The 106,622-nt window shown below is 37.5% G+C and overlaps 2 protein-coding genes across 2 annotated transcripts; both read left to right on the forward strand.

Moving 5' to 3' along the window:
• The first annotated feature begins 980 nt into the window (after nt 1–980).
• LOC125229193 (paired mesoderm homeobox protein 2B-like) lies at nt 981–75,996 on the forward strand. The gene is made up of 4 exons (XM_048133986.1): nt 981–1,368; nt 14,439–14,635; nt 64,002–64,215; nt 73,903–75,996. Exons 1-4 carry the CDS (start codon nt 1,140–1,142, stop codon nt 74,097–74,099), a joined length of 837 nt encoding a protein of 278 aa, XP_047989943.1. The 5' UTR covers nt 981–1,139; the 3' UTR covers nt 74,100–75,996.
• A 12,170-nt stretch (nt 75,997–88,166) lies between these two features.
• LOC125228709 (muscle-specific protein 20) lies at nt 88,167–90,662 on the forward strand. Its single transcript, XM_048133366.1, has 4 exons — nt 88,167–88,316; nt 88,704–88,915; nt 89,311–89,431; nt 90,189–90,662. Exons 1-4 carry the CDS (start codon nt 88,287–88,289, stop codon nt 90,378–90,380), a joined length of 555 nt encoding a protein of 184 aa, XP_047989323.1. The 5' UTR covers nt 88,167–88,286; the 3' UTR covers nt 90,381–90,662.
• The last annotated feature ends 15,960 nt before the right edge of the window (nt 90,663–106,622 follow it).

A 106,622-nucleotide genomic window follows, 5' to 3' on the forward strand; every position in this document is an offset into this window, starting at 1 on the left:
ACCAGTTGAAACTCTATTTAATAGAGGTAATATGAAAAATATGCAAAAATAGATTAAGTACTTGAAATTAGCAGCCAGTCTAAATAGATACACATTTCATTGTTCCATTACTATTATGAAGAGTCTGATTAGTGATTACCGATTTTACCTAATTTGAAATGTAGGTTGTGAGATTTTATCTTAGAATTCAGTTTATAGGGGTGCCCTCATCGCTTTAATGAGGATGGGCAATTAAAGAACCTTCCCTTACGCGGTAGAACATGCACAGGATATTTTACAAGACAATTCGTCCTATTCTAATGAAAATAATAAAATAAGATATTATTAGACCAGAAATGTCTAAAATGTTTAATTATATTTGCAAATCGCTAAAATTAAATCTCAATAAATAAATTTATGATTAGGTATAACAACATAAATCGTATTAGAAATAGGTAGGTAAATAAATTTATATTTTTTTTATGATTTTTTACTAAACGAACAAGTTTTCCATGTTTATAGAAGCTCTTCTCCGATACAAAAATTGGCCTCCACACATGTTCGGGAAAACAATTAAACCCTTCGGGCGAGACAAGGACGCAGCATCACAACTTTTGTTTGATATTTTTCATTTCCATGTCGAGCGGAGTAGGCCAGGCCGTCATAAAGCAAGTTTACAAAAACTTGTAAAGAAGCCCAGCAAATTTAAATACCTAAAGTCATTCATTAAGTACCTGGATCGTTAATTACAACTTTTTTATTTTCCTCAATGACAAAGGAACAGTCGGCGAAAAGAAAAGTAGACGCGTGTCGTGACACGCACCCCTCGGAGCGGGGGTTCGCGGCGGCCTATCGCGGGCTGGCGTGCGGCGCGCGGCGGCGCCCATTGGCCCGCCCCGGGGGGTGCGCGCCCCGCCCCCTCCTCGAGCCGAGCCCTTATTGAATTAGGCTTATCATTCGATTTCGAGTGGGGCGAGAGCGCGGTCCTCCGCTGGCAAAAACTACCGTTGCGATCCGATACCATCTGTAATCGGCATAATTCGATATACTCGCGGCTCATCCAATTATGTGGTGAAGGCCCGCGCTTTCTGACAGAAGACGCACGCGCCCCGCGCGGCGCGGCGCTCCGCCGCTGATCTCTGTGCTTGTGATCATTGGAGATGGAGTACGGGTACTTGAGCGGCGCCGGCGGCGGCTTCGAGGGCGGCTGCCTGGGCTCGGGCGGCGGCGAGCTGTCGTGGGGCGAGCTGGCGTCGTGCGGGCAGATGTCGCAGGCGGCGTACCGCTACCAGGGCATGCGGTACCAGCCGCCGCCGCCGCAGTGCGCGCGCCCGCAGGACCAGGCCATGAGGAACCACCACATATTCCCGCCCGCTATGAACTTGCAACGTAAGTTTTTGAACAGGTTATTGGTTAAGGGCCAATTCAACGGCGGGAGAGCTCCCATGCGAGTTTCATCACATTGGGGTATTTGATTGGAACTATTGGAGTGACTCGTGGGTACCTATGTAATCTTATTAGTCCGCAATAATAATATGGCCATAATCGCATGCGAGTTCACGCGCCGTCTAAATGAGCGTTAAGTGCTGATTGGTCAAGAGTTTAAAATAACAAAATTTAATATCAATTACCTAACGGAATAATCATCATCATCCTCCTTGCGTTATCCCGGCATTTGCCACGGCTCAGTTTTTACGAAAGTGACTGCCATCTGACCTTCCAACCCGAAGGGTAAACTAGACCTTTTTGGAATTAGTCCGGTTTCCTCACGATGTTTTCTTTCACTGAATGGAATAAGACAAACTTAATTATGAAACTTTCTTCAAGTATTTATTTAGAACTAGCTTTTGCCCGCGGCTTCGCTCACGTTAGAAAGAGACAAAAAGTAGCCTATGTCATTCTTCATCCCTTCAACTATCTCCACTTAAAAAAATACGTCAATTCGTCGCTCCGTTTTGCTGTGAAGGACGGACAAACAAACAGACACACACACTTTTCCATTTATAATATTAATAATAAATAATATGGATGACGCTTTCATCTTACCTATTATTTACCGCCTATAAATGTTGTTATGGTTATATTGGTTATTACCTATCGTTATATCAAGAGGTAGTCAGTTAGGTAAAGTGCATCTGTAGGTGCAAGAGTTGCAAGTCGTCTGACTCTCAGACAGCTACACTTGTAGTTGAAAATAATTTAGGAGCAGTATAATTACATAAGCTGACATGTAAAAGGTACCTTCTTGTTTAATTTTTTAGGGTTCCGAACATTAAAATTATAAAACGTAACTCTCAGAAGATCATTTTGTAGGCCGCCCGTCTGTCAAGACCCATTATCTCAGGAACGCGTGGAGGTGTCGGATTTAAGAACTATTAATCAAATTCATAGTCCCTTTGAAACTAAAAAAAATTACTTATGTAAAAGCGAATATAAAATAGGTTAGTATGGCCATTTACGCCGCAAAAAAAATCTACACTACCAAAGAAATCAATATTACCTAATAGGGTTATGGGTAGGTACTTTATGTAGACCCAAAACTATGGATTTCAGCAAATAATAATTATCATGTTAAAAAAACATACTCGTAAGTACATGGTTCTTATACAATTATTTTGGTTTTAACTATAAAACTCCCGTGAGACTCATACATATTTAAAAATATTTTAAGCGGGTTACTCACGTATCAAGTCGATATATCGTTCGACATGTTTCGATTCAATTTTCGAGGATGTATCTCAAGAGTAGCGACCCCGCCTTTACATGTCGAGAGCGCGACGTATGCGTATAATATTGGGGACTTACACATATTTATTGGGGACTTACAACTTAGCCCCAAACTAAGCAAAGCTTGTACTATGGGTGCTAAGCGACGATATACATAGTTAAATTTTATTTATTTATTTTTATTTATTATATTTTAGAAACATACATACATAAATACATACTTGTATACTTGTCTTATACATCGAAAACATCCATGACTCAGGAACAAAATATCTGAGCTCATCACACAACTAAATGCCCTTACCGGGATTCGAACCCAGGACCGCGGCTCAGCATGCAGGGTATACTACCGACTAAGCCAGACCGGTCGTCAATGTCAATCTTGTTAGGTACTTACATATGTGACCAACAGTTACCAATATATTAAAATTTAAATGTAAATTAACCATCCGAAGTTTTACCGACGGCACCGCACTCCTTTAGGGAAATCTTTCTTACTGCCCGATTCGAACAATGCCTACTTATAAGATGTCATACCGACGAGATACTGATTTGACATTGTCAAAAGTGACGTGATTGGTTAAATAAATAATTAAATGTTTAATTGTTTCTATTTAGATAACCCGATAACGTGGGTTCACTGACAATAGAATAATATTTTCATTATACCTACCCAACCCCGACATATATGTCTTATCATCAATTGATTAAAATTTTATTACCAATTTCTAGTTAAATAATTGACCGCAGTAGTAGGTCTACGTTTTAACTCGGGCAATTTGCTTATGTATGTTCGGATGTTCTACTCTACGGGGGTTACCATGACGTGCTAAAGCCGTTCAGTTTAGGTTGAGAGAGAGGGACGGAGCTATGTAACTGCTATAGCTGTGTCCCTTTCTCTCAACCTAAACTGAACGTCTTTAGTACGTCATGGTAACCCCCCGGTCGCAATTCTCAACCGATTCTCGTGAAATTTTTTAACTATATTCTACAAATCAATAAAAAAAGCTTCTCGTCTGATTTTGGAAATTATTAAAAATGGCCGAGTCATTTGCAGACTCGGCCATTTTTAATAATTTCCAAAATCGATATAATGAATAAAAGTTTTGTCTGTTAGAAGCATTAAACTAAGTAGGTATCGTAATTTCACCACCTCAACTTAAGTCCCACCGTGGCTAGGTTGTAAATGGTCGGCCTTGTAACCTCGAAGCCTCAGGTTCAAATCTTAAAAATGTAACTTTTTGTATTTCTTTCTGCACTTTAATAATGATTATTAGTACGACTACGAGAATATACCTATAGTTCTAGTTGAGTTAAATGCTAGCTTTATTTGTCGTTCATATGCGCATTGTAATATGCCTACTTGAAAAATAAATATTTCATTTTCATTTTCAATAAAAAAAAAATGAGTTTAAGTATTTTAACGTTTGAAAGTTTGTTCGGAATCCTCGATGGGCGGGTCCGACTTGCACTTGGCCGGTTATTTTAAATGTATTCGTGGTACATTTATTCAGTAATCACAGTCTTACTGCAGTCTGTATGACACTACCTACTCCCACTATTTTCGCGCTTGATACTACCTATTTAGTGTTTTGATACCATAGGTATTTATCCAAATCTGATATGAATAGAATGGGTAGTAATCTGATTTACGCCTTACCTCCAACACTGGCTGTTACAAATGTTATACATATAACATGGTGTGATAGGGACAGCGCGCAGCACAGCAGCACACTCAAACGGCGCCACCTTGTTATCGTCCTTATATAGGCGTCCATTGCACAGATAAAGAATTTCATACGTGAGAGCGAGAAGATGTATTTTTTTCTCTTTCTCACATGCTGACAGTGACATTCCTAGGCACTTGCGCAGGCGCCGCCTGGCGGGATAAAATGTTAATGTGCCTCCTCATTGTCAGCAATTTGATAGACTCCTATACAAAGAGCACCTAAACGTCATATCATAAAAGTTTGACTTTGTTTGTTTGAAAGTTTGAGTTTGAGTTTGTTTGTTTTTACTCTTGCATAGCGGTTATTAAATATTACTTGCAAGTAAGTATTTTTATTGTAATAACAACATAAAATTTTTTATTTATTTATTTATTTATTGGTAAATAACAACTTAAATCTATCTTTACAGGTTTTCCTAATGCGATAGATAAGCGAACCAAACAATAAAACAGTTATTGCCAGTATATAAAAAAAAGAAGAAATTATAAAATACTGTAAGAAAAGTAATAGAGAAATATACCTTTATAATAAAAAAAATGCATTATTAAATTAAAATAAGCTTGGGGTTATTTCTTTTACATATTTATGAGTAGTAGGTAGGTAAATGACAATAGAGTATATTATACTTATTACTTACCCATATTTATTGGCGATTCATAAATTATTCAGATTCCAAGTTTCATAAGTTAGTCGACTATGACAGTCAATACACTTAGTCCTACACGCTCAAGGGTAAATACTTCGACAAGTTGAGGTAGGCAACTCTTTCTCTGAAATTGGCACGTGTCACTAAGTGATCGGAGATCCTTAAGGAGAACGTAAGAGAGCAATGTACCTATTTCATCAGCATACCAGCCCTTTATCGCCCACTGCTGGGGACCGATTTTTGAATCTCGAACGCATGAATTCGCCGTTTGAAAGTCGATTCAAAAATCGGTCCCCTGAGCAGGCTTCTCTTCTAGAACGCCACTTGTCCCGATCCTGAGCTAGTCTCATCCATATACCTACTTAGGTACCTAAAAGAAATCGTTTTCATTTGGTGAAGTTGTGACGGTCACGACACAAAGAACGGTGCAGGGCGGGGCGGACGGGCGCGGGGGGAGCATTCTCGCCGCGTGAGCGATTGCGCCCCTAATTGGCAGCGGCGTCCGCGAGAATCTTGAGGGGAGGACAGCAAAGCTCGAGCGAGCCTTCTACCGTCTTGCATGACCCTCCCCCCCGCGCCCGCGAGCCGCCTCACCCCCGCCGGCGCCCGCCGCGATAACTCACAGCGGGCGCTCACGTAATCCCGAGTAAGCTCGGATTATGCCCGTTAATCATGCGGAAATTAATTACAAGTTTGCGTATTAATTGTAGCACAATTACAAGAATTACGGTTAAGATTAAGATGATTCTTGTTTAGATGTTGCTTGTTGTAAACAACCAAAACATGCTACGTTTTGCATTGTGTCCCTTCCCTTCAACCATGTCATTTACACAGTAAAGAGGGCGAATTCGGAATCGGTAAGAATACCCGATATTGTCATTTCTATTCTCATGTCGCGTTTGTATGCAAGTGGACGGGTTAATTCGATTTGGTGCGAACACCGAGGGCAATATTTTATCGCATCATGTGATCTATTCTGTCCCAGTATAGTATAGTAGAGTGGGTCATAAAAAAGGCAATATCTCACAGTTGAGCAGCGCCGGGCGCCGCGATCGTAACTCGTACAATGTTACTGCGGTACACTCGACGAAAGAACACACTTTTATTTTGGAAAGGAATTGTTTTCCTTTAAACATTGTATATCGTGCGAGTAATACGCGATGTCTTTCCGACCATGGCACATAAACTATACGTTGAATTTTCGCTTTAGGATTTTCATTCTATGTAGGTATAAGTTATGAGTAAGGATACGAGTTTGAAATACGAAATTATGTGCGAGATACGAGTTTTAAAATGTTATCCGTGCATTCGTCGGCTTTTTAAATGGATAATTGGCAAGTTGGCAACATTAATATTTTATTATCCATATATTTCTTTATAAAGGCACTTGAAGTAATTTTGAGCGAAAGTAAACGAGATTATACATAATGTTTGATATCCAAACATTATCATAATCATTAAAATAGACAAATAAATGAAACTAATATTGAAATAAATAACAAAAACTACTCCTTTGTGGCATGATACTGTAGATGCTGGCAGCATTTCTTCGCTGTAGGTACAACAATAATTACTGTCAAATGGTTAATTTTCTAGATGAGTAAGTAAACTGTATTCAGTCTCAGCATCAGACAGAGCTACGATAAAAACGTTTTACAAGTAATTCAAGTAACGCAAGGGCCTATAAAAGCCTATAGCGTGTACAAGCCTACACGGGCAATATGTTTTATATTGCAAATAAACATATGGGTAAATTTACGTAATGGCGGCAGTAAAACGTTTCCCGGCCGCCGTTGGCGAGTGGGTAATCGTAAACATTATAGGCGCTGTTATTGTAATTCTGAATTCGACGGTTACCTACTGTCTGCGTCAGTGAAAAAATTGACCGACCGAAAATTAAAATAAAAGTAACGATGAACCTTCTTCGCTATTATGACACTATGTTATAAGTTGGTACCTACCTAAATACTGTATGAAAATAGTAGATACACAAAGACTAATAATATTTCGTGTAAAAATAAGGGGTTGAAAAGGCCTGAATTGCTTCGAGAAGAGGATGGTAAGGCCGTGCCGCATTTTTGCTCAACTTGGCGGGGGCACTACAGTGCCCCAAGATTTTCTTTTACTTTGATAGAATGAGAAATCGATTTGCACACTGCCTTGCCACATTCACAGCAATTGCAGCAAAATATATGGCAATATGTCACGAATATTTTCATACATTAATTATTATCGTCTCTGCGGAAAGATAAGTTGTAGAATGTTGTCATGGGCTCCGATTATCCACCTACTTATTTTCTCTCTGCACAGACATTTATAAAACGTGGAAATGTGGCTACGATTTTGAAAAGTACCTATAAAAACGGTATTTCATAACACGGTATAATAATTAGGTATATATTTTTATTTATTTATTGCTAAGTAAAGACAAAACACACTTAACTCTTACTACGGAACAGTTTGTTAGCGAATGAAAAAACACCCGGACTTATAAGTACTTATTACTAGCTTATCTAACTTAATTGATATAACCAGGCACCATGATAACGACACTGCCCATTAAATAATGAATTTTATTTGACTTGTAATCGCGTGTTAAAATCTCAATCTAAACTTAAAAACCGCTGACGGCCTCGCAATGTCAGCAAACTTATACCGGAATGAACAACCAACCGTGATATATGAAGGCGACGATGCAGCAATAAGGCTTCTCAGTGCCTTCATTAATCTACATGTACCTACAACCCTTTCTGGGCGGAACACTAGCGGAAACCTTCAAAAACTCCCACATAACCTACAAATACACTTCAAATTAGAACCCTATTCGGAAAGGAGGTAGAACCCCTAAGGTTGCATTTACTTTAACAGGGCTATTCGAGATAGGAAGTTGTCATACTTGTAGTATGGTGCGATGACGCGCCGACGTCGTGCATTATGGATGCCCGCGAAGTTCGTGACGCGAGAAAAATGAACCACGGCCCGGCAGATGGATGGCGATACGATTTACTGCGGATTTTTGGGAAAAACGGGAGTCTGAAGGTTTTGGGGAACCTTGCTTACACTAGCTATAGTCAGATGTCCGATTTCCTTGCTTGCTTACTAGCGCTAGTGATTGCCAGTCCAATTTAAACGAAGACGGATTCTACATTTTGAGTCATTAAAAAAATAATAATGAATAATTTACACATTGGAAACCTACCTTGTTGGCTTTGATAACAGTTATTTTTCTTACGAATGCGATAAACCAACAAAAGTTGGTACCGAAAAACGTGCCTACTTTACACAAAATTTGCTCCAAGTTATGGAAATTACCTACGAATATTTCTTAAACTGTCCATTATATAATATTTAGATCACTTAATATAAAAAGATTATCTTATTGGTCATAATTTTGTCGGGTAAATTACGTTATATATTACTGTTTTATATATATCTGAAGCAATGAAAATTATCCTATGGGACGCATTGTTACCCAATTTGGCTCCAAATTAAGAGGTCCCGCTAAAATTAAAATTATTTCATGACTAACAGAAAAATGATATAATATTCATGTATTTAAATTTAGTAGGTATATGAGTTCTAAATAAAACCATAGAAAAAAATTAATATATTAATCGTTAAGTCATGTTTCTGAATAGAGCATAGTTAATCCGGTAGGCACGTTTTCGTTTTCCAACCTATGGTTGACCTAATCGGTCGGTGTGGTTGTCTGAAGTAAAGTGCCTATTAGCCACGGCCAGGACAATCGTCCAATCCAGGAAGTATTCTAAATAGTTGTTTAATTTATAAGTTGTAAATAGTCTAAATAATTCCCCGAAAATTTAAAAATACACTGCTTTACATTTATTGAACCACCTAAAGGTACAGCGCAGATATATACATTTTCTTTACCTTTTGCACAACGAAGCACAGCCTTCCCTAGTGTACGACCGAGCTAAGTCCTTAGCGCCCTTCAAGTCTCGCCGTCTCGCAATTAACCAGGGGGAGGGGGGAGGTAGCACGGGAGGGGGGGTCTCGGATCATATCACCTGTGAATTAATTGCCAACTGACGATTAATTACGAACACGTGCGACTAACGTGTTGGTAAACACGGGCGATGAAAGGAAGGGTTTTCGATTGATTTGGAGATAAATGTTAAACGGTGTGCCTGTATTAAATGGTGCGTGTAATCGTTACTAAATTGCTGATTTTAATTGAAATGATGATTTTTCGGGTGTTTTTTTCAGGACTCTTTAAAGTAAGAGGGAACTGGGTTGAGAAATGTTTTTAGACGTTTCGTATTAGAAAAGGGACTACCTCTTCTTCACTAATATTACTTTTTTGATCCTTTCACTACTACAATAAGTAGGTATATACTATTAAAAAGGTTTAAAAACAACGTCGTTACGAAACCACGCCTTTTTCTTGCTTTTTTATTAAGTATACTTGCCCGCGTTAGAAAGAGACAAAAAGTAACCTATGTCAATCTCCATCCCTTCAACTATCTCCACTTAAAAAATCACGTCAATTCGTCGCTCCGTTTTGCCGTGAAAGACGGACAAATAAACAGACACACACTTTCCCATTTATAGACATAGACATAGACATTTTATTAATAATATTATACATATTACATTATTATTAATATTATAATATTAGTATGGATGTGGTATGGATGAATTGTGTAATGTTTTTTGGCTTTGCATCTAGGTACTTATTGATTAACAGTTTGACAAGAATGAACTTTGCAAATCAATTGAAAGAAGAAAATTTACATATTATGCATTTAACTACCAATAAAATTTAGTAGGTAGGTACCTACCAAAGGGTAAAGCCAAAAACTGCGACAGCATACGTCATTTCAATAAACAAACATATTAGAATAAAATAGCAACTGAGGTATGGAATGAGCTACCTTCTCAGGTGTTTCCCCTTGCGCTATGACATGGGGTTCTTCAAGAAGCAGGTTTTTAGGGTTCTCAAAGGTCGGCAACGCATAAGTGACTCCCCTGCTGTTGCTCATGTCCATGGTCGATGACTGCTTCCCATCAGGCGGCTCGTCTGCTCGTTTACTGCCTATTTCATAAAAGAGGTATAATTCGTTACAATAAATATACATATTAAAATAATACATCCCTAGTTCTAAAGCCAAAACCGAAGCAAAAGCAAGGACCCTCCTTCTACTAGGTACATATATATAAGTATACATAGATCCAGCTATAAATATATAGCGTGCGGTAGGAAAACTCGTAGCGCGGGTTGTCGCGTGGGAGAGTATCGATCGTAGCCTTCGCTACGCCGTAGAGGAGCTACGGAGCTTGCTACGATTTTTTTGTGAATTGTTTTATTGTTTAAACCTATAGCCATAAAAAAACTGTTATATTTTGTCATTACGGGTGGAGATTATTTGTAAGTTTAGTCGGGAATTGGAGAGCAATATTTCAAGTTATTATAATAAAAAGTTGCAAACGCCGAGTAAATTGAAAAACGAGCAAGGAAAGGATTTAAGTTGAACCACGAGCGAAGCGACGAGAATAGAATTGAACTGACCTCCAACGTAAAATACGGTCTCGAGACCACTTTTCCCCTCACTATAGGGGACAAACGCCGTCCTTGAAAGTTGGAGGTTAGGTAAATCATCTTTATTACTAGTATTATCACTTTTATCAATCCCAGTTAATTTGACTTTATTCAAAATAATTATGTAGTAATAATCGTGAAGGACAAAACACGTTTAAATCAAAGTGCAAACCGTAAAATTGCTTTGCAATAATAATCACGGCAAAAGCCCAAACTTATCAAATCCAGCAACAGGCCTCAAATATTAATACATCTTAATGCTTGTATCAAGCATAGTAAAAAGAAAATGCATGATGTTTAAACGCATCTCTCTTCCAAAGTTGCCAAATCCAGCAATGGGCTTCAAATATTAATACATCTTGATGCTTGTCTCACGCTGAGCAATAACATTTAAATTATAAACAAAGTAATTAAATTTAACCACCATCTCATACAAAATTTAAATTAAAAAAAAACCCCGACATAGCAAGTGGACTGATTTTCATCAAACAGAGCTAAGAACACTTCCGACTGATTCAGTTTTCAAATAAAAAAAAAACGAAATCTGTTCATTCGTTCGAAACCTACATTGCCACTGACAAACACACTCATAAACAGACAAATTGACACGTCAAACTTATAGGTCTTATTACACTCCGTCCTTTTTGCGTTGGAGGTTAAAAACATGCATCGAATCAAGCTATAAGCCTCAAATATTAATAATTTTGATGCTTGTATCACGCACAGCTTTCCAAATCCTCAGTCAAACAAGCCTCAAATATTAATACATCTTGCTGCTTGTATCACAGTGAAAAGGACATGCGGGTCGCCGCAGACCGCACCGCAACGACAATTACCTCAAATGAACCGGAATTAATCGCGCCTTGGCCGAGCTGCGGGCTCATTTGCATTATTAATAGAACCTCCCTTGTCACTGGTAGGGATTCCAACTGTTATCAGAATCGGGTGATACGGCCGGATCCGGCACATTTTGGAAGCTGGGCATTGCTATTTACAGTCTTACACAATTAGGAATTGTTATAGCAAAAATTCCATTAGAGAAATTGTTTCTCGTAAACATCAGCTACTGCTCCGTTGGTGGGTTGACAAATGGCAGCAACTGAAACACGTAAAAAATCAGATATCGGCTAATCGATACTTCCGGTGATATTTTAGACAAGTCTCTGCCCTGTACCTAATGAAGAAGAGTTCGTCAAGATGTTTTGCGTTCATAAGCTGTTTAATTTGAGTTGCGGATATCACTCAATAATCCACGAAAAATCTGTAATGTATTTACCTTTAATCTATAAAAATCATCTGGTCCGTCCGGATCCGGACTGGAAACGAATCCGGTTTGCAATCCCTAATCAGGACCTCTGGGGGTGCCACTACCCCTCCTCCCCCCGCATCCTAATGAAGAGCAGCTCGCCAAGATGTTTCCGTTCATAAGATGTTTAATTTGAGTTGCGGATCGTGGGTCAGAACGCGCGCTCATTGTTATGGTGTGTTTTGTAATTTTACGACGGTTTTATCTTTCTGTGTCTGTTTAGATGCGTACATTAGATGTAAATGTGACGAATAAAGGCATATTTTTATTTTGTTGTCGATTTCACTTTTTTATTATTTCTGAAAATTTTTGCACTTTTTCTACTCAGAATCGCTCTTTCGATTCTACTAAGAGACAAAAATGTCCTAAAATTTCCACACATTTTTTTTGTCTTCCTCTGAGTTTCGATCAAACAAGTTGTACGACAAATTATAACTCAGTGGAAAAAAAATGTGACACATTTTTTTTCTCCTGCGGAATCGAAAGAGGCTCCCGAGCGGAAAAATTCCCACATTTGGAAGAAAAAGTAAAACAAACAAGAAAATAAAAATATGCCCATGAATGTTTTATATTTTATCTTATTTTAGTTCGTCAATAAGTACTCGAAGTAAAATGCGTATTTTGAAGATATTATTTTCGAAACGCAACTTGTTTTATTCCTATAGATACCTAAGTACCTATACTTACATTGGGTTGTAACTGGTGGCCAGCGCCACACTTTTAACATAATGGGATCCAATCAATAGTTCTAAAATGTTCTGTTTAAAAGAGAATAAGAGTTTAACTTATATTAAAACTTTGAGATAAATGAGACAAATTGAAATTAGTATTTCAAAATTGTTTTACACCAAAATTTTCCTAAATATTTATTAACAATAATTAAAAACATGTCATGATTTATAAAGAAACCAAACTAGTACCGCTAAAAATGTTTTTGAGTCACACTTTTATGCTAACTCTAAGTAACTTTACCTACTTTCTCTATTTTGCGTTTCATAAGACCTTAAATACTCGTATATCAACTATAATTATATATGGTTAGATTTGATGTTCTCAACCACTAGCTATATGCAATATTTAATATTAAAAAATAACATGTACAAATTACCTAAACGAAGAAATTATATAAGTGTTAGTAGAACATAATGAAAAGAGCGGTAGCTGTATTTACTCGCACACGAGCGCGCGAGGAGTTCCGGAGGGGCCGGGAAATGGCCGCTTCCCTCGTACCTGCCTTTAATTGTTTTATTCCGGGCGCCATTCATACCGTCCCTAGTAAAAACGTTTTGGTGTTTTTGTGGAGCTGAAGGAGTCATAATTATTATAACGCATTTATTTATTCATCTTTAGTGTACAATAAAAATAAATACAAAAGGAGGAAATGAGGAGGAATATATGGACTTAAACTTGAGCAGTTTCATGTGCTCTACCTTTTGGGAATACAGGCTTGAATTTTTGTATGGTATGTTATGTACGAATGGCGGATTTAATGCCTTATGACATTATATGCTAGTCAATGATAGATGGAAACAAAAATTCTCGAATGTTCTCGACAGTGGGTGAAATACGTACCTACTTACTCGTATTGAAGAAACCAGCATAGTTGCTGGTTTTACATTGTTTTGTAAGAAATTGCGAATAAATCTCCTACTCTACGGGTGTTGTAGCTGATTATTGGCGATAGGAATTGTTTACCATTGATTATTTTTATACTACTTCGGTGGCAAACAAGCATATGGTCCGCCTGATGGAAAGCGGTTACCGTGGCCCATGGACGCCCGCAACTCAAGGAGTGTCGCATGTGCGTTGCGTACCCATTAGAAACGTGTACACTCCTTTTTGCTGTGTTAAGTACACAGCAAAAAGAAGTGTACAAGTTCCAAGGAGGGTTCGGGTTCCGACGACTAAAAGGAACGGACTAGACGGAACAAATTAGTTCCGTAGATCCTTCCGTCACCAGCACACCGCACCCTCGTTGAGCTCTGGCAGCCTTACTCACCGGCAGGAATACAACACTATGAGTAGGGTCTAGTGGTCTAGTGCTATTTGGCTACGGTCTTCTGTAAGGCGTACTTCCCCAGTTGGGCTCTGATCTAGAATCGAGCGAGATGATATCCGCTGTGCTGTGCCCTACCACACAAAGCGGAATATCATTTGCTATGTCCTACCTATCTATCTGTTATTTATCTGTTATTTTGCCTCCTATACCATAAAAGTCTGGTATACCTAATGTGAATTACAAATCATGTCTATAAAAATCTGTAACAGTCAACTATTCTATTAAAAACATACCTACACCAAAAAACATACAGATTTTCCTCTTGGACCATCAAATTTTGAATTTGAAACTTTATTTTCTGTTAAGAGTTCAAAACTCGTCTTTAATTTGTACATGCAACAAGTTCTCTCGGACTTATGAGGCTTGCTACTGATAGTTTTTCTTTTTGCGAAAAAAATCCATACTCATTTCATATTTTACGCTTGTTCCAGCGGGTCTACCATACAAAGTATACGGCGGACACGAAGGTTCCCTAACGGAGAAGAGGAAACAGCGGCGAATCAGGACCACTTTCACCTCAGCACAGCTTAAGGAGCTCGAGCGCGCGTTTCAGGAGACGCATTATCCTGACATATACACACGGGAGGAAATTGCCATGAAGATAGACCTCACGGAAGCGAGGGTCCAGGTTAGTACACACTTACATTAAAATAACATAGTTTTACTATAGGCCATCGTTTTACTACATTATTTAATACGCGACACAAAATGCAAGGGCGTTGTCTTTAGAACAGTTTAAGGAGCTCAATCGCGTTTCAGGAGACGCATTACCCTGATATCTACAGTTTACACCCGAGAGGAGATTGCTTTGAAGATAGTCCTCACGGAGGCTAGGGTCCAGGTTATAGTGTATTACATATTAGACCTCAACGCACCCTAGTTTTACTTTAGACCATAGTTTTACTGATACGCGACAAAAAATGCAAGGGTGTTAAGTTTCAAGAAGCACGTATAAGTCAGCATAGTTTAAGGAGCTTGAACGCGTGTTTCATTAGACAGAATAATATCTATACACGGGAGGAGATTGCTATTAGTAAGGCGGCGGAATTGAAAAAAGTCGTCTAGTTCTGAAGTTGACGTGACTGGAGAGTATACTGCTGACAAGTGGTATCGTTGTGATCGGTAGACTTTACTGAGTACGAAATAATGACTTGTCGCATTCTCAGACTGTGGGGGGGGGGGTTAACTATGACGTCACAAAAACCGCGGTCCCGGGTTTCAATTTTTTGCCAATTTGTCTAGAACCCCTTATTCAATTTTGAAAAATGAGGTGTCGATTGAAAGCGTATGACATGCTGATTAAGATTTCTTATATGTAAAAAGTATATTTTTGTTAGTTATTTTTTTATTAATAATAATGCAAAAAAATACTTTTTTTTTACTCTCTTTTTTGACTTTTGTGACTCAAAAAGGCAATGAAAACGGCCCTTTAGCTAAAAAATATGTTATTTAAATCATTTAGCTACATTATTAACCCTTAATTTGGCAGACATAGAGACATTAAAAATGTCGTATTTTTTTGTTGAATACTATTTTTGTGGGTTATAAGAAGCCCCGAAAAAATAATGAAAAAAATCTTAATCTTTCAGTTTTTCAGGAAACTTACTGGGGTTCAACTCGACGAGATTATGTTTACTCCACTCGGATACCTGCTCAAGAGAAGCATCCATTTGAGACACAAGTTGCATTCTGCATTCCAAAACCTGCTCACGATAGGCATTTGCCCGACCTGTGTGCTAGCTATCACCTGTGCTGTCATCCGCATAGCAATAGATATTGCTAGTTACTAGCATATCATTGATATGAAGGATGAACAGGGTCGGTGATAGGATAGATCTTTGGGGTACACCTCTGTTAATGGGCTGGATTTCTAAGCATTGATCGTCGATGAAAACAGAAATGCTTCGCCCAGGTAGAAAGCTGGCGACCCACATGCAAAGCCCTTCTGGGACGTACGAGGGGAGATTGGGAAATACGTCTTATGCTAAACTCTATCAAAAACCTTAGGCAGCGATATTTTGGCTAACTGCCAGAGCCTCTCCCTTGTTCTCAATGGCGGTGGCCCACCTATGACTCAAGTATACCAGAAGATCCTCAGCGCCACGACCATGGCGTAAGCCGTATTGCCGGTCACTATAAGCTGGTGCTCTTCAGGTACGCTAAGAGCTGGTTATTAACCACTTACTTCATCACCTTGGAGAGACGAGAGGTTCTCTCATTTGGCCTCAATGGGCCGATAGTGTGCAGGGCTTGTGCGATTACCCTTCTTTGCGGTTGGATGGACTCAAGCAGTCTTTCAGGATGACGGGCATTTAATACCTGAGCAGTATGAATGCGAAAAAAGGCGCGTTGAAACCGGGGTTAGTTCCGGAGCGCACGTTTTTAGCACAATAGCTGGTATACCATCAGGCTCATTGGACTTATTGACACCGAGGGCAAAAAGTGCACGCCTAACTACACTTTTGAAGCGAACCTCGGGCATGGATGCCTCACAGCGCGGGTTCTGGTGTACGGAGGCCAAAGTATTTTTGAGGAAGTGGGAAGACATGAGGAAGAGGGGTCTGAATCCTCGCTGTAGGACCTTCCTGATGCAAAGGTGATCCATCGCGGTTCAACACGGTAACGCGGCAAGAGCACGGATTGGTACCTTTGCATCGGGATGTTCGTAATTAGGTTAGAGTTGGCTATTAATTTTATGTATGTAGATGTAAGATTAATGTAATTTACTTTTGTGCTCATTTGCGAATAAAATATTTTGATATAAGGTCCACCGATTAGTTGGCAATGTTCGTCATACCGAACATGCAAGCCTGGAACTCATACACTGCGTAGCTGGCGGTGTTCGCCACACCGAACATGCAACAAACCTACTATTTCACTGTGATGATGGCAGTGTTCGGTACCGCGAACATGACTTTTGAATTATTACTGTCACAAAATTAAGACGTACACTAAACTAGAAACTGTTTAGTTCGATTCATTAACTCATTGGTAATCGATAAATGTCGTTTTTATAAATTTGACACCATAAAAATCTAATATAATGTCATAAATAACTTGATGATACTTCGCGGTTGCCGTCTTGCCGCGATTTTGCGTGCACTGCTGACATACGAATATTGCGACAGTAATGAATTAATTTTCTACCAATTAAAACAATACATAGCTACAATTTGAATCGAGAGAAAAATAAACAAAGATGAAAATGTGACCAGTAGATTTTTTTGAAATGTATGTTCGCCACAGCGAACACTGTCCAATTAAGGGTTAAAAGCTATCCGTTACTTTTTAAATTTCTTCAATCGGATAATAAATAATCAAACTACAAGCATATTAACCGCATTCGAGGCACACCGTTTGACACGCGTTCCCATACATTCGGCGTCAAACAAATACACCTCGAGCAAATATTCGTTTCAAGCAAGTACAGGTCTAATCATATTCATCGTAGCCTATCAATATTGGTATCATTTCAAAGTACAATTAAAGTCCTTTAAGAAACAATATCTACCATTTTCTTAAAATCAATAATCGCCAGTCTACGGTGGTTATAAAGAAAAAAAGCGGGGATGCGATTTGAGTGGTTCCCTAGGTTTGATACCCTAGACGAGTTTAAAAGGGGAGGTAAAGGTGACATATGGGTTGTTCTCTGGCCTGAAAGCTACACAGAGGGCCAGGGGAGGAAAAACTAGGGTTTAAGTTTAGTTTTAAGTTATTATTTCTTTTATTTGTTGATTTTATTTTGTTTAATTTTTTTATAATTTTATCAAGAATACACGTTGGTTTCTTTTGCTGAAAATTCCCTTTTTTATGAGAAATGTGATGAATTTCATGGCATTTTCGGATAAACATTATAGGTAACTTAATTTTAGTAATTTAATGTGTATAACGACCGAAGTCCAATCGTTTTGATTTTACGATTACTTTTTAATACTGGGTCAAAAAACCGCACCTCTTAGTCGTTTGAGTTCAAGCGGTATTACCCTTAATATTATATGAGTAAAAGTATGACTATATGGCCTTATTTGAAAGTTAATTTTAGTCTCTATCAGAAAATGGCATAAAATTTATCACATTTTTCATAAAAAAGGGAATTTTCAGCAAAAGAAACCCAAGTGTATTCTGGGTAAAATTACATAATAATTAAAAACAATAAAATTTTGTTGATTTTAACAATAAAAATTTGTTGAAAGGAAAAAATAACTTAAAACTAAACTAAAACCCTAGTTTTTCCTCCTTTAACCCTCCGTGTAGCTTTCAGATGAGAGAACGAGCCATTATGTCACCTTTGCCTCCCCTTTTAAACTCGTCTAGGGTTGAAACACCTAAGGAAGCACTCAAATCGCATCCCCACTTTTTTCTTTGTAACTACCGTAGATTGGCCATTATTGATTTTAAGCAAATGGTAGATATTGTTTCTTAAAGTACTTTAATTGTACTTTTCAATGATACTAATATTGATAGGTTACGATGAATAAGATTAGAGGCATATCTGCTTGAAACGAATTTTGCGCTAGGTGTAATTTGTTTGACGCCGAATGTATGGGAACGCGTGTCAAGCGGTACTTGCCGCCTACGGGTATGTGCTTGTCGTTTGCTTGTTTATTATCCGATTGAAGAAATTTAAAAAGTAACAGATAGCTTAATAATGTGGCTAAATGATTTATATAACATATTTTTTATCTAAGAGTCCTTTTTATTGCCTTTTTTGTGTGACACAAGTAAAAAATGACAGCCAAAAAAAAATTTTTGCATTATTATTAATAAAAAATTAACTACAAAACTATACTATACTTTCTCAAATAAATAAAAAAAAAAATACTTTTAACGTGATACCAAATCTTAAAGGGCACTGTATAAGCTTTCAAATGACACCTCATTTGACAAAATCGGATAAGGGGTTCTTAGTCAAATTTAAACCCGGGACCGCGATCTTTGTGACGTCATAGTTAACCCCCCCACAGTCTGAGAATGCGACAAGTCATTTTTTCGTACTCAGTAAAGTCTACCCATCACAACGATACCACTTGTCAGCAGTATACTCTCCAGTCACATCAACTTTTTCCGAGACCCTCTGGCCGCTCTACTATATGAAGATATACCAGGGACCAAGGATGCCATGGTTCAAGTTAGTGGACTGTCATAGATTTTTACAGTCGATCCGATTTTCTAGGATTATGTTAGCCATAGTTTTACGCTACAGCACAGAAAATTCAAAAGTATCAATAAACTAGTTATACTTAAAACAGATGCCGAATCGTATGTATGTAGTTTTTTCGTATTTTTCAACTCTTCTGTTATTTTGGTACATTCATGGGATTTTACCCGATTGGCAAGTTAAATAGTAATTTTTTCATGAGGTACTTTATTTTGCTACAGTAAACATCCAATAAAAAAGTAAATATCAAGCTACTGGCAGGTGATAATGTTTCTCATCTCTACTTAATCAACGAGATAAAAACACGTTCCAAATAAATAAATAATATAATCCTACAAATAATATAGTACTTACATACAAACAAAATTGTATTTTTAAGGTTTTTGGAAAATTTATTCATTTAGTTTAATTATTTCACGTAGCAATAGTTTTGTTTTATTAAAATTATGTTACCACCTACGGGAGAGCGGTGTCTCTTGACTCAAGTGTCATTTGTATGCTTAAAAAGAGGCACCAGCCCAGTTGTAATAACGATTTTTGTGTTACCACAATAAACATTTTTCATTTTCATTTTTTTTTCGTTCCAAGACCGATTCCCATCGGGCAGTGTCAATTCCCAAAAAAAGCGCTCCCGCGGCGTCCGTCACATCCACCGCCCAATTAGTGTCCAGTAATTCGGCGGCGGCTGACGGCGCAAAAAACAGTACGAACCGTGGCTAATTTCATAATAAGTGCTCATTTTTATGTGAGCGCGACGTGTGCTCTCTCTGAATGTTTAATGGAATCTAGCCGAAGTGACAATAGACGACGCTTCGTGGCAATCGAAACGCAGTCTGACTTTGTCGCGTCGCTGTAGAAGAGCGATAGGAAAGCTAGCTACGAAGCGTGATTGTGAAACTTTGGCTAGGTACTCAGGGATCGGTGAGCGTCGCGCCATGGTTATCTGATCACGTATAAAATGTACAGCCTCTGCACGACAGTCATTTCGTATTCTGGGGGATGACGGGACGACTCTTATTGTGCGGGGCGTGTCGCCTCTTTCTTTAATTATTTTATGTGCCAGCAGCATACAATGCGAATTATACAATACACAATTACAACAATTCTTATTTATGTATAGTGGTTTATCAAGTCACTCAAATATTACTCTTAACAGTAGCACTTTGTACAATTTATAGATTGTTGCTTAGTAGGAATAGTAGGTAGGTGTAATAAAAAGTACGTAAAAGAATACTTAAGTGACACAAAGTTAGCTATAAAATAAATAAATAAATAAATATTGGGGGACACCTTACACAGATCAACTTAGCCCCAACCTAAGCAAAGCTTGTACTATGGGTGCTAAGCGACGATGTACATACATATATACATAGAAAACATCCATGACTCAGGAACAAATATCTGTGCTCATCACACAAATAAATGCTCTTACCGGGATTCGACCCAGTATACCTATTATATTTTAAAACAGAGAAAATGAATCAATTTTCACGAATCATCACGATTCTTTAATGCATAGCTAATCAGGTAATGTCAACATGCATATATTATAAATTCGTACACGTTAATTTCTTTGTTCCCTCTGTACACACATAAATCGTGCCTGTAAGTGTGTAATGAGAGAACAATTGTACATAAGCGGGTGGCACCCTCGCTCATTACGTTAAAAAGTGTATCGGCACACCGGGGGTCATAAATATCGCGAGCGGTCGCGTAACTCAGCGTATCCCCGCGTTACCCGCGTTACCCGCGCACCCGGGTATCCCGATAATTAAAACTCGCCGGAAAACGCGAACACACTTCACATATAACAATTAAAATGCGCACTTTACGTGCAGTTAAAATTGTAACGCGAACGGTTAAAACATTATTTACGTTAACGGTCGGCGGAAAGTTTTCGCAATGGCTAATTGTGCGATGCTAATGTGTTTCTGGTTAATGAGAAGGATGAAAGCAATGTATATTTCTACGAAATGGGATTACATACTTACATGCTAATTATCCAATAGGCGAGACGACTAAAAAAAACTAAGTAGTCCGTCAGTTAGATTGTCAGAGAATTTTAGACACGTATTTTTTCTTTTTTCTCGTAAACTAAAAATGACGACGCTACAGTGCGTTGAAGTTTCGCGCGACTTCACGCCTAGATACAATTTTTACTTAGAAGTGACGTCACAAGCCCCCACCGCGGAACTTTTTTTTTTTTTAAAGGACATTCTTACACAGATTGGCTGAGGCCCACGGTAAGCTCAAGAAGGCTTGTGTTGTGGGTACTCAGACTTTGATGCTATATCTTTGTATTTTTTCAGTAATTATATAGAAAAAACGAAAAATATGTGTTCAGTATTTTGGACGATCTAACTGACGGACTAAACAGAATGCCATTTTTTTATGTAGTTGTCATCCTTATTTTAGTTATGTCATACTTTTTTGTAGAAAGATAGTCAGTCTAAATATATTCTGTTTTTCAAAATGAAACGACGTATTCAAATTTGCGCGAGAAGAGTTAACAAAGAATGTAAATTTTAGAAATAAATTGTAAACGGAACGGCGTAACCTAATTCAACACGCGAATCCTCAAATTCATCAGGGGCGGAGCGCAAACAGCGGCGGCCGGCGCTGAACAAACGCACATTTCGTCCGAGTAAAACAAAAACCAGCCACCTGTTCCCGAGCAAAAGGAATCGCTTGAAAAATGACCCGCTGTTTTTTAATATACGGCGTATTTTTTCCATGCCCACGTTGTCATAGGGACAGGGCAATTTAATCCATCAAGCGGCCGGTGCACGGTCCGAGTCGATAAATTCTGTATTATCATGGGCTATTTTGGTTTTATTGTTATCCCCGCATGGCAAAAGAGATTAGAACGAGAATGAGACTATATGTTATAGTGGGAATTAGACTGCGATTCGGGCAGGTTTGTCTGTTGTTTTTATAAATATTTGATGTGGTTTGGAATTAAATTGACCTATAATAACGGACCAATAAAAATGTACCTACGAGTATTGATATAATATTACTAATCAATCAAATTATGTATAACTATATTTATTAAACATAACAAAAGATTAAACATATCATTAAAACTAAAGTTAAATCTAAAAATAAGTAAATACTACATAACAAACTATACCTATATGCATATAAAAATAATTACCTACCTACAGTGATAACCCAGTCATAAGGAAAATACCCCTTCCAGTAGGTCGGCTTGCGGCATGGACCCCATGACACTGGCGGCGTTACCTCTTTGTATCGCAAGTGAGATACGTTGACAGAGGTACGCGCCAGCCCTGGGGTCCCCTGTGGTGTCGACCAGCCGTGCCGACAGTGCCCCCATGAATGATTTCATATCGGCCGACCAGGGACCCAAAGTCTCAACTGCGAGCGCCGCAAACTCGTAGTCTTTGAGCAACGACGAGTATTTACGGCGCTTGAGAATTTGGGCCTGGTCAGCCGCAGCTCCGGCCTGAATGCGAGTCCCCTGAATGTGGGACTGAGCAAAAGTGTCTACACACGTTGCGTCCCACACCAGGGTCCTTCCGAGTTTCCACGGCACCAATGTTGCTCCATCGGGCCGCTTGCCGTCGTCCCTTGTCATGCCTACGGGTTCTAATACCGCAGGCACAGAGACGGTGACAAGCGCGCGACGAACCAAATCGTTAATTGTGCCGTGGCGGAACATTCGGCCGGCGCTTCGGGAACATGAGAGGCCGTGTCGGCCCAGCTGGTCCACGTCCTTTCCACAGATGCAGGTATGCGGAGCACATATTCTGGATCCAAGCCTTAAGCATATTGCTATCCTTAAGGTACTTGGATCCAGAATAGTACCGATCGCTCGCGATGGGAGAGCTTGCAGCCAGTGGCCCGACTCTGGCGCTGAAACAGCCAGTATGCGCGCACGTTCGTAATCGTTCGGGCTTTGTTCAATTATTGAGGCATGGGCTATTTTAAGACGTGGGGAGTCCCAATCCCGCTGACAATGGCGGGCAACTGGGATGTCCGCACTCGGACATGACTCACGCCAAGCCTCTCTGGCCTCCCTCAGGTTCGCTATCTTATCGTCAAGCATCGTGGAACGGTTTAAGATAATACCGACGAGAGAAAGCGAACCGTAAGCAGAGGACAGAAAAGCAGGTAGAGCCACACTAGTCGATGTGCGAACACCCAGTCCCCCAAATCTTATAGGAAGAACCGCTTGGGCCCATGATCTGTTTTCAAAATGAATGTTCAAAATTTTTGATAAAGTGACCTGAAGGGAGGAGTCAATGGAAGAAAGGATTGATGGGAATTTCCACATTTGACAACTACGGAGTAAATACATAAATTTTGGGGTGAAAAGACAGAAACGGATGATGAAAAGCGCAATATGGGGATTAATTTTAAACAGAAGATCAGATGTACAATCGAATAAATTAAGTTTGCAATTGACTACTGGAGTGATCGATTCATCGAAAATTGGGGAGCCTAAAAGGGTGAGGGATGATTTAGAGTGGACAGAAATATTTGGCAGTACCGCATTGAATTTTGTTAAAATATCGATTTTTTTTTCGTGTGGAAGGTGATCTGGAATGAAAATCTCACATTTGGTAAAGTTTAAGGAAAGGCCGATTTTAGAAAAGTGATTAATGATGTATTGGATATCCTGAAGAACGGTTATAGCATCGCCTCCAAGGGAACCGTCATCTAAATACCAGAGGTTAAATTTTGAATTTAATTTCGTGATGATAGGATGAATGACTAGGCTGAAAATGGCGGGCCCAAGCGGATCTCCTTGCTGACAACCCATGCTCGATGAAATAGTTTTTTCTCCAAAGAATAATTTTGAAGGGGCTCCGTAGCATTGCCATAGGTAATTAAAAAGTGCAGGCAATTCTTTTTTAACTTCTGTTAACAGAGCCCCGCGGTCGACCGAATTGAAAGCGTTTTTGACGTCTAATTTAACAAATACCTCAAAATCCGAACGATCCAAAAACGTGCGTGCAGCGTGCACTGCTGCCTCGCAGCCGCCCTTGATCCCAAAGCCCAGCTGCTGAGGTTTAAAGGCGGTTGTCAGTTGCTTTTTTATCCTTCTGCAGCAGAGCTTTGAGGCCAGTCTTCTTATGGTGCAACCTACGGCGATTGGGCGAATCCCACCATCTTTCTTTGCCAGGGCTACGAGATTGGCACCATATAGCAACGGAACAATCTCCGGGTGTACGCGTCCAGATAACATAAGGTTTATTAATCCTGTGAGTTGTTTTAAGAGATCAGATCTCGCTTCACCCAGAGACTTCGTAGTCAGGTCTTTTAAGTGCTGTGGAGATAATCCATCGATTCCGCCAGCAGACCCGTTAGGAAATGATGATATCGCTTGCATCACTGCGTCCTCACACACATGGATGGTAGAGTTGTCAGAGCCGGGAGGAACTGGCAGCGTGGAGGAGGCGGCAGGGGCGGGGTGTTTTTCCATCAAGGCGGCGTAGGTATCAGGAGAGTGCGTAGCCAAATCGTCGTGTGAGAATAAAAGACGAGCAGCTCCACTTATATCCCCTTCCGAAAATTTATTCTCAATCAATGTTATTCTATTACTGGGTGAATTGTGAGGCATTTGGGTACAATTTCGATGAGTTGGGAAGCTAGCTGTGGAATCAGAAATAAATGAAACATTATTTTTTATTTGGGATGTAAGTGAGGCTTTGTTAGATTTATCTGCGTGCAGGGCTATATAGGGTAAGGTCAGAAAACGCTCCCATGCCTGAGTAGAATTTTCAGTAACAACCTTGGCTACGCACTCCGCGAGACAGCGTGCAACACAGAAACGTGCACCACGGGGTATTCTCTTTATAACTGGACTTTTAGATTTAAGTAACCCTAACCTATCCGCTAGAGGTATTTCAGCTCTCAGTGGTGTAGAAGAAGCAGTGTTGCCCCGGGCGGGGGATGACGGCGCAGGTTGAGAGGCGCTGGGCAGTGGGGGGTCGACAGCCATACGGGTGCCATGCTTAGCAGCAGTATGTATCGCGAGCCCCCGCCGACCTTTGTATTGTTTATTATCGTTGCAAACGGGGCAACACAGTAACTCCGGGCGGTTAGGGCAGGGTTGAGAGGACATAACATTACTTCTTAAAGGTCTACCTATCTAAGAAAAACAACAAATTATTTCAAACGTAAGGTTACAAAATAATAATAAAAAATAAGCTAAATTAACTAAAATTATGTATAAAACAAGGTAATACTAGAAAGGTAGGTATTAGGTATAAAACAATAGGGAATAGTCACGACTTGAAGCACGATTTCAGAGTTTCAGACATACACTTTTACTGATGGCACTATTTTATGGGTTGCATTGTTATTTAACATACGCTGGAGAAGACAGGAGAGCCACTTAGCTAAGAAATGTTTGATGAAAATCGGTATTTTGTACAGTATTTGCAATTTTTCACAAAATATAAATAAACATTTTCACGATTTGACAGACGTCATCGTGGCTCGGCTATGCAGCGCCGCACCAAATTGGCCCGGGCTGCGGTCTCCGTGAAGTAATACTCGGTTCACATATTGTCTATAAGTAATTTAGTAGCAATTAAGCTCAAGATATATTATAAGTAATATTCTCCACTTATAATTTATTTTCAATTTTATATGCGAGAAATCATTTTCAGTTACTGTTTGCGTTGCTAGGAGATAGAATAAATAATATAATAAAATTATGTATAAAAGTCTTCACAAACTTTTGCTACATATAGGAAAGTAAAGAAAATTCAATACGATCACGACACTACGAAAGTTATTTAACAGTGAATTAATTAGTTAAGTAACTAACATTTAGGTATGTAAATTTTCTGCTCGTAATCTCTCATCTCAACGTTTCTTCTAAGCTTTCATGTTATTAAACAATAATCGTTTACAATGGCGTTTCATTATAGAAGGTATAGTATACTGTGTACTTTTTAGGTAGGTATTAAAAAAAAACCGAAACAAGTAATTTGTACATTTTCGGGTAGTTACAAAATTTGTCGGTTAACCAACCGCATACCAAACCAATAGGATTTGTCTCTGAGCTCTGTAACCTTCTTATTTGGTCGTGTAATCTTTCATTTACTCTCAACTGGTTTAATGAGCCTTTTGAGGGTAGATATTGTTTACATTTATTTTAATATCTAAAGTAAGGACGATATAATACGGGACAGACAAGCCCATACAAAAAAGTGTACCCCGTAAGCGCGGCGATGTTTCGTAGCCTGGAAGTGGCCAAAATCATATTTTCCCCAAATTTATGCGTGTTTTTATTTTTTATAAGAACAAATGACATTCTTCTTTATTTTCATATCGTGATAAATTATCACGTCAATACACATCTTGAAAATAATAAATTTGTAGGAATCATCAGTGTAGTTATGATAGTATTTAATAGGTGGCGCTAAAAAATCGAGGTGCGATTCTTAGTATGAAAATTGCAAATACATACAATATTATAAATCGGAAAGTGTGTGTGTGTTTATTTGTCCGTCTTTCACGGCAAAACGGGGCGACGAATTGTCGTGGTTTTTAACTTGGAGATAGTTGAAGGGATGGAGAGTGACATAGGTTACCTTTTGTCTCTTTCTAACACGAGCGAAGCAGCGGGCAAAAGCTAGTCCTATATAAATGATCCTTGTGTAAAGATACAGACTATAGGCAAGCTGCGGTCACCGACAGCTGACAGCGGGCAGCATGCAATAAAGATTGACGCAGCGGCGTCAGGGGCCGCAAAATGTCAATCCGCCGGTCTCGATCTTAGCTCCGCCGCTGGGAATACCCCGTCTGGCCCGAGCCGGGACGTAACCTGAATCTTACAGCACGTGTTATGATCGTTGGTAATTCATGAGGCTTGCGGACTTGCTACTCAGACTTACAGACACATAGCTACAGTGACTATACAGAAGATTTTATTATAGTGAAAACATCGAATTTACGTTCGACTAACTTGAGCAACACGGTTTAAGTATCACAAGTAATTTAACTGTGTCACGTGCGGCTATACATACCAGTGGCGGCTGGTGAAAATTTCTGCTAGGCAACACAGCAAAAAGAAACCTGACCTTAACAGTAGGTACTTCACTAGTAATCAATTTTAGGCAAGCCGGTGGGAATCGGCTTGTATGGACCAGCCGCTGCTGATACATACCTACATAATTATGTATTCGGATTTTTCGGAGATTCTAAGGTAGTTTTTCTTGTTTAAGGTACCTTCGGTAAGCTTGAAAATAGAGTCCTAAGCGACCCCGCGACTTGTATTAATAATATCTACCTAAATTACTTAGCCTTCAAAGATTTAAAACCTCGTTTTCAGGAGAGGTCGTCAATACCATTAGATAGGTACCAAATGTCTAGCCCTCGTCTATAAATATCAGCTTTCCACCGTTTCCCATATTTTAGAATAGCGAAAATGTGCGTTCGAAATTAAAAAAATTGGAACCATAACGGCCTGGCCAAATGGCCACAAAATACATGTCTTACAAAAATAATGTAAATTGTATTTTTTTCCTTAAAGTAGAAGTACGAGTATAATCAATATTTGATCTCTGGGCTGCGGCCGTCACTATAGCCCCGCTAAGTGATTACCTAATCCACTCTCGGTTAAACGGCAATCAGCGCGATTAACTAAGGGTTAACTAATCCTTTCTATTACCACCCCTGTATAGTTTTGTTTCGGCATTGTTTAGGTTAGGACGAGATAATGGGGCACGACCGCAAGTAGATAATGACATTTAATGTGAGCGACAAGGAATACCGTGTGTAAGCTTTATACTGGCAATAAATCAAACCAGAATTCATTTAGTGTTATCAATAAAGAGGTGTTTTTAAGTTGCTACAAAAAGGTCCTTAAAAAATACCGTGCCTCCATTAAAAGGTTACGTTAAGTACTAGCGTTTGTCCGCGGCTTTGCTTGCGTTAGAAGGAGACAAGACAAAAAGTACCCTATGTCACTTTCCATTCCTTCAACCTAAAAAATCACGTCAATTCGTCGCTCCGTTTTGCCGTGAAAGACCGACAAACAAACAGACACACACACTTTCCCATTTATAATATTAGTATGGACGGAAGTATGGATTATTCTATGTTGACATGTAAAAAAGCGACATCCACTTATTCGATTACCGGCCGACATTGAAGCTATCTTTCCCTTTCAAATTAAGCAATAACAATATTACCGATGCTCCATATAGCACTGCTATTCAAACACCACAATAGGCCTTTTATAAGAACAAACATTTGTCGAGAAAAGTCGTAAAATGTATGGAGTTGTATACAATTTGATACTTTTCTCCGCCGCATAGAGTATAGGAACAAACATTTGTGGCAAGTGTCTAATCAGACGAGCGTTGCCGCGTGCGAGGCGCGTGCAGAGCGCGTGTCGCCTCGTGGCGGGCACCTGCTGCGCGCGAGTGGGGGTCACAACCGTGCTCGCATTTTCAACCCTAGTTTGTTACCCTTATGGAGCATATATAGATAACAACTGCGCTCGAGGAGGAATTCCTCCCCTACCCGCATTTTGAACTGTAATCTCCTACAAGTATGGTACAAAAAGTAATGTAGGGAAATGAGAAGTGAACACTCATAATTATACGCTATCACGCTCCTGCGAGTAGATGAATCGGATATTTTAGCAATTTGTGCACTTCGGAATATGACTGCTCTCTTTAGTGGATTGTGAATTGTTGCCCACATATCAAATGCACCGTGATTAATAAGATTTAGTTACAAAAAATATTTGACATTTCTATCGGATAACTATTAACATAGATTAAAATATAAGATCATACCATCCCATACATTAAAATGCGACCGCCTAAGAACGCTCATACACTACACCACACATAGATGGCGCCACAAAAATGTCTTGTAGCTTTCGATTATACTTGTAGATGGCGTTAAGTGTCACTTTTGACATAGATTTATGGCTCGAATCGCTCGATCCAATGTTTTTGTTGGTATGGTTTTTGGGTTTCGTTATGACTTTGATTTTTATTTTATTGTATTTTTTTAACCCTGAATAAAAAATATTAAAATTAAAAAAAGGGGATCAAAATTATAGTACACTGTATTTAGTTCAATTAGATCGCTTAAAATCGCGAAAAATCAATTTCACCACGTCACACCAACACAAAGGAACTTTAAAAAATATCAACCATATCAAATTCATCGACATTTAAGATTTAATATCATCACCAATAAGGGCATTTAGTGAAAATTTTTATGAATTTACTTTGCACTCTTGTGGATAAAATTCACTTTTGCTATCCGTTTTCGAATAGCAAAGAGAGCCTTTACAAGTTAGTGTGGTGAAAAATCAATTATCCACGAATGGTGACAACCATTTTCCTCAACTGTCGACATGGCGACTCCTGACACCGTGGGAGCGCACGGGCCGCTGCGCCGGCGCACCGTGTCGTCCCACGGGGCGCTGTCACACTGTCACAGATCCGCGATAATTTGGCGCGAATCGATTCGCACGAGAGATGTTCTCACGTTGATATTAGGCTAGTAATCTGTGATGTACAAATTAATATTACAATACGAGTATTTGTTTTCCTAATAAATAGGGCAGAAAATTTGTCAAACATTTTTTCCCACTTTTTTTAGATTGGAAATTTATGAATTTGTCCTTACCCTTGGTCGACGAGACAGATCCAACTTCTTGAAAATTTATTCCCCAGACTAGATGCATTTTTGCACCATACAAATGCGAACTGAACCATTTATGAGCATTTCTTTTTTTTTGGCATTTTTTTTATTTTGATTTTTTTAGGGAATTTTAGGTCAATTGTGCTCAGAATCACGAGTACTTTCAATCTCACAGGGAGACAAAAAGTGTCCCATAATTTCCATACATTTTTGTTACTTTCCTCTTTTGTTACCCCACACAACCTGTACGGAAAATGGTAACAAAATAAGAAAAAATGGTATGGGACAATTTTTTTAACTACTAGGATTGAAAAAGCTAGTGATTCTGAGTATAAATAGCACAATTTTTTTCAAAAATATCACATTTCATAAAAGTGGCAAAAAAAAGAAATGCTCACTTATCTTTTCGAAATACTAAACTAATCGTTGATCTGATTATAATATAAATGATGTTAAGTAGGTACACGTACTTTTTGTCCTTACAAGAAAAACGTTTGCTTAATAACCTAACCACAAAATTAAAATTTTGAAAAAACCACCGACCGCGACATAGTGGACCGATTTTCATGAAGCATGGCTAAGAACACTCCCAACTAACTCAGCTTTCAAACAAAAACAAACTACCTCAAAATCTAAATCGGTTCATCCGTTCGGGAGCTGCGATGCCGCAGACAGACACACACACATACAGACAGACAGACAGACAGACAACAAATATACAGACACGTCAAACGTATAGCACCCCGTCGTTCTTGCGTCGGGGGTCGTTAAAAATCAAGGTGTATTATGCCTACCTATTGTATACCATACAGCCAAAAGTTATCTTCAAATTCTAATCCATTATAAAAATCACAATTCGCCTGATAGTTGCAATATATTTACCTATTCCACATTATTTATCGTAATAACCAATTCTTCTTCTTTAGTTATTCACGATAAAGAAGTGCAAATCGTAGCACAGCACTTAAGCGATTAAAAAACGGTTCGTAGAGGGGCTACGCGTTCAGACGGCTACGAAATTTGCCGGCATTGCCGCAGCGCCTTTTGTTTTTCTATAACCTTTAACTTAATATATTTTTATCATTACATTATTAGTCTTATTTTTGGTTGGTTGGTACAGCCCTAAGCCACTCTACAACCATGTCAAAATGAGAAGCAGTAAGAGATTTCGTACAATCTGATTTATAACGGCACTATGACATAGCTCTACAGTGGCCTAGGGTTCCAATTGGTTGACTGTACAAGTGTACATGAGCAGTGGCAAATGCCGGTATAACGCAAGGAGTATGATGATAGTCCTATTTTTTGGTCACCGAACTGATATATCTGAAATTCATTATTGTTTACGTAGCCACCTATTAAATTCCTAGGATATTTCAACCATTCAACTGCGCCACTCGCACTTTAAGATTGTGATCATCCATATCGTATCTATAGCTCAGCAGTTCTCTAAAAGTTTGTACAGTCAAGTGCAAAAATACGTATCGAAATAATCGTCTCATAAATATGGTACTACGCTCTTATTACACCGGACTAAGATGCTATAGGACATATTTTTGAGTAACATGTGTACACCCAATTTTTACACTTGACTGTACATACTGTACATAGCCACGTCAGCAAATTTTAATTCATCCTATTTTGTTACCAACATTTTGTAAGTAGTCTACTTTCGTAAGATATATACAGGATTATTGTTATAATTAAGAACATATATAACTTACTATATATATAAAACTTACTAAAATATCATTTCATCAACAACAAAATAGAAATAAAAAAACAAATTTAACTTTTTCCTTAATTTTTGTAGAAACTTTTTGAGAAATGCTGAGCTAATATTTGAAATACATAACTTATCGTTATCTAAAAGTTCGAATCAGGTCGAAAAATGAATGCCAGACACTTACCAGAGATTTATTTCAAAGATATGCCCTCGTGGAAATAAGTGTAATAACACTTGCGCATCCCCTAAAACGATGCAACGTGTGAACCTGAAACTTTACCAGTTTCTCACATTAGCATTCCCAAAGGTTTGAGTGCCACTATCCATTACATCATTCCTAGAAATTGGTGTTAAATCTGTCCCTTTCACGCTAGGGTGATTTCAATATTGGCGTCTCCCTTCGCGATTATTTTTCATTTAGCCCGCGACTTGTTTGGTCCCTGGAGACGCGAGCAAGTGCCAAGGGGCTAAGTACGAGTAACTAGAGGTCATGTGAACACAGTTGATTGAAATTCACACTGTGGGTGGACTTTGTTCACACGGTCTGATTAGGCGACAAATTCACTAGGTTCACAAAGACATTTTTGAAGTGAATAATAAGGTAGGGGGTGTGCGGGAGAATTGACCAGGTGGGAGAGTTGAACCAACAGATACGGAAAAGTGTCAAAATGAATATATGTAATTAACGGGTATGGTGATTTGGGATTTCTGATAAAATCCATACTAATATTATAAATGGGAAAGTGTGTGTGTCTGTTTGTTTGTCCGTCTTTCACGGCAAAACGGAGCGACGAAATGACGTGATTTTTTAGGTGGAGATAGTTGAAGGGATGGAGAGTGACATAGGCTACTTTTTGTCTCTTTCTAAAGCGAGCAAAGCCGCGGGCAAGAGCTAGTTTGATATAAATAAATATATTTGATTAACTTTTTTGAATTAAATGGTTCAAGTTCAAACCCTACGCCGAAATTTCCGTTACACTGCAATAACCATTACATGTACATTTAGTTATGATAATAAGATTTAACTGGTATTTGATGAACAGGTTAAAAATAATATCGTGTTTATTGGCAATTCATTTTTAGGAAAATTTTCTAATGCTCATATTCACAGGGCCACTTTGTAATATTTTGTATTATTTACAAATATGTAAAATATGTATCAAGAATCTATTAAATAAATGACATCTATATAAAACAGGATAAGTAACAAGTGACACTGACTATTGTTTGATTTGTTTAGTTATTGTTACCGCAGTTCATGTTTCCCCCAATAGGGGGCAGCATAGGCGCGCTGTCGCGGGCCATGAGGCGACACATATCATACTCGGGACGTAACTGCGACAAGTCTGTATCAATTTACGGTGATTTACTGCGTTTTGCAGAATAATCTATTTAGATTTTGACGATACCTACTGTAAGGTATTTTTCCCCTCAGTAGCTCGGAAACACGTGTTTTGTCCTTTAATACCAGCGGGTAAAAACGCATTTTATCCACTAGTGGGTAAAGTAATTTGACCTTGAATAAAGTCAAATTAACTGCTTTAAAATTGATAAAAGTAGGTGAATCTAGTAATAAAGATGATTTACGACCTGTGAAACTACTGGCAGCAGTGATAAACGCATTTTTTGCGTTGTAGTTTCCTCGCTATAGTGAGGGGAAAAGTTTTGTGTTACACTCGGGTGCAAATGTATTTTACTTCTCGTGTGTTAAAAAACTCGCAAGTTCAGGATTCTATTCTCGAAATAACTATTATTGTAATAAAATATACCGTGTTTACAGAAAAATAATAATTATTTTACTTGTTGTACCTATCTATACCTATCCATAAATAAAGAACCATTACTTTACTTCCGAAGAAAATACTGATAAATCTGTTAGATGAAGCAATTACTGTTTAAAACGGCAATTTCTAGATTGTAAGCTAAAATACATTTTTATTCGCCTTTTTAGTGGGTGCACTAAAAAGGTGAATACACTACACTTGGGTAGTGCGATTTATCATACAATAGAACGAACGTCCCACTAAAAACCACATTATCTAAATAACCTAACAAAACCACAAAATTAAAATTTTGAAAAAACCCCCGACATAGTGGGCCGATTTTCATGAAACGTGGCTAAGAACACTCCCGACTAACTAAGCTTTTAGACAAAAAAAAACTAAATCTAAATCGGTTCATCCGTTCGAGAGCTTAACTTATAACACCCTGTCGTTTTTGCGTCTGTGGTTAAACAAACACTGATGAAAATTATACAATAATAGTTGGTTAGTAGAATTAACAAAACCTGGTTAAAAATAGCGCTTAGTTTTTAACCGCCTTCCAAATCTCAAAGGAAGGGGTTATCAAGTCGTCTGTATGTTTTTTTTTTATTTTTTTTTTTTAAATGTTTGTTCCTCGATATCTCCGTCGTTACTAGACCGATTTTGAAATTTTTTTTTTTGATTGAATGTATATGCATACAGATTGGTCCCATTCTTCTCAGAACCCAGTTCTGATGATGGGATCCTGGAGAAATCGAGGGAACTCCTCAAATCTGAAAGGCATACATATGGTGTTTTTTGTGTTTTTAAAGGAACAGCATGCATTTACGTACGGAACAGTGACATTTGGTGCAGTGGAACTCCTGATGATGGTCAGAAGGGAACTCCTCAAATCTGAACGGCACACTTATAGTGACTTTGGTATTTTTATAAGAACAGCATGAACTTACGTCCAGAACAGTGATATTTGGTGTAGTGGAATTGCTGATGATGGTCAGAACGGAACTCCTCAAATCTGAACGGCACACTTATAGTGACTTTGGTATTTTTATAAGAACAGCATGCACTTACGTCCAGAACAGTGACATTTGGTGCAGTGGAACTGCTGATGAAGAGTGAGCCGCCCCTGGTTAGAGTTCCGTTCTGATAATCATTCTCATCTGTAAGTACTTCAGAATCATCCAGATTTCAAAATTGGTTCAGAAATGACGGAGATATTGAATAACAAACATTAAAAAATATACAGACGAATTGATAACATAATCCAACATTTGAAAGTATTTATCACCAGAACCCCAAAGGAAGGCGGTTTTTTTTTCTTAAAAATTATTCAAACTTTTTTTTCTTTAACGAAAAGCGTATTGGTACTTAAATCTCTCGAGTTATGATACGCCGCCCCACATTTGGTCCACGTCGCTTACGAGCCATTTGCCATAAGCAGGAGGGACAAGTGCCATTATTGTCTGAACATTAACTGTACTTTATTTTATATCATCCTCCTCGCTCGCCACATTTATCATTTGGCTACCCGTTTTATTGACTTGGACTCTAGATAATATTTTAGTAGCGTACACGAATATGTTAACCAGTTAAACATACTAGCCCCGATGCAAAAGAGTGCGTCTATAAGTAGTACAGAAATATTTTGTTTATTCTAATAACGTTTAGAAGTGTAGGTATATTACGTCACAGTAATAAGAATTTTAAAAGTACTAATTATAATGTATTTTAATTTGTTTGCAAAATAAATTTGCATGTGACGTATATTGTAAAAAAAATTACTTAAAAAAATGTTGTCTTAATCACGTTCTCCTCTCCTAGCAGTTCTGCATGCACAGGCTTGAATTGGGCTCCATACATCTGGCATGTATTGTAATACCCATCCATAAAAGATAAAATAAAAATCGTCATTTTTTCCTTTCAGTATCAATGATATTTCTTGTATTTAGATTTAGTTATTGTACAAGACTGCCATAAAAAAATATACTAGATTAGTATTAGCATTAAACATTAATGGATTTTGAACTAAGACATTATTTTTGTAGAAATAGGAGTATCTCAAAAAAAAATTCATCGTTTTCATACATAATAAATGAATTACTTAGTGTGAGAGACCCTTAAGAATAATATTCAAGGTAGTGTCAAGTGATTGACGGCACATGTCAGAACAAATAGCACTCGGAAGTTGTAAAGGCTATCACACACTCTTTTAATAACTCGATAACCGTCAGAGTTAAGACGCTAGTTTCTTAGAGAAATTAATTGTATTTCGTCACTACTTTTAAAAAACCTTGTATCTTCGTCTGTCAATGAAAAGAAAATTGTAGTAAGTATGTATGGAATGCATATAGACTTACTGCGTTTTAACTTTGAGGAGCAGCGTGAGATACGAGATTTTTAAAAGTAGTGACGATTTGTCTAAAGAACCATCCCTTAAAGTTAACGGAATTCAATAAGAACAGGGTGTATATCATCCTCCTGCTAGCCACGTCATTTATCATGAGACGGATGGTCTCGTTTCGAACCTATTTTATTGACTCGGACTCTGGATAGCTAATCTTTTTCATAGCGAGTAATGTACATATATTAACTCAGTTATAAAAACATAACATACAATCACGCCTGTATCCCATACAACTCACTCACTCACTCACTCAACTCAGTTATCTGTCAAATTATTCTGTAATTGCGCTAGTATTTACAGGTGTAATGCGATTTTTTTCCATTGTATTTTTGCTTTCTTTTGCGTCTTGCTACTCCAGTCAGTCTCAGTACGAGAAGTATTGACGTTGACCGAACAAGCACGACCTGCACGACAAATACGAACGTTTCCGAAAAAATACGAGGGGAAACTATGATGTACTAAATATACAGTCTTGATACTCTAAATGACAAAAATCGTTATCTAGGTCTAGCTACCAATGCCCCCTTTCGACTCGATTGAAACAAATGCCCGTCCTTTGATTCGATTGAAACATCTGCCGATCGCTATCGCCACTTATTTGTCGTGTCACGTGTCGCGATCTGATTGCGACATTGTCGCTTGTCGCTGATCACGGTGATGCGTCACTTCGATTCGGTTCCATTTTTAATTGAAAAGGCCTGAACGGGGAAGCGGCAGTTGAATCGGTGATTAATTGCGATTTTAGATCGGCCGTTATTTATGAGCTTATTGTTTTGATTGTAGCGATAAGTTTGATTGGTTTGCTTTACTTCTGTCAATTGTATCTACAGTTTGTGTTCACAATGACGCGCAGATTTGTCAAATATGAGACAAGGCATAGTCTTCGCGAATAGCGCAATCTATAAGTACTTAATAATTACTCATTTTATTTAGGTATGTAACTGAACAATCTTTCTGCCCTCAGTTACGAGTATTGTCGTTTTAGATTTGTTACTAATTTTGGTATGAAAGTAGGTATCTAAGTCAAAATTTTAACAAAATTGCATTACATCTTAATGCAAATACGAGTATAACCATTTTTATTTCGTTATTTCTTGTTTTTCGTGGGTAGGTATCATTTTCTAGTTGCCATTGTAAGTATAATCTCTTAAATAAACTTAAATATGGAATAAATGGGATTGAGAGAGAAGAGAAGAGACTGAGAGACGCCACCGGAGACCGAAGAGCTGGCAGCTTCCTCGCTCAGCGCATTAGCTTGACAATCCAGCGAGGAAATGCTGCCAGCGTCTTCGGTACCATGCCACAGGGGCCGTTTTTAGATTTATTTTAGTTTAATTTTAGATTTATTTAGTTTAATTTTTATTTTAAGTTTAATTTTAGTATAACTTTAGATTTATTTAATTGAATATTATGTAAAAATGTTATTTCTTACTTTATAAATTACAATTGCATATTACATATGACAACTTGGAATGGGATTTTTATTTATTTATTTACATATATTATGCTTTATAAAACTTAATATTGTTTTGTTTTAAGACTCTTGTATAGGTTCTCAATAAAAAGAAAAGATTCTTATACATATAGATAGTATGAAATGGGCCGATAGTTTTAATTTAGAAACGATTTTCATCTAACCATATTGCAATTTTTACGCTCCATAATAATCTTGAAATAGTTACCCTTTTTATAATATTGTTTAAATTATTTGAAAATAATAGTGAGGCTCAAAATGCGCAGTGTATTATCAAGTAATTTATGAGATTCATCATTAGTTTAGCGACTGTTTATTTATGGGGTGGGGGGTGGCGGGGTAATGGCGCGTGAGCGCTCGTGCATCTGTCGGGCCGGTGGCCACTTGCTTATGCTGACTATTGTGTTCATTGACGCTGATGTCATGAATCATTTTGGTTGGTGATGTACAGGTTGGCTCGACTGTGACTAGGACTCTTAACTGCTGTAAAGTTACTTTTAAACTTGTAAGTTTGTAAAGGAGATCCCCAGGGATAATTATTTTTTCCCCTCACTAGCTCGGAAACACGTATTTTGTCCTTTAATACCAGCGGGTAAAAACGCATTTATCCACTAGTGGGTAAAGTAATTTGACCTTGAATAAAGTCAAATTAACTGCTTTAAAATTGATAAAAAGTAGGTGAATATAGTAATAAAGATGATTTACCACCTGTGGAACTACTGGAAGCAGTGATAAACGCATTTTTTGCGATGTAGTTTCCTCACTATAGTGAGGGGAAAAGTTTTGTGTTACACTCGGGTACAAATGTATTTTACTTCTCGTGTGTTAAAAAACTCGCAAGTTCAGGATTCTATTCACGAACCACTCGCTTCGCTCGTGGTTCAACTATAGAATCCTTTCACTTGCTCGTTTTTCAATTCCACACTCGGCGTTAAAATACAACTTTGCCCCCTTGTATAACAAATAACTATTACTACCTATGTACAAGATTAATGTTATTGCAATTCGAGTACTCTCATGAACGTCAAATACTGTATATTTTCAATTTGTCTTTTCATTACAAGTTATCTATACAATATACATAGTGATATCTGTCTTCTCTTTTTTCTCATTTTCATACAACAGATGCCCCAACAGGCAGCAGCAGTAACACCACCACAATGGTTCCACCAAATTATACACGCGATCAGCGATATCTACTTTTCTATTGTAATGCATCTGTTTTAGTTTCACTTTTAAATACCTAAAGATATGTAGGTAATCTACACATAAAAAATAGATCACAGAGACAGCACCTAAATCAGATTACACCTAAGTATATAATTGATTCAACCGTCAACATTTTCATCTGAATCTTCAAACTACGGTAAACGAATTATGCTCATGGACACCTATCCAAAAGTAAATCAATCGCGCAGCGGTCGAGCTCAAACACGAACACACCCCCCTGTTTATACTTAGCGGATGAAAAGGCAACACCGACCGCCCCGGAATAATATTAGCTACCCTCGATAATCCATCCAATTCTACCACCTTCACTTCACACAGCAAAACGAACCCTATTCGAACTCCTACATGTTTTTTGGTAGCTTTTGTAGTCGTTTGAACTTAAGTCGTTCTGTTCTCGATTCCCTTTTTTTACTAACTGGTAACATGTGTTAACATTTGCTGATAATCCTGGATTAACACATCATAATAAAGCGATGAATGCGCGTTTATTCAGCGCGTATGGCGGGTATACGACGGCGTTTAGTGACAGGTGCGGTGCGCGACTCATCTACTTTAATTGAGTTCTGTTTATTTATAAACAAGGATCATCTGGTACTTTTTAGGTGTTATTAATATTTTCGCACTATAACAGCTATCCATACTAATATTAAATAGGAAAGTGTGTGTCTGTTTCTTACTCCGTCTTTCACGGCAAAACGAAGCGACGAATTGACGTGATTTTTAGGGTTCCGTACCTCAAAGAGGAAAAACGGAACCCTTATAGGATCACTCGTGTGTCTGTCTGTCCCTCTGTTACAGCCGATTTCTCCGAAACTACTGGACCGATTTACTTGAAATTTGGTACACATATGTAAACCTGTGGCCCAAAGACGGACATGTAATTTAATTAAATGAAATTTAATCATAGGGGTCACTTTTGGGGGGTAAACTTGAAAATTAAAAATCAAAGTTATTAACACTATATTGTGTTATATATCAAATGAAAGAGCATTTTATGAGCATTTGAAATATATTTTTGTTTAATTTTTTATTTTGGTACTTTAGAAGTAATTTAAGAAAATAGACAAAAAATGACCATTCCCCCCCCCTTATCTCCGAAACTACTTAGCGTAAAATTTTCAAAAAAATACACGAGATAGCCCTCTACCTGTAGATTACAGGAAAACCTATTAGAAATCTACAGTCAAGCGTAAGTCGGACTTACGAGAAAAAAACTCAAATTAAGATTTTCACTCACTGACGCTGCAAGCAGTTACTAAACGTCTTAAAATGTTGTAAGCGTGATGGACAGGTAGAAAGAAATTCATTTCTGTCTTTTTCTTTTTAGAATTTGTTCAATTTTTTTTTTTCATTTGGCAAAATGACTTAAGTTCCTACTAAAAAGGAGGCGCTTAAGACCGTTTGTAAGTGGACTGAGCAAAATTTTGTTCAAATCGGTCCAAAAAAAGGTCTCTGTTGACGAAAACATAGAATTTGTGCCACCGACAGCCCAAATCTGAAGTCCATTTTGCTCTATCTCTTATCGTTTCCGAGATATATACGTAAAGTCTTGAAAGTGCGAAAAGTTAACTTTGCCATCACAGTCGTTCAGGCGCTCATGAGTTCTTTGTATGGAAAAGTCGAAAACCGACTCGCACTTGACCAATGTTCATAGAACGTTGTGGTTTTTTACGACTGACGACGTTCGAATGTTTTGTTCGGAAATGTTTGAGGGTGGTTTCTCTGAAACGTCGCCGGCGGCGGGTGGTTCGACGGGCGAAGGTCACACGCCGCACGCGACGGTCTGTATTCGTTTTGTACAATAGCAACGGACGGCGGGTGGCGTCTTGATATGGAAAATGACTGACTTCACTAAAGATAATGATGAACTCATTGAGGTAATACTAGAGAGGACACTGCGAACAAAAAGTTTGCGCTACAAACATAAGTCCATTGGACTTATGTTTCTGCCTGCACACAAATAAAATGTAAAAATGCCTTCCTGCGCAAAAATATGCTGTTTAAGCCATAAGAGAAAATCGAATAAAACTGTAGGCCTAGCACATTAGGCCTAGCACATGATGGCCGCGGGAGTATATCGCCGCGAGATAGATGCCACGTCTTCTTCTAACTGTATTAATGACATAAGGACGGGTAGTCTATCTCGCGGCGACATACTCCCGCGGCCATCATGTGCTAGGCCTACTGACGTGTCACATTTCATCACATTTTAGCGGTTTCACGCTATGTTAATCGATCTTTATTTAAGTAATTAGTTCAATGAAGGGACGCGCTCCTCAAACGCGAAGCTATCGCTGCCATTTTGTTGAACGAAATCATAGATTAATCGCATCATAATCGCACAGACTTGACATGTAGGTAATGAAGTATAGTAATTGTGATTATATTCTGTTTGTAATATATAAAAGAGAAATGTTAAATTTATTTCACGTTATACTTATGAATACACACAGTTCTAACACGAGTTGTAATCGATATTTTCATACAATAATAACCTATGATTTTCTTCAAGGGCAATTAAAGTAGGTATATGAAAAAATCAATAATGTATTTTTGTTTCACTTAGTAGAACTTAAACATAGCACAATGTATGATAGTGATAAAATTAAACTACATACCCCCTTATTCATAAACGTTCACTAAAGTTATCAAGCCGATAAAGTTCGTTTGTCCCTTTCTACGAGTATCACACCAATACGTCGAAAAGGGACAAACGAACTTTATCGGCTTGATAACTTTAGTGTACGTTTATGAATAAGGGGGTTAGTATTTTACAAAAAGTATAAAAAAAGGTCTACACTAAGAGTGTCGCGTCTAGGTGGTCATTGGTCAAGTCTTACTCTATGACACGGTACCTCCCCACGCATGCGCCGCGCGCTGCCGGCCGGAGCACAGACTTTGTTTGGGGTGTAATTTCTAGTATGTTAGTACATAGTAATTCAATGGATGAATTGTACTTCTGTGAACTGTTTTCGATATACTTAATCGAATATATGATGTAAACTTTTCTTTACTACAATGCAAGTGTTTGAGTACCAAGTTAAAAATTTCACTTTCTTTTTGCCGGTTTCATACAAAAATATCGTTTGACTGTCTCTTTTTTTGGGTAATATCAATATTTATATGGAAACGGATTAAGTCGCGTATAATCTTCACTCTCTAAGAATTACAATGTAAGTATTTTTGCATTCATTTTGATCAGAGCACAACACAACAGTTCAAAAATCAGTCTACCAGAGCTTCTGAGTTCCGTCGCCGACGACGGGTGACGGGTGACCAAGGGTCAGAAAACCCACGCACCCGCGACCGACAGCGTGTGGCACAGCACAGCGGCACATGCGGCTCACATCCAGACGCCGCCGGGCGCGTGTGACGGGCGTGATTATCGCCGCGCCGCAGAGGACGCGCTGAGGGGGGGCGGTGCCTACAGCAGTTGTAGTTGTATGCATACCTAGCTCACGCACACAGACGCGTCCGCTGGCGCCGCCAGGGGCGGCTCACTCCGCTATCCTATCGCCGCGCTACAAGTATATCCTGGCGGCCGCGAGTTCGCGGCCTACTCAGGGGTGGCGCACATTCTCACGGAATGCACGTTCGCACTTTCTATTGTTACTTTACGTCGTGAGGTTTTTTAAGCGATGTCCGCGGGTGGAATGGCTAATAATACTTAGTTAAATAGACATATCTTATACTATTAAACGAGCAATTCTTGTATATTTATTTATTTATTTATTTATATATACCGACGATCTCGGAAACTGCTCTAACGATTTCGCTGAAATTTGTTTTGTGGGGGTTTTCGGGGGTGAAAAATCGATCTAGCGTAGCCTTAGATCCCGGAAAACGCGAATTTTCGAGTTTTCATGAGTTTTTCTTTCGCATTTGTAAACGTAAAATATGGTCCTTAATTTCGCCGCGCACGCATCGATTCCGCTTAGCTCAGTCGCACGAGGTCGGTCTAATGTACGCAGATAGATCGTAGGTGTCAGGGTTTCGAATCCCGGTCAGAAATTAAGTTTTTGTTTTTTGTCTTTTTTTTTTTTTTTGTATTTATAAGAGTTTTTTTTTTATCTAAAGACGTGATATATTAAAAAAGAACCGAGCGAAGCTCGGTCGCCCAGATATTTGAATAAAATAAATACCAAAAGATATTCTTATACAGATCTACTACTGATTAAGTCCCACGGAAAAGTTCAATAAGGCTTGTGATGTTGGAACCTTGAACAAAAATATATAAATACAGCGTATATACCTAGAAAGTACTCAAGACTTGAATATAATAATATAACATTTAATGTGAGTATTAATTCGTTTGGATCCATTGGTAACCCTATCACCGGACGCCCCGCACGTGCGGCTAGTTTCTTTGTAAGAATGTTGTAGGTATTTAAAAAGGCGGCATTTCGGAAACATAAAGCAGTGGGCCTTCTTTACTTGTGCTATTATATATTCTGTGGCGCCGCGCTGGTGTCCGCGTGCGCTCTCTGCAGTGTGCGCTGCCGCTGCCACGAAACGTTTACCTACTCCATGTAATACTGATAAAAGAAAGTATTGACATGAATTCACACGTTTCGGAAATGACTGTAGGTATTTTAAATATTTTAGCACAATATGTTTTTTGCCTCTTATTGCCTATTATACAATATATACATACCTACTATGGCAATTCTATCACAGCGCAGAATATGCAGAAGCCGTGCAGAAGCCACATGGTGGTCTGTGGCAGAAACTCAATAGACATTTTTAGAGTTTTTAAAATAAGTACCTAAGTAGGTACGTGAAGTAACATGGTAAATTAAAAAAATATCATTAGATACTTTTTTTTTTTAATACTACGTCGGTGGCAAACAAGTATACGGTCCGCCTGATGGAAAGCGGTCACCGTAACCTATGGACGCCTGCAACTCAAACAGTGTCACATGCGCGTTGCCACCCATTAGAAACTTGTACATTCCCTTTTGCTGTGTTAAGTAAGTACACAGCAAAAAGGAGTGTACAAGTTCCAAGGAGGGTTCGGGTTGCCGACGACTCAAAGGACAATAGACGGAACAAGTTAGTCCCGTAAGTCCTCCCATCATCAGCACACCGCACCCTCGTTGAGCTCTGGCAGCCTTACTCACCGGCAGGAACACAACACTATGAGTAGGGTCTAGTGCTATTTGGCTGCGGTCTTCTGTAAGGCGGAGGTACTACCCCAGTTGGGCTCTGCTCTAGATTCGAGCGAGACGATATCCGCTGTGCTGTGCCCTACCACACAAAGCGGAATATCATTCGCTATGCCCTACCTCCTACAACTTATTGCGAAGGTGTAAACAATTTCCTTCGTTTTGCCACATATCAATAATTACCTATCTATATTAAATTCATTATTCCGTATACATTACATTTTTACAGTACGGTAATACTCACCCCGTTATTCATAAACGTACACTAAGTTATCAAGCCGATAAAGTTCGCTTGTCCCTTTCCGACGTATTGGAGTGATAGAAAGGGACAAACGAACTTTATCGGCTGGATAACTTTAGTGTACGTTTATGAATAAAGGTGTTAAAATTTATAGCTACGAAATTTTACATAAAACACCTACTTTAAAATAAAATAAAAAATGTTGAATTTGGTTAACATTATAAAAGACCTCACGCAAGCTGTGCTAATTAGTTCGCGAATTCGTCGAGAGGTGGCGCTAAACACAATTATGCTCATTAGAGAACCTATACTTCTAGCCTAGCCCAGTCTTTAGACTTATGTGAGTAACGTAAAAGTACCTAATAGTTTTGTAGGTACGGAACCCTCGGTGGGCGAGTCCGACTCGCACTTGGCCGGTTTTTTAAAGTAGATATAGTTGAAGGGATGGAGAGTGACTTAGGCTACTTTTCGTCTCTTTCTAAACCCCCACTTCCCTAAAATGGGGGGTGGAAGTTTGTATGGAGCATTCCACAATTTTCGAATTTAATGCGAGAAGCCGCGGGCAAAACGTACGTATATAACACGTCCTATAGTTCCGCTCTTGGTCTGTCACCTCTATCTGCCGACTAATATAATTTGTCTGCTAATTAATTTAGTCTGGAGTAACGCAATTCATAAGTGAATTACTTGAAGGCCATTTACTCGTACACATGGTGTGAGTCATTTAAGAAGTGTGGCAAGTATTTAAGAACTCAATTTACGCGTGATGAGGCATACTCTAGGTCCATGTGGTCCCAGTGCAATTTTTTCACAGAAATCGAAAATCGTTTGGTTGAGGTAACTGTTGACTGAAGAGCTGGCGACTTCCTCGCACAATGTAACAGCGAGGAAATGTTGACAGTATCCTTGGTACAATGTCTCAAGGGCCTATTTTAGACATTAGCTAGCTTTTAAGTTTAGTCTTAGTTTCTGATATAATTATTAATATGTTCATGTAAATAAATATAATTTACTCGTTGCTAGCGTACACACGTAGGTGTTATAGGTACCTAAGTTCTTAAAATTGGTAATTAAGATTAGAGTACACGAATTTAGAATAAGTGGTAGTACCTACGACATATAGCTTGCCCACTATTCTATAGAAACCTTTACTAGTTAAAGAATAATAAGGAATGTAAACCCTAAAATTTCAAGAAGAAATATATTTAATTGTATGTAAACATGCATAAGACAGATGAAAAACACGATTCATGCAAATATAAGGGATATCTTCCAGTCTACCTTAACCAACTAAGAGTAAAATGAACACAAAAATAAGATTATCAGAAAAATATATAAATATTTTTTTGGTTAAACCTACATAATGGAAAGTATATCTTTCACGGGAGCCCGAATCGACACGTTTTAGCATTCGCATTTCTGATATAATATTTTGTGCGGCAGAGGCCGGGCCGGGGGCTTCAGCCAATATTTGCGCGCCCGGGCCGGGCTAATGAATACAATTAGATCATTCCGCGCGGCCTCCCGGCCTCCCGGCCCCGAGGGTTGCCACATACAGAGAACGGTAAAAACGGGACATTTCGCAACGGTGACATTGGTTCCTGAGTCACCTGACACTGACAACTCTGTGCCTACATCTGGGTTGATAAGTAACATGTTACTCAGCGTAGTCAGAGTCAATATTTTGTTGTGGAACAGGCAATGAACAGCGACGTCGGACGGCAATAGTCACTATTGTGAAATAGGCCACTGTTTTAGTAGAAACTTTTCTCTTTATTTTGATTCGGAAGATATGCAAAAAATCGGGAAATTTGCGACCGTTATTGGACAGTAATTTTGTCGAAAACTTTTTTAGAAATCGTCTTTCGCACACGTGGTCTTAAATACGAGTAAAATTAGTATCAATGCCTACAGTTCCTAAAATATGCTTTCTTTTTACTGTCGGCTCTATAGAAAGGACAAAAAAATTGACATAAATTAGTAAATACGTTACATTTTGTTAAATATTATCAATTTGTCATATTTAATAGGTTCTGAAATAGTTTATGTTAAAAAATGCATGGGTGTACCGAATATTTTTTTTTAACTTTAAAGATTTTCTTCCCTACAAAATTCCCAAAATCCCGCAAAATTGACTTTTTGCCCCACATTAAGGTCATTGGATCTGGCAACCCTAGCATCGTGTCAAGACGAGCCTCTGCACATAGAGCTAGTTGGCATCGCAAACACAACCTGTTACGCGACTGAATGGTGGAAAATTCTAGTATTATCTGATTACCCTGCCGTCACAGACGGGATTTTCAGTCATTAATGTCGTAAACTTGATAAGATTAATCAAATTCACACCTGGTGCCGTAGCCGAATGGCATTTCTGCGACGCAAATGAAAACGAAACGCCGCGAAAGGTAGCCTGGCTCTGTCGCACTAATACGCAAAAGCGATAGAGATAGATATCTACGAGCGTTTCATTTCGTAAACGAATGTGCCATTCGGCTACGTACCCTGTAGGCTACGTACAGGCCGTCCCTATCGCACTATTTGTAAGTGCGATAGGGACGGCCAGATGTTTTATCATTTATCGCGCGACCCATACTCGCCTGCCTGTATTAGTTGTATGTTGAACTCAGATATTTAATCCTGCAGGGCTAGCACATGATTGTTATGTAATGTAACTAGGTGTGACTATGTAGTATGTTACCGCGATATAGTCTACCCAGTCTATATCGCAGCGACATTCTGTCGCACCAATCATGTGCTGGCCCTGTTGAATCATGGAAGTTATAGATAACTTTTTTTAGGATAGGATTTTAGTATTTGTATATTACTCACAATACACATCACAAGCCTTCTTGAACTTACCACGGGGCTTAGTCAATCTATGTCAGAATATCCTGTAATATTTATTAATTAGTTTTATTACTTATCAGTGATTTCGGTATGTAACCTAAAATTTAAACGTAATGATAACAATAGTGGTCCTAGTGTATTGTAGTATCATATACCTAAGTAATCTCATCTTCTTGTCATATTTGGTTACAGCCAAGTTAATTACAATTCAATATTTTCGAAATTCAGCCATTTGGCATGCATTTTTTACGGACTACAAGTTTAAAAATCATTGTTATTAGGAGTCAGACGATTGTTTTAAACGTTTTAACTAATAACGATTTTCTAACGATATTTGAAGTTCTCAAACCGGAAATTTCGCCGGGTGGCCCAGTGTTTGCTTTCCAAGCTTAGGCTGTTTCCTTTGATGTTCCGGGCCATTTCTCATCTAGTCAAGTATTTTTCCAACTGCCAACACTTTGTATCACTTATGCTTGTCTATTGATAAGTTTTTTCTACTCTCGAAACAATTTCTCTACTTCATTATGTATCCTACACATTGTTAGTACAAGATTATTGTAAGGTACAGCGGGGCAATTGAGACTGGGGGACAATTTGCAACTATAGGTACTCGATTTTTTACATTGTAAAATAGTGTCCACTGGTCATATACGAGTATGTCACGCGTGTTCAGTGGATGATGGCGCTCAAGTTAGAAAGTGTAAAACATTAAAAAAAAAACGATCAGTTAAAAAATGCCCCCCAGTTGTAATTGACCCGCTGAACCTTATGTGATTAAATTAGTTTTAAACGAATCATTTATACAGTAATTTTTTGTATGGAAGCAACACTGGTAATCCTGCAGAGATAAGATTGTTCATGTAGCATAGGTACTAAATCTTAGGTTAATAATAACCTACTTAATACTTGCTAATAAGCTAAATAAGGAAGAGCTTTTTTGTGATTTCAGTAGTGCTTTTATAACCGCATACACTAATCTTAATAATTTGAAGTCATAGAATACATAATAAAGTAAGTAAATAAATTATTTAGACTAGAAATACGATAAGTAGGGATATCATCCACACTAATGGGTGAAAATTTGATCAATGTGATCATTATCATTCATATGGGTTGGGATACCAATGGGTGAAAATGAATGTGATCATGTAAATGCGACCATGACGCTTGAAGTCCTCCCTAATGTTTCCACTGCGTTTGGCACACTTGGCGTTTTTTTACATCCACGAAAACTACACACCGTGTTGGCTACACATGACGACCCTACTCGCCTAATTCAATGACAAATGATCTGCGAGAAATGATTTTCCAATTTTATTCGTATGTAGATTGTGGGGAAGTTTGTAAGGAGGCGGGGATGTCACAAGCGCACAATGTTAAAATGGCGTCAGAATTTACAAAACCTAAATATTTAGTGTTTACATTTGTATTATAATGTGGGATTACCATGGGAATTTAAACTGCTCGAGTGATTTCATTAACTATTTAAGTCTAATTTTATCAACGCGCCATACTTATACATTTATTTACGTCGGACTCGCGCACCGAGGGTTCCGTACAAACTGCGTTGACATAGAAGTTTGATTTTGTTACAGCTTAAAGGTATTATAGACCTGAGTATTTGGTATGAATTTCAATTTAATACCTCTACGCGTTTATGAGGAAATGGGTAGTAAGGCTAAAATTATTAAAAAAAAATATATTATGTGATAATTTTTCTTTATCTACTATAAGACGTTATTTCAAGATTCTGAGTTCGAAGCACCCTATTTTGATTCCCTTGCAAGTGTCGAAAATTTGCGGCATATACGGCTGCATCTTTTGATTGCGTTGGCTTAGAAGTTTGATTTTTTCACAGCTTCAGGGACAGTAGACCTGAGTAGTAATTGATATAAATTTCAGCTTTTCCTGAGAAAAAGGGTCTTGACAGAAAACAGACGGACAACAAAGTGATCCTATAAGGGTTCCGTTTTTTCCTTTTGAGGTACGGAACCCTTAGTTCTAGAAATCACTATCATAGTTCTAGTCACGATTGTCGTAAGCGCCATAAATGCTAGTTGAGCTTAAGTCTTTCATGGCAATAACTGCATGTTGATTAAAGAATTTGTGAATACAAAAAAAATCATCATAGAATCTGGTCACAACATTTCACAAGACTTGTAAAGAGAACATCCGGACATACAAAATGAAAACCCAGTAAAACTGTAAACCTATGGTATCAATTATAAAACTAATATTTTTACAATAAATTTGATTCCCATAAATTATGTTTACTACTACATACACCCTAATAATTCACTCAAAGACCCTTGAGAAATTGTGCTAGCGTCGACACCTAAGTATTCGGACTTATACATAGATGCTTCGCGATTTCTGTAAAAAAAAACTTGTGCCCGCTGAGACCCCATTGACCTAGAGTTTCCACACCAAATGGTACAAAACGGTACGCTCTAGTGTTTGTGGGGTAGCTGAAAGATAAATAAGGCGGGTCACGAGCGCTGGATGTTTTAGTTTTAGAACATTTATTAGAAAATCAAAGATGAAGTTGTCACTGTAAGTTTGCTGGCCGCAGTCCTGGCGGCCTAGCAAAAATGCTAATCCTTGACGCTAGACGCCGAACGAAACGCACTCTGGCTCTGTCGCGCCAATACAGCGATAGAGATAGCCAGCTATGGCGATATCATCGTAAGCGTTTGTGTATTTGGCTACTTACCCTGGCGAGGCGAAGCCGCTGAATATATTAGCTGTTGTTTGGTGTTTGCTCGCCAGGGAGCGCCACATGGACTGTGTTTATTTTAATACTCAACCATTGTCGCTCTGTTTGCTGAGGGAACTGTATTAAACTACCCCTTGTGGGTTCAGAGGTTGCTGGATAAACTGTAGAATGTCATTTGTTTTTGGAAAAATATTATACTGTTCTGCTATATAATATTGATCATTCTTATCTGAGTGTAACTGCCTCCGTATATATATATGTAGGTATATCTTGACTTATTCTTTTTTTTAAATCAAATCACGTACACATTCAATGCCAATTAGAATTACCCCTTATCGGGTTCTTTCTACGCATTTTTTTTGTCAGCTATTACGCTCGTAGCGCGTGTGTTATACAATTTTTAAAAAGCCGTTGGTACAAGTGGTATTATGTATTAATATAATAAAGTATTTTTTGTCTTTTAGATGAAATTTGAAATGTGGTATAGAATCATAATGATATAATAGTTTTCATCCTGGAAATTATCTCTTAAGAGGGTAAATATTATATCATTTCCACCCCAAAATCATGATCATTTAGGCAACGCCTGTTAAATGATATAAGAATATTGCTCGAATATAATTATTGTCTGTCGTTTTTATCAGGCGTTAAATAATAATTAATAGGAAAGCGGGAACTGAACCTTCGGCTTCATAGCAGGGATCACTACCATAGCTAATGTACGTAATACTTTATTTGTTTGTAAAGTAATAACATATGCAATAAACTATCTGTATTGCATATAAATAAGCATGAAATATTTAACTCAATTGCTTGTTGAATTGGGCACTCTACTCGGCTTCCCACTAGCCACTTGAAATCATGTTGATGGGCTCAAACGAGGCAATAAGAGTACATCATACTCTAATAATGTGATGGGCTTATCAGTTAATGTGCAGTGAGACGGCATCTGCAGGCGTGCATCTCGCGCTTAATTGCATTACATACTCGTCGCCCCGCGCACCTCGCTCCGCGCTCGGTTCATTTGCAAAGTGCATTTCGATGCTCTGCTCGATTGTCCCGACCCGCGCTTAATTGCCCGCCCGTTATTTATTATTGACATTTGCTTGTATATTTACTCGTATTTATTGGTCGCCATTCATTTACGTATTTTACTACCCAAAGTAAATCGTTAATCAATAGTTATTGGTGAACATTTTTAATAAATAAATTCGAGTTCGATAGATGGCAGCACCATCTCTTTGGCTATATCGTAATCGCAGAGGTGCAAACACATTTGCTCGCAGTTCAAAGGCGCCTGTAGCCTTCAGAGATAAATATAATAAAAAATAAATAAAAATAAAATATCATCACTACATCACTACATAGTATAAAACAAAGTCGCTTTCTCTGTCCCTATGTCCCTATGTCCCTTTGTATGCTTAAATCTTTGAAACTACGCAACGGATTTTGATGCGGTTTTTTTTAATAGATAGAGTGATTCAAGAGGAAGGTTTATATGTATAATAACATCCATTAAATAGTGGAGAAGTACTGTTATTTTTGAGGTTTCTAATGTGATGTCGTAAATAATTACATGCGGGTAGATTATATTTATTTGTCTACCCCGAACATTTATATAAATTAATATCGGGTAGTTTTGTGTTGTTTACATCTCCGGTGACATTTTGCTGGGACGTCAGTCTTCCGCGACCACGGCCAGTGCAACCTGGCCGAAACGTTGGGAAAAAAGGTAAAAATAATGTTAATTAATCGCATTCGACCTGTATGTGACTTTAAATGGTGTCCTGCCGTTTCGCCAAAAAACGTTTCGTCAAATTTCATTTCCCAATAATCATTTCGCAATAGTTTCATTTCCCAAAGTATTGTTTGGCAAAGGTATGTTTCGCAATGATTTTGTTTGGTCAAATTATCATTTGGCACAATTTTACTTAGTCAAATTTTATTTAGTCAAAACTTTATTTCGCAAACGTTTTTAATGGCAAAACTTATATCCCAAAAACATGTTTGGTCAAAATTTCACATCGCAAATTTCGAAAATATTTAGGCATTTGCATTTTCATTTCTACGGGATTAATTTAATTTACCGAAGATTTTTTTGCCAAATTTAACTTAAAATTGTCAAATGATAATTTCAGTTTTATTCCCAAGGCTTCACGTTGGACACGAAAAGTTTGCTCAACTTTATTTTTGTCAAATTAATATTACTGGACAAAATTATTTTGTCAACTATTTTTTTGTCAAAAAATGTTTCCTTCTACAAATTACACCATGCAAAACCACGTTTGACAATAAATATTACAAGGCATAAATGTAATGTAATAATTTTATTAGTATTGTAACAGAAAACTTGTGTGTGACAGCCTGACAGGGTCAGTTTAGGTGCGACGACGAGCGAAGCGAGGAGGAGCGTGTTAGGTTGACAGTGAGCAAATGACGTTTTAAAGTAATTAAAAAATAATAGAACATAATGGTCTTGAAAACATAAGGTTTCTTATTAATAGAATGTATCCGGACATGTAAGTGAAATTGTCATCCTTGACATTTGCAGCAGGAGGAAAAAAGTAGGTACGACATACACATTATTTCACACAAATCTTGGACACATAGTATAAAATCAACAAACAAATTTCCAGTGCACCATTTAATTACAATATATTGGGAAATGGAAATTTTGCCTAACAATACCTTTGACTAAATAATATTTGGTAAAATGAAATTTGACCAAGTAAATATTTTGGGAAACAAATACTTGCCAAAAAAAGTTTTGCTAAATGTCAATTTGTGATAAGTTGTTTTGCCAAACGTTTATTTGGGAAATGATAATTTGGGAATAATAGTTTGGGATGTGAAACTTTGGGAAACGTTTTTTGGCGAATCGTCAGTAAACCACTTTAAATATGTGTACAAAGCGCGAGAACTTAGTGTTATCTTGATAAGGCGTCATCCATATATATCGTCACAGTGTAAGGGGGGGGGGGTCATACTAAATGTGACAATCCCAGTTAAAGGGATACAAAAAAGCGTGACATAGGAGGGGGGAGGGGTCCAAAAATCTGAAATTTGGTGTGACGTAATATTATTATGTGGATGATCCCTAAGGGATAGGGATAGCGATAGCGATAGCCATAGCGTTAGCGATAGCGATAGCGATAGAGATAGGGATACGGATACGGAAACGGATACGGATAATATGGGTATCGTTAGAGGGATACGGATAATCGGTCGGCGGTCTCTTACAATGAAAGTGCTCTAAGACGATCGTTGTTTGCTTGCTTGAAGATTACGTTTGCGATAAGTATAAGCAAAATGTAAAAAATTGTAAGGGATAATAGAAAAAAGTACTTTTTACCCACCGATCATATAGTGTCGAAATACGGGCTATGTGGGATGTTTATAAAGGTTTCCCCAGCGTATATAGAATTACCTACGCTGTGGTCGATGTGTAATATTTCTACAATCATTGCAAGCAAAAGTATTATGTGCAATCGAAATAATCGCAGATAAATATACCAGAGAAACCTAAGGATCCAAATGAAAATCTTAATGAATACTTTTATTACGCGGGCGAAGCCGCGGGTAAAAGCTAGTACAACATATAATATACACTTTCGACGGGTACCACGGCGGTAGAGGCAGTTAGCACGTCAGCCGCGATAACTAGGACAACAGTGGACTTGATCGCTTTTTCTTTTAGTAGGTATGGTATGGTTACCATACTATGGTAGTATAGTATGGTATCTAAGTATTTCAGTTTATGAATGCTTTTTTTTGTTGAATTACTACTACTACTGGCCTTAGCGTCTATTTCAGATGATTTATGGTGCAATGTCCGAGAGACTGCTTTTAATGAGTAAAGAGACCTATGCCAGAGCGACATATTTTGCCACATAGCTTGCAATTGAGTTGTAGAATTAGGGATAAATGAAATTTACGCAATATTTGCTCACGCATCGTATTCGATAAACATCTCGGTAAACAAATCGGCGGACGTGTATTTGCCCCGGGCGCGCTCGGCTTCTCGGCTGCTATCGGTACTCATTTGTATTGGCGGCGGCGCTTGTATTATTTGTTTGTTTGCGGATGCCACATGGGTAGCGAGAGCTTTGATTTTTTCCAATTCGGAAATAATGTCGGGCGCTCGGGGCGATCGGCCGCGGCAGGATCGGGGCCAATCAGGCGAGGTATGTTCGTTAGCCGTCCAACTTTGTTAACCGTAGCACGTACGTGGGACCTTTCCACTTGGCAGCACTGATTTTCTCTTAGACGGATTCGACGATATAATCAACCTCTGCCATCTTCGAGTTCATTTGCTGAACAAATGTTCTGCAAATGTTTTTCAGCAGTATTGACACTGCAGTGTTGTGGGACCTAATATTGTATTAACCTATAACGATATAAAACGCAGAGTAATTCAAGTGTAAGAATGATTCATCATTATCCACCTTAGTTATCTCAGCATTCTCCACAGCTCATGAGAGCCTGGGGTCCGCTTTGACAACTAATCCCAACATTTGGCGGAGACGCTAGTTTTGACGAAAGCGACTAACATCGGACCTTCAACCCGAATACTAAATTAGCCTCATAATAATTATCACACAATGTCTATAAATCACTTTGTTTAAGACACTGATATTCCATTGGGCCAGTGTCAAATTGCATTCAGAGTTGCGCGAGCGGCGTAGCGCAGAACCGTTGCTGAATCCACAGAAAAGCTTAAGAACTTTAGCAACAAACATTTGTTAGCTTCTTTAGAACAGAGACAGAACATGATCTAGGGTGTCTCCAGATGTTACAGCTGTCTGAGACTGACGTGGCACTGGCACCTAATTTGAACTGTACCATCACTCTTATGATTCCATTAAGTATGATTACTGTGATTTAATGTTAATGCTTCATTTCCGTGTTTTGTAAGAGCATTTTGTAGCCATGGAAATGGGGCTTATTCATACTCTGATCCCATTCCAAAATCGCAAACAAAGAATTATTACCTACATTATAATTGATCAAACTAATATGATGTTAGTCGGTACTTCAATCGATTTCGGGGTTAAACTCTAAGTAAATCTTTTAAAAGGCTGGCTTATGTATGTACAGTCAACCAATTGGAACCCTATGCCACTCCACAACCATGTAAACAAGACAAGCAGTAAGAGATTTTGCCACGACTCATGGTCCTGGGGTCCTCGTTGACAACTAATCCCAAGATTTGGCGTAGGCACTAGTTTTTACGAAAGCGACTGCCACCTGACCTTCCAACCCGAAGGGTAAACCAGACCTTATTGGAATTAGTCCGGTTTCCTCACGATGTTTTCCTTCACCGAAAAGCGACTGGCAAATATCAAATGACATTTCGGACATAAATTCCGAAATCCGAAAAACTCATTGGTGCGACAAAGGTACTTATTTATCTTTCACTAGAGCCAAGGACCATTTAATACTAGACTGATATAGCCCATACAAAAAAGCGTACCCCTGAAAAAAGCTTAGTTTTTGCTTTAAAACTAGATGGCGTTGTTTCGTAACCCGGGAGTGGAAAAAAACATATTTTCACACATATGTTTACTTGTTTTTATATTATACTATGAATAACTATCAAAAAACTTTATTTTAATATCAAAATATTGGCTCAAAACATAATTTTTACAAATTATATTTTTTGGTCTGCCTCGACGTAGTTGTGATCGCTTCGCTGGCTAAGTTTGTTCGCATGTTGTCTAACTATTGCCAAATAAAATGACTAGATGACGTTGGTGGACTAGGAAAATGTCACATCCGTTTCGTTGTTCATTAATATAATATACTTAGTGATAATAAACCTATATGTTGAGCTCAAATACGTTCAACAAAACGCAATCATTGTGCCAACAGATGTGACATCCAGTGACATCTGACATCCATGTCACATCACAAATGTCATTGTATGATTTATTGAATATTCATAATATATGGATATTAAATATTTTAGAATCGCAGCAGCAATGCGAGTAGAGATACAGAATTAATAACTGTATAAATTAATAATTGTATGACCAATGACCTCATACATAAAATTACCAGTTTAGGTGACAGAAGGCGAATCCAATTTGTAAACATTAAATTTAATGTGCTAAGGAAAAGAATCTTTCCGATTTTCAACGGGACACGGCTGAAGGGGCGAGCTGGTTTCGACTGCGCCCATGCATCTCAATTGTCCAGAAAGTTCATTCGAAGATCATTTTGCTTATAATAATCTGAGTAATCACAGTGAATGGTTTGACAGTATTTCAGCTAACATGTAGAGAGACTTGCTAGCTTCGTCGGTCAGGCTTCGTCTTGGACACAACGCCGATAGTTAGGCCGCCAGGTGTGGCACTTTGGATTACGTTTTTATAATAAATTAATGATAGTTTGTATTGTTTTGGTAATATATTTTCTACTCGTATACTATACTCGTTTGGTACTCGTATAAACCTAAACTGAGATAATAAATGAATAAAAGGAAATAATTAGTGAAACTCTGATATAAGTAATAATTAATGAGACTAAATGCGTTTTCACATTATCCGATCCGATATCGGATGTAGGATTGATACCCCATACATTACAGGCGCTATCTTGGATTTTTTCCATTTAAATCCTTCCGACATCCGATATCGGATCGGATAATGTGAAAACGGACTAAGACAATAGATACCTTGTTAGTGTTATATACCTATGCCTATGTATATCCCACCAAAAACATTCTGTAAAAAATAGCCGTCTCGATGGAGCTGCTTGTTTATCTCTAAAAAGTAATGAAATCTACATAAAGTTCCTTACTGCGATTTCTTTATTATTCTAGTTAACTAGCCTTTGCCCGCGGCTTCGCTCGCGTTAAATTCGAAAATCTCTCCACAAACTTCCATCCTCCATTCTAAGGAAGTGGGGGATATAAAAAGAGACAAAAAGTAGCCTATGTCACTTTCCATCCAGTCAACTATCTCCACTTAAAAAATCACGTCAATACGTCGCTCCGTTTTGCCGTGAAAGATGGACAAACAAACAGACACACACACTTTCCCATTTATAATATTAGTATGGATGTTGTGTGACTTGGCCGTTGAAGTGTAGCGGTGCTGGCGACAGATTGGTGCAATGGTGTCATGGAGCACCTGGTTATAAACTTCTTTATACCCTTGAGTATAAAGAAGTTTATAAGTTTCATATTCGATGGTCCGCGCTAAGGTTCGTAAAGCCATGAAGCACCAATAAGATTTTAGACATTCAAAAATCTTCAATAATACTCAACTGTTTCGGTCGCACTCGTTCAAATATAGGATAGGATTGGTATGAGCGAGACGGTCAGGAGATTGATTGTCAACATGATATCTATCATAAACACCGTTCGAAATGGCCTCATTAAAATCTAAATTTTAAATATATTGAAAGTAATATTACTAATCATTGACGTCACGCTCAAAATGAAAGAGATAGAAAATTTGACAGTATGGTACTCTTTTGCATGATTGTCATAATTCAAAATAAGAACGATGGTTTGCGTTGTAAACAGGGACTGAAACATGACACGGGCCCCTAGCGTCATCTATATACTTTTCACTGTATCACTTGTAATGCCGTTGAACTACCGCGTACGTATTTTAAAAAAAAACGACATTTTTATTCAAATGACACTCTTAGTGACATCTAGTGACATAGATTTACGGCTGCCAACGGGGTACGGTATTTAGTATGGACTCTGCTGGTCCTTTATAATCGTCCTTGCTAGAGCTATGTTTACAAATACAAATCATACATAGATTAACAACCTTGAGTGCGAGCTGTATTTTTTACAAACCTTCAGTAGATGAGATAGATTATAGAGTATGAGGTTTCTAGAACATGTCCGAGTAGGTCATTACCGCTGCGATCACTGCCAAGGGTAATGGACGTCAGGGGAGTGGGTGGTGTTATGAAGACTAGTAAAATCAGTCATTCCTTCTAGTTAATCTTGGACGGAATCAAATACATATGTAACTCCGATAAAAACGTACCTCAAAGCCCTATAGAAAAAGGTACGGTGGGCTAGATGGCGTTACACCTTTGGGGAACGCTCGGCTAGATGGCACTAATATTAATATTTGACATTTTAACACATATCAAGCTAACAATATGGGCCAAATTGTCAAAACTAAGGTTCAATAGTTTCAAGCCTGTGTCGCGAGATGGCAGTCTATGCACTGTGATTACACATTTTACTTTGACAGTAACTCTCAATACTCGATCCTCTTTGACGGAATATCACTTTTGAAATTTGGATTATACCACAGTGTCAAAAGTGACATTTCTTCAAGCAGAAACAGCTTTTGACGCTGACGGTCCGGTATCATATCGCTGACTTATATAACCAGTGATCGGAACTTTAACAAAACCTTAGAGCTGACGTAAATTAAAAAAAAAACAAAATTATTATTTTCAGATCAGTGTTAAATTTGATTCTATACCTGAATCCAAGATCTACAATACTTTACTACAAGGATATTAATATTTTCAGGGATGTAAGCACTCTATAATGTCCACTTAGCAAGTTTTGTTAAAGTTTTGCTCCCATAGTTCCGATCACTGCTTATAAATAAGATGGGATGAAAGGGTTATACAGTATGTAAACCAACGAAAACCATTTACTGAAGCCTGTTAATATTGGGTTGGTAAGAAAGTAATGAGCGAATCATAACCAATATTGTAATTTTTATTTAATTTATTATTTTAATCATTTATCAAAAATATAACGGCCTTCGTTATCTACTACTTGCCTCCATCGTTCTGGTAAAGAATGAATAGCATCGGCGAAGAAGTTCTTAGGTTTAGATTAAAAAAACTCAGCTATGTACTGTCGTAGATGGGCTTGATCATCGAACTTTTTTTCATTCAAGGCAGTGCTTAGCGATCTGAACAATGCGTAATCCGTAGGTGCCAAGTCTGGAGAGTACGGTGGATGAGGTATCACTTTCCAACCTAGCTCCAATAGCTTTAGCCGAGTCACTTTTGCAATGTGTGGGCGAGCACTGTCGTGTAAGAAAAAAACTTTAGCATGCTGTGGACGATTCTGACAGATTTTTTGGTTTAAATTTTTAAGTTGATTACAGTAGGGTGAATTAGCCGGTTGTCGGCCAGTTTAGCAAAACTACGCATTCAAATGGATTTTCTGTACAACATATTCGACAAAATTTTGTCATTGTATGATTTTTAGGCAAAGAATTTAATACAGTTTCCTTTTGGTATAAAAAATTATGACTAACTAACTTAGTTTTCTTTATATAGCTCCGAATATGAAAAAGTAGCAATTTAGCCGGTTGTCGACCACTTCTTTTGGTTCTCGGCCGCTTGTTTAGTTAGTTGTCGGCCACTGTTATTAGGGTTTTAAAATGAATCTTATGTCAGAACTAACAGGATTTATTTTGGAATAAAACAAGTAATAGTCAATGTCACAATGTATTTTTAGTAATATTTTACATTTAATGAGGAGACAACAACAAACACAACACAATTTAACTAAATTTGCTAAATTAAAAATATTATATGCAGGTAGGTACATAATGATGATGTATTAGACTGTATAAAATCTGGTGTAATCCTTAAAAAAATACCTGTAGCAAAAATGTATAGTATAATAATTACCTAAGAACAAGTTGTGTTGCTATTGGATATTATTGTATTTATTAATAAATAAATGCATTTTTTTTTAAATAATCCTTACAAACAACGCAATTAATTGACCCCCAAAGACAAATTATTTTGAATCTGGGTCGAGAATATATTGCAGGGCCGACAACTAAATTAAAATTATTTGTTTCTCGGCCGTCATAAATTGGCTAGGCCGACAATCAACTTTAAAAATGCCTGTTCTCGGCCGCCAAATATTTAAAAAAATAAATCAGATTTTAACCAATTATTTCCAAGAAAGCATGTGGCCGGCTGTTAAATGCAATATCAATTTTGTTCAAAATAAGTGTTTTTTGAAGTATTTATTTTATTTGCTCTAATAATATAGGAAAGACAATCGATTAAAAATGACGTCCTTCAAGTCCGTTCTCGGCCGGGGGCCGACAACTAAATATCTTTGTAAAATTGCATTTAGATACCCGACCACCCAATTTAATTTAATTATATTACATATTGTGAACATTTAAATTGAAATAACATGAGTTCAACTTATTCACAATCTACTTTAACCTCAACAATGGTCTCAAAGCCACGAAAACAATATGTTTACATACCTCGAAAAAATGTTGTATCCTATTTTTTTTTATAAAATTTGTCCACCATTCACACTGCTCAAATTGCTTCCGTACACTGACGAGCGAATCAATACGTCACCAAGAAAATAAATGTAGGACATGTCAATATCAAGTGACTTTATGTATCTATCCTCATTTTTTGAAGAAATACTATATAGTTGTCATGTTATTGTAGATTAACTGCGTGGTGGCCGACAACCAGAGGTGGTCGGATAACCGGCTAAACCACCCTATACTGATGCGGTAACAGTCATTCCACTTGGTAGTAGTTCCCAGTGAATAATACCATGAATATCCCACCAAACGGACAGCATAACTTTTTTCGGGTGAGGCTCTGTTTTTGGTGCCTCTATTCCTTTTTCGTTTGGAGCTAGCCACTGACGTTTGCGTGTGCGATTTATATATAAGACCCATTTTTCATCTCCAGTGATAAGATGGTCCAACCAGTTGAATGTGCGGCGAAAAGACAGAAGTTGTATGCAGATATCGGCACGGCGGTTTAGTTGATCTCTATCAAGTTCGTGCGGTATCCAAACACTGTATTTGTAGTTTTTTCCCAACTCGTGTAAATGTGTTTCTATGGTGACATGAGAGCAGCCTAACTCGGTAGCAAGAGTACGACTCGTTAGCCTCGGATCTCTTCAATTAAGGTTTTTAATTTGGCTACATCAATCTTCACCGGTCGACCAGACTTAGGTTGATCTGATAATGAAAAGTCGCCACTACGAAACCGCTGGAACCATCGTTTCGCCGTGGCCTCAGACACAACTTCAGGAGCAACACGCTGACATATATTACGCACTGCTTCGGCGGCTGAATGGCCAGACTGAAATTCATATAGTAAGCAATGCCTTACATGCACTTTTAATTCGCCCATTTTCTTCCTTATATTAGCTCGGCGACAGCTAGTGAATGACTGACGAGAAACTGTGCGACTCGCTCTTTATATACTTTCGACCATAGAAGATTCTAGAACTCTCTCAAAAATTGTATGTGGAATTCAATCGATCGCTCATTACTTTCTTACCAACCCAATATTTAAGTTACACAGAGCAACTTTTACTATGGGACCAACACCCAAAACGCGAAATAAAAATTTACTCTCCCATAGGAAATACTTACTATAAAATAAAACTACCTATGAAACTGTCAGAAGATATTTTCGTGATTTCGGGGTTGATCCCATAGTAAAAGTTTCTCAGTATCACCTGGACATTTACGGGTTACAGTAAATGGTTTTCGTTAGTTTACATACTGTATACCTAGAATCCGCGGATAAAAAGATAGGTACCTAAAGTAACTCACTATTTCACATTTTTAAATAAAACTTCCAATAATCATTTTGACGTTGACTTGCACCAACCACTTATCTCAGGGTTAGTGGACTGTCATCTGTCAAATTCCATATAAAATGCAGGGTTAACCCGAGGGTTAACCCTCCATTTTCGTTGGCGCAAGTGGCCCTAAAGGTACTAAAACAACGAGTTCTATTAAGTCAATACTGAAAAATAAAGAGCTCTATTTCCTCACACTTTAGACTGGCGCTAAATTGAGAAATGAGTATAAGGCGAGCAAACATCATCAGCACAGAGAACAAATAGGGCGCGTATGATTGTGCTCAGCGCCCGCCCTAGCCAACATTACCATCGTCACCATGGCGAATGACTGGCTCTGTCGCGCCAATACGGAAGAACCACAGATATATTTAAATGAAGGAAGGAGATCGGACATACCAGGCTGTTGTAGGTTCTTGAACCCATACTCCATCCCAACTGAGGGGGGACTGAAATCTTCTCGAGGCTGAGGCGTAGGGTTAGAGCCGGCGTAGCTTTATTTGACGTTCATATGCGCATTGTAATATGCCTACTTGAAAAATAAATATTTCCCATTTTACTAAGCACACTTAGGGCCACTTACACCAACGAAAATGGAGGGTTAACCCACCGTTTTATATGGAATTTGACACTTTTGACAGATGACAGCTCACTAACCCTTAGTTAAGTGGTTGGTGCAAGTGGGCCTTAGGCTATTGCGCAATACACGTGCATAATTTCCATGTCTGTGTACGACTGTACGCACACAACGTCAAGTGTATGCTCAATGAGCTTACAATTCCCGTCCGCCTGCGGTTTGTCCGCTCTCTCGCATACACTGCCACCTCTCGACACAGGCTTCAAACTTTTGAACCTCAGTTTTGACAATTTGTGAGTGCACGGGAAAACGTTCCACTTTGTCAATTGATATCAAGCCGCTTTGTCAGTTTATTCATATAAAGATACAAGATAAACTCGCTTTAATGGTAACCGACAAAGTGGGACGTTTTACTAAACACACTCACATTTGGTTCTTATTCTTAACTCGACATGTGTTAAAACTGTCAAATAATTATTAACGCCATCTAGCCTAGAATCAACCAAAGGTGTAACGCCATCTAGACCACGGTATATTTCTCTTGATGGTTACGAAGTTACGTTTTTTTCTAACCCCCTTATTCATAAACGTTCACTAAAGTCATCAAGCCGATAAAGTTCGTTTGTCCCTTTCCGACGTATTGGTGTGATAGAAAGGGACAAACGAATTTTATCGGCTTGATAACTTTAGTGAGCGTTTATGAATAAGGGGGTTAGACTTTATTTGTCTATACAGAGTTATGTATGTCTTTGGACATTCTCTCGCGCCGTTGTTGTGTTGTATTTTGTTAACTTATTCTAAATTTTATTTTCCTTTGTAATGTGTATACTTTCCGTGGTATCATTCGGTATGGCCCTGACGGAAGATCAGCGTTGGCCACCTAGGCTAACACCATGCTGAGTCAAGACCATATTCATGGCAACTATGTGTACTTACTTACCTTTTGTGATGGATGTTATGTGTGTAAATAATTATCTGTTGTTGATCTGTATTTGTGTGTGTCTTTTTTATATTATTTTGCCATAAATAAAAATATTTCTATTTCTATTTTCTATTTCTATTTAAAACGGATGAACGATAGACGGATAGAGTGAAAGGTACGATAAGAAGTGCCAACGTTCGCTTGGCTAGAGGGCCGTTTTTTATCACAGCCCAATCAGCGCCCGTGGCAGCTGCAATTATCTCTCGCACCAAATCGAATTATGATCAATTCGGATTGGCTGGAATTCGAACGAATACAAAACGGTTTGCATTAAAATTTGGCGCGCGATGCATGGGATGCGTTCCCATTAGTCGGGTCGTGTTTGTTTATCCGGACACACGGGCTTTTTCATTAGTTTTTTTATTCCGTTTTGTTTATTTTTCTTTTGCGTCATCGATTGTAATCAACGTGTTTGAGGGCAGTCAATGAATAGTCGATACGTGCTTTAGTTTTGCTGGGCACAGTCAGTTACATGGAGTACTTAAATAAGTAAATAAAATATTGAGGAAATCTTACATAAATCGACCTAGCCCCAAACTGAGCATAGTTTGTACAGATAGATAGATAGAATACTCTTTATTGACACACCTCAGCAAAAGATACAGAAAAAAGATAGTACCTACAGTGGAGACAAAACAAATGATTATAAATAGAGGTAGACAACAGGCGGTCTTATCGCTAAAGAGGAACATACATACTATGGGGTACTAGGCGACGATATACATTCTTGTAAACATGATATTTGTATTTGTACCTGACAAACATGCATTGCCGGGATTCGAACCCGGGACCTCGGTTTCGCAGGTACTGTTACTATTAGGCCATTCCGGTCATCAACTTACATCTTGATATCATTTTACGCATTTCTTACACAGGTGAACATTCGGTTGTTTCACATAATTCATTCTTAATTGGTTAGAATGTTATTTCTACTCAGTAACACCACATTTACTACGCCGTAGACCGTAGAAATATCGCTTTGCTTTGTGCCAAAATTCGTAGACATCGGTTACATTTTTAAAACTAAATTAACCTATCATCAAGTGAGACGTCCTGGCTACACGCACGAACAAGAAATCGTGAAAATATCAAAGGTGATCGAGGTTGAACATGTCGTTATTGTCGTTTTGTCCTTGTTCTGTGTATTATTGACATTGACGTAACACAAACAATGCATACCTTAACCAATTATCTTTTGAACAAAGATTTCAAAAGTAAGGATTAGGCAACCCTTTCGACTGAACTTTTTCGTTTGATGCTCGTCAGTGGAACGCTACAATGCGATTGGTTGATGAGTTCGCAACACGCGCACGTTTGGTTGGTCGCACGATTTGTGGTAGACAATAATCACGATAATAGTCTCTCTTTCTCAGCAACCAATATACAGGTTCATCACACAACTACCCACTAGGACAGACCGATCTTCAACTTAATCAAAGCTTCTGAATAACACCGTCAATATCTATTCCAGGTGTGGTTCCAAAACCGTCGAGCGAAGTTCCGCAAGCAGGAGCGGTTAGCGCAGCAGAAAGCGGGCGAGGCGCCTGTGAAGGCAGAAGGCAAGCGGGACAAACCTGCCTCGCCCGCAGAATCTCCGCACCCGCCGCCGGCGCCCGCGCCGCAGCCGGCGCACCATGCGCTGCCGCACCTTTCGCCGCCAGACCTTAAGCCTATCACGTCAGCAGGTAAATATTTTTGTACGTGTCACACAAATTATTACTTAAATAGTTATTTGTTATACAAGGGGGCAAAGTTGTATTTTAACGCCGAGTGTGGAATTGAAAAACGAGCAAGTGAAAGTTGAACCACGAGCGAAGCGAGTGGTTCGTGAATAGAATCCTGAACTTGCGAGTTTTTTAACACACGAGAAGTAAAATACATTTGCACCCGAGTGTAACACAAAACTTTTCCCCTCACTATAGTGAGGAAACTACATCGCAAAAAATGCGTTTATCACTGCTTCCAGTAGTTCCACAGGTGGTAAATCATCTTTATTACTATATTCACCTACTTTTATCAATTTTAAAGCAGTTAATTTGACTTTATTCAAGGTCAAATTACTTTACCCACTAGGATGGATAAAATGCGTTTTTACCCGCTGGTATTAAAGGACAAAATACGTGTTTCCGAGCTAGTGAGGGGAAAAATAAATTATAGGACTCGCTGTTGTAGATTCCATCTATTCTGGATGCGGCCTAGATATATATATATATACTTAATAACTGGTTTATAGCAGCTATTGCGTCAACTCGGGTCTTATAAAAATTTTCACATTCACTCCTGGAGAAGTTTCCTCTTCGGCCCCACAAAAGCACGCCATAGACGGAATCCCTGGTCGACTCTCAGGGTTACTAAAGTCCGTGAGGTCGTTACTCCCCAACAGCTCGTCTACTTGTATTGTAAATTTTCCATACAAAAAATCCGTAAATGAAGAGCTTTGTGGCTGTCATGAGTCGGAGCAAGCACGTCACGAAAAATGAATGTGACTGGGTAGTAAGTTACCGTGGGGCGCTGTACAGTGAATGTCATTCGTGATGTTCTCTATTTCGAGTAAAGCAAATCTTATCCATTTCCAACCCGAGATTTGATACGCGTTGTAGAATGGCAGACACTTGATGTCTGTGGGGAGAAATCAGAGAAAATTGTAGGTCGGTCTTACGTATAGTGCAGAGCTCTAATCAGGTCCAATTGCGGTAAGAGCTAGTCTTAATTGAGTATATGAGAGAGCCTTTGCGAGGACGAATGTAGGTATGAGGATAGGGAAAAATCAAACAATGCGCTTCTTAAAGCTTAAGCTCCTATATTATATTCTTGCTCCTCCACCATCTACATCTAAATTCTATAACAACTCTTTTACCTTCCGGGCTGTACGGTTGTGGAATTCCTTACCAGTAGAATTAAGACTAGCAAAGTCTCTTCCAATTTTCAAAAATCAGCTTAAATTATACTATCTATCTCTATTTTAAGTTGCCATTTATTGTATTTATGTATGTATGTATTATGTGTATGTAAGGTATATGTATTTATGTATTCGGTATATATGTATGTGTGTTTGTGTTGGTTTTCTCTATATTTTTTGTTCTTGCACTGCCTGTTAGCTTTTGTTTCTGTTCCGTTTTTCCAGCTACCCTAAGGTTGTATGGAAGAGATTGCTTTTAAGCGATAAGACCGCCTGTTGTTACCTAGTTATACTCTCACTCAATATTCTGTATATTTTTTACATGTAAATAAAATGCTAAAATGGTGCAATAAAGAATATTTACTTACTTACTTATTTATAAGTACTTATTTCAAATCAAACTTCTGGTTAATAATAAAATGATGCATAGGATTCTTCTAGTTATTCATATTCCAAAACTAGATGTGATGTGACGATCGGATTCCGACTACAATTGCACTACAGCAGCATTATCGCGGGATTGCTGTTACAAATGCCAAAATTCAAGGCAGATTTTTGACGAGATTTCTCAGCCGCTTCACGCACTTACTTATTTACTCGTATCCCGTTTTGATTATTTAGCAAAGTTCTAGGGGTGTCTAGGCAGTCTAGGCATTTACGTCATCAATACTGGAAGATTCCAAGCAAATAAAGTGGTGATAGTTTAATGTGTTTATGTAGCCATATTCCGTACGTCATGGTGACCGAACATTTATTTTTACACGATGATCTTGGCGGTGGTGCGATGGGACGATGAAAAATGTCTATTTTTTAATATCGAAGAGCTTTTCGTAACACCTCTCGCGCGGAGAGACTTGCCAACAATAAATTGTTGTGAGCGTGGCCCTAATTATAAACACTGAGCCAAATATACCAACTTTACCACATATAATTCTAGACGGTATTTATTTCATATTTAACAGTAGCTTTTCGGTGAAGAAAAAAACGTGAGGAAAGCATACTGATCTCATTAAGACCTAGTTTCCCATCAGGGGGCGGATTTTTGAGTCTCACTGTCACTAAAATACCGGTTGAAAACGGCGAATTGCCTATTATTTTCAGTGACAATTTTCTGAATTCGAACGCCGTGAGACTCAAAAATCGGCCCCCTGGTTTGAAAAGTCTATTATCAGTTGCTTTTATAAAATCTAAAATCTAGTCGCTTCACCAATTCTTGGGATCAGTTCCCAAGCAGACCCCACAAGCTCCGTTGAGATAATAGTCTAGAGCCAATTTGGCCACAAGTCGTCTCCTTCACGATTTTCGTCGACATCTCTTCTAAATACCTAAAACAGGTATGGATATGTTCCTCGTTCTCTCCAGATTACGAATTGACCTGTTTTAGTTTAAGGAGGGGGGGACGGGTCGAGAAAAAGGGGGGGAAAGATGGCGACCGACCATCATAGATATTTATTCACATCTCGAGTCCTATGGCACCAATCTGTTCGTGCGAGGTGTCATTTGAAAGCTTATTAAACCTACTTTTATTGTTTTCAAATAACTATGCTCATAAAAATAACCATTTAGGAAATATTTGAAAATATGTGTTTTTTTATCGCGCATGAATTGCACAAGTACTAGTAAAAAATGCGTCTAACTCAATAAACAATAACTTTACCGCAATTGATGTTATTATAAAATTTTTGCGTCTATTCATACTCTTTCTAAAAATATAAGTTTCATTGGTATATGATAATATATAACCATGTAATTAAGAATTTTGTTTGGCAGGGGTTATCCTCCAGGTCGCATAAACGGGCGCTGACCGTAGTAAAGTATTCAATATTTTTGAGGTCTTATTTTACGGATCCATATGTGAGAGGTATCGTTTGAAAGATAATTAAACCTACTATAATTGTTTACACATAACTATAGTATTAAAGGTAGCTGTTTACATAATATTTGAAAATATGTGTTTTTTATCGAGCATGAATCGCACAAGTACTGGTAAAAAATGCTTCTAAGTCAATAAACAATAACGTTACCGCAATTGATGTTATTATAAAATTTACGCGACTATTCATGAGCTTCCTAAAAATATAAGTTTTATTGGTAAGTGATAATATAACCATTAAATTACGAATTTTGTTTCGTAGTGGTCACTCCGCCGGTCGCATAAAAATGAGCGCTGACCGTAGTAAAGTATTCAATATTTTTAAGTTCTTATTTTACGGATCCATATGTAAGAGGTATCATTTGAAAGAAAAAATAACCTACTATAATTATTTTTGAATAAATATAGTTATAAAGGTAGCTGTTTACAAAATATTTGAAAACATGAGTTTTTTTTCGAGCACGAGTTGCACATATACAGATAAAAAATGCTTTTAACTTAATAAACCATAACTTTACCGCAATTAATGTTATTATAAAATTTACGCGAAATTTCACGCGCTTTCTAAAAATATAAGTTTTATTGGTGTATGATAATATATGACCAAGTAATTACGAATTTGGTTTAGTAGGGGTCACTGCGCCCTGTCACGATATTGGGTGCTGACTGACCGTCGCCAAATTTTCTACGTTACTCAGATCCTATTTTACTGATACATTTGTGAGAGGTATCATTTGAAAGCATATTATGCGTACTATCTTTATTTCTAATATTTCAAGTCGAAACTGTAGAAGTTTACAAAATATTTGATTAGTAATATGTGTATTTTACTGTGCATGAATAGCATTGGCATTGATAAGACACGCTTCTAGCTCAATAAATTATAGTTTTCCGCAATTGAAATAATAACAAAATAAACGGAAAATGTATGACTTACACAAAAAATAAGTTTGGTTTGTATTGCATAAACAATTCATTTGAATTTGTTCAGCTCACCTACTGCGCACCATCATATAAATGGATGTCCACGGTCGTTGCCTTTTTTCATGATTTTTCAGATTTTATTTCACTAGTCGTATATTCATAATAAATATAATCTATCACATATCGAATTTACTTATATACTTAATTGATCAGTAAAATAAAATCAGTAAAATGATGAAAAAATTAAGGCAACGGCGGTGGACATCCGTTTATATGACGATTGAGCGTGCGCAGTGGGTATGGTGGACAAATTAACATTAATTGTTTAAGCAAAACTAACAAAACTCATTTTTTGTAAAGGCCATACATTTTGGGGTTCATTTCGTTATTATATCAATTGCGGAAAAATATAATTTATTGAGATAGAAGCATGTTTCACTCGTATCAGTGCGAATGCTATTCATATACAGTAAAAATACACATATTGTCAAATATTTTGTAAACTTCTACCATTACGACTAAAATTATTAAAAAGTAACGATAGTACGCATAATATGCTTTCAAATGATACCTCTCACAAATTGATCGCTAAAATAGGATCTGAGAAATACATAAAATTAGGCGACGGTTAGCACCTATTTACGTCACGGGGGTGCAGTGACACCTGCTAAACCAAATTCGTAATTACTTGGTTGTATAATATCATACATCAATAAAATTTATATTTTTAGAAAGCATATGAAATGTCCTGTAAATCTTATCATAACATTATTTGCGGTAAAGTTATTGTTTATTGGTCATGCACCAAGATACAATCTTAAAAATTATGAAAACGGCAACGAAAATGGTCATCCATGTATATGACGGTGCGCAGTGAGTATGATGGATAAATTAACATTAATTGTTCATGAAATACTGACAAAACTTATTATTTGAAAAGGTCATACATTTCGCCGTTTATTTTGTTATTATATCAATTGCGGAAAAAATATAATTCATTGAGCTAGACTAGCTAGAGGCATGTTTTACTCACATCGGTTCCAATGCATATTTTCAAATATTTTGTTAGCTACTACAGTTACAAATAAAATTATTGAGAACTAATGATAGTACGCATAATATGCTTTCAAAAGATTCCTGTAAAATGAAATAGGATCTGAAAAATATAGAAAATTTGGCGACGGTCAGCATCCATACGTGGCCGGGCGCTGTGGCCCCTACTTAACCATATTTGTAATTACTTGGTTATATAATATTATACACTAATAAAACTATGTTATTAGAAAGCGCACGAAATTCCGCGTAAATCTTATACTAACATCAATTCCGGAAAAGTTGTTGTTTATTGATTAAGAAGCATTTTTTACGTTGCACTTGTGCGACTCATGGTCTATAAAACACATATTTTCAAATATTTTCTAAACAGCTACCTTTATGATTATAGTTATTTATAAAAAAATATAGTAGGTTTAATTAGCTTTGAAACGATACCTCTCGCATATGGATCTGTAAAATAGGACCTCAAAAATATCGAATACTTTACTACGGTCAGCGCCCATTTCTGCGACCGGGCAGAGTGACTTCTGCTAAACCAAATTCGTAATTACATGGTTATATATTATCATATACCAATGAAACTTATATTTTTAGAAAGAGCATGAATAGACGCGAAAATTTTATAATAACATCAATTGCGGTAAAGTTATTGTTTATTGAGTTAGACGCATTTTTAGGGTTCCGTAGTCAACTAGGAACCCTTATAGTTTCGCCATGTCTGTCTGTCCGTCCGTCCGTCCGTCCGTCCGTCCGTCCGTCCGTCCGTCCGTCCGTCCGTCCGTCCGTCCGTCCGTCCGTCCGTCCGTCCGTCCGTCCGCGGATAATCTCAGTAACCGTTAGGACTAGAAAGCTAAAATTTGGTACCAATATGTATTTCAATCACGCCGACAAAGTGCAAAAATAAAAAATGGAAAAAAATGTTTTATTAGGGTACCCCCCCTACATGTAAAGTGGGGGCTGATATTTTTTTTCATTCCAACCCCAACATGTGATATATTGTTGGATAGGTATTTAAAAATTAATAAGGGTTTACTAAGATGGTTTTTTTGATAATATAAGTATTTTCTGAAATAATCGCTCCTAAAGGAAAAAAAAGTCCGTCCCCCCCCTCTAACTTTTGAACCGTATGTTTAAAAAATATGAAAAAAATCACAAGAGTAGAACTTCATAAAGACTTTCTAGGAAAATTGTTTTGAACTTGATAGGTTCAGTAGTTTTTGAGAAAAATACGGAAAACTACGGAACCCTACACTGAGCGTGGCCCGACACGCTCTTGGCCGGTTTTTTCTAGTACTTGTGCAATTCATGTGCGATAAAAAAACACATATTTTCAAATATTTCGTAAACGGTTACTTTTATGAGTATAGTTATTTGTAAACAATTAAAGTAGGTTTAATAAGCTTTCAAACGACACCTTGCACGAACAGATTGGTGCCATAGGACTCGAGATGTGAATAAATATCTATGATGGTCGGCCGCCATCTTTCTCCCCCCTTTTTCTCAACCCGTCCCCCCCTCCTTAAACTAAAACAGGTCAATTCGTAATCTGGAGATAACGAGGAACACATCCATACCTGTTTTAGGTATTTAGAGGAGATGTCGACGACTTTTTGTAAAAGAGGTCGTTTGGTCCCTGACTATAGTGACAAAATCCCGTATGCGAGATTCAAAACTCGCCCTCCTGCTCTGATAAATGAAAATCTATGAATAAAGCAGGGTCACGGGCTGCCACGTGTATAGTTGTTACCAAAATATTCTGAGTTCTTATTCTTACATACAAATTTGTTTTGAAAAGCGGACGCGGAATTTGTACCAATCTGTCAACATTTTAAAAGACATCCGAGTGTTCTAAACTCCCAAGTTTCATTCGTAACGAGCACCTAGCTAAGATGCCAATAGTTTTTACTGTAGCGAACGAAACGGTAATCTCTCTGTCACTCTTCCACCACCAAAATTAATGATAGAGAAAAGTCTCAAAACAAACTACTTATCAAAAAAAGATCTTCGACCTTAATAAGACAGTAGCGTTTCGTTCGCTTTAGATCAAGGCAGAAAACATTTTGTTATAAAATTTACAATTTTGCAATTAAAAGCAGAATAAAATTCAAAGTTACTATTTTTTTCATACCTAAAAAGGAAGCATTCTTATAATTCTAAACTTAATTTTGCTGAAGAAAAGACAATGCTTTGGCAGATTATTTATTTAATTTTGAGTCATTAAGTAGTTGAGCATTGAAATTATTCGTGAAATAATTTGACTGAAATACAACGTACACTTTAAAACGATTATTAGACCAAACTATTTTAATTCTACCAAAATTACAATTTTAAGAATTATTGTTTGAAAGCTTCTACTAGTAAATTTACGATGTACTTAGCGACGGAAATGTTCGTGAGACACAAGTCTCACTAACCTAACCTAGGCGCCTGCTAAAATCGAAATTACAATACAATACAATACAATACAATACAATACAAATATTCATAGTGTTGTGTTCCTGCCGGTGAGTAAGGCTGCCAGAGCTCAACGAGGGTGCGGTGTGCTGATGACGGGAGGACTTACGGAACTAACTTGTTCCGTCTATTGTCCTTTGAGTCGTCGGCAACCCGAACCCTCCTTAGAACTTGTACATTCCTTTTTGCTGTGTACTACACAGCAAAAGGGAGTGTACAAGTTTCTAATAGGGTGGCAACGCGCTTGTGACACTGTTTGAGTTGCAGGCGTCCATAGGTTACGGTGACCGCTTTACATCAGGCGGGCCGTATGCTTGTTTGCCACCGACGTAGTATTAAAAAAAAAAAATTCTTTATTGTTCAGCAATATAACAAGATTAGGTTATCATTTTAAAATAATATTATGTATTTAATAGTATTAAGAATAAAGTTGATGGAATGTAACTAAAATAATTCCTGAAGAATTAAAGAATTATTTGCTTCTTTCCGAATAATAATGTTGCGGAATCACGCCACGCTAAGGATAAGATGTTACAAACATGTTGTTTTAATAACCGATTTATTTCTGGACCGACAACTGAAATCTCTCAAATGTTGCATTGATCGGGATTATAGCCTGTGAGTCACCTACATTCTCGCCACGATTGCTATTTCTGGGAGCCAGGCTGCGTGGGCGGCCATAACAAGGCTGTTTTCGACAAATACTCGCGTCATACCTAATTGTAATAGGCGGATTATTAATAGAATTATTACCCCTTTTTATAAATTTGACAGTGGAATCTGGGTCGAGTGGCGAAATGCCCGTGACCGGGCGTTACTCGACATTGAATATTGTATTAGAGAAATTACTAGGTAGGTCGGTAGTAATCTCTCCTATTTGCCTATAAATTATTTTAATTCGCTAAAGTTGTTGATAATTTTAGACATTTTTCTATGCTACAAAGCTTTTGACAGTGTTTACACTGTTTACAGAAGGTTAGTCAAGGTCCAGGTTAGTCAAGGCTTATTTTCAACCCCCGACGCAAAAACTACGGGGTGTTATAAGTCTGACGTGTCTGTCTGTAGCATCGTAGCTTTCGAACGGATGAACCGATTTTCATTTCGTTTTTTTTTTTTGAAAGCTGAATTAGTCGTCGAGTGGCTGAATTAGCCACGTTTGATGAAAATCGGTCCACTGTGTTAGGTTTTTTCTAAATTTAAATTATGCATAGTGGTTATTAACTGCTTACTAAATTATCTGCCACTAACATTAAGCACTAATAGTTTAGTTTAGCGGCTGCGGGCGTGTACGGTTTTTGCGTGGCACCAGGCTTTATGGGCCGCGCGGTAATGGCAGCCTTGCGGCCACATTAATCACATTAGGGCCCGCCCGCGCCAGATTTTCACTTCGGCTCATTTGCGCTAATTGTACGCGCGATTGTCACTCAGGCCTGAATAAACAACGGAGCAAGGATTAGGTGATTAGTGCTTAATTGGGTTACCGCGATTATTTCATGTTCGCCCGACGGCTGCAGTCTGATTTCGTATTCGAACAGATTTTGTATGAGCTTTGATGCTGCTATTTGGATAAGTTGCTGCACGTTTCATTTGAGATTATGATTGTGAATAATTTAAAGTCTAATGAACATTTATTGTTTTAATGCAAGTGCCTAACTACATTGTTAGTTACGATTGGTAATGGGGCTAGGTTAATATTAGACTTGTACTTGTTCGCATGCGCAAACAAAATGTGAACTATTCGAGTTGGGCGTTACATTGCGACAGGTCATATTCATAACGTAGTACCTACTTGCAACTACGATTGTTATGGTCACTTATCGTTTATTGTGTCTTTTTTGGGCATTTTCGCAAGAAGAATAAAAAAATTTTTTTTTCTAAGCTAGGTAAATTTTATGTTTTTCCTTCTTATATAGAACATATCTTTCCATTATAGGACAATAAACAAGAGACAAAAAAAAGGTCCCAAAATTTTCTATTATTTTGTAACCGCTGTATAAAGTGTTTGAAAAATGCACCTAGTAGGATCTAAAGGGCTCGTGACTCTGTGTATGAAGAACATTAAATTTACCTATTTTAGTAAAAAAAAAAGTTGTATCCTTTCTCGAAAAAATGCCCTTTTGATATTTATACCTTTCAATTATTATAATGGATATTTGTGTATTACAGCAAACAAGTTATGCGAAGAGCTGAATGGCATAGGCGGCGGCGCGGGCGGGGGCGGCGCGGCGGGCGGCAAGTGGGCCGGCGGCTGCGGGCTGCTGCGTCAGCCCTCCGGCTTCCCGCTGCTTAGCGTGGCCCCGCCGAACTATCTGCTCTCCGACCACCTCGGCCCGCTAGCCAAAACGAACAATCATCTTTTCTAATGGCCACAGCACGACCCCGGCGCGCTGCGCTGCTACACCGACGTTCCAGAAAATGCACGTGATATTGACAATCTAAAGTGAAATTAGAAGTGACGTGAAACTCAAAGTGCTACAGCCAACGCCCGGCGCGCCGCGCTGCAACACCGACATTCCAAGCATTCCAAGTGACATTGACAATCTAAGGTGAAATTATTGTGACGTGACGAAAGTCGAAGTGAAAACGATAAGTGCCAAAAGTTCGTGTCCATTAAATATCGCAATGATAAAGTTATAAAACGAATTTTAGATTATCGAAAGTTGCATGTAGTATACAAGGATGTCTAATGGTCACAGCCGAAACCCGGCGCGTCGCGCTGCAACACCGACATTCCTTCTAACATTCCAAGTGATAATTGACAATCTAAAGTGAAGAATTTGTGACGTGAACTGGAAGTGAAAACGATAAGTGCCAAAAGTTCGTGTCCATTATATTGCAATAATAAACTTATAAAACGAATTTTGATTTATCGTAAGTTGCATGTACATGTACAAGGATGTATGATATTGCATTTAGACATGTAAGTAGCTAACGTTAGAGTAATAAAGTTTTATGTGATAATTACTGTAAATAAACATTCCAATCGCAAAACAATGTATACGTTTGTGAAGTATACTTTTTGTATTGATTAAGAGAAGCTAAAGAATATGGATGTTGTGTTTTAATGTGATTTTTGTTAAGTATCTGTACGACCTATCCATTTGGTAAAACGTGCCAAAAATAGTCATAAAGACATTAATTTTAAGTGAGAACTACTTTGTTCCGTCTATTGTCCTTTGGGTCGTCGGCAACCCGAACCCTCCTTGGAACTTGTACACTCCTGTTTGCTGTGTACTTAACACATCAAAAGGGAGTGTACAAGTTTCTAATGGGTGGGCAACGCGCATGTGACACTCCTTGAGTTGCAGGCGTCCATATAGGTTACGGTGACTGCTTTCCATCAGGCTGACCATATGCCTGTTTGCCACCGACGTAGTATAAAAAAACGCAAACAGCTCTAATTGATATTTGATACTACGAGTAAAAGTGCGAACCAGGGGGCCGATTTTTGAATCTCACTTTCACTAAAATACCGGTTGAAAACGGTGAATTGCCTTAGATTATTTTCAGTGACAATTTTCTGAATTCGAACGCCGTGAGACTCAAAAATCGGCCCCCAGAATCGAAAATGTAAAATATTCAACAAAATAATTTCATTGTTTTATTCTAGTCCTTTGTTTGTTCTAGTCACCAAGAAATCTAGTCATAATATCTTTAATTTGCTAGCAAATGCAGATTTACACCTAGATATTCCTGTTTATTAATTTATGGTTATTTTCATTGTATTTAAATTATTATAGAGCTGGAGCAAAAGGACAGATGACGTGAGAATCCACATTATTATTTGATAAAACTTAAAAAATATTGTAATTTGAAACGAAAATAACGTTTATCAATAAACTTCATTATTATTTGTCAATAACATAACCTAACCGTACAGTGTGCTGCAAAAGTGCTTAGCGAATTTATGAATAAATTCATTCATAATTTCTCCATGCAATTTCGCAGCTCGCTTTACATCTTTTTACTCCAGCTGTACGACTGAGCCTAATTTATTTAGTTTAGTGGATAACAGTTAATTATTATCAAAAGTTTACATACAACATTACTAAGTTTGATTGTAAATTATCCTCTTTTAGGTTCTATCTCGTGATACCCTTGAATAACCTTTGCGGAAATGTTTCAGTCTAGGGTCTGTTACACCATTTTTCTGAGCCGGTATAAGGCACCGGTCCCATCGCGAGCTAGTAAACTATGGGCTATCGGCTATAAAAACGAACAAAAGATAAGCAGTCCCGTGCAAATAAAAGAGATACGGCGATTTTGATAGCTCACCGCTGGGCGAGTAATTTTATTATAAACATCGCCGTGTCTCTTTTATTTACACGGGACTGCTTATCTTTTGTTCGTTTTTATAGCCGATAGCCCATAGTTTACTGGCTCGCTAGATCTTTTCTTCGTTTTTATAGCTGATAGGTCATAGCTTACTAGCTGGCGGTGGGACCAGTGCTTAAAGGAACTGGTTCCAGTTTGGCGAAAAAAAAATGTAATACATTAGTCATAAGTTTTTTTGAAAAAAAAAAAAATAAAAAAAAACAATGGTCCAAAGCGGTACAAGTACCAACAATGTATCTACAATGAAATATAAACTTCGGACGAATATTGTTTACAATTATTAATTACTGTTAGAGAAAATAACATCAAAACTGGATTCTAAAAAATAAAATACTCTAGTGCAGAAGCGTATCATTTTCTATAAGTACCTACACTTTTTTAAAACGATAACGGTCTACTTTTACAGCATGAGAAATGAAATAGAATATTTATTTTAAGGGAAAATAGGGTAACACGAGATCGAAGCCTCCTGAGAGTTGATTAGATAATCTATAAAATACTAAATTGACTGAAGTGGTAAAATGTTGAAGTATGAAAATGTAAATATTGTTCTTAAACATAAGTGCGTTTTCACATTATCCGATCCGATATCGGATGTCGGACCGATATCCCATACATCACAGGCACCATCTTGGATTTTTTCCATTGAAATCCTCCCGACATCCGATATCGGATCGGATAATGAGAAAACGCACTAAGGGTGGTGTAATTAAATGTGTAAATACCCAAAGTAAGGAAGGAACCATTTGAAAATTGTTGTGTAATCATATGGATTGCCGGAGTGTATGTAACATTTGATGAATTTGTGGAGGGTGTTTTAATAAAGAGAGTCAAATTGGAAAATGTATTTTTATTTTTTCAGACGCCACCAACTACATCAACAAATTTAAAAACAACTGAACACAACTGCAACTGATACGGAGCTATCATTTTCGCAACCCTGCGTCCTTAAAAAATATTAATTGAAATATTGGGTTGGTAAGAAAGTAATGAGCGATCGATTGAATTCCACATAAAATTTTTGAGAGAGTTCTAGAATCTTCTATGGTCGAAAGTATATAAAGGGCGAGTCGCACAGTTTCTCGTCAGTCATTCACTAGCTGTCGCCGAGCTAACATAAGGAAGAAAATGGACGAATTAAAAGTGCATGTAAGGCATTGCTTACTATATGAATTTCAGTCTGGCCATTCAGCCGCCGAAGCAGTGCGTAATATATGTCAGCGTGTTGCTCCTGAAGTTGTGTCTGAGGCCACGGCGAAACGATGGTTCCAGCGGTTTCGTAGTGGCGACTTTTCATTATCAGATCAACCTAAGTCTGGTCGACCGGTGAAGATTGATGTAGCCAAATTAAAAACCTTAATTGAAGGAGATCCGAGGCTAACGAGTCGTACTCTTGCTACCGAGTTAGGCTGCTCTCATGTCACCATAGAAACACATTTACACGAGTTGGGAAAAAACTACAAATACAGTGTTTGGATACCGCACGAACTTGATAGAGATCAACTAAACCGCCGTGCCGATATCTGCATACAACTTCTGTCTTTTCGCCGCACATTCAACTGGTTGGACCATCTTATCACTGGAGATGAAAAATGGGTCTTATATATAAATCACACACGCAAACGTCAGTGGCTAGCTCCAAACGAAAAAGGAATAGAGGCACCAAAAACAGAGCCTCATCCGAAAAAAGTTATGCTGTCCGTTTGGTGGGATATTCATGGTATTATTCACTGGGAACTCCTACCAAGTGGAATGACTGTTACCGCATCAGTATACTGTAATCAGCTTGAAAATTTAAACCAAAAAATCTGTCAGAATCGTCCACAGCATGCTAAAGTTTTTTTCTTACACGACAATGCTCGCCCACACATTGCAAAAGTGACTCGGCTAAAGCTATTGGAGCTAGGTTGGAAAGTGATACCTCATCCACCGTACTCTCCAGACTTGGCACCTACGGATTACGCATTGTTCAGATCGCTAAGCAATGCCTTGAATGAAAAAAAGTTCGATGATCAAGCCCATCTACGACAGTACATAGCTGAGTTTTTTAAATCTAAACCTAAGAACTTCTTCGCCGATGCTATTCATTATTTACCAGAACGATGGAGACAAGTAGTAGATAACGAAGGCCGTTATATTTTTGATAAATGATTAAAATAATAAATTAAATAAAAATTACAATATTGGTTATGATTCGCTCATTACTTTCTTACCAACCCAATATATATCTATACGTAATAGGTACCTAAGTACTACGATGATGTCCGTATGACATTCTCTTGCCGTAAGACGTGTGACGTGTGACGAACTGTCGACGTCAAAATTTTTTTTTTAACTTTTTTCTATTCATATAATTAGGTCCTATTTTAAACTTGTGTTAGAAAACAAATGCAATAAAAATATGAGTAACATACGGTATTTACTACAATAGCTAAGACTAGGGGCCCGTTTCTCGAAAGGTACAAGCCTTGTATTACAAGTGCGCGAACTGTCAAATCGTATGGGTTGTCGTGGAATACAAGGTTTGTTCCTTTCGAGAAACGGGCCATAGGTATCCAAAATCGAAATGAAACTTTAACTGTCATACGGATAAGCATTGGCTGCCACAATTGACTACCTACTGAACCTACATACCACACAAAAAAAACTATAATTTCTGGTATTTTTACAATTAGTTCGAGAACTTGATTTAAATTTGTTTTATTTAAATTATAACCATATGGTCTACTACGTCTGTCACTATTAATTGTCGTGTAGTTTGTATTTAGAAACTTGTAGGAGGTTTAAAGAACTGTCTTAATTATGAAAAGGAAGTGCCAATCAAGAAAATGTCTTTTCTCGAATACATCTACTATCTATTTTGCGAATGTGTTATTTTTGTTGTTTAGGTTCACTAATCCTAATGTCTCCTCTTATGGCTCTTATACAATACGCTTAGATTCCAATTAGTCCAATTTCGAAATTCTTCTCCGCTTAGCACTCGCACATGCTACACATAAATAAATAAATAAATATTTTATGACATTCTTACGCAGACTGACCGAGTCCCACGGTAAGCTCAAGAAGGCTTGTGTTGTGGGTACTCAGACAACGATATATATAATATACAAATACGTAGATACATAGAAAAGATCCATGGCTCAGGAACAAGTACCTGTGCTCATCACACAAATGAATGCCCTTAATGGGATTCGAACCCGGGACCGCGGCTTAGCAGGCAGGGTCACTACGCGCTAGGCCAGACCGGTCGTCCAAACAACGTACCGATGTATGTTTTTATTTTGTTCATGCTTTTATTTACACTGAGTTTTTAACCCCCGACGCAAAAACGACGGGGTGTTATATGTTTGACGTGTCTGTCTGACTGTTTGTCTGTCTGTCTGTGTGTGTGTCTGTCTGTGGCATCGTAGCTCCCGAACGGATGAACCGATTTAGATTTAGTTTTTTTTTAGCTCAGTTAGTCGGGAGTGTTCTTAGCCATGTTTCATGAAAATCGGTCTACTATGTCGCGGTCGGGGATTTTTTCAAAATTTTGTGGTTAGGTTTTGTGGTGTCTTCAACCACCATATAATTACCTCTAGGCTCAGTATGGCGGCCAATGCCTGCATTCTCGTAGGCGAGTTCTACGTAGTAGTTTTAAGTCTAGTTCCATAATTTGTCTAAATTTTTCTTATATTTAAATAAAATACGTGGAATATAAAAAAATATTCCTCCCGCGAGCAGAAAGCTTTCATGATGGGCGCTGAAATGTCTGACGCGACGTTGATAGGCAGATTTATGACGGATAAGGGTTCTACGCGTACCATATTAATATTTACACACATAATTCAAAGAACAATAAAAAATACTTACTGAAAAGCTTATACACATTACTTGCTAATAGATGGGTACTGTAAATATTAAAAGTAACTTTATGTATGTAGGTATGCGTAATATCAAGTTTCTTATGCAAATGCCATGAGAAGAATTAAACGGAATCTACGTAGCTTTTATTTGTTTTCTTATATGTCTATTTTAACCCCCGACGCAAAAACGACGCCGACGGGGTGTTATAAGTTTGACGTGTCTGTCTGCCTGTTTGTCTGTGTGTGTGTCTGTCTGTGGCATCGTAGCTCCCGAACGAATGAACCGATTTAGATTTAGTTTTCTTTGCATGTTTAATGAAAATCGGTCCACTATATCGGTTTTTTTTTTCAACATTTTAATTTTGTGGTTATAGGTTATATCTTATTAATATGTACATATAATTGTATATTGATTAATATCGAAGGTACATATCACAACGCTTCAATTATAGCATAAATATTTTTTTCCCAAATGCTTCCCCAAAAGACCAAATAAAACTAAAATAAATATTTATAATAAGTACCCCCTTATTCATAAAAAAGTTACTGAACTGATGATTTAGTTAAAAAGTGTTTTGTCCAAATAAAGACAAATGATTATTTTATTAGCTATTTCCGGTTTATAAACCTAAAGCGTTTATGAATAACGCCATAAATAGGTATCTATTTTAGTTTTTTTTGTGTTTCAAATGCGTCAATAAAAATAAAAATAATTCCGATCTGAGGGACGGAGACAGAATGGAATTTCTTGCTCCTTCAAAAAATATGTGACTCATTAATTTTCCTATTTACTTAAAAACTATGACTAACAGATTCCCAGCGACGTCACGTAAACATTCAAGGCGATAGTATTTTTATATTCCCGTAAGCAAGGCGCTGCGTAGGCAAGATGACACAATGACAAATCATCGGGTTGGACGCGTGGGGGCGGAGCTTTGGGCTGTCAACGCTTCGGATTACCGTATAAGTAAGGTGGCGGAAAATATACAGTAATGCCTATTTATAAGTAGGTATTTTTCTCAAACTATTAGCATGAAAAGCAAAGGAAGTATTTGAATGTTTAAATTTTCCATTTGTACCTTTTTATTTTGCATATATTTTAATTGACACTTTTTATACCACTGATATTTGTGGAAGTAAGTTTACGATGATGAATAAAATATATAAAAAATATTTAGGTATCTCAACCCTGAATGGGAGCGGTTTCGGTCTACGTCCGACGCGAATACGACCTGAACCCGTGAAAAGATTGTCCCTGGTAACCGTAGAACTATTTCTATGGTAATTAACGCATTAGATCCTATCGCCGTCATCCGATTTCCTTCCGGTATTCTTAGATCCGATATTTTCACTGGTTTGGTTGGGATCGGACATACGAAACCGTCCTTGAGTAAAAATTCGTGATAGCGACACTTAAAACACCCAAAAATTCTATTTATTAGACGTTTTGAAAAAGGTACATCTACACAAATGTTTGTTTTCATGAGGGGCCAAAATTTGAAGTAATTTTAGAGGAGGGCCAGGTTTACACCACAAAAGCTTTTTTCCAACAGTGTTCGCCATGTTTACCACGTTACGCCACTATTTTGAAGGATCCGATCTCCGTCATTCAATTTCTTTCCGTCATTCTTCGAATGTGTTTTATCAGATTTGAAACGGACGTAGTGCGAAACCACCCTTGAGTTAACTTGAATTTATAAATTCCTGATAACAAAACTTACAACTCCCGAGAAATCTTTTCATTGGACGATTTGAAAAAGCTCCATCTACACTAATGGTAGGGAAACATTGTAGACACAGTGGCTAAATGAATAGCCTAGGAACCATCCGGTCTTGCTACTACTGGGAAAATAACTTAATTCTATAACAGTACTTTTTATGTCACCAAAAATTAAGTTTGGTAATTTGAAATAGTTTTTTTAGTTAAGCCACCAAAATTTGTGACAAAAAACGTATAATAGAATAAAAAAAAAATATTATTTTAATTCACTAAAAATCAGGCGAAAATGGAATCAGGACTTTTGTTTTAAATTCGACTACTTTAATTTATGACCTTTATAACACATTAAGAAACCACCTATTTTTGTGAATGATACTTCGTAGTAACAAGAAGCGGAGTAATTAAATTAGTTATGACACAAGCAATAATAGGACAAGTGAAGTTATGGTTGTTTTGTACATACATTATGTGTTGAAACACTATTTCTACTGAAACCACCCTAAAAACAAAACGGAAGTTTAATATTTTACTAGCTCGGAAGAACATTCACGGCAAAAATGATATCAGCAAAAAAATTGGAACAGACTTTTCGTTAAGATCATAATAAAGAAGTATAAAAAATAAGCCACCTTTAAATGCACGCAAGAAGCGCTAAAACCTGTACTGAAAGAAGTATTTTCATATTTTTCATTTACCTACAAACTCTACTATTGACGATGTCATTTTCTGCATTATTTCAAAAGTTAGTTATTCATTCGTATTTTCATTACATCGCGGTATAATAATATATTTCGCCACCTTTACTATCGCTTAAATAGCTCAGTTATAGTAGCGTAAGACGATGGGCGCGCTCCTGACCTGACGTCGTGGGTTCGATCCTCGGCAGCGGAAATCTTTTTTTCTTGTTATGATTTTTTAATCTTTTATACCCTTTTCAACCCTCTCTTTTTAAATATTGTTTTTTTTAGTATTAGATTTACAGGCCATTTCATTGAAATTTTTTTAGACACATGTAATGCAATAAGTTTAAAAATTGTCTTTCAGTATTAGTATTGATTGAAGGTAACCTAAGGTTCAACATCGTTCCTACTAACCGCAATACTCTGTCTTAGCTAACCATCGCTAGACGATATGCCCTTGTAATAAGGATTACAAATGTACAGTGACAGTTGTCCGGTATGACTCATAGATTTATATATTATTCAGCTAGATTGAGTTGTTAGGCCAAAAAGTGTGTCCACATGAGAGGGTAAAGTTGGGGCGACGAGGTTGCGGAGGAGTGCCGAAACGTGCCTGCGACCTCGTCCTGTAAGCCCTGAGGCGGCAATCGAGGGGTTTTAGTGGGTACACCATGGGTCTCATGGTCTCCCTCTCGCACTTATTGCTACTGTCAAAATTATTTGAATGACGTCATCACTGTCATTATTTGGGGATACCAGTCAATATTCAAAGTTACTACCAAATCTACTAATACCGAATTAAAGGTTTTTTTTAATTGCACAAATCTTTGGTTTTATGGCTTCATAATAATGACTTACCAATTCGTTACAAGGTATTAATATCCTTGCCTCGATATAATACAAAAATCATTTAAGAAGTTTATAAACTTAGTTATCATACAGGTAAAAATACTACTACTATAGTAATCTCTTTAACACTGGTCACACGTGCGAGAGGGACACCAGCCCCAACTGTGGCCACCAGCCCCTCTCATGTGGACACACTTTTACTATTCTAATAAGAACGCCTTTCTGCACCGGTGATAAAGTTCAATTTAGTATGGCAAAAAAAGTGTGAGCTCAGTCCCTATTGAAAGTCCATGGTATGACTCAATGAAAAATTGGCTAAATAAGTAGTAATCGGGAAACAAGCAAAAAGGGTAGAATATATTTCTATAAGTTATTTCATTCGATTACATTACAAAATGAATGTATTATACATTATAATACTCGTTGTAATTGTATAGATTTAAATAAATAATTTTATTAGTTCAAATGAATGACCGTCAAGGAACAAAAACTATTGAGTCGCTATTAGACCGTTTTCACATTATCCGATCCGATAACGGATGTCGGAAGGATATCAATAGAAGAATCGAAGATTCCGCCTGTAATGTATGGGATATCGGTCCGACATCCGATATCGGATCGGATAATATGAAAACGCACTTAGGTCTACATTTTACACTTTTTAAAACCAAGATTAATTAGAGTCAGTTGTATGGTCGGTATGTAGTGTAAATAAAAAGTCGAAAGTCTATTTGCTAAAATACTATTTGTAAAAATACTATATTGTAAAAGTACTAGAGTAAAAAAAAAACTATTTGCTATGTATTTTATATTTCAATAGGCAGGCTTTTGTACCCATATTACAGTACTTTCAATATGTGCTATCCTATAATTAAATTCGAACACTCGCGTAGACACTTTTAATATTATTTGAATGGCATTACCAACATTAAATCTCCTTTTGAAAATAAATTTTAAAGAATATCCTATTATCAGATCAGAGCCACTAATATTTAATTTAAAACAAATGCCTATAATAAATAAATCCGATTAACCTTTGAGTTGTCTGCTGTCGAATTTAATTATTTTCATAGAAAATATTTTAATTTGTATCCTTCCAGCTCGAGATTCTTGGAAGCCCTGTAAATTTTTCTTTGTGACAACAAGATATGACATTTATTTCAGGAAATTTACACATACATACATTACATACATTTATTGTAATAAACGGAGTACAAGTGATCAAGATAAAGATGATACAGTAGGGTATTCTTAAAGTTTATGTAATGAAGAAGTAAAATTGCGGCCTTTTTTAGGTACATATTTCTATTTATGGAATAAATTGGAAATATCTAATATATACCTACATACTTATTATATATTGGTAGCGGCTCCATTCGTTCAATATTCGTTCGCAATTCATTTTGACATATAAGTCATTTGAGCATATTATGACAAAAGGTATTTTGATAAAAAGTTTTTAGTGTGTCGCAGTTCCATTTGCAATTTTGATACTTAGGTCTTTATACACTAAGTTGGTTATGGCATGAACGATTTTTTTCCTAAGCAGATAAGAATTGCATTTAGAACATTCTTGTTGATGCTAATAAGCAAGAATGCAAGAATGTTCTAAATGCAATTTAGACCCAGATTTTTAAAACATTTTTGTTATGAATTGTGCGTCCTTGTATTTAATGTCATTGCAGTAGCTTGTACTCATCAACTTATAATATAAATAAAAAATTAAAAAAATGAATTAAAAAAGCTGTAATATCTACGTATGCGACACTGAGATTTGAACCCGTGACCTGTGGCTTGTAAGTCTAACGATAATCGCCGGGGCTATACCTGGCCGTGACATATGGGTCGAAATTAGACTTTGCATAGCTTTCGCGTGTTTGTAACAAGCGTTGCTTCAACGATTCTGAAGAATGGAAGAATACATTTCACAAGATGACGGAGATCTGTCAAATAGTAGAAGAGAAAATCGTGAGATAGATGTATGTACTGACAAGTATATACTCTTTTCGACGACTGTCAAATCGGATGCCTAAAATAAATATGTAATTTTTTTAATTACTTTGGACTTTATTATCGGTGGGAAACGTCTGTTTTTAATTTACCTAAAATATTACTTATGTAGAAATAGGCATGTAATGAGGAGGAACACTCAAAGGATATGACAGATGGCGCCACCCTATTAGTCCGTGAGACGTGAGAGCGAGAAGCTGATAATTATGTTTTTTCTCTCTCTCTCACATATGAATGACAGTGACATGCCTAGACTCTTGCATAGGCGCCGCCTGGCGGGGTAAATTGTCAGTGTGCCTCCTCATTTACGTTATTGTGTATAGTAATAGAAGAACAGAATAAAAAGCATGCGACACGGCTCATCACCTACTCTCGGCCCAGCTCCACTGGCGTGGTGGTTTGCCATATGGATTCCTAAATGTAAGACACTAAGGTCCAAACCAAACCACGCAAAAAATGTAAATATATTATTAAATTAAAGTATTAAATAAAGATCAAACTTATTGGGTGGATTATCATGCTGTTAATATTGTTAAATAGGGACAATAAAAGTCAACCTCGTACTATTATCTGTTCCTAATTTGCCCGGTCAAATATTTAGATTTTTTTATTTCCATATAAATTTATTGGTGGTTTTTATATGCTAAATATCTGAAATATTATGTGCTATTCATTTCTGCTTAAAAATATCTGTTGTTATATTTGCTCTAGAGCACGTTAGAAAAAATTCAAAAATTCTATATCATTAAAAAAAGTCTTATTTCCCGTCATATATTTAGGTGGCTTCGGGTTGTAAACCTTAAAACTGATTTTTTTTTACATGTGTCCACCATTAAATTACTGTGAGGTATTTTGCTGAAAGAAAACGCTTATTTTTTGGGCGTAGTTTTTTTAATAACTTCCATTCCAAACTATTGGTGGATTCGAAAATATAGGTTTTTTAAATTGCGATTAAACGCTGTATATGAAAAAAAACTACTGTTGTAGAATTATTTTCAAAAATATCGCACCGTTCTTAGGCTAGAAACCCGGTAGACCTCTTTGCCCACTAACTGACCGCACTGAAGGTTCCAGCACTGAAGCAGCGCGTCCGAGATCTCCGTTGATGCGACTTGCTGACAGATGAATGTCGCGGTTAAATCCAAACGGCCTTAGCCTTCGTTGTTTTGCTAAATAAACATTTGACACGTACGTGAGTAGTGCAATGTTACAGGTTACAGAGCTTCTCTAAGAGCTTTACCTACGTGGATTTCAGGTTTTGTATCCGGTGCATCATTTACCATTTTTGGAAAACAATTGCCCATCATCATAATTATAATTTAGCTCTAGTGTATTTTAATTTAATTAATTTAATGTATTCTAATTTTAATTTTAATAATATAATTATGATCCTATGTTGGTCGCAAAATAAATAAATGAAATGAAATCATCATCATTTCAGCCATTAATCGCCGACTGCTGAGCATATGCCTTCCTTCGTGTACGCCACTTATCCCGGTCCTGGGCTCAACTCATCCAGAGGTGCCCCGCAATTTTTCGAATGTCGTCCACCCAACGAGCCAACGGATGCCAGGCGCTTCTTACATCCGATAGCGGGGACCATTTGGTCAACATTTTGGTCCACCTGACATCACTCTGCCTGGCAATTGCCCATTGTTTTGAATCAAACTTGATCGAATTTAGGTACAGATACCTATCTTATCAACATTTTTTTTACACGACGATTTTACCGGTGACTGTACGAGTACATTAAACACAGTCCAATCATTTGGTCTTATTATTTTAACGGACGACTTGCTTGCTTACTTTGCTAACCTACTTGCACAAGGCTTTTATGATGCTGCTGCCCAAAATAAACCATGACATATTTTACCATATTTTGAAATTATTGACTAAAGTTCGTTAACTATAAATATCTACTTCATTGTGCTTGCAATGCAACTATAACGATTATTTTGGTAAGAACTTGAATTAAACTGACATAGATAGTCTAGAAAAAAGGACTTCAATACTTTTTAACCGCCGCCCCTAATCTTAAGGAAGGTGGTTTTCAATTCGTCTGTATTTTTTAAATGTTTGTTCCACGATATCTCCGTCGTTACTGGACCGATTTTGATTTTTTTTATTGAATATATTTATATGCATACAGATTGGTCCCATTTTTATCAGAACCCGGTTCTGATGATGGGATCCTGGAGAAATCGAGGGAACTCCTCAAATCTTTAAGGCATACATATAGTGATTTATGTGTTTTACGGAACAGTGACATTTGGTGCAGTGGAACTGCTGATGATGGTCAGAACGGAACTCCTCAAATCTAAACGGCACACCTATAGTAACTTTGGTATTTTTATAAGAACAGCATGCACTTACGTCCAGAACAGTGAGATTTGGTGCAGTGGAACTGCTGATGAAAATCAGAACGGAAGTCCTGAATCTGAACGGCACGCTTATAATGACTTTGGTATTTTTATAAGAACAGCTTGCATTTACGTTCAGAACAGTGACATTTATTTGTTAGACTTGTTCTTTTTGTTATGTTTGTTAAGTATATTGAGTTTTCAAGCCGAATTTTGTCAAGCTCGATTTCTTATAATCGGATATCGGATTCATGAGGAATTGAGGAAACTCTTTAAACCTTAACGATATATTTTATTTATCTACACATTTCTACATAATCCAACATTCGCAAGTACTTTTCATGAGATAGAACCCCAAAAGCGACGGTTTTTTTTCTTAAAAATTATAACACAACTAATCAAAATGTTAATCATGAAAATGAAGGTCCTGATATAAAAAAATATACCGTATGCCAGCGCGAGTAACAGGTGCCAAGATGGCTAACTAAACCAAGATCTCAAAATACAGCTGCAGTCTAAATATCCCCTAGTTACAATTACATTCCAAATAAAATTATGTGTTGCAAGTGTTACCAATAAGGTTGTTGAGTCACAAGTTTATTTCGTTCGATCGGGCGGCGCGGGAGTTTTCCAGAAGGCACGTAGCCTGCGCGCACTATAAATACGTTGACTCGCTTTTCAGGAGTTCAGTTTAGCGGAGATTGCCAGCGGCTCGCTACCTCTCAGCAGCACACACACACAACCACACAACATGTCTCTGGAACGCCAAGTCCGCGCTAAGGTCAGCCTCATTATTTTTACACACTCATGCTCGCAAGAATGTGAAAATATTACTTTTATCAGTTTAAAATTAGACCACTTATTTTAAGAACACATAATACGATCAGATAATAAACCAAAGTCATCACCAAATCATCAAAGTGGTTCCAATAAATAAACCAAATTTCCATAAATCTCACCGTTTCTCAGTGTCCACTCCACTTTTCGATTACAATTGCACTCAATGCCAATTTGGGTATCAAAATTTGTATAAAGTCCGTAGGTATTTATTTTAAAACTTGACAGTCATGGTCGATCTAAAAAATTCTAACGGGGTGGGGAAAATTGGAACTAAGAGACTACGTCATCCATTGCATTTTTTAAACGGGCAAAATTCTAACCCTTGCAGCTCGCTTCCAAGCGTGACCCCGAACGTGAGAAGGAGGCCCAGGCCTGGATCGAGACGGTCCTGGGAGCCAAGTTCCCCCCCACCGACGCGTTCGAAGATGTGCTCAAGGACGGCACCGTCCTCTGCCAGGTCATCAACAAGCTCAAGCCTGGTTCCGTGCCCAAGATCAACACCTCCGGTGGACAGTTCAAGATGATGGAGAACATTACCAAGTAAGGAAACTTCATGAGCTTTTACTCTCAACCTGTTCAAGAATGTTCAAGAATTGTCTATTCTATTCTCACCTGATTAACACTCAGGTATTTAAGGTATTAGGACATTATTTTGATAAGAAAGCCTTTGGAATATCGCAAGTCCTGATCTAAATAAACGTAATCTAAAAATAATATTTTTATTATAGCTGGAATCTTGGTAATTGATACCTGATATAGGGCGAGATAAATTGTTCTTTGAAGCTTTGAAGAAAGCTTTCAATAATTTCTACAAACTTTTTGGAAGTAGCTATTCAGATGGATACAGTACTGATAACTTTTTAACCGACTTCTTTAACCAGAAGGAGGTTCTATATTCGGGTTCGTGTTTATTTTTAATGTATGTTTCTCTTTAGCTTCCAGGCTGCCATCAAAGCGTACGGTGTCGCCGACATTGACGTGTTCCAGACTGTCGACCTCTGGGAGAAGAAGGACATCGCGCAGGTCGTCAGCACACTGTTCGCCCTCGGTCGCGAGGTAAGCATGGCACACCTCTAACCTGTGACGTCATCGGCAAAGGCAACACCCGATCACCCTGGGTTAACCTGCCAGTGACGTCATCCCCACAGCCAACACCCGATCACCCTGGGTTAACCTGCCAGTGACGTCATCCCCACAGCCAACACCCGATTACCCTGGGTCTATTTAAGAACTCAGTGCGAACACATCAACTCCAGGGTTAGTGATGTGCAAAGTAGCGGAAACTTTCCAAAAAAATCTTAAATTTCTTGAAGAATTCACGAAACTTTCACGAAAAATAAAGGGAATTTAAATTTATGAAATGGAAAGTTTCCATCCATACAATTGTTCATACAAAGTATGGAAAATTTCCGGAGTTTTCCTATGTGAAAATTTCAGAATATTGGAAACTTTTCGTCGGCACATCAGTATCCAGGGTTAATCTAACTGCGTACTTTACGACTTTGTAAACATTAAAGTTTATTACTCAGTAATCCATAATCTTGTAAACAAGTGCCCAAAATAGAAAACTGTATCGCTACAAAATCCTCGTTTACAGACTGTTTGCCGTAAGATACGGTTAGAGCACAAGTTGGAACATTGCCAATTTCAGAATTTACGAGATTCGTGAAGCGTTACCTCAGTTTTCATAAATACCCAAGGCCGCGCGGTTGCGTGGAGGCCAAGTGGTGATCATTTAAGTCTCGTGAAAGTGATATAAAGTGTCGACCTGATTGTGAATCGTATAATCTAATAATAAACGTATTGTTTACAGACCTACAGGCACCCCGAATGGACCGGCCCCAAGCTAGGCCCCAAGCCCTCTGAGGAGTGCAAGCGTGAGTTCTCCGATGAGGTCCTCAACGCCGGCCAGACCATCGTGGGTCTGCAGGCGGGCTCCAACAAGGGCGCCACCCAGGCCGGCCAGAACATGGGCGCTGGCCGCAAGATCCTGCTCGGCAAGTGAACGCCCTCATCCGAAGGACCAAGTGATATTATCTATAAGCAATCTCGTACAAAGATAAGTGTATTTTAGGACGCTATTGTGTGTGTGTAATCATTTGAATCTGTAGCAAGGTTTTTGACTTTTATACAGAAACTGTGCTACTGGAAACATGAATTTTCGTTCCAGAACCAAAAATATTTTTGTATTACATGCCTAAGTGGTTAGCATAAGTACCTACCTTTGTATTAATTAGTTATTTATTTCCATTTTATTATTTATTTTGTAATAAAAACATGAGAACTTCAGCATATTTTACTACACCCAAGCTACTCCCATCAACCTAAACGGCACACTTATCATACAAATTAAATAAAAATTAGGCAAACATAGGAAAAAAACAATAATGTTTTGCATAATTATACCAAAAATCATAAACATAATTATGAAGTTTAAGGTAACGGGCCCAATCATGGACAGTTTAAGAAAAATATTCGCCTGTTTTTGATAATTTACTGATAAATGTAAAAATTCTACCGCTAAGCGTGTTAAATCTTGAATGTCCTATCCTTCTTTTACATTTCAAGCGTATTGCAGAATAGATACTCCTATTGGTTTCTTCATAGTTAACAAATTAAAACTAGGTGTTTTTTCTCCAATTATGGACGGCAGTTCTCCAGTAATGGATCCCCCATTATGGACAGTGAAATAAGTTTAAAATTTTACTTTTAAAGCCAACTGATACTCAATGAGTCAATTTTATATACCATAAATAAATACAACTAGTTTGGGTTATTTTAACATAGGATTGTTTCTTGTAAATTTTGGTTTTGTAAATTGTTCCTTGTCCATCATAGGAGGTACGCAGTTTTTCGGCTCCAGTAATGGACACTCGCAAAATAACGCCATTTCTTTACATCTTCGGAGCAACAAACTAGTATGTTTTATACCTTATCTCATGCTTAATGCAGTAAGTAATAAGAATTCGCCTTGATATTGTTTTCGGTAAACTGGTGAATTTCGTCTTGTCGCCAAATCCTTCAGAAATAACCGAATTAATCGAAACTTCAAAATGAAACAGCTCTACAACTCTAGTTTATGGTACATAGCCGTCAGTTTTTAGAAACTAATTTTAGATACTTATTTTTAAGCATTTGTGTTTTTTGTCCATAATGGCATCACCGTCCATTATGGGGTATTTTACCTTACCTCATATTTACTTTTTTGCGAGACATTTTACGAGATTCGGCGAATAGGGAATAAGAAGTTCAGAGCTCGAGTCTAGTAGTGCGAGAAAGTTTCAAGGGGCGATTCGTTTAATCGGATACATCAATGCTACTAACATAACATTATTGAAGAAAAAAACTGAAAGAAAGCCTACCGCCGCCGGATACATCAATGCTACTAATATAACATTATTGAAGAAGAGGAAAGAAAATACCTACTAGGTTTTTTGTATAAAAAAGGTATAAGTTGTTAAAAATGTTGCTTTATAAAAAAAGAAGCGATATTTTTATAACAGTTACATTCTAGGGTGAAATATTGTCGTAAAATAAAAACTATTTTTTTTTAAGAAACGGACTAAACGCGAACTTATGCCAATATTCCGATCTTTCAAATAAAATCTAAAAAAATGTGCTCGTTGGTGACCTTTACCTTTAGTTCGTTGTCCTTGTTTGTGTCATTAATGATTATTTATTATTATTTCTTCGATGGCGGGCGACTACAATAACAGAACTTAACATGATTATAAATATAATCAATAATTGTCAGAGCGCAATCATTAAGAACAATGAACATATTTTTGTGCCGATAGTATTATACGCGAGGTGAATTATTTTAAAGTGAAGTACCCTTTGATCTAGATAAATTGTCAGCCTGTCAATTTATATGTCAGTGTTCTGTCTCGGTGCCCAGCTAGGAGGTACAGTAGCGCCACCAAAGAGTCGAAAGACCTATGCCCGTGTCCTACAGTCGACTTCTACGACACCCGCGGAAAAAAAGAGGGTGGTGAAATTCTTCACCATCCCCTTACTTATTATTATAATTCTATTCTATTCGATGAATAAATATAATATACATACACGCTCAATTGAAAAAAAATATTCCGGAAATATGCTTGTCGGACGATTCATGTTGTGGTTATTTCAATATATATATTTTTAATTTATTTAATGCAACAAACAGTCATACAAACAATAATGTGAAAATACATGATGTACTGGCAGAATACCAGCGGTGTGGCTTGCCGCATCACGACGATGAGTCAGCGCCTTTTCTCTGTAATTCTTTTACTGTTTTTTGTTTTTACTTCTTTTGATGTTAAATTGTCAATGCCATGTATGTTGTGAGTATGAATAAAGAATGTCTCTATTTGTCTATCTATCTATCTGCGCCATTTTTTTTTCAAAGTTGTCCACCCCACATTTTTTGGAATTGGAAATTTTTGTGTGGTTTCCACTCAGAATCGCGAGCTCTTTCAATCCTAATAGGAGAAAAAGTGTCCCAAGGTTTTTTCCCATTCCGTTACCATTTTTTCATACATTTTGTATGACGGTAACGGAATGGAAAGTTTGAAAATGTTTGGAAATCTTGGGACATTTTTTTTTCTCCTATCAGGATCGAAAAACCTCGCGATTCTGAAATCGCTTGAGGATACGGTAGCGAAAAGGCTAAAATGGAAAGGAGCCCCCTCTCAACTTGGGAATTTTAGTTATATACTCAAGTGTTATTAACTAGATTTATCGAAAAAAAAATTGTCCATTAAGAACAACTCAGTCAAAAGATATTTCAAAAAAATCTTTAAAATCGAGGTTCCGCTCTCGACTCTTTCCTCCTTCAAAACTTAATCAATCGGAACGAAATTTGAGAATCTGAATAACAATGAAATAATCTATGTTGGACCGTTTAGCTTTTTTGTTAATTGTTACTAATCTTGAGTATCACACCTTTTTTGCGCCACAATGAAAAAGGCCGTTTATGGAAATTTTTGATTGGCTCTAGAGTCTTTAAAAAGCAGAATATCAAAAAAATCAAAACGGTCCGACACAGATAAAAATAATAACAATCTGTGTTGAAAAAAATCATTGCTGTATCTTCAAAAACCAGGGAGGAAATGTATCCGTATCGTCTTAAAAAATACCCATGTTAAAAAAGTGAGGTGAACAACTTTGAAAAAAATGGCCCGTCTATGTGTTAATAGACCTAGTGCCCTAATATAGTCTTATCTAAAATTTAAGCTAGTTTATATTATTATTATTATTATTAACCCCTTATTTGCCAAGAGTGGCACTGAAGCTTTAGTAGTTTCATGTGTTCTGCCAACCCCTTTATAGGATACAGGCGTGATTGTATGTATGTATGTATGTATGTTATATTATACGATACAACAATACGCATTCACTGCCAACGTTCGTAGCGCTACGACGCGTAGCCGATTCTATCCAAAAAACTAGTTAGGTCAAGCATAATATTCTTTATAAAAAATTAAAATTTTGAAAAAACCCCCGACCGCGACATAGTGGAACGATTTTCATGAAAAATGGCTAAGAACACTCCCGACTAACTCAGCTTTCAGACAAAACAAACTAAATCAAAATCGGTTCATCCGTTCGGGAGCTACGATGCCACAGACAGACACACACACAGACAGACAAACAGACAGACAGACGGACAGACGGACAGACAGACAGACAGACAGACAGACAGACAGACAGACAGACACGTCAAACTTATAACACCCCTTCGTTTTTGCGTCGGGGGTTAAAAATAGGCTTACAATAAGCACTTTTTAATCATTTACAATGTAGTTAGGTACTACTTCTTACAAACGCGATGACAATGTAGCCGGCCAGTAAACGGAGGAATAATAGTTATTTGTTATACAAGGGGGCAAAGTTGTATTTTAACGCCGAGTGTGGAATTGAAAAACGAGCAAGTGAAAGGATTCTATAGTTGAACCACGAGCGAAGCGAGTGGTTCGAATCCTGAACTTGCGAGTTTTTTATAAAATACATTTGCCCCCGAGTGTAACACAAAACTTTTCCCCTCACTATACCGAGGAAACTACAACGCAAAAAATGCGTTTATCACTGTTCCAAGTTCCACATCTTTATTACAAGATTCACCTACTTTTATCAATTTTAAAGCAGTTAATTTGACTTTATTCAAGGTCAAATTACTTTACCCACTAGTGGATAAAATGCGTTTTTACCCGCTGATATTAAAGGACAAAACACGTGTTTCCGAGCTAGTGAGGGGAAAAACGATTTACGAATATTATACAATTATAAATACCTGCATTAGAAGCAGCTCAAACTGTTACAACAGAAATAAAGCACAAGCTTTAAATACAATTTCAGACGTACGTACATTAATACACTTGCCTTTCACGGCAGAGAAAATTTTGCGTAAAAAAAAACAAAAGACAAACATGACCATACTTTTTTCCTGAGCGGCCAGTACGCGCGGCGGCTGCAACATGCAGGTTTGCCATGTTACAGTACCCCTCGCACATAGGAGAATTTTCCAATATTTGATTTATTGAAATAGAAATATTTTATTCATGGCATAAAATTTAAAACAGATATAAAGTTACACGTACAGAAAAGAACAACAGAAAATTAAGTAGGTAGGTACATATTTGCCACGAAATGGTCCTGATCGACTCAGCATGGTGTTAGTCTGGGAGGGCCAACGCTGATCTTCCGTCAGGGCCATAATATCGAGTGAAACCACGGAAAGTACATTATTTTTTTGTCACTATACTTACAGGTAAAAGTGTTTGAAAAATAAGTAAGTAGGTGAGCAATTTTTTTTCAAAGTTCCCCCACATTTTTTTGGATTTGGAAATTTTTATGTAGTTTCCGCTCAGAATCGCGAGCTCTTTCAATCCTAATAGGAGAAAAAAAGTGTCCCAAGGTTTTTTCCCATTCCGTAACCATTTTTTCATACATTTTGTATGGCGGTAAGTCGGTAACGGAATGGAAGGTTTGAAAAATGTATGGAAATCTTGGGACATTTTTTTTCTCCTAATATAATTATGTTTATCCCATCGGACATAATTTAAATATTAGATATACTAGACCTAAATAACAAAATAAACACGTTGAATAGATACTTTACTTTTACTTATCTTCATTGACTTCAATCCATACTTATTGTTTTCGACACCATTATTACTATCATTAGTGCATTAAGTGCGAAAAAGAGGAAATTCTGCTGCGGTAAAGTAAAAAACTTTTGCACATCAATCAATTTTCAAAGTTCGACAATAGAACTGACCCGCCATCTCTTATGTGCACCCTGAAACCTGATCAGCTCACAAGCTTGCACAGTAACACCTAAAATAGCCACCAGCGAGCGGCACTGGCTATACTTGATAGCAAGCATCGAGTTCTACAAATAGCCTTCAGATGCCGCGGAAACCTTAGGCCTGTATTACTTTTAGATTTGATAGAGGCTCGACGTTGGAGCGTTCAATTGAAGTAAGGCCGCCGAGCCTCACGCACCTCCGCACTCTCTCTGATAGATGGCGCAAATGTGTGTTACTAGGTTACATTTAAATATCCTAGCGTCCGTAAGATGGAGCTGTAAAGGATTCTGTTGTTTGAATCCTCGCCGACAGATGGAGTTACGTGCAGTAAATATGTAAGTACAAACAGTTAACTAATAGTAGTTAGTTCTTCAATTAAAGGCAAACGGTAAGTGCTAACTTTTATAACAATTAATTTTAAATTACAGAGGTATTATAAAAAACTAGTAGTTAAGTATTTTCATGTCATATACTTTAATAAAATTAGATAATCTTATTATTTTAATCGGATTAGGTTTCACATACGCTCATATAATAGCATACTGCGCATAGCCCGGTATATTATGTCAACGGATGTGTTAATAGTTTAAAAATGCATTGTCTGAATTCTGGACGTTTCCCGTAGTTCATGGTATTCTAATTTCGTGTGTTTCTTAGAACATTTCAATGTAGATAACTAATTGCCGATGTTAATTATAGCGACGGTCGTGCGGCCGCGCGAGGGCGTTGCAATTTGAAGCCAAATTCTTTTCGATTTCGACCTTAATTAATGTTATGTTCTTCAAAATCCGGGTCATTTGTCTAAAGGAGTATATTTTATGAACTTGCGCGTAAGGAGTTTGGTATATACGAAAATATTGTCTCTACGACGGTAATGCCAATTAATGAGACCAAACAAAGATAAAGTAGGTAAATTTATTTTCCCTTCACTATCTCGGAAAGACGTGTCTTGTCCTTTAATACCAGCGGGTAAAAACGCATTTTATCCACTAGTGGGTAAAGTAATTTGACCTTGAATAAAGTCAAATTAACTGATTTAAAATTGATAAAAGTAGGTGAATCTAGTAATAAAGATGATTTACCACCTGTGGAACTACTGGAAGCAGTGATAAACGCATTTTTTGCGTTATAGTTTCCTCGCTATAGTGAGGGGAAAAGTTTTGTGTTACACTCGGGTGCAAATGTATTTTACTTCTCATGTGTTAAAAAACTCGCAAGTTCAGGATTCTATTCTCGAACCTTTATTCTTTCACTTGCTCGTTTTTCAATTCCACACTCGGCGTTAAAGTACAATTTTGCCCCCTTGTATAACAAATAACTATTCCATGCATTTTTCGCCCTTATTTTATTTACTAGATTCGCTAGCCTTCAGTAGACCGCAGTGTCCGTGTAAAAGTAATAAAAAATCTTTAACCCAATATTTATGTCTATTGATGAAATCAATTGGGTAAATATGGGTTAATTGTAAACTTCATCTATCATTGTATTCAATCATTGTATTCAATGATAGATGGAGCTTTACAGTTTTCAGAAATATTATTATATTTCCTCATACCTACAATAAATCCTATAAGACATTTGTAATTCTCCCTTTTCAATAATTCATCTTCAAGGAAAACCTTCTGCAGTGCACTCCGCTGAAATTAAATCATATTTTGATGGCTTGAGTGACGGATATCATTGCCTAGCAAATAACGGACTTATGGTTATTAATGATCCGCCTACGTATAGCTATATATCATTAAATCTGTAAAACTTGCGTACATATGTACATATTAATAAATTGAGCTACAAAGACTGAAATCTCCTTGATACAGTGGATTTTCATTTAGTGATATTTATACTCCATAGATGTTTCCGTGAGGTGACGGGTTAAGAATTTCACCATCCCATTTTCTCACCTAATGGTCTCACCGGAAGACCAGCGCTGGAAGTCGCCAGCAATATGCTGAGGTGAGGCCATTTCGTGGCACTTTATTACTATTCTATGTCAGTGTAAAACTATTTATTATCTGTGTGCTTTCGAATAAAAAATATTATATTCTATTCTATTCTATTCTATTTAAACCAGTGGGTGTCGTAGATTAGATACCACAGATGTCATATATACCATAGATCAAGCAAACGTATCTACTTAGCGTGTCAAATGAACTCAGTGAAATCCACTGAGTTGTCCGTCTTTACTCGCAGCTTGCAGCTTTCGGGCGTCAATTTTTGTAAGTTGAAGTCAACCAAAACATAAAAAATACCTCGTTACGTGATATTCAATTGCAACAACACAAAAATTATGAACAATCAAGAGCCTGAGACATATTTAAAATTACAGGCAAGAATCAACTTCAGTACAAAATTTGACACGCTCGGCCCCTATACAAATATATGAATTTGTTTCTTCTATCTAAATTAAGTTCTGTGTTAGATACCGACACTAGAATACAGGTTCACTTGTGGAATGGGCGAAGGGCTAGCAACATGTCATAATATCTTCAATATCACGATTTAGTTTTCATATTATTATGATTCCAGAGCCATTCACCACTGAAACTTGTGTAGTACTATACTTATATCTACTCGTACATACATATATGGTAGCTGTGAAGGCCACTAAACTAAGGTACCTATGTAAATAAAAATTGGATAGAGAATCGAGACTAAAAATAGGAGCGATTACTTTGCCGTTATAATAAAAAAACCCGAAATATACATATAAGTAACATTATTTAAAAAAAGCTGAAATCTTGTGTAACAAACACGAAGGCACGTCAATAGTAGGAAGACGGTGAAATCTATTGATTTCAATTACAAATCACTAGATGGCGCCACTTAATAGAAAATATTGAACCCAAAAGAGCAAAATTCACTAGTCGTGGTGTGTCTGGTTAGGACAGGTAGTCTAGGTAGGTCCCCTTACCTACCTTGGTAGGGTACAAGTAGGTAGGTGATATTTGTAGTAAGTACACTAGTACTTACTACAAATATCACCTACCTAATACTCGTACACAAGTAACTTATCTATCGTAAACTTTAAAAACTGGGTTTCAAAACTAGTACTCGTACCTACTTTTATAATGTAGGTTACATACGAAAAAAACATAGTCTAGTAAACTTTTACAATAAGTTTTTCAAACGTTTCACTTCCTACTTGACAACACAGCTGTCATCTGGGTGGCCCAAAATCTCCAGCCAGCCAGATACCTATTCCAGTGCTGTGCCGGCGTCTAAAATAACCCGGCACATGTGAACGCATGTCCGGCGGGCCATTCCCAGCTACCAATGTGCAGTGAGCTATGAAATTGCATGGAGAAATTATGAATGAATTCGTTATGCACTTTTGCAGCTCACTGTATAAGTTTCAGAATATTCTCACCGTTAATTACTGAACCGGTAAGCTCCGTAAAAAATCATAATCTTATGAAATCAGATCGAGTGCACGGATTTCCATACAATTTCACAACTGTCCACACACAGTCTTATTTTTTAAGATTATGATTTTTTTCAGATTGATCTGACAGATTGCGAATAATCTGAATTTTAAGAATGTGTGTGGCAATGTGTTGATCTGATTTTTGTAACATTGTGATTTTTTCAGATTAAGAATTTTAAGACTTTCTGTTGCCGGCCTAAGACTCTGTCTTCACTTCTCATAGTGTGAACAGAGTCAATCGCCAATCAGTTTTTAATAAAAAAATACAAACCGGCCAAATGCGAGTCGGACTTGCCCACCGAGGGTTCCGTACAAACTTTAAAATAGTTAAAATAATCTCATATAACTCTAAAGATTTGACTTGAAGGTGCTAGAAGTATAGGTGGAGCTAATATACTAATGAGCATTCATATGTATAGCGCCATCTCTCGGCGAATTAGGTAACTAATGAGCACGACGTACGGGTCTTAGGATAGACGATAAACGAGATAGTTGAAGGGATGGAAAAAGACATAGGCTACTTTTTCTCTTTGTCTCTTTCTAACGCGAGCGAAGCCGCGGTCAAAAGCTAGCCTCATATAAATTTGAAATATGATAAACATCCGCAAGGGTGGTTAAATTGAAAACAAAAATCTGAAAGGTGAAAATGTTATTTAAAAAAACTTTCCAACAATGTCTATAAATATAATTATTAAAATAATTTGATTTGTTCCCTTCAGTCCTAAGTTACAATATTGCGGCATCTAAGACTTGCCCTATCACTGCCATCGCTTGCGCAGGAACCGCTTTCTTCTAGTTTTATTTTCCTATTCCGTTTCCCGCGGCAATAATGAGACGAATCAAAATAGAACGGGTATTATTGGCGTCATTACTTTGATTTTCAGTGCAGAAATGTTACAGTTATGCAATGGTTTCATTAAGGGGTAGGTGTAACGAAATAAGAGTATAAGATATACTTACTAAAAAAATGCGAGGGTAAGTAATCATAATAATTATCATATGTATGTAGTTACTAGCTTTTTCCCGCGGCTTCGCCCGCGTACTAAAAGTAATCTTATTCAAATATTGACCTTTGGATCCCTATTAGGATTCACCCTCTTAGGATGTGAATTTTGAAAAATCCTTTCTTAGTGCTCCTCTACACCTTATAGGGAACCTACGTGCCAAATTTGGAATCTCTAGGACCAGCGGTTTCGGCTGTGCGATGATATGTCAGTCAGTCAGTCAGTTTCTTCTTTTATATATTTAGATCATACATCATGTTTTTATTCTCATCATCTAAGGACTAAGGCGTATACTAGTTTTTTTTATAAATTTTACAAAATATTGTGGTATGGTTTCCTATATGATAACATAACCAATATAAGATAATTATATCACAATATTATTCTTGTTTTCATATAATTCATGGGAACTACTTACTAGGTAATATAAGTTTGTTACTAGGTAGGTAACATCGAACCCCGGCTCGTACCAATGAGTCAAATGTCATTTGATATTTACCAGTCGCTTTTCGGTGAAGGAAAACATCGTGAGGAAACCGGACTAACTCCAGGCCTAGTTAGTTACCCTTCAGGTTGGAAGGTCAGATGGCAATCGCTTTCGTAAAACTAGAACCTATGCCAAATCATGGGATTAGTTGTTAAAGCGGACCCCAGGCTCCCACGAGCTTTGGCGAATGCCGGGATAACGGAAGGAAAATGATGACTGAATGATGATCATGAGGAATATATGTATGTATAGTCATATCTGCTAGTTAAATGTTTAAGACCGAGATGTTTCAGTTATGAGCAGTTTGTTTAAAAATAGCGGGTGAGTTTCCGCGACTTGTGCTATTTTCATGCGTCTGCACACTTTACCTAGTCTGTTGTCAAGTTGTTAGGTGGAGGGCAAAAACACTATGGTTTTCTGAATCTGATTCATATTATTAGATTTTGATACAATATGTATAATATTTTTCAGTACAGATGGTGTACTTTTTACGCACTAGTGCGAGAAGTGGTTCATTATATGCCAGGTCAAAACTTCGAAGGCTCATCTATACTGAAAAACGTCGTACGACACACGTGCGAAAAGGAAATTCGTAACTCGTGTCGATTTAAAACACTCCCTTCGGTCGTGTTTTAATTTATCGCCACTCGTTTCGCACTTCCTTTTTTACGCTCTTGTATCGTAATGTAACTATATTACTCTTCTTACAGTCAGCACATCTGTAAAAAAAACGTTTGAAAAAAATTATATTGTACTTAAGTAACTTAACACCAAAATTTAATTCATTATAAGTATTTCATTTCATCATCAAAACTTGTATAAATTTTGTACATTGTATGTGTGCCTTTTAACGAAAGCTGTTAATCTTAATAAATTTACTTTTATCATCATTTTAGATTGGCAATGTTGTGACACTTGTGACATATTTACATGGATTTGTTTCTTTCAGAATATACCACATATTTTTCAATGTGTTTTTTTATTAGTACTATACATATGAGCTATTTTAGTCCGTTCAAGCAAAGATGAAAATGTAGGTAATGTATAGATAATTATATATATATATATATATATTTTTTATGGGATAGGAGGCAAACGAGCAGACAGGTCGCCTGATGGTAAGCGATCACCGCCGCCCATGGACACCTGAAACACCAGAGGTGTTGGAGGTGCGGAGATATATGACGAATGAAGGTGATTTCATATTATTTATTTGACTAAAAGTAAGGATTGGAAGACTATTTTGGAAGTATCATTCGCTACGTGCACGACTGGTGCTGCCCTCAATTCGTGGACTTTTCCATATTAAATTGTATGGTGTCAAATTAGTTCCAACAGCCGTCGCTAGCATTGATGTGGACATGCCCCTAAGATGACGTGAATTTGTAACAATCAGCGCCACTCTGTCACACGCTTTGACTATTGATGGTAGGTTTGGTGTATTCACCAAACTGATCACTTACTTTTTTCAAACATAGCTCGTATTTATAATTAAAACAGACTAGATATCTGGCATCACTTTTATTTATAATGCCAAAATTTGGTTAGTTAACCAAGTCGTAAAACCAATCGTAAAAAACAATATTTAATCCTGTTACTGTTTAAGATGTAAATAAATTATCTAGGTATAGTTTTCTTGCTTACACTACTCCGTTTTTACACTGCTTAATAAATACAGTGAAACCTGGTTAAGTGGGACCTGGATAAGTGAGAAACCTCTTTAGCTGGGACCCAAGGTGCGGTCCCGGCACTTTCGCACCTATTTACCTCTGTTAGTGAGACAAAACAGTGTAGCTGGAAGTGATCTCTTAAAGGGATAAGTTCGCCTTTGTACTTTATGTAATTTGTTTTGTGCAATAAAGTCTTTTACTACTACCAATCAAAGAACTTTATTTTAATATCAAAATATTGGCTCAAAACATAATTTTTACAAATTATATTTTTTGGTCGGCCTCGACGTAGTTGTGATCGCTTCGCTGGCTAAGTTTGTTCGCATGTTGTCTAACTATTGCCAAATAAAATGACTAGATGACGTTGGTGGACTAGGAAAATATCACATCCGTTTCGTTGTTCATTAATATAATATACTTAGTGATAATAAACCTATATGTTGAGCTCAAATACGTTCAACAAAACGCAATCATTGTGCCAACAGATGTGACATCCAGTGACATCTGACATCCATGTCACATCACAAATGTCATTGTATGATTTATTGAATATTCATAATATATGGATATTAAATATTTTAGAATCGCAGCAGCAATGCGAGTAGAGATACAGAATTAATAACTGTATAAATTAATAATTGTATGACCAATGACCTCATACATAAAATTACCAGTTTAGGTGACAGAAGGCGAATCCAATTTGTAAACATTAAATTTAATGTGCTAAGGAAAAGAATCTTTCCGATTTTCAACGGGACACGGCTGAAGGGGCGAGCTGGTTTCGACTGCGCCCATGCATCTCAATTGTCCAGAAAGTTCATTCGAAGATCATTTTGCTTATAATAATCTGAGTAATCACAGTGAATGGTTTGACAGTATTTCAGCTAACATGTAGAGAGACTTGCTAGCTTCGTCGGTCAGGCTTCGTCTTGGACACAACGCCGATAGTTAGGCCGCCAGGTGTGGCACGTGGCACTTTGGATTACGTTTTTATAATAAATTAATGATAGTTTGTATTGTTTTGGTAATATATTTTCTACTCGTATACTATACTCGTTTGGTACTCGTATAAACCTAAACTGAGATAATAAATGAATAAAAGGAAATAATTAGTGAAACTCTGATATAAGTAATAATTAATGAGACTAAATGCGTTTTCACATTATCCGATCCGATATCGGATGTAGGACTGATACCCCATACATTACAGGCGCTATCTTGGATTTTTTCCATTTAAATCCTTCCGACATCCGATATCGGATCGGATAATGTGAAAACGGACTAAGACAATAGATACCTTGTTAGTGTTATATACCTATGCCTATGTATATCCCACCAAAAACATTCTGTAAAAAATAGCCGTCTCGATGGAGCTGCTTGTTTATCTCTAAAAAGTAATGAAATCTACATAAAGTTCCTTACTGAGATTTCTTCCTTTATTTATCTTTTTTCTTATGCTAGGTTTTTTACAATATGAGTATAAAAGTAAAATAAAAAAACACTTACAAAACAATATAAAAACATATAAACATATTATAAAAAACCTAACCTAGGGTGCCGCCAGCAGCGGGGCAGGGCCCAAGCTGCCGGTGGTTAGGGCTGCAGAGAGAGGAACCGTCGAACTATCCGCGCTGTGTCCAAGATCACCGCCTTCTGCATCTGGCCCTTGATCCAGCCACCTAGCGAGAGTCTCTTAAGATGTTGGTCGAGACTCTTCGCTATGATTTTAGATTTAGATTTCTTTATTATTATAGTTAACTAGCCTTTGCCCGCGGCTTCGCTCGCGTTAAATTCGAAAATCTCTCCACAAACTTCCATCCTCCATTCTAAGGAAGTGGGGGGATATAAAAAGAGACAAAAAGTAGCCTATGTCACTTTCCATCCAGTCAACTATCTCCACTTAAAAAATCACGTCAATACGTCGCTCCGTTTTGCCGTGAAAGATGGACAAACAAACAGACACACACACTTTCCCATTTATAATATTAGTATGGATGTTGTGTGACTTGGCCCTTGAAGTGTAGCGGTGCTGGCGACAGATTGGTGCAATGGTGTCATGGAGCACCTGGTTATAAACTTCTTTATACCCTTGTGTATAAAGAAGTTTATAAGTTTCATATTCGATGGTCCGAGCTAAGGTTCGTAAAGCCATGAAGCCGAGCTGATAATCATTGACGCTAAACGCCGATCGAAACGCAGTCTGAAGTGGGTGATAAACGTACGATACGAGCAGGTATGCGTACTTATGGCTCGACCACCTTTTTCGATTGTGTGTCACCGTAAGTACGCGTAAAAACCGCTGCGCATAGTAGTCGACCATCCAACGCGTACTTGCTCGTACGCCTATCACCCACTTGACGTCGCGCCAACACTTTATGGAAAAAGCGGGTTTTCGACAACTAAGTACCAATAAGATTTTAGACATTCAAAAATCTTCAATAATACTCAACTGTTTCGGTCGCACTCGTTCAAAATTCAAATATAGGATAGGATTGGTATGAGCGAGACGGTCAGGAGATTGATTGTCAACATGATATCTATCATAAACACCGGTCGAAATGGCCTCATTAAAATCTAAATTTTAAATATATTGAAAGTAATATTACTAATCATTGACGTCACGCTCAAAATGAAAGAGATAGAAAATTTGACAGTATGGTACTCTTTTGCATGATTGTCATAATTCAAAATAAGAACGATGGTTTGCGTATATACTTTTCACTAATTAAATAATAGTAGATGGCACTACTAATCGAGGAATTCACTCGATCAGGGCTGAGTAACGAAGGTGTTAATCGCATTAGTGGTTCAAGCGAAGGCACGGACACCTAATAATAGTTATTTGTTCTCAATACCAAAGACATATGTAACTCCGTATAGACGGATAAAGTCTAAGAAAAAAACGTACCTCAAAGCCCTAGAGAAAAAGGTACGGTGGCCTAGATGGCGTTACACCTTTGGGGAACGCTCGGCTATATGGCGCTAAAATTTATGTATAATATTTGACATTTTAACACATATGAAGCTAACAATATGGGCCAAATTGTCAAAACTGATGTTCAAAAGTTTTAAGCTTGTGTCGAGAGATGGCAGTCTATCGTCACTACTTTATAAAAAAAACTTGTATCTTCGTCTGTCAATGAAAAGAAAATTGTAGTAAGTATGTATGGAATGCATATAGACTTACTGCATTTTAAATTTGAGGAGCAGCGTGAGATACGAGATGTTTTCAAAGTAGTGACGCTATGCACTGTGATTACACATTTTACTTTGACAGTAACTCTGTATAATACTCGATCCTCTTTGTCAATACAAACTAATCATTTTAAATTAGCGTCTACTTACGTTACGCTCCTTCCCAGTGTTGCCAAAAAATATTGATAAATTACTTACCCTACACAATATCATGTTATCGTCTACCAAAACGTCTGCCGGTTATAACTCTAATAGGATCATCAAACTGAATAAGATATATGTTTTGACAGCGGCGCGTTGAGCAACAGAACACCAGAATACCAGAAATAGGAAATCAAATTGTTTAAATGTTTCTATTTTGGTTAGGAACGGGCCATACTATCTGGTTTCAGCACGATTTCTAGAGTTCCGTAGCTCGAAATGAAATAGTAGAATCACTTTGTTGTCCTGTCCGTTCGGCCGTCTGTCTGTCATGAACCCTTTATCTCTGGGAAACGTGGATGACTGGATGTATTGAGCTGAAATTTAAACTCTGACTTAGTCCATTGCACTTGCATTGCACATAGATTAGATTAGATTAGATATATTTATTTCACATGATTACAGTACAAATTACATTTATGTCAATTTATAAGAATCTATCTTGTGATCGTCAAAAAAGTAAAAGAAAATGGTATCAATATAATTAAAATAAGTTAAATTTGCAAAATATGAAATGATCACCAAAAAAGGATCGTCAAGTAATATGAATAAAAATAAACACAACAATGTCAGAATAACAATAGGATAGTGAGAATAATAAATTATACAGAATAAATTAATTAATTATTAATTATTATATAAAGAATTTCATACGTGAGAGCGAGAAGATGATATGTTTTTTCTCTCTCACACATATGATTGACAGTGACATGCCTAGACACATGCACAGGCGCCGCCTGGCGGGATAAAATGTCAGTGTGCCTCCTGATTGCGGAACCGTCGATTGGAGAGTCCGACTCGCGCTTGTCCGGTTTTTTTGCTCCCGAAACGGGGGCGCAGCGTTACTGCATTCCTGACACAAAAGCGGGCTCATCAATACGTCTGTATGTTTACGAGATCGACGGAATTTGCCGACGGAAAAAGTTTAACGGATTAACTGATACATATGGTAGGCGTGTTCAGTGGCTACA

The sequence above is a fragment of the Leguminivora glycinivorella genome, chromosome 8, assembly GCF_023078275.1.
Source record: "Leguminivora glycinivorella isolate SPB_JAAS2020 chromosome 8, LegGlyc_1.1, whole genome shotgun sequence".
Lineage (NCBI taxonomy): Eukaryota > Metazoa > Arthropoda > Insecta > Lepidoptera > Tortricidae > Leguminivora > Leguminivora glycinivorella.

Excerpts from the sequence above, each read along its gene's own strand:
- LOC125229193 (XM_048133986.1), top strand. The coding sequence starts at position 1,140 with ATGGAGTACGGGTACTTGAGCGGCGCCGGCGGCGGCTTCGAGGGCGGC. Across the intron at positions 1,369-14,438 it reads GCCCGCTATGAACTTGCAAC|CGGGTCTACCATACAAAGTA; the intron begins GTAAGTTTTTGA and ends CGCTTGTTCCAG. Across the intron at positions 14,636-64,001 it reads TCACGGAAGCGAGGGTCCAG|GTGTGGTTCCAAAACCGTCG; the intron begins GTTAGTACACAC and ends TATCTATTCCAG.
- LOC125228709 (XM_048133366.1), top strand. The coding sequence starts at position 88,287 with ATGTCTCTGGAACGCCAAGTCCGCGCTAAG. Across the intron at positions 88,916-89,310 it reads ATGATGGAGAACATTACCAA|CTTCCAGGCTGCCATCAAAG; the intron begins GTAAGGAAACTT and ends GTTTCTCTTTAG. Across the intron at positions 89,432-90,188 it reads TGTTCGCCCTCGGTCGCGAG|ACCTACAGGCACCCCGAATG; the intron begins GTAAGCATGGCA and ends TATTGTTTACAG.